Source organism: Solea solea, chromosome 5 (genome assembly GCF_958295425.1).
Source record: "Solea solea chromosome 5, fSolSol10.1, whole genome shotgun sequence".
Classification (NCBI taxonomy): Eukaryota; Metazoa; Chordata; class Actinopteri; order Pleuronectiformes; family Soleidae; genus Solea; species Solea solea.
Genome location: NC_081138.1, coordinates 11,226,654 through 11,348,549, shown reverse-complemented (window position 1 = coordinate 11,348,549; position 121,896 = coordinate 11,226,654). Strand labels below are relative to the sequence as shown.

General features: G+C 39.1%; 6 protein-coding genes across 15 annotated transcripts; 4 read left to right on the top strand and 2 right to left on the bottom strand.

Annotated features, from left to right (window-relative positions):
- Positions 1 to 2,106: 2,106 nt before the first annotated feature.
- kcnq1.1 (potassium voltage-gated channel, KQT-like subfamily, member 1.1) lies at positions 2,107 to 34,977 on the top strand. 2 transcript variants are annotated; one of them, XM_058628513.1, is made up of 17 exons: positions 2,107 to 2,686; positions 9,300 to 9,390; positions 16,766 to 16,892; positions 17,196 to 17,274; positions 17,712 to 17,808; positions 20,327 to 20,467; positions 22,812 to 22,922; positions 24,092 to 24,187; positions 24,363 to 24,479; positions 24,789 to 24,927; positions 28,402 to 28,458; positions 29,805 to 29,934; positions 31,985 to 32,060; positions 32,809 to 32,903; positions 33,068 to 33,114; positions 33,221 to 33,282; positions 34,259 to 34,977. In XM_058628513.1, the coding sequence occupies exons 1-17, from the start codon at positions 2,337 to 2,339 to the stop codon at positions 34,523 to 34,525; spliced, it is 2,082 nt and encodes a 693-aa protein (XP_058484496.1). In that variant the 5' UTR covers positions 2,107 to 2,336; the 3' UTR covers positions 34,526 to 34,977. The 2 variants fall into 2 exon arrangements, with proteins under 2 accessions (XP_058484496.1, XP_058484498.1); XM_058628515.1 differs by having other exon boundaries at positions 33,225 to 33,282; positions 34,259 to 34,392.
- A 2,598-nt stretch (positions 34,978 to 37,575) lies between these two features.
- Positions 37,576 to 38,688, bottom strand: cdkn1ca (cyclin dependent kinase inhibitor 1Ca). The gene is made up of 2 exons (XM_058629918.1): positions 38,217 to 38,688; positions 37,576 to 38,097 (listed from the first exon to the last, which is right to left on the bottom strand). Exons 1-2 carry the CDS (start codon positions 38,629 to 38,631, stop codon positions 37,994 to 37,996), a joined length of 519 nt encoding a protein of 172 aa, XP_058485901.1. The 5' UTR covers positions 38,632 to 38,688; the 3' UTR covers positions 37,576 to 37,993.
- Positions 38,689 to 41,950: 3,262 nt separating this feature from the next.
- Positions 41,951 to 66,241, top strand: trpm5 (transient receptor potential cation channel, subfamily M, member 5). 4 transcript variants are annotated; one of them, XM_058628720.1, is made up of 29 exons: positions 41,951 to 42,195; positions 42,425 to 42,473; positions 42,556 to 42,591; positions 43,876 to 44,103; positions 45,406 to 45,473; positions 46,627 to 46,783; positions 46,886 to 47,066; positions 47,459 to 47,625; positions 47,722 to 47,899; positions 50,678 to 50,742; positions 51,584 to 51,769; positions 52,067 to 52,166; positions 52,273 to 52,391; positions 52,838 to 53,179; positions 54,070 to 54,213; positions 58,463 to 58,586; positions 58,763 to 58,908; positions 59,917 to 60,029; positions 60,107 to 60,211; positions 60,522 to 60,780; positions 63,264 to 63,382; positions 63,493 to 63,625; positions 63,744 to 63,918; positions 64,043 to 64,211; positions 64,297 to 64,475; positions 64,686 to 64,818; positions 65,028 to 65,100; positions 65,645 to 65,735; positions 65,840 to 66,241. In XM_058628720.1, the coding sequence occupies exons 4-29, from the start codon at positions 44,077 to 44,079 to the stop codon at positions 65,983 to 65,985; spliced, it is 3,699 nt and encodes a 1,232-aa protein (XP_058484703.1). In that variant the 5' UTR covers positions 41,951 to 42,195; positions 42,425 to 42,473; positions 42,556 to 42,591; positions 43,876 to 44,076; the 3' UTR covers positions 65,986 to 66,241. The 4 variants fall into 4 exon arrangements, with proteins under 4 accessions (XP_058484703.1, XP_058484702.1, XP_058484706.1 ...); XM_058628719.1 differs by having other exon boundaries at positions 43,873 to 44,103; XM_058628723.1 differs by having other exon boundaries at positions 42,407 to 42,473.
- traf6 (TNF receptor-associated factor 6) lies at positions 65,793 to 71,579 on the bottom strand. 3 transcript variants are annotated; one of them, XM_058628728.1, is made up of 8 exons: positions 71,461 to 71,579; positions 69,910 to 70,232; positions 69,541 to 69,691; positions 69,003 to 69,161; positions 68,796 to 68,867; positions 68,359 to 68,436; positions 67,934 to 68,263; positions 65,793 to 67,693 (listed from the first exon to the last, which is right to left on the bottom strand). In XM_058628728.1, the coding sequence occupies exons 1-8, from the start codon at positions 71,542 to 71,544 to the stop codon at positions 67,088 to 67,090; spliced, it is 1,803 nt and encodes a 600-aa protein (XP_058484711.1). In that variant the 5' UTR covers positions 71,545 to 71,579; the 3' UTR covers positions 65,793 to 67,087. The 3 variants fall into 3 exon arrangements, with proteins under 3 accessions (XP_058484711.1, XP_058484712.1, XP_058484713.1); XM_058628729.1 differs by having other exon boundaries at positions 71,385 to 71,468; XM_058628730.1 differs by lacking the exon at positions 71,461 to 71,579 and adding an exon at positions 71,281 to 71,371.
- On the top strand, positions 71,569 to 93,014 carry ttc17 (tetratricopeptide repeat domain 17). 4 transcript variants are annotated; one of them, XM_058628725.1, is made up of 26 exons: positions 71,569 to 71,739; positions 72,792 to 72,881; positions 75,075 to 75,244; positions 75,354 to 75,465; positions 76,443 to 76,574; positions 77,342 to 77,451; positions 77,559 to 77,706; positions 78,008 to 78,147; positions 78,489 to 78,649; positions 79,048 to 79,160; positions 79,422 to 79,574; positions 80,243 to 80,358; positions 81,258 to 81,414; positions 83,578 to 83,649; positions 84,154 to 84,378; positions 85,754 to 85,970; positions 88,538 to 88,651; positions 88,957 to 88,983; positions 89,056 to 89,249; positions 89,333 to 89,486; positions 89,584 to 89,704; positions 90,129 to 90,288; positions 90,810 to 90,893; positions 91,315 to 91,434; positions 91,533 to 91,676; positions 92,004 to 93,014. In XM_058628725.1, the coding sequence occupies exons 1-26, from the start codon at positions 71,569 to 71,571 to the stop codon at positions 92,133 to 92,135; spliced, it is 3,537 nt and encodes a 1,178-aa protein (XP_058484708.1). In that variant the 3' UTR covers positions 92,136 to 93,014. The 4 variants fall into 4 exon arrangements, with proteins under 4 accessions (XP_058484708.1, XP_058484710.1, XP_058484709.1 ...); XM_058628727.1 differs by lacking the exon at positions 88,957 to 88,983; XM_058628726.1 differs by lacking the exon at positions 88,957 to 88,983 and having other exon boundaries at positions 89,032 to 89,249.
- Positions 93,015 to 106,107: 13,093 nt separating this feature from the next.
- hsd17b12b (hydroxysteroid (17-beta) dehydrogenase 12b) lies at positions 106,108 to 121,639 on the top strand. The gene is made up of 11 exons (XM_058630234.1): positions 106,108 to 106,352; positions 111,582 to 111,628; positions 111,917 to 111,992; positions 112,633 to 112,740; positions 113,011 to 113,075; positions 114,992 to 115,036; positions 115,928 to 115,962; positions 116,578 to 116,659; positions 117,372 to 117,437; positions 117,626 to 117,775; positions 120,435 to 121,639. The coding sequence occupies exons 1-11, from the start codon at positions 106,175 to 106,177 to the stop codon at positions 120,540 to 120,542; spliced, it is 960 nt and encodes a 319-aa protein (XP_058486217.1). The 5' UTR covers positions 106,108 to 106,174; the 3' UTR covers positions 120,543 to 121,639.
- Positions 121,640 to 121,896: the final 257 nt, after the last annotated feature.

The following is a 121,896-nucleotide window of genomic DNA, read 5'->3' as shown; positions in this document are numbered from 1 at the left end:
TTTCCCAGCACAACCTATGCAATCTGATGCAAAACTTATTTCATTTTCAGCAACTATATAAACACACCTAAGCAAAAAGTTCTCAATATGTTTCAAATCAGATTGAGTTTGTGAAATTTGGAAATACGTCACACAAAAAGAAAAGAAAAAAGGGTCTATTTTGTGACTTCTGCACAATTATTGCTACTTCATTTCACTACTAAAAATGCGATATAAAATGAATCATAACTTTGACTCAACAACACATGAAAAGACAAAAAAAACATATTTTAGCCTGAATATGTGACATATAAACAGGATGTCCGAATGATTCCCATGGTAATTGACCATGGGTGCACCTGCGGCACAGATCAATAAGGGGTAATGAAAATGGAAAATTTATATACACACCATGCAGAGTTGCATAGTGTGCGACCAGTTTTCTTTGTCCTCATTAAAATGTATAACCTCAGCACTTTCACATCTAAGTAAAGTTAAGCAACAAGTCCTGTAAATGAACTGTGAGACACAATAAATGACTTCAACTGACAGTTTAATAAAGCAGACGACTCTTAGTCTCAATGTGATCTTGAATAACAAGAGGTCGTCCTGTTTACCTCTACATTAATGAATTCAGCCAATGGCCACAAATACTGAATGCATGAACGGTTGGCAAGAATTAAACATTAAACATATATTATAAATGGCTGCTGCGTATGCATTTGTTTCAAAAGGTGCATGTACCTTCTGGTAGTACTTCTTAATGTACTGTACCAAGGCATAAGCCTTTAACATTTAAGTCTGTCACTCAAAGCAGCAACATCAACAGATGATGACATACCTTAGCTTGTCACTGACATGTTCAGCATTGAGTAAACTTGAGTGGAAACATTCAAAATCTATGAACCACACATTTTTCTACACTGCCTGGCCCAAAAAAAAAGTTGTCACCTAAGCTTTGATTACGGCACTCATTCACTGTGGCATTGTTTCCATAAGCTACTGCAATCACAAGATTTATTTTCGTCCAGTGTTGCATTCATTCTTCACCAAGATCTTGATTCGATGATGGGAGAGTCGGGCCACTGAGCAAAGCCTTCTCCAGCACATCCCAAAGATTCTAAATGGGGTTAAGGTCTGGACTCTGTGGTGGCCAATCCATGTGTGAAAATGATGTCTCATGCTCCTTGAACCACTCTTTCACAATTTGAGCCTGATGAATCCTGGCATTGTCATCTTGGAATATGCCCATGTCATCAGGGAAGAATAATCTGGTCATTCATTATATTCAGGTAGTCAGCTGACCTCATTCTTTGGGCACAATCTTGCTGAACCTAGTCCTGACCAACTGCAGCAACCCCTTACCTATTTGCTTACTTAAATCCAGGTGGCGACTTTTTTTTTGGCCAGGCAGTATATAAAAACTGTTCAAATATGACTCCCACTTTTCACATTAAAGAATTTTAATGTGATAAATATTGAAGGTTTGCACAAAGATCTTTGGAAAGCTTAAAAAACCCCAAAAACAAACAAGGTTTAACTGTAGCAACAGTACTTGAGGTTGTAACTGTTCCTCCAGCAAACAGGACATGACTGTGACTCGATACATAGATAGATGGATGGATAGATGGATGGATAGATAGATAGATAGATAGATAGATAGATAGATAGATAGATAGATAGATAGATATGTTTTTATTTATGAGGTGACGACTGGCCTGCTCCAATATTACCTTAATGTTTTGCAGAAAAATATCTTGTGTTCTGTTCTGGAAACTGGAAAAGGAACTGTTGTATAATTCTGCACCTGCAGCATGGAACAAGCTGCAGCTAGACATAGATAGATACAAGTTTAGTGAATTCATATCGCTAGATTTTTGTTTTTAAACTTAGAATTAAAGAACTGGAGGCATACAAATTTTTTTTGTCTTCAGTTGTCAGTGGATAGATAGATAGATAGATAGATAGATAGATAGATAGATCCTCTTCTAAATGTTTAGCAAATACAAAAATAAATAAATAAAATAAAGTGAAATGTGTGAGTTGAGTCAGCTGGTGAGTGATAGCGCACCGCCTGGCGCCCACAGCTCTCCATGCTGATAAGTGCTCTGACAGAAGCGCTGGATACTCATTCAGGACTGAGACTCGCCATATACTCGGCCAGCAACCCAGAGAGCTGTAAAGTTAAATTAAAGAAACACCATCCTGGTGATCTAGAGCATTAACAACACAGTTTATGTTACAGTTTTATGCGCCCTGACGCGGTCACACGCGGGACAGAAAGTGAACGCACAGGCGAACAGTGAACTGGAAAAAGTTAGTCCACGGAGAGAAGCAAAAGCTAACAGGAACTTCTAATGTCTAAATCCGCCCACTATCAGGCGAACACACGGAGGTCCTCTGGTGTGGCACGTGGAAACAGACCACCGGAGTTGGAGCTGTCGGAAACCACTTTTAAAGAAAGGACACAACTGGGCAACGATACTTTTCCTGAAAGAGACCAAATGCAAGGGGACGGTAAAAGTCGCACCGAGGTGCCCACTGTCCACCTCCACCCTTACTTATCACATCCTCGGATGTCTGTACGGATGTCGGTGTACAGCACCGGGGTCCGACCAGTCCTGACCCGCGCCTACATCCAAGGACGCGTGTATAACTTTCTGGAAAGGCCGTCTGGCTGGAAATGCTTCACCTATCACTTCACAGTGTGAGTGTTTTCATTTCCATAATCACCCTGATTCATGGGGTATTAAATGATAACATTGCAATTGAGATCCTAATTAACAGGGAGTTAATTGCGCGTGTGGAGCCGTAAGTTCTCACTACTTCCTGTGAATTTCAGAAAAGATGCTGCACATAAATCACTACACAACTGTGTGTCTGGGGGTCCCTCCAGAGATATTATGAGGCTATTTATATGTCTAGACACAGCAACATATAGACAACATAATTCATTATATAATCTGAGACAAAGTAAGTAGGAAAATAACTAATTATATCTATGATTGAATTGATTTTCCAGAGCAGGAAGTCAGTAAGTCTGTAAAAACAGAACTAATTTATCCTGGCAGAGAATGTTAAGACTGTTTCTCTCCTGTCAGGTGTGAGGTTTGTATATGAAAATTAAATATTTAAAAAAAAAAACACCCCATAATTATCACATACTTAACTAATCACAGAGTGTAAACAATCAAATCAACAAAAAGCAGCAACAGCATTTTAAATGAGTCATGTGGTGAGATTGATTTCTTCTCTACGGGAGCAGAATAGTAGTTGGAGCATGTTTTTGAAATGTTTATAGCCAGGTGGTCATGCACAGGGTTAGGGTTAGGGTTAAGGACTATGTTTTAAAGATGTAAAACAACTGTATCCGACTGCTATTGATATCAGGAGATGCTCAAGGTTGTGGAACTGGTGATAGTGGTGGTGGGAGGGGAGTTTTCAGAAGAAGCACACGTTTCCTAAAGTGTTCCTAAACCAAATCCAAGTCCAGTAATTCCACACTGTGTTCTTACAGAGGTTTAGGAATGTGGGATGTGATCCTCCAGCTCACTCTCTTCATGTGTGCTGCCTGTCCCCACTCGCTGGCACTGATAGCAGGCAGCTAAACTTGGCAGTGAATGTGTGCTGTGGAGGAGCAGCCCTCTGTGGTGCTGCCACCCTGTGACCCTGCCGTGTTGAAGGGGACACGGGGAAATGCAGGCTGTCGGAACAGGTTAGAATCTCAGTGATTTAAATAGAGGCAACACAGTGCAACTCCAACACACTAGACCCATGGTTCTCAAACTGTGGTATGTGTACCAGCAGTGGTACGCAATTTTCTTCTGGTGGCACTTGGAGGAAAATCAGAGATACTGTTCTACTGTGCACACCAAGGTGTGATGTGATTGGTGTAGAGCTATGGAATTTTGACCGCAGTGCACAGAAAATGGAACAAATAACAAAATAATAATCATTATAGTCACGTTATCTCTTAATCACTATACCAGTGTATACCTGTGAAAGGTCCACTGCTGACTTTGCTCGGCCTGTTTGCACCACTTTATTTTAACATTGGAGATAATGGTGTTACTTCGAGAGCTTAATATTTTCTCAGGTGGTACTTGTTATGAAAAGTTTTAAGAACCACTACATCAGACCATTACAAAGTAAAATTGACTATAACAGGAAGTGCTTTACTGAAAAAATGTGAAAGGGTAGTGCACAACTTTTGCATACGGTTTCTCAGTATAGTGGTGTTTTGTTTTTCCTACACTTTCCCAAAGGAAGTTTCAAAAGTGAGGTCTAACTGCTCAGAAAACCTGCGGAAATCCTTCAGCAGTTTGACAATAACTGCTTCCTGCTCCCTCTCACCCCTGTGCTCCTGATTTATACACACAAACTCTCCCTCAGTCAGGTCTGATAGTGGTGCTTGACAATCGTAGGGATTCACCATATCCGATATACCGATATATCGGAAGTACTAATCGATACCGACATACAGTATATGCTTTTGCCTGCACCCAACTGCAGAGGTCATTTAGTCTCTTCTGTAGTGAAATTAACATAATATTTTGCCTACTCATGTCGCAACTCATGTAGATTTACATTTTCTTCATTGAGCAAAATAAATAAAGAGGAAAAATAAAAATGTTACAGAGCACAGAAGCCAAGGAGGTAGCGGCCTATCTAACCCTATGTTGTAGTCATATTAGCAGATCTTTTAAAGCCAATAACTGCCAATACTGATACCGTGCCGATAATACTGTGCATCCCTAGTAAATAGAACTGAACAGAGTGATCATAAAACAGTCTGTGAAAGTGATGCTGCAGCTTTTTGCTGGATATTGCAAAGTTCTCCAAAACATTTTAATGGTCCATCATTTAAAAACTGTTTTCACAGACTCACTGGTTATGTGCACTTACTGAACACAGTGTATTGTAGACTGTTTTTGTTGCAGGTCTCAATTGACGTGAATTGGAGGCAGCTAATGTTGGCAGGACTGACGTGTATTGATGATGTAATGATGTAATTAATGGCAGAAAGCACTGCACTGAAATCCAACCAAAAGATGTGGTTAAGTTAATTGAATCAGGTCATTTGCACTGCAGAGTTAGTGTATCATAAACCGAGCTCTTTTAGTTCTGTAATACCTCCAGGAGTGTGCTGACACCATGTGACAGGGACATCTTTGGCATTTGTCTGGTTCTTGTGCTCACTTCAGTTCATTGTTTTGCAAATGTGTGTGAGGGAGCAATACAGTTAAGAACATACTCTTATCATTGACCCAGCACAGGAATAACGTCAGAGTGACCCAAGGCCTTATCAGAGGAACCCTTGTGCATGTGCATGTGCATGTGCGTGTGTGTGCGCGCGTGCGCGCGTGTGCAAATCTGTTTGTTATAAAAAGAAAACAACAACCTTCCTGTAAGGGACCTTGGTATACTCAGTGTTATGCATATATTATAGCATTTCTCCACACTCTAATGATTAACTATTTAGAGAGAAAGACCATTTATCCTTGTTTTATTATTGCTGGCTGAGCAAAACACTCCCTTGTTGTCTGTCAGCAACCTGCTGCTCAACAGTAAATGCAGTATTTTATTCTGGAACAGTGTGTATCAGACCCACCTGCTGGTTATAGACGAGTCAACCAGGAGGGTTTAGAGAAGCCCTCAATCAGATGGTGTTTTTCAGATCCAATAATCTGTCCAACAATATCAAGCAGAGGGACGTAAATGCAGAGTCCACCTTTGGCTATTATTATTATTATTTTAAACAATTATTTTTGATTTGAGTTTTTTGGATTGGATAATTTTTTTTAGCTGGGCTGAAATAAATAAGTGCCATTATCTTTTCTTCCTTAAACTCTTACAGTTTTCCTCTCTACTGCCTCACTTCAAACATAATTATTTGTACTTTACTTTACAAATCACAGAATCTGTGATTCATAATGGAGCCCACAGACAAGGTCATTCACTTTTCTTTCTTTCTTTCTTTTATCTCCTTTTATCTTTGGCTTAGGCCTTCACCAAGGCTGCTGTTAACAAACAAGGGGACAATTGTAGCCTCTGTTTTGTGTCCTTTCATCCTCCAAAGCACATTGTATCTGCGACAAAAAATAAATAATGATGGATGGTAACAGCCAGTGGTCGCATGGTCGCTGCATCACGCCTTACTCTTATCCTGTGCCTGCAAACCCACAGAATGCAAGTGCATCTCTATATCAATAATAGATATGTAAAATGCTTGGAGCTTTTGTTTAGAGCTTGTGGTGCATATGTCACTGAGCCACTGTAATATTTTATCTGTTGCTACAACAATCACATGTTGACACAGGGTCTGTTTTATCTGCAGTAATAATATGAGCCAATGACGAGTCAGACAGTCTCATAAAAGTTAAGCAGAGGCGTATGCTCAGCATACTAAGTGTGCTTATTGTCATTGCTGCTGCCCATTTCCGGATGCGCGTTCATGGCCGCGGTTGCATTCATACTGAAAAGAGTGTCTGACACAGTCTAGCGTTCCACACATGCGTACTTGATCTCACATTCCATTTTCTCACAGGAGTTCACCCCCAGTTGTGTGTCCTTGTGTTCTTTGAAGCAAGTGTCCCTGATTGTCTACTACGTTGTCCTTTCACAGACAAAAGTGCACAACACTAACTGGACTGGAAACTGGTGTGCTACAGAAACCATGTGCACTCAAATACACAAAATATGGAGGTGCTCATGTGTGCCTGCACAAGGGTCTGTGTGAGTCTGTGTCTGTTTACTTGTATTTGTGTTGATTCTCTTTGAAACTGCCTCTGTCACATGTGAAGATCAGATTTTATAAATCACACTACATTCTTACCTGATGCACAGATGAAGGACTTCTCCATTGTTGTTATTTTGTAAAAGACACAAGAACCATTAGTCATTAGTGTCTGTTGTGTTGTGTGCTTGTCCTGTTCTTGTGTTACACACCAGCTCATCCTCCCCGAGCACATCTTTCCTCTGTCCTTTATCTGTGTTGACGTGTGCCGTGCACTTTCAAGTCCGTCTGTGTGTGTCTGTGTGTGTGTGTGTGTGTGTGTGAGTTTAAGGGCGGTATTTGGATTCCTGGCCATTCTTCAATAAACTGGAGCTGTAGCATGCGGTGATAAGAGCCCTCATGGTGCAAACACAGAATGGAAACGATAACTCCTTGCTCACATAGTTTCCATCAAGTCTGCACATATAGGCACAAGACAAGAGTTTTAAAGAATATCGAGTCGATGACAATAGAGCAACTACTTCCACCCCTAATGACTCTTTGCTTTGGGATTGCCATGATATTTGGTTCAGTTATCTTTGCTTTCCGTTGGGATGAATTATGAATTATAACAAGAAGCATGAGATTATGGATGTGATTTAGAGAATGACTCATTACAGGCTGAGATTACAGACCTAGGATTTTTAATCATCACTATTACAGGAAATGAGATCTCTTGCTCTGAAACATGATCATGGTAATCTGCTACAATGCTGTTACTGTACATTATGTGGACCTTTGTTATAAATACAAGCTACTATGTGTCTATTATAGTGTTTAAGAGTGTTGCTGTTGTTTGTAGTGAGGTGTCAAAGCAGCTTCAAGTCTTTTCTTAACAAAATAAATCGTATGTATTCTAAGATGTTCAGCTGTAGAGCAGTTACAGATGTCTAGCATGACCTTGAGTGGGAGTTAAGAGAATATTAAAGAGCTACTTTGTGTTTGTTGATACTGTGAATGGTGTGTGTGTGTGTGGTTGTTATTTGACAAATTTATCACACGTTTGTTAGAGTTCAAAATGTTCACGTGTTTCCTCCAGAGGGTTGTCCTTTGGTTTTTGCTAAAATTCAGTTAGATACTGTGATGTTTGAAAGATGTGAGGGAGCTTAGATTTGAAGCAGATGCCAGAGTTGACTGTGTGTTATCAATACCAGTGAGGAGATTTGTGGTTTTTTTGACTGATGAAGTCATGCTTTTATTTCAGGAAAATTAATGTCAGCAGTGGTTCCCAAACTGTTTATAAAGAGTCCACTTTTTAGAGATGACAAACCATCACAACCCAATTCATAATATAAAAAGACAAAAACACATTTGTGCATAATTTAACATTGCTGACTGCTGTTACAGTAATATCTAATATTGTTTTAATTTAAACCAATATACATACAGTATATCTCTTACTGTATGTTTCATACATTAATTAAACTTCATTTTAAGCCTGCCTTACACTAGAGGATTTTCATATTTGACTTGATTTTTAGAACATGGGAGACCTCAGACACAACAAACTTTGTAACGTTGAATGTTTTAATCGTGAGAAAGCACAGACTAGATCGAGTCAAGACGCAGGACCACACACTTGGTGTTTATTCAAATGATTTCAGGGAGGAGATTCCAGGGATTTGGGTGAGTTGTGTGATTTAACATGACTTCAGAATATAAACAGACATGGATGCGGACTGTCGGCGTCATCAGTTGATAGCTGTTGTGTGTGCGATGTTTTGTGCTGAGAAACGCAACAAAAACTGTTTTAATTCTCAACAAAAGTATGCAACATCCGTTTCCCGGTCAACTCACTCTCATTGGTTATTGTGGGGTTCTGCTCACGCCCCAATCGCTGTTCAAGTCGTAAATATCAAACATCTTTAATACGACGTTTAAATCCTGTTAACCCCTCACACTACAGGATCATTGGGCCAGATAATCTGTTCAAATCAGCCTAAAATCTGGACTGAAATCTGCCCAATTATCCTCTAGTGTGGGGCAGGCTTTATGTATGTGTAATTTAATAATTATAAAGTGTTCTTGACATTCCACAGAAAAATGTGTGACAATAACAAATTGGAATGATTTCAAAAGTTGATTCAATTTCACACACACACACGCCATCATCATCTAGTGGAGGACCAAAGCAGGTTAATGTCACTGATTTTCATTGTTTGTACAGAATCTAAATGTAAACGATGTGTTATCAAACCACCTGAAATGACATTGACCTGCTTTGGTCCTCAGTAAAGCGTGTAAGTGTTTGTATGTGCACAGTGCATCAGGCAGAGCTCCTCCAGCCGACACACTTTAGTGCATACCAAAGCAGGAGAACGTTTCACCACTCTGACTGCAGTTTATTCACATTTTGCTCACAAAAGCAGCACTGGTTTAGCTGCAGTCCTCTCCCTGCTGTTCTTTGTACATCATTTCTTTAATAAAGTGCCAGTGGAGTTCAGTGGAGTGACACAGGCTGGAGTGAATCTAAAGTCAACAATGAACAGAAATGAAATATAAAACATAAAAGGCTTGAGTATGACCAATTACTTTTTCTCAACAGGTTTCTTATAGTTCTGTCTTGTCTGATCCTGAGTGTCCTCTCTACCATTCACGAGTACCAAGGCCTGGCTCACACTACACTTTTCTGGGTGGTGAGTGTGAACATTTGATTAAAGTGAAAACTAAAACCTGAAAAATTAACCTTTTTTTTCCCCCCTCTAATTGTCTCATTGTTAGATTGGAGATTTAGATTGAATGTTGAAGGGTTGAATGTGACCCGTCATAGCTGCAAGCATTTGGAGATTATGTAACTGATAATTTGTGCAGCGAGAAAAAAAACCCTGACAGTGTGATGTAAGTCTTGATTTGCTGTGAAATAAGCTTAGAAGACTTTGGGCTCACTTTAAAGGTCTGATCAGAGACTGACTCAGAGTGTCTCAGAGACTGAGAGTGGCTTGGTGCTAAAAAACCTATAGTAATCAGTTGTATGGTGAGGTAACTCGGCCACCAACAGGTCAATAAGTTAACTTTGTCCTTTTAAGACGCGCATTTGTATTGACTGCTTTCTCACAGTTGATTGCATCTTCATTTAAATCTCCAGCAAAGAGCACAACTAACACCTTTTGGGTCTTCCAGCTGTCAATAGCTGTTTAATGTGAATTCTCAAGGCAATTCTTTACATTAAAACTCAGTGTGGATTTATTTACTTTCTTAGAGTTTGACTAGACCTTTAGTACCTATTCGGATAAATCCCATCACAAGGGGATGCTTTCACACCTGGACTTGAGATGAAATCTCCCAGGGTAGATGGTAATGTCATCTTTGAACAGAACAAAATAATGACATCTGAATGTCTTTCTTGTTTTTTAGTGGCTGCATAATTGATATCCAAAACGGTTTTTGTTTCATTTATTTAACCTTTTTTAAACAGGAAGTCCCTTAAGATAGCCACTTGTAGTTCAGTAATCCTAATATTTAATGATGCGTTGAGTTTGTTTAGGCAAGTTAAACAAAACTCTCGCAGCAGAGCTTCAGTACACTTAATGTAAATGACCCAATGGTTCATGAATTATGTGTCAAAAATGGTTAAGATTAGAAATATCTAAATCTCATGAGGAAGAAAACACAACATTTCCTGTGACAGCACTGTTTACATTGTAAATACAGCTTGTAGCCTTTTCTCCTTCTGCTATCTTCTTTCTCTCTGTGATTTTCTTTTGACCTTTATTTGTTATGCACTTGATTTAATCTTATTTTTGCCATTGACATATATACAGTATATATATTATGGTATAAAGACATATTTAGATATATGAATTCAGCAACTGCAGGTGCGTACGTTTTCACATTTCCAAGCCTGGATCAATGGAGAGAGACTTGCATCAGGAAGGGCATCTGCTGTGAAATCTGGAAATATTCCCCTGTAGTGACCTTTTATCAGGAGCAGGTGAAACAAGAAGAATATATTTATATTATATATATATATAGTGCTGTCAAACGATTAAAATATTTAATCGGGATTAATCGCATTCATGTCATAGTTAACTCGTGATTAATCGCAATTAATCGCACATTTGTATCTATTCTAAATGTCCCTTGATTTCTTTTTTGTCCCATTATTCTTTCTCATTTTAATGCTCTTATAAAACATAGAAAATTTTTTTTCTTATTGAGACAATATCCCTGTCACCCTGCATATTTTGAGTTATTCCTCTTATTGTGAGAGGCGCACAATAATAAGAGAGGCTGTGTATCACCCTGCAGTCCTGTGAATAAAGTGCTGTTCGGAGTCCCGTGGTTTAATGTGTTGTTGCCGTAACGAGCTAATCAGAGCTAAAGGAGCTAGCGGTCTTCGGTGGTTAGCTTGGTAACACTGCATACATCATGACTTGGATGTGGGGAGTGCGTCAAGAAATAATCCAGGCTGCGTTGGATACGGAGAGCCCACTTGAAGACGGAGAAGCATACAGCGCTCGCCATTCCACTCAAAACATAACGTTAGCCTACTACTCTCTGGCCGGCTAGCAAGCCCAAACAAGTGTGTGTTACGTACCTGTTGTTTTGTTTCTGGTCCAGCTAGATCCGGTGTGGTGTTGTAGTTTTTCTCACGTTACTAGTTTTTGCAACAGAATGTGAAAAAAAAAACTACAAAGTTTGCTAGGCTAAAAAGAACGTCACCCTTAAAATGGGTTTGCGTTAACGCCGTTAAAAACGCGTAAAACTGACAGCACTAGTTTATATAGGATGCTACAACATTAGAGTTTGGTCTTGAGGACATATGCAAAAGTAATCATGTGAGACAAAAAAACCCAGGTCTCTGAATGCTCTCAAATAAACTCTTGACAAGGCCCCGAATATACAGCAGAGACATGAGAGTTAGCCTTTGTTGGACCTGGATCAATATTTAAGCTTCAGAACGTTCAGACGAATTTGAGGAGGGCCTTTTCCAAACATTTGAGTTGTTTTGCCTACATTTGATTATGTGCTTTGTTTTCAGAAACTGCAAACTAGAAGTATGATGAGGTGGTGCTTGCAGTCACAGTGTGCTGCAGCTTGGCAAGCGTCTGGAGGTCGCGTAATCAGGAGGGGCGGGGTGGTCTTAAAGAGCTCAAAGCTAATATTGCCTATCTCTGTCAGAAGGTCAAGTTAGAGGTTGCATAACAGGAAGTTTGAGATTGCAATTGAACTCTGAATTACACAAAGCTACTGTAGTTGAGTGTTGTAATAAAAATATAAAGCTAAAAAAGGTTTCATGTCAAACAAGTCCTTTTAATAATTGCAGTAAAAATAATGATGCTTAATAAGTCATGCAGCTGACAGACAAAAATGCGTCATACGTGAACACGTATGTCGATAACCTTGCTTATAAAACTGCACAATTAATCTGCAAATAAACATATATTCATGATAATTTAACCTGTCACCGTTTTTGCTGCTTTGAGGGTTGTTGTTGCTGCGACAAGCAACAATTTGTGAGGCTAATGTTGCTAAAACAACAAATCTAAAATCTCAGTTCTCTGGTTTCAAAAGTCATTTCATGGATTGATTGACCTAACAGCGGCCTCCCAAAAACAATTTAGGGACACATCATTTGGAGCTACACGGCTTTTTCTCCTGTAAACAATTTCAGGGTGTCCCACTGGTCTCAGAGTGCAAAGGCACCTCCTCTGAAATCAATAGTACAAGGGATAAGGTTAACCCCCAGGACAGCAGCTGCTGTACGTATCTGTGTGAGTGATGGGAGAGTCACTCAAGCTCAGACAAAAGAAAACCTCATGAAAGGATGAAAGGGACTTGCAGATATTCTTTGAGGACTAGAGCGTGCCTTATGCGACAAGATCACCTTGGCATTAGAATAATGGGATGAAATGGTCATGGCATTTCATGAGCCAGTGCATCACAATCTCTAATTCGACCAGGTTACTTGGTTCACAGAGACTCAGGCTCCTCCTGTGTGAATAGACTTTTCATGAAAAAGGAAAAATTGGTACTTTGTGACCAAAAGCCAAAAACAATACCACATTGTAATCAAATGTATGGCACATTTTATGGTAAAAAATGTTTTTGCCTCAAGTTCACATTCTGGAGCTATTTAATCTTCTTATTCTCCCACACAGATAATGAATAATTAATATTTGCCAGGCAAATTAAACCGACTAAATCATTCATCTTTTCAATCCTTCCCAAAGGGAATATTTTGTACACTTTCTGGTTCAGAGATTTGCTGTGACCCTGCCTCTGTTTCAGATTCTCTCCACTCCGACCACAGAAGTATCTCCTTTTTTTTGTTTGTTTCTCTTCTCCTGTACATTCAAGGTTAAGAGTGACCAGTCTTTCTGTTCTACACATGGAGATGCAGCACTGGCTGACAGTGTTGTGCGTTTGGCTTAATGCCTGGCAGTTTGCCCAGAAGATTCACATTCTCAAACGCATTTGTTTGCCCATGGGTCAAAATGACTTTGAGCCATTATGGTATTTGTTTATTTATCAAAAAATACCTCGCTACATTTCATTTCATTCTGCAAAGACATGCGGGCAACATTAACTTGTTTTATTTGTGGTTTCAGTAACAAGACGCATTGACTTGCTTACCAATGCAAATGGAATTAGGATGAAAGAGTGTTGAAGACGGAGGGGTGACGAGGTCTGACAGTTAATGGTTGCATGGAATGAGGGTTGAGCATGAAGGGAGGAACCAAGGGTCAAATCCAGATTTATGTTTGGGTTAAGTTGAATCTGCTGTGGAGAGGAACGCGGGAAAATGAGACTCATTGCGGGAAAATGACTGATTAAGATATCTGCGTTTTATTGTCCCCCTTGTGGTTCCTACAATAAGGGAGCGGTGGTGGGGTGTAGAAACTGATATATAAGGAAGAGAAAGATGTTCAGCACAGGCTGGATGACATTTATCTTATAATTTAATTATAAGAGAATTCAATCAGCATCATGATATACTACCAATTAACTAGCAACCACAGCGAAAGAGAACAGTGAGCAAACAGTGCTTTAGCAGTGCTGTGTTTCTACGTAATAAAATTCTTGATAGTCCCATTTATCCTAATAATAGTCTTTCTGTTGCCATCTTCAACACTCTTTCACCCTAACCCTTTTCAACAATGTCATTTGCATTGGTAAGTAAGTCAATGCTTTTTTAAACTTGTATTTTTCAATCTTAAAAGTTTAAGTTGACAGATCCTTTTTAATTAGTTGATATAACAACCTGAACTTAAAATGTCTTTAAAAAAACATCACTATATTATAATATAGAATTAACAATGAATTGCATTAATATACACTCTAAGGCCTCTGTTTGGACGGATTTTAAGCATATCAACTAAAAAACACAAAGCTTGAATCACATGTGATACGTAGGTGCTTTCAAATGTGATTCTGATCGGATTCTGATCGGTCGCTCAAATAGGATTTCAAAATGTCTTCCCCTGGAATTCCACTGAATGTGTATCTGTCGCGTAGTGTCTCCGTCGTGGCATCAGAAGCAGCATCTTATCATTTCGGCCTAGTTTTTGTTCAAGAACACAAGCATGTCCACGTGTTTACGGATTATATTCACTATTAATCCCGCGGCAGAGAAAACTCTCTCCGCTGGCACGGATGTGGCAGGGATGCAGAGGTAGGCTTTTGCCAGACGGCTCAGGTTTTTGAACCTGCGTCCACCAGAGTGCAGGATCTTGACTGGGTGAGTTGTGTAGCGCACTTTATGACGTTTATTTGAATAGGCAATGTAATAACTTGAAAGACAAAATGCAATTCAATATAATACACATGTTGTCGCTGACAGGATTTGGTATGCGTACTTCTCATTACCGTAACTCTGTTAGACCTTTTGTGATATCTAGAAAATTCAAAAACTATGGACTTGGCGATCTGTCCAGGGTGTGACCCCACAGCACCCCGCGCGACCCTCATGTGGAGGATAAAGTGGTAGAAGACGGACGCATGGATACCGTAAAGCAGAGAAATAGAGCTTTGCGTCCAAATAATTGTCATTACGGACTTCTGTGGAACGACTGTCCATCTCCTCATTATTAACACCAGTAAACATGATTTAAACATGAAACTTATTTCATGTTACATCAGTATGAATATAAGGCAGCTCTTTTCAACCTATCTCTATTCTCTCACTTGCTTGATACACAGACTCATAAACTTGTTGACGATGGACACATCTGTACACAGACTGTTTTTAAAAAAACAAACATGAATCATTAAAGGTCTTTGAACACAGGTGGGTAAGTAAGATCCAATCACCTTTTAACACCATGTGTGAACAGTCACTTTTACTGCCATCCCCTCGTGGTGGGATCTCTGTCTGAACAGGGCTGGTGTCTTTTTTAACAAGAAATTCTTAATTTGGTTCTTTTATGAAAAGACACTCTCATGAGACATCGCTGTGATAAGGTTGGGACAGACAGATGGACAACCTGCAGCCACAAACACCTGTTCTCTACCCGTCTTTGCTCTCATCCCATTTCTCCTTTTTCAAAAGACAGTTTTCTTTTCAGCCTTGAAGAAGAAATCCTCAGTGGATAAATTTAACTCTAGCTTTCAAGAGCACAATTCAACATATTATTAATCCTTTTTTTTCCCCCACATTTCATAATGTGGGCTATTCACTGATGTGTGGATCCTGGTCTCTAATGAAGAAAACACCTCCAGCAATTCCCAGCAGAAAACATCTCTTGCTGTGCTGCACAGAGAAACCTCCTCTGTTCCCTGCTAGTTTGTTACTCCTATCATCCACAGCAAACACGTTATGCAATCATTAAAACTCTTTGCTATTGATTTGCTTTCAGAATGCCTCATTTGCATATGCTTGTCAATTATTAAGAGACACATGGAAGTGATTGCATCACATTTTCACACTAGCTCATTGTATGTGGTGCCTGATTTTGTTTAAATCAATCTACACTCAAGGAGCAGCTGAGTTAAGCACACATGGAAACATTGAACTGTGAAGTTGTATTTGTCTGAGCTCCATGTTGGACACACACATTTCTCTTATTGCCACATCAATTAAATAAATGAGTGGCTGTTATCAGCAATATAAGGGCTCAGGGGTAACTAAATCCTGAATGTCTTATACTTTTGCATGCCTGCTTAATGTATGGATTATATTTAAGTGGCATGTTGAATTCTTCATTATACAGTGACATGTGTATTGTAAAAAAATTACTGAATGACATCTCTTCCTTTCCAGTTTAACTTGTATATAATTCTGTATATAATATAATCTGAATTCATAATTCATTTCCTCTCCCTGCTTTACACATAATCTGCCATAATCTTCACTAGTTTAACATTAGATTATTCAGTTAGCCTTGATCCAGAATTATTTGCTTGTGTTTCTGGACTTATGCCGAAGCTTTGACATACACAAACTGTTTGTGTATGATCAGCTGACCTGTGAGTCAAGATAAGGGTTTTATCCTGAACCATTGTCTCCTGAGTGCACTCTGGATCATTTGTCACTATACTGAATGTGTTCCTAAGAATGTTTAGACATTTTATTATTTTTCTACCAAAACTTGCATCTTTTAGCACAGTGTCCACTTGTAGTGACAACCATTTTCAATGTGCAAAGGACAAAGTGTTGTGTTCTGGTTTAAAGGGTTGTGGTTTAGTAACTTTGTCAAAAATACATACAAATATAATCCTATTTTCCAGAATACATTGTCAATCCTGATCTTGCAGGTCCATGCAGTAGCTAAGTCAGTAATGAGACACTAATTAAACAGTAACAAATGGCAGCTCTCATAATCCATAATGAATTTCAGTGGCATGATCAGATTTGTGCAAGAGGCTGCAGAACAGGTGGGCAACAACTGCATCTATAATTCAACAATATAGATTTTAATGCTGAAGTCTGAGCAGCTGGTCAGGTGTTCTCTCATTGAATTTCCAGCAACATTATTTATTTTAATTTTATTTTAGTATATTTTTTTTATTGTCCCTCCTGTTCGTGTCATTTATTTGCCTGTCATGTTTGTGTCCTGGTTTCTCTGCCAGGAAATCATCCTTGTGGTGTTCTTCGGTGTGGAATATTTTGTCCGCCTCTGGTCAGCAGGCTGCCGCAGTAAATATGTTGGCATCTGGGGGCGACTGCGCTTTGCCAGGAAGCCAATATCTATTATAGGTGGGAACTCATGCCCCCCATCCCCCCCCCCCCCCCATCACTCTCCACCACCATGTGACATATGATACATACAAATTTAATGTGGAACCCCCAGATGAATACTTCAATAATCAACCATGAATATTCCTCTATACATAGGAAGTAACCCTTCTCACCTCAGCTGATTTATGAAAACCAATGATAATCAATCTTAATCAAAGACTTGACCTCTACTTTATAATTGCTGCACTTTCTTGCTGTTCATTAATCATGTGCTGCTTATGTGTATTTACACTTCACATCTCGCTCTCTCCATCTGCACAGATCTGATTGTAGTCGTTGCCTCAGTCATTGTCTTGTCAGTGGGTTCTAAAGGACAGGTGTTTGCCACCTCTGCTGTAAGGTAAGACCCTTCTGTTCTGAGGCTTCGATTGTTGCATCAGTTTAAGGATGACACTTTTCCAACAGGAATAACAGGAATTTCCCCCTGAAAGACACACAAGTTTGACCTGTGTAGAGCAGTGAACTTCACACCCTACCTAAAACTACAGCTTGACAGTTGGTTTTATGTAAGCTGGGCTATAATACCCATCAAACCTAGATGACCTCACCAACACTATTGAGGCTGACAAGGAGGAAACTGTGCAGCCAAGCTCGAGCAAAGTTTTCCCTGGAGAGTGGAAACAATTAGTGCAGTAAATGGTTTTAAAAAAATAAAAGACAGTAAACAATGACGTATGGGTTTGATGGTGTGGTGTCTTGGCTCCATTCAGGAACACAGTACATATCTACTTGCATTTGGTCTGAGTGTAATGTAAGATCACTCTGGTTATTTTCCAGAGGGATTCGCTTCCTGCAGATCCTGCGTATGCTTCACGTTGACCGGCAGGGAGGAACCTGGCGTCTCCTGGGCTCTGTTGTCTTCATCCATCGGCAGGTACACAAACAGACTGAGCTTTAAAAGCCAGGCTGCTTATTATTATAGGTAAGCTGGAGGCTTTCTGTCAGGGGATTTCAGCCTCCGCTCATCATGTAGGGCATTATTTTTCATTACTACACTGAACAGAACAAAGCTTTCATGTGGAAATACATACTGCTTAAAGAATACTCAGCAGAGAGGGGCACGTAAAGAGCCACTGTGTAATATGTGAGATTTTCAGACTCAGGGCTGTGTCTTTGTGCAGTGGTATACCTCTGAACCACAGCACTAGCTGTGATTATCCCCAAAGGCCTCACTAGATGTCTTCAATGTCCATATGAAAGATGAGTGCGATGAAGGCAAGCAGAGTGTCAGGGATTTTGCTCAAGCTGTGGTTCGGCCTCGGCTGATGACCATGCTGCTCTTGGCTGATGCTGATCATTAGTCACTTACTTCAGCTATTAAATAAGTGTCAGTGCAGAGGGAAGTTGAAACTGTTTCATATTGGTACTTATTCGTACGTGGTCAACATTCACTATGGGGTGTCATTCTGCATTAAATACCTCATTCACTTCAGGCAGGTGTCTACTGCCTCTACACTAGGAGGCAAGATTCCCCCTTTCAGCTTGTGAGACATATCATGATACAGGCCAAAACAACTTTAGTCTAATTGTTAGCATGTTGAGTGCCATTCCATGTCTATCTGAAACCATAGACATGGAACATGTCTATAGTTTTCTCTTCATTTCTGTGTCTGTGTGCCAGTTTGAGTCTGATTCAACATCCTGTATGCAGTACAGTAGTTATTCAACTCCCAACTGTCTGGGATTGTCTGGGCGTTTTAGTCCCACTTTGAGAAATTCAATTTAGTACAATTTCAGTCAGAGTAACATGTCTACATGTATTTTAAAAGCCCAGTCTTAGTCAAACTAACACAATAATTAGATTTTGCCATGTTAACATACTGACAATGAAACTGAACCTCCCCTGAGAAGGTACTGGATATCCACTAGTAAATATCTTTACATGTTATGTTAAAGTCCAGGTAATGTATATGATTTGTTTGAATTATATTTTTTTTTAAATAACTCAACATTAATGTGGTGTATATATATAAACTGATTCATCAGCCTTGGAACCTGCAGTCTAGTTTCTGCCCAGCACCAGAATAATATTTTACCATTTTACAAAGTCCTACTTTGAATTCATATAATGTTTCCTCCATTAACGAACACCTGTGTTTCCCTCAAATAGGACTGCTGCCAACTATTTGAGTGTTTAATTGTCTAATTATGCACTGCACTACAGCTGGTTTTGGATGGGCCTTAATAAGCCACACTGGTCGCACAAATGCACAAATCCTTGTTCATGCTTCTCTCTCTTCCCTTCTTGCACTGCAGTCTTTTTGGCCACAAACTGATAATAATGTATGTTCAGGACCCACACAGTCCCAACAGCCCTCGGGGAAATGTAGTGTGTCCTCTCAGGACTGTCAGTACAGTAGAGGTCAAATTGCTATTATCCAGCTAGACACTGTTGCACTTAGTGTTCCATGGTGATTAACTGACTGTTGTTGTTATGTCAGAATCACAGAACTTAAGTATTTTCTTCGGCCTTTGCCATGGAAGTCAATGCATTTACATTATTTATTATTTCTTTCCAGCATCCTCATGTTATGACAGGATGAATAGTGACTGAGAAGCATTCCACTGCTTGTTGCTTCACAATGTGCTTAGTTGGTCCTCATTTGCAGATGGGAAGCAAATGTCTCCTGAATGCGTTTGCTGGGTCACAGCAGTAGCAATAGCAGCAACACTTCCACTTCTACTAAATCTTTGGTTATGACTTAATGGTGATGTACCTGAATGCATTAAAACATATTATTTCCAAAGAATTATTGCTTGTGAGCAGTGATATTAGATGTAAGTGTAACAGGCTCTCTGCAATTTCCCTGTGGAATTTCACTCCGATCATTATTCAAGACCATGGTCTTTCATTTTGAGAGCATTATTTCTTCATTTCATGTTCAGAATCTGCAATGCCTCAAAACCCTGCACACTGTCTCAACAAGTGCCTGCTTGCATGTAAATGTGCTCTTCCCCTGTTTAAATGTTTGTCTGCACATTTATGAATTGTTTATTTTTGACCCGTTTTTAAAGATTTATGCCACGAGTGGTACCAAACAGGGCCACCAAGTCAGAAAGTATTGAAACAGTGATTAAGGCATTGTTCATTTTTGTTGTGTTGTCTGATTCGTTCATAATAACACAAATGTAGAATGATGTCAGGCTTTGCATTTAATTACAACATCCTTCTACCACAATGATGAGCAGCTACTAAGCTTAAAGCATAGAAGACAGAATACTTACAAAAAGATTAAAATCATCACGTCCACAGCACATGTACATGAATATCCACACCAATATGTCATGTTATTAGCAAACACACAGCCACACTAGATGACACACAATCTCAAGTTATTATTTTGTCCTTTATTTACTCTGCGGTTGTTGTTGTTTTTGCATTTGTGTTTCAGGAGCTGATCACCACCTTATACATTGGCTTCCTGAGCCTGATCTTCTCCTCATACTTTGTCTACCTAGCAGAGAAAGACGCGGTTGATAGCAACGGCTCTATTGAGTTTGGAAACTACGCAGATGCTCTGTGGTGGGGAGTGGTAAGAATGTTTTTATTATGATTATGAAATTAAGTTTGTTTATAATCGCATGACATAAGTTCCAGTAAGAGAATTTGATTCAGCTATTAATATAATTTAATAATAACACTGAATTGACTGCCTTATGTTTCCAAAGAAATTATATTTACTCTAACCTATAGTAGGGAGGACCATCAAGAGCAATCTTTCTCTCTCTGCATATGTAAACTTAAAAACTTAAAACTGTAAAAGCAAGGAAACTTACCAGGGATTCAGCAATAGCACTTGTATCTGATTTATCTACGTTGACTGTGAACAAAATACAACATTAGATACTGTTTCTGCTGTTTATACATTTACAATCCCCTCAAAAAGTTTTCTTTAATTTTGATGTTCACTCAAAACAAATTATAAATATAAGAGAAGAGTTCAATATTTCACCTCTTATTTCCAAGTTTTTACTTTGGGATATGTTCAACAACTTAGAAGATAGCTAAGAAGAATTTTAGGTGAGCAACAGTGTATAATTTATTATATTATTATTTAGTGTCAAGATGTTTTATCAAAGGTTGCAGTCTGCTCTACTTTTGTCTTAAAGTATATCCAAACAGCTGAAATTGTGACACATCCACTTATTACCGCACACCTGCTCAGCTCACTTGAAGATACTTAAAGTGGTATCAGGTGCAGCAGTATCGGAGTAGTATTTCAGCATCGGACCCCATACTGGCATCGGTATCAGTGCATTCCTAAAAGTTATCATTTGCTTCCATGACAGATACAAACAAATATAGACAAGGGCAGTAACATATTGGACAACAGATAAAGAAAGAAAACACAAGTATTCACACTTCTCTGCCTGTCAAAATAGGATTTAAATTGACGGAAAGCTCCTGCACTGCAGACTTTTAAATATGTGAGTTGACAGATTTAAAACGAACTGTTTCTGAGACCAACATAAGTCCAGAGCGGTGCAAAGCTGATCTATAGTTAAAAAGTCCTTTTACATTCCCAGAAAGTTGATCAAGAATGGCTTTGTAGAGTAATAAAATGCACGACCAGTGACTGCTGCTCAACTTTATTACACAGTTAAAAGTGATGTGTTCTCTAAGGCCATCCACATTTATGAGGATAGCATAGCCTGCAACAGATTTAAGCGTTGAGGCAGCTGCATTCCTATTAACTACATTTCCATATTCCATAACAGAAGGACATGTTAATCAAATAAGTTACCTTCTGCACTAAAACAAAAGACTTGACTTTTCATGTCATGAACCAGTATTTATAAAAAGATATTTCTTTGTAATCTTTGAAATATTGTTTTTGTAGCATTGCCATCTTGCCAAAAGGATGGTTTTGCCTAAAACATTGATTTGTTGTAAACCGTATTTGGCAAGTAAAAGGTCAACTATAGACTGTAGTTTCTCTGTGTTGTTGTTATCGTAGGAGTTGTGTCAAAACCCTTGTGCGCATCAAGTGGGCTGCAAATACAATCACCAAATACAACAAGTGTAGGGAAAAAACGATGGAAATTTATTTTCAGACAGTAAGTCACCACCCACTCTGCTTCTCGCAAACTTCAGGGGATATGATATTAAAAGACACATGCAAACACACATACACAGCAGAGTCAATGCAACTTTCCTGAAATCAATTTAAGTTTCCAGCATTGCAAAGTAGGAAAAACCACATATTCTTACTGTCTACAGTATAATTGTATGGAGATGTAAATGGGTCAGAGTTGAGGTTGCATTATTGCATTACAAGGCCTAAATCTCTTTTCTTCAAATAATTTACATGTCAAGAACACTCATCAGTAATAATATGCATATTACTACCCATGGCCTGAGGGATCAGATCACCCTTTTGATGGATTATGAAATTTGAACGACTGCCATGAAATTTCTTACATTGTCCTCCTGAACGGTACCTTCAAGTCTTTGGTGACCAGATTTTTCCTGCAGTGGCGTCACAACATTCAGTCTTGGATGAGAAGGAAACGTCTCAAAAACTGCTGAAAGATTGAGATTACCATGGACTTTGGCTTTGACATTCACACTGTCTTCATTTTTAGGAGGCTGGATGTCATGTTGCCCCATATTTATGTGTATTGTGCTGAAATTTAGCTCCAAGTACAACTGTCCTCATGTGCCTCACACAGCATGGAGGATCTACAAACAAGGTTTACAGGTTTACTGATCAATAAATACTTGAAAGGTCTAAGGATCGACTTTACTGTTGATCATTTGTCCCAATGACAAATATTTTGTAGACAATTCTTGTAACAACCAAACCCAGCAGCCGCTTGTTTTAACATAAACTGCCAGAATAAAGCTTATTTTATCAATTCACTTTTTTTTTAAAGGTGACAGTGACTACCATTGGCTATGGAGACAAAGTGCCACAAACATGGATTGGAAAGACCATTGCGTCCTGTTTCTCAGTCTTTGCCATTTCTTTCTTTGCTCTGCCCGCAGTAAGTAGAAAGAAACATCACTGAACTGCAACATGGTCGACTTCAGGCTGAGGCTCTTACATCTGCTCACAGTGTTGTGTGTTGTGTTCATAATAATAAATAATCAATCCTTTTCTAAAGTTTTCAGCATAGTAATAGCTGTTCCCAACATTGCGTGAGCATGGTTCATGTAGGTTGCCAGATTTGACAAATTACATCAGAATCAGAATACTTTTATTATCCCGAAGGAAATTGTTTTGTTACAGTTGCTCCATATCAGACTCAGTAAGTACCAGAAAAAAAGAGCACACAAGTTAAAATTTAAAAAATTTAAAAAATAAAAAAAAAAGAATCAAGATTAAAATTAAATAAAAATAGCACAAAGCATAAAAAAACATGAATAGGATACTGTACTTAAACCTGGTATTACACAGTGTTCATGCACAGACACATACACCACCGTCTGTTTTATTTATTTATTTATTTATTTATTATAAACGTTAAACCTATTTGGTTAATTTTAAAATTTCAGCAACAGGAAGAGACCTGGGTTCCCCACCCGGTCGGAACAGGGCCTTTCTGCATGGGGTTTGCATGTTCTCCCTGTGTGTGTGTGTGTGTGGGTTTCCTCCCACAGTCCAAAAACAGGCAGATTTGGGGATTAGGCAAATTAGACAGCCTACATTGACCGACAAATATCTGCTGAGAAAAAGGTCTATTACACCATATGTATTAAAGACATGCTTATGATTCCAATCCAAATGCCAGTGATCACAGAAATAAAAAAATATATATATTATATCCTTATAACTTGAGATATGGACAAGATTAACAGTAATAACAGTAAATGATTAACAGTTTAAAATGTGAAGCAATGTACTTTTGTTCTGTATTCATAACAGAGTGTATTTAACATGAAGCTTAGACAATTGTCAATTAGTGATGATTCAGAAAAGCAAGACACCACTTTACATTTCAATGTTGTTGAACACTGTATATGTTTTGTAAAGTAATTAACATCTCATTAAACTTCTGTGACTAGGCAAATGTTTCAACATGAAGGAGCACATTATTCCTCAGTTCGTTTTGGTTAACTGTGTGTGTATTTTTGTCTTTCCGATCATGCTGCCACCTGAGCATCGTTAAATCTGAATTAATGAGCAGAAAATGTGCTGTGCTGCTTCACTTAGGGAATCCTGGGCTCAGGCTTCGCCTTGAAAGTGCAGCAGAAGCAAAGACAGAAACACTTCAATAGACAGATCCCTGCAGCTGCCTGTCTCATTCAGGTATTCAACCAAAAAAAAATACAAAAAATATAGAATACAGCATGGGTACAGAACAGTTATTGAGATCCATCATTTTACAGTATGTAACCTGTGTCTTCTGTCTTGCATGGCAGATGTGTTGGCATGAAATTTGTCCTTTCCAACTAAGACATTTTCTATTCTTCTGCCCCCTCAGACATCATGGCGATGTTGTGCAATTGAGAACTATGAGTCGGCTACATTCAAGATGTTTTTGAGGAAAAGATCCAACATCCCTGCATCTACTTTGTCCACCCCCAAGACTAAAAAATCGGTTTGTGATAACTGAGCTGATTCCCTTTTTTATTCTACCCTCATTGAAATAAGTCAAAAGGTCAATGTTTTACAGTCCACTCACATATCAGCACAGTACTGTATATGCTGCCAGTGTTGGTGTAAATAATATGTTGAAAAAAATGGGGAAAAAAAAATACTATTGACCATTATTTACAAGATTATTTAACATTTTGTTTTCAACACAAGGTGAACATAGTTGTTCAGATGTCAAACAAACAGCCTCAGTATGTTCCTCCACAGAAACAGATATTTCCTGTGAGCTGAGATGTTTGCATTTCTTGGGCAGGTGAAGATAAGGAGGAAGATGAAGAGCTCTGACAAGGACAACGGTCTGACTTCTCCCACAGTTCCCAGCATCACCTTTGACTCTGTGTTTGACAGTGGGAAGGAGCTCAGTTCAGATGTTTACAGCACTGTGGGAACAGGTACTGCAAAACTTTACAGTATGTTTTACATAAAACTTTTTTTTATTGCAAAGCATATACTTGTATAACAGCAGACTTCTCCACTGCAGGGCCCAAAAATCCAAAGGGTCTCTTCATGTAAAATATAACACAAACCGTGACTTGTGTTACGCTAAAAAGGAGTAGTGAGGACAGTGTGTATCTCAGTTCCTTTAATTAGTTTGGCAACAGCGCCGTGATTTGGACTCACTTTGCTTGTAAGGAGCTCCTTCTGGGCTGGTGGACAAGAAGGAATCTGGTTTTCTGCTGATACAAATATATTGAGCACTCACTTTTTCTGTATACTCACTATTGGGTTCCTTGTCATCATTTGGGCTCACTATGACACCGTTTTAGCACGAACTCTCACTGTGTCACTGGTGATGCACATAAGCAGAGAGAGAGAAATGACTACTGCAGCACAGGCAGCAAACCACACATTCAGCAATGATACAATAAAAAGAAAAAAGATGTTTAATATTAACTTCAGTTGTAGGATTGGAGCCACAGGAGGGGCGACAACATGAAGTCTAAACATTAAAGATGGATGAGCACACTGCAGCAATAAAACATGAGTTTGCATTTGTGTGTGTAAACTCCAGTAGTGCTCTGCTGAATCCACAAAAGTCAACACACAACATGTTGTGTGTTGTTGGCTCAATAATAAAGAGCTGAGAATGATGTAAAGAGGATATTTGAATCTTAAATAATGTAATGTGTTGTAAAATGAACTTTTAAAGGCTCAAGATTTAACGTTAGTTTTTGAAACTCATGAAAATTCATGAAGGCAGCTCTCAGTCACACTGGTGTCCACACATGTGTGTCATGCGTTATCTATTTTTCTCTGAATGGAAACAAAATGTACAAATCACGTACTATATACATGGGTTTTCTCCAGGTTCTCCAGAGGCAAATTAGACTAATTGGACACTCTAAATTAACCATAGAGGTGAATGTGAGAATGGATGCTTGTCTGTCTCTGTGTCCCTGTGATGGACTGGCGACCTGTCCAGGGTGTACCCCACCTTTTGCCCTATGTCAGCTGGGATATGCCCTCGTGTGGAGGATGAATGGGTAGAATATGAATGTGTACTATTGAAGAAGACCTGCAAACTAGCAATTGAGAACTTCACAGTTTTTTCATTTGCTACCAGGCTTTGGCCAGTACTGACGCTACTTTTTCAGCTACAGTTCATCTCACTTCCAAAACTCCTTTTCACCAACAAAACACATTTACATATCTTAGAATAAGCTCATTCATCCAACACTGGCAACAGCTCTCATTCAGGGAGTAAACACTGTCACTCTGAGCACACTGAACTACAATATACTGACAACAAAGAGTTTTACATAAAAGACATTTTATTGAAGTTTGACTGATATTTCCCAGATAAACTTGTATTTTATTATAGAAAAATGTGTTAGCATTTGAATGTGCAGTAACTGTGGTTACAATTAATGAATTTTGAGTGAAAGCAATGAAAAGTGATTCACAGTTTGCTTCACATAGAATTATGTTTGGCTGTGAAGGGTTTTGACTATGTGCTTGTTAGCTATTGAAAAAGATAAAATGGAAGATAAAAGTAGGCTGATTTCCCCATAGACCGCATAGACCAATGTGAAACCTAGCATCCATTAGGCTTCACTTTTCAAAGTCCATTTTAATGTCTATGGTTTGTGACCATGAAACATGTTGGAATAGGGACCAACAGATAAACCACATGATTTTATGCTTTTGTGTAGGAAATGTTGACTGTCAGTTGGACAAATGATCCATGACATCAGAACTATTTAAACTGTTTGGAGAAAAGCTTAACTGACATTTGTCGTGTATATCTGTGTATAATTTTTCATATTTCCCACTCGCCATTTTGTGTCCCTTATTCAGGGCTTCACATTCATTTGTAAAGCTTTTTGAAAAGATTCATGTGAATAAAATAAAAACACTATCACTATTATGCCGCACAGAGGGCATTAATGGATACTCTGTTCAAAGCAGATGAATGACATGATGTACTTGAACACAGACTGTTGCAAAATGAGACAAATATGAATGCTTTCATTGTGCACAAACAACATAACCACCTAATTTGAGCATATACCCTTCGTTGGAGTTTACAGCCATGTACTACTAATCCACACGTGTATAACCTGAAAAGCTGACGAGCTCCATGAATGCCGTGCAGTGGTTTTGCTTTGCACTTGCTCATCATCAGCAGCCACATGTACTGTCATTTGCCCACACACGTGCATGTCTGATCACGTTCAATGAAAATTGAGGTTTTTGAGGTGAAAACATGAGTTTTTTCCGTTGGTTCAACATGTTCCATAGACATAAAACTGGACTTTGAAAAGTGAAGCCTATAGGATTCTAGGTTTCACATTGGTCTATGCGGTCCATGGGGAAATCAGCCTACTTTTCATTTTTTGTATAACATCAGTAAACATTTGGCTGAGGGGTTACATTGTTTTTCTAAAGCTAACTGTCAAAGCTATTCACAGCAAAACAGAATTCTATGTGAATCACTTTTCATTGCTTTCGTTCAAAATTCATTCATTGACCACAGTTACTGCACATTCAAATGCTAACACACTTTTCTATAATAAAATCTGAGAAATATTATTCAAACTTCAATAAAATGTATTTTATGGAAAACTCTCTGTTGAGTGACAGTGTTTGCTTCCTGAATGAGAGCTGACGAATGAGCTTATTTTAAGATTTGTAAATGTGTCTTCTTATTTGAAGCTAAATAGATTCTCCATGTTGTAGCTGTGCACATCTAACATCCCCATCACACTGCTTTCAACTATGAATCATTGAACTAGATTCCCACATTGCAGTGTCAACTAACATTAAGTTCTGAAATTATTTTAATAAAAATATAACCCGAGCCTTTGAAATTCAGTCACATAAATGTAAGAATCTAGGTTTCACATTAATGATATTTTGACTCAGAGCTTACCAATAGATCATTAGACTGCACAGAAACTGTAGATCAAGTCAGTTACATGAAGGGTCCTGTTACTGCAGATTTGGTGATTTAGATTAAGATTAGGTTTAAACATTAAGTATCTTAAGATCTACATAAAAGCAAAGATTATCAGACACCAGCAATTAAATTAACTTGATGAACTCTTGATGAACTCTTTTATCTTAGCCCCTCACTTTTGTCTGTATCTAAAGTGCCCATATATCTTTGCTTGTGTCTCTTTGCTGTCTGGTCCAGCAGGATCCCACTCTCTGGGAGGATGTGGTGAGCTGCTGTTAGTGTCCATGTCCTGCACATGTCCTCATAGCAAACTCTCCATCTCCTGTCTTACTCTCAACTATAAATGTACCTGTAGACTCACTTTTGGCCTTGACAGTCACTAATTCACTAAATAAACTTACAGTTGTTATTATGCACACTATTGATGTCATCATCGTTGCTGTGTTTCTCTTCATGTGTGCTTCAGATCACCAGCAGTCTTGGACGTCTCTATCTTCCCTTCAGTTCAGCTCTCCTCCTCCAGGTAACCTCCATGCTCTTGTCTTCCTCCCCAGAGGGAGAGAGCAGGCTGACTGGGTCAGGTGAAGAGCAAACTTTAAAGTTTCAAGGACTGGAGTGCTGGTACTTGGAGTAGAAATGTTCAAGATGGTATTTGTCATAGAACGAATGTTTTTATAATAGTTACTTGAGTTTAAAGCTGTTGCTAAACAACAATTCCTCCTTAGATCCATATGTGTGGTGGAGCATGAAATTGATAGATAAGTTCTTCAATCAGTTAACCTGTCAGCACACGTAATAAAACTGATAATACAGTAAATATAAACTGTGTAAACAGCACTTTTCAAAGTAGAGTTCCAAAGTGATTCACATAGATAAAACTGAATTTAATGAGACTGAATTAAAGGTCAAGGAATAATTCTAAAGAATAATACAATAAAACATGAAAAACAATGAGAATCATATAACAGAAAACACAAAAGAATATGTTTTTACAAAAGTGATTTAATAGATTCAGCATCTCACATCTGTCCATTTAAGGTTGTTCTGCTCTACCTTCAAAACAGTGTATCTGCAGTTTCAATTATCAATGCAGATATATGAACATTTGCAGGTATGTTTAGTGTGTAACGACGGAATTGAAAAGGTCAAAATTTGAATGCTAATAGTATCTTATTCTTTTTTTTTTTATTATTTGAAAATGACACTCAAATCTGACTATGGCATGTCTAAGACTTGGCTGTTTCCAGTCAAATGTGTGTTAGTTTTTTCTTTTCTCAAAATGAAATGCTCAGGTTTCCCAGAAGAAGAAAAGAACATATAGCAAATAAAGCCAATAATCCTTTGCTCAAAAATCCATGCCTTTTATATCGACATGTGTGATTCAAGAACTTGATAGTATTACCCTTCTTCATCACTGGCCAGATAACTGTGGCTGTGAACTCAGATGTGTTTTCCTATCTGAAAGTGATATGTCATAAACCAAATCTGAGCCATGGACGGACACAATTACTGGTCACTCAAGGTCACAGAGCTCCCACAGTGAGGAAGCCATCAAATCAGTGGGGATTTTCAGAAGCCATTCTTAATGCATTTTAGACTTTTATTGTGCCTGTGATTTGTATGTCCCCATGCTAATAATAAATAAGCTTATTTGTGTTTGTATGTGTGTGTGTGTGTGAGTTCCATGTATGACTCATGTTGTGGGGACCTACATCTGTTTACACAGTCACATTATGGGGGCTTGCCTTCCTGAGGAAGACAAAAAGCAAGTTCCCATTGTCTGTGTAATTTCTTCTGCAGTCATGTAAACCAGACTCTCTCTCTTTGTGTGTGTGTGTGTGTGTGTGTGTGTGTGTGTGTGAACATCAGTAAAAAGAAACCCCGGCCTTTTGGATGTCCAGTCCCCTGACCCCCTCCAGAGGAATTGTAGCTTTGCAGACGACCTGGAACTGGAGTCAGAACGAGACAGTGAGCTGACCCCTGTCACCTCTGTGTCACAGTGAGTTCACTGCACCTCTGCCATCTCTGCTCATATGTGACTTTACGGAGTGTGTTAGAGAATGTAAGAATTTTTAATTCACCTTTGTTATGTGCAAAACCCCAGAATGCTCCTAATGATTATCTATCAGTGAAGAAAACACTTGTAGAGACATTTGCACAATGAGAGAATGACAATAATATGAAGAGAATGACTGTTGAGTAGCTGCAGTGTAATGTATGGGTACAGTAGTGAAACAAATGGAGTAGTAGTTTCGCCCCATGGGACTATCTTTCTGTGGGTTAATGATGCAGAGTAGGAACTGCATGCAGCAGCATTGTTGGCAAAGATCACTCTGTGCTCTGCTTGCTCCAAAATATGCAACCAGCTGTTCTCACAGAGCAAAACCACAATGAATCCTATGCTAAATCGAGCCATTATGTGTTACCACTGCAGTTGTTATCCATACCAAGAGAATACAACATTTAAGGAGCCTGAAAAATGTGCTGCCAAAGACAAGGCTTCTGAAAAGTCATCATACCATGTAGTTTAATCAAAGAAGTCACTCAAACTATCAAAGAGCCACTTTAGTAGCAACAGCAAAGGTTTTACTGATCACATTAACACGAGCTTTGTTCAGTTCTTGTATTCAGGGCAATGTGACAGTGAACCAGCATACACAATGCACCTAAATGCACCTAAATGCACCTAAATGCACCTCAAACTGAAGAAGCTAAATGGCATCATTAAGGTAATTATTCTCCTGTGATGTTTCAGAGTAGCTGCTCGTGCAAATGGCCCAAACACACAGCTGTGTGTATCTCATGTTCAAATCCTCATGTCCAGTGAATTCCTCTTAAGATCTATTCATATAGGAAATCTGAATTCCAGTTCAGCAACACTGACAACTACGTGTAAATGAAATCAGCCATTTAGATAAGTTTCAAGTTTTGTGAACGTAGTTTATGGAAATCACTAACATAAGAGTAATTACACTGAACTTAATGACCTCATGAGTCTTGTTGCCATCATGAAGATGCCAGTCCAGTGGCCTAAGGAAGGTAACATGAAAACTATCCCTCTGTATTTTACTGTAATTGTCTTTTAGCTAATGCTTTATTGTCAAAATCATTGGAATCCCTGACAGAAATTGACTAACCTTATTTTAAAATGATTACAGCTTTAAGGTAGGGTTGGCTTTAAACATTTTCTCATACTGTGTTAGAAGTAAGTACATTTCTCCTTCCAAACATCACTTTTAGTGGAATTGAACAACTGTCATAAGAGTTTAAAGAATGAACCTGTGTCCCTCTATTTGCCACTCTGTCTATTTCTGGTTTTATCACCACCACATAAACACATGCATCACATTCTGGGTGGAAAATGGATTTCTGTAATAGCTCGCTGAGCACATTATTGATATTTCATGATGAATGCTCTGAAAGGTGCTTTTAAAAAACAGCCACTTGCATTGCTTGTGAAAAGTTTATTGTGAGACATCTCTAATTCACCCAACAAGATATGATAAAGACCTCACTGCCCACTGCAACACACACACACACACACACACACACCCATGTATACCACACGTACTACTTAGTCATTGCTTTATCCGTGGTGATTAATATATCCTCAAACATTCATCCAATATAACAGAAGCTAAATGTCCCACAGTCTCTCTGAGCTTTCTGTTAATGATTTTCAGAGAAATGCACAGACCCCTAAAATCGATCCACTCTCCTTTGTCAAATTCAAAGGCAGACCAGTCATCAGGGACTGACTTTTGACAATAACTGAATAGCAACCGTGAAGCTGCGCTGCACTGAATAATTACCCTAAATTGATATTCGTTAAATATAAATGCCATGTCAACCTCTCCATCTTTACTTTATTGCTTCACAGCAGTGCCTCTTTCATAAAGGAATAATAAAGCAGGGTTCTAAAGCCATATGATTTCTGACACTTGTGTTTTTTAAAAATCAATTTCCACCACAATCTCAATTTCATTACATTTCCTCAGGAGAAATTCCAAGGTCTTATGAACACATTGCTTTGAAACTCTTTCACACAGATTGACAGAGTCGCATCGCAAAGCCATCAGGGTGATACAGAGAATGCGCTACCTTGTGGCCAAGAGAAATTTCCAGGTAAATATGAAACTGTTTTATAACCAATGTCTGTCATTATTTTGCTGTAAATATAAAAAACAGCCCTTGAAATAAATGTATACTGTAAGGACTGAACCATTAACCTTGTATGTAGTTTTCTTGACCTGAAAACAGTTTATTAAAACAACACAATGTGTTGAGTTGTTTCTAAAAGACACACTGAGCTGCAGAGAATTAGAAGTGAGCATAATATTCAGCCTGAGCTGAACTTCGGTCAGGTTTGTTATGATATAGCAGTAGCAGCAGTAGTAGTAGTAGTAGTAGTAGTAATAGTAGTAACAGTGTTTGAAGTACAGAGTTCACAAATGAGCTGTTCAGCAGCAGCAGCAGCAGCAGCGTTATGAAGCAAAGCAAAGCCAACATCTTTTTTGCAGCAGTCTTCATAAAGCTTCATACACAGTTTGTCCTCTTTCACTTGCACGTCAGATACTTATGTTCTCAATTGTCTTATTTTGGCCACAAACCAAAATGATTAGATTCTAATGATTTCTTTGTTATTATGGAGCAAAGAAACCAGAAAGTATTCACATTTAAGGAGGAATTATCAAAAAAGTTGCCAATTAGATTAGTAATTGATTAAGTGAATAATCGTTGCAGCCCTCCTGACAAAACCACAACCAACAAGATTATTATCCCAAAAAAGTCTATTCACACTGTGGTTTGGTTTTAAAATGTATCACCTTAGCTATCAAAATAAATCAATCATCATCTTACTTTTCTGTCGTAGCAAGCACGTAAGCCGTATGATGTGCGAGATGTGATCGAGCAATACTCTCAGGGTCACCTCAACCTCATGGTGCGAATCAAGGAGCTGCAGAGAAGGTAACCAAACTCCTTAACTAACATGTGCTTCCATTGATTTAGCTCTCCTGAGTGAATAGATTGATAAATGGTGTGTGACTTGTTTTGTTGTTGACCAAAAAGCAGTGAATACAGTATAAATGTGTATTCTTTCTGACTTAAGCCTCCCATTGTTTGTCTCTCAGACTGGACCAGTCTTTAGGGAAGATAACTTTGTTCCAGACAGGCTCGGGTAATGAATCACTCCACTGTCCTATTAAGAATATGTTACGGTAACTGTGCAACTAACCACAGTCTTAAATTCTGCTGTCCTATCTGACTATTGCTTCCCTCTGAAGACAGAACCAGAGACAAAGGCAACAACTCCATTGGCTCCAGACTCAACAGGATGGAGGATAAGGTGGGATTTGTGCCATTACTCATACAGTGGGAGACTAAAGTAGTATTCCCTTGTCTTGTACAGTTACTGCATTTGTGAAGGAGTAGCACCGCCTCGTTTGTCTTGTGTTTATAGGACATGCTCCTCTCAGGAGGATGTTAACATTACAGTGGCATGTTTCACTTCTCAAGATAAAGAAACTGAGAACAGTTTTTGGATCATGAAACAAATTCTATCATAATTGGTTTTAGATCTTGTAGCTTCTGTAATTGTTGATCCAATTATAAAACAATGTAATAGCTTGTTCCACTTCTGCAGCACAAAAACAGGAACGTTAGGATTGTTTTTTCTTGTCGACACAATAAAATAATAAATCAAAATAAAAGCAGTAAATCAAAACCTATCCCAACTCACAAATTCAATTATTTTGGTGAAAAATGAATCACTGCTTTTTTAATTTAAAAAGTACATTAGTAAAGTAATTATATTGGGCTATTTATAGGGTACTCATTGAAATACTTGTAAATTAAAAATAAAAATCCTTTTACCCTTTTGTTACATTTTTTCATTACAAAATTCAAATTTTTATTTTCATAATAGGTCCATAAAGGTACCATATATGGTTCATTGCCTGTCTGTGGTAAAACAAATCCAAATAGCATATGTAAAAATGTACAAGAAAACCCAAATAAAGTGAAAGGAACATTATTTTAGAACATTAAGAGAACATTTTTGGAGAACAAATTTGTTTCCTGGTCCTCAGGGACCTCAGTTCTGCATCTTTTGACTGTATGACTGTACATTTTGCAGTCTGAAGTGCACTGAAGTTTTCAGGGTTGCAGGTCTCCACTGATTGGTCAAATTTCATGATGACATCACTTTCTGTGATGTAGCTGGATCTCTGCTGATTTGACCAAATATAGTTAAATAATTAATGTTGTACATATTGTGATGATCCAATGTTTGAGTACATTTGGATTGATCTCACCTTCAACAGATAACGCACATGGAGCGGACACTGAGCCACATTGCAGAGTCCCTTACCTTCCTGCTGGACCAGAGAGATGTTGCAGGAGGCGAAGGTGGAGGCAAGCAGAGGCCACGGCTCAGCCGGACCTGTAATGTCCTCCTGAGCCAGGACAGCCTGCCAAGCTATGACCAGCTGTCTTCATCACCTTCGTCCCTCTCTTCCAACACAGCCAGCACAGCGGCCTGCAACAACCCGACCCTCAGTACTGTTGCCAGTCAGGATGAGAACTGCTGAAACCTGAAGACCACATCCACATCTTCCTCTTTCTCCATACATGCGTCAATCACATGTAGCAGCTGCTGCTCTGCTAAATAGTGGCATGATGTGTATGTGACATATATCATGTAACAAACATGAAACATGCAAAGAAACGATCTCACTCTTAGATTTTCTGTTTAAATGTTGTACTTGAAAGGCATTCAGGTTAATTCCAAAGACACTGCTACGACCACAGCGTCATGTTAAATCACAATACATGACGCCTTGGTCATCATCTTATTCATTTTAAAATGTACGTTTTACAAGTTTTAATTATATTACATTCATCGTAGGGAAGAGAGGCCTTACACGTCACTTGAAAGGTTTCAGTTTAATCAAATGCTGTTTTCACGATAGTTTTACTTCACTTTTTGGTGACTGTAGAGAGATATTCTTCTGTAGCAATAAAATGTTATTATTATGAGGTTTTTATGTGTCGTGTCCAGAGCTTTGAAGGGACTATCTGACCAAACCAAATGGAATGCAGTGAAATGTAAGTGTTTTTCTCCTTTAGTCAGAGTTGGTACCATCTTCATACTGAAAAACAGGATACTTTTACATCTATTTTCAAAGACAGGTGCCTAGGATAGCGGTGACAGGACAGCAAACAAAAGAAGTCGCACACTGTTGACAAATGTATTGGTGCAACAGTTCTGTAGTAGACCTTCATCAGGCAAATGGTTTTTAGAGGTCCGTGTCCATCTTAAGTAAGAGTGGCTGTGACATGTGACCAATTGCCACTTTGAAATTATCCATTATGTTAACATGCTCATCGATTAAAATCAAAGTTTTTATCACCCTCAATCATAAATTTTAATAGGAAAGAAACTATACAGTGCAACAATGCAGAAAAAAATGTTTATATTAAAAATAGGACCGCCCCCTTTGGTCATCAGTCAATAAATGCTCCCTTTCATTGTGTTGAGGTGGGGGTGGTCGTCACTGACTTTTGGAAATGTCCGAAAGAATGGTTTATACCATGTTCTTTACACACGTAACCTTTGGGCAGCAGATGGTGACCTTTCCCCCGTCAGCCAGCCTGTGGGGTTCCTACGAATTCCTACACACAAGTGGTCAAGAGAAGAAAAGGCCCAAATGACCATCTGCTCTGGTGTCCACAACAATGGGCCCAACCACCTTAAGTGTGCTGCGGGTGTTTGGCCTTTGTGCTGACCAAGAGCTGGGTGAGGGGAGCGTTCCTTTAGTGAAGGTGCAGAGGCTTTAAAAGTGTTCGTTCTCTGCAGGAGGAAGTCAGTTTTTCGAGTCTTACAGTCATTCCCGACCCTCAAAAATAAAGTTGAATAGTTACATTGTAAGAAAGCAAATATATAATCAGTGTCTTAAAATGCTCTTTGCTGAAATGCACTAAGATATAAATGTGATTTGATTGGTTTCACTTTAATCCATCAAACCTTTACATACATATAGGAATCTATGTATGTGATAAAAGAAACTCATATCATACATCAGAGCATGCAGGTTTTATTTTCAGTATATTTTAGAGCAGCATTATAACAGTAAAATTAATTGACATAATTCCTGCACTGATCGTAGTGAATGGCAGCTTCATTCAGTTATCATATACTGAGCAGCTTCATCTTTAGGAGAGTTTAATTAGGTTGTTGGTTGGCTAAAATGGGAACCCATGGGACCCATTAGATATTGATTATTGATTTCTTCACTTGAAGAAACGTAGAGATAATCACTGAAACAGTGTCGAATCATCTGTTGTCATTTCGTAAGTGTCCTTGACGCTGCAGACTTGTAAAAATGTGTGCAATCGTTCTATTACACTCATATGTAAATATGAACACAGGTCCCATTGCATCGGTGGCAGACAAGCAAACATGGGGGTGAAACTAAACTAGGCACATGTCAGTGATAATGGCTGCTTTGACTATGAAAAGGGACAATGGGAATAAGAGAAAAGTTGAGGGAAGACCAGAGGGGGGTCGAGCAGCTCCAAAGGACTGATTTGCAGATGAAATGGATGGCACACTCTGCTTTGTGGCCATTGTTGTGCTCTTTGGCCAGATGGCCACTTAAAATCTTTCAGAGTTGAAACCCCCATATTGAGGGAGTGCATACACTGCATTGGGATTTGAGCCTACTAATGGGCTAATTTGGCAGTTATATCTTATAGTGACTGGTATAAATTGAAGTCTGACAGTATAGTCCTAGGGCCTGTGATGATGAAGCACCTCATAAAACATCTTGTCTCATAATATTTCCTAGAAAATGCAATTACATTAAAATGTTTTTTCTTCTTGTTGGACTGCCAAACTTGCAAATTAAATTGATCTTTGCGTGGATTTCAGAGGGACACTTACACTTTATTAATGTACTCATCTGTGTGGTTGTCGCATAGTCAGCATAAAACTGAAGATGCACTTCCTCACAGGACTGCAGTCATATTGAAAATAATGGAAATCTTTTCACTAATGGGTACTTATAAATCTCAGATCGGGTTTCTTTTTCTTTCTTTCTTTCTTTCTTTTTTTTTTTCCTGGAAACTGTAGTAAAAACTAGGAAATAAAGGAAATAGGCAAGTGGATGGGTGAGCACCTGGGATTAAAAAAATAATTCTGTTCAGTGTCATTTTTCTGCTTCTGTCCAAAGAGACGTCTCACAAATGGTCTGTATTTAAATAGCACTTTTCTAGTATTGATAACCACTCAAAGCTGCTCCACACTGCAGTCTTGCCATTCACCCATTCACTCACACTTTCATCTAAGTGCAGCATATTCGCTATCACATCTTTCATACCCATTCACATGCTGTCAGCACAATGTGGGACTAGGTCTCTTGCCCAAGTACACATTGGCATGTAGACTGGGGGGAATCAAACCCACTACCTTTTATGTTGAAAGACAACTTGCTCTACCGAACCAAACTGAACTGAACTTATTTAGCATGGAGTGGAATTCAATTAATGTTTAGTGTTCTGGATATTGGAAAGTTTTTGGAGGTTAAAAAATGAAAGTGAATCATATGTTGGCACGCTAATGATTCCCATGAGACAAGAATACTGTTAAACAGTTTATTTATTATAATATTTGATGGTATTTACAAGTGTTCTGTTCTGTATTACTGGACAAAATAGTGGTTTTTTTATATTGTACACAGACGCAGCTCAGTACATAACAAATTCACCATCAAAGAGATGAAAAAAAAACAGTGTCACTGTTCTTGCTGACTAAACAAAAATACTGATGAAAATGACAAAGACAAACACCTTGATAAGTTAAACATATCCATCTGAGAAAAATAAACATTAAATAAAAAAGTGTCCATAATTAAAATAAATAACACCAAATTGTAGAATTTCAGGTCAGCAACAAATAATAAGGAAAATACATAGTCAGAAGATTAAATCTTAAAGATAAGTCCATGAATATACTGCATATATAAATATAAATATTGTTGTTGTTTTTAGTAGCATGTTCATCTTATAGTTTTGCACAGAGCTGCTTCACTGGAACTTGTGTGAAGAGGTTTCATGGGGATGCTTTTGTTGTCCGTCGTCCTTCTCCTCTTAGCAAAGAAATCTGCCAAAAACAAAACAAAACAAAAACTGTAAGTTACACTATTCTCGCATAATAAACACAGTTTTGTAGGAATACACATTATATTAATAACTTATATTGCATCTTAACTTGTTCTTTACCTGTGATTCGTGCGTTGCTTCTGGTTTTGGAGAGCGACCTTTTCCTGCGGACGGGCGTCACTTCTGCGGGACACTTGTTGGAGATGCGGGGACAGTTCTCCTGATCTGTCCCCGCGCCTTCCTCACACTCGCTCAGCCTGCCATTATCACCACCGTCATCCTCAGTCAAGGCGGGGATAGAGTCCCGCGGCTGTGCGGGCTCCTGGTACAAAGCAGCCGCGCAGTCTGCGGGGATTTCCTCCCACGTAAACCTGCCGGGCAGCGGCGTGTCAGTGTGGAAGTTGAAGTTCCAGCGGCGGCTGTCCTGCTCAGTCATCTCCCTCAGCTTCTGCTTCAGGTCCCGGCGCAGTTGGTCGTGGTCTACCGGGCCAAACAGACTCCTGCAAACCGACTCTCTTCGCGTGATGGGATTCATGCTTGAGACTGTTTCTGATAGATCTTCCTAGATGCTGGTAAGGATGTGGATGTGGATGTTGTAGTTGTATGTCCCTCTGTCCTCCTGATCCTGCTCTGCTCGTCCCGCAGCTGCAGGCGGTTTAAAAGCGGCGGGGCACGCGCTGTTGTGTTGGTACACAATGAGCAGACACCGCTGATTGGCTGCAGCTTTCTGAAGTGGCGGAAGAGGGAGGGGTGAAACTACACGGACACCATCAATAAAAAACAATAGTTTTTGCAGACCATAAACCTAATCCTATAGGGGTGTGCGATACCGTAAAGTATCGACCCGATAGCGGCCAGTATCATTGATACCGATATGATACAGATAGTTTTGACTCATCAAAATTTCAGGGTCATCATTGGGGATGAATTCACAAGAATCCACCCCACATGCATACACTGAGGCAGTCTTTTTTGTTAATGTAACACAAAAGTAGTGTAACAAGTGACTTTATTCAGAGAGTAATATTGTATTGTCTGAATGCAGATAGTAAAGTAATCAAAGTAGTACATTTTGTCAGACTCAATTCATTATTTTAATATATGAACATGGTTTACAGTTAACCAGTCTGCTAAAATATTATTATTATTTAATTTTTTTTTAACAAATATCCTATTTTGGGATGTAATTTTCTGGCATAAAATATGTCCACAAAGTACTCTCTCTCTCTCTCTCTCTCTCTCTTCCTTCCTCTCTCTGCCATCATGCCATCTTATACTGCTTTTAACGATCCGATACTGATGTGGCCTTTGGTATCAATAGTATCGATATTTGGATCGATCCACCCACCCCTAAAAAAAGGCTACTCCCACACATTGAACCGTACTGTTCTCTGGCTTTAACAATAACGACGTCTATGATTACTTGGACAGCAATATTTAAACAAGAGTTTGAAAAAGACACTGCTGCAATTTCTGATGACTTCGACTCAATATATCGATTTTGGGACAGAGATACTGGCTCTCACTGGAAACAACCTTTCCAGTGAGATTATATCCTTTATATATCCTATTGGATTATATCCTATTGGATTTTTTCCGCATCCTGTTTTACACTTGCATGCCTGTGAACTGGAAACCTATAAACTCTGCCATTATGTTCTTGTACGTGTATGTTTATTCTAGATGAAACGTACTAAGTTGGAACTTGCAGCTGTGTAGTATAGTCCCTTGGGAACTAGTGAAGTGAAACTGAAATGATGGTCCAACATAAACAGCAGTTCAAATGAGGGGTTGGGATTTAGTTTAAATTACATACAGGTCAACACTTAAGTAATTCAAAAGTCATCACTGTAATTGCTTTTCACCCCCATTGGGAGAAGAATCATGTTAAACAGGTTGGAATCATAACAAAAGGTTGTATTTGCTTATACATATATATGTATATACAGTATATATATATTTGTATATATATATATATATATGTATATATGTATATATATATATATATATATATATATATATATATATAGGCCATGCAGTCACACCACTTGACTCTTTCATTTCTCTCAGTGATTCCACAGTCTGATTGGCTGACCACTGGGCAGGTAGGAGATGATGGAGGATGATACAGTGTCGATATTAATCTGGATATTTAATCTCACTGACATTGATGAGATTTACTCACTTATTTAGATACCAAAATTGAATAGCAACACATTTTTGGGATGTGAAATATTTGTTTGTTATGTATTAGGTCATTGCACTGAAAAAAGTACTGCCTAAACCTGGGGACACATTTTCAGTCCCTAGGTTTCAGAACAGATGATCAGCATGAAAAAAGCCATCATCAATGGAGCTCTGATACTACGATTCACCATGGCAACGGGTAAACAAAGAGCACAGCCTCCATTTTAATCCAGTTGAGCAGAAATATTAACACATGCCAATGACCATGACATTTATCTTCAAAAACAGGAGTGAAGAGAGGAGTCAATAAATGAACACTATTACATTTTATATAGTGTAATCTACTCATTCATCATTTAACAGACTTTCAATTCATTAATGGATGTTGAAATGCTGCAGTCCTACCATTATGTTTCATTTGATTTGATATTTATTCAGCTGTAACCTGATGGGGACAAATGCATGAGATAGAAACTGAAGATGAGAATATGGATCAAACTGATAAAACATAGTTAACTTATGGACCTATAATTAAAAAGTCCAAATAGATCAGCATTGGGGGTTGGGTACCTTGCTGAGGGGTACCCAACCCCCAATGCTCCCTGGGAGCTACTCAGTGTGGCAGCTCACTGCTCCTAATTCTAGGATTGGTCAAATGCAGAGGAATAATTTTATTAAATTAATTAATAAAAGTGTAATTTTTTATATTTGAAGTGGAGTGGTGTATTTAGGGACAGCGCCGGCGATCGCGAGCTGCATCACAGACTGCTGCAGCTGTAGTCTGTGGAGTAGGAGGCTGTACGACAGAAGTCAAGCCGAACAGTGCCGAATTGTAGATCGGTTAAAAGTACTTAACAGTTCTAAAAACGTGGGTTAGTCGCCGCAGTTTCACTCAGCCGTGACGTGATGACTCCGCCCACGTTAAGTAGGTAATTTTTTGTAGTGGAGATGCAACATAATCGTGCCGTGCCGAGGCGAGGCGAGCAGGTGTGTGCGGCATTATTGTGCCTCTTTGCATAAAGAGTCACAGTGTTGGAGCCAGGGGGGTCTCAGCCCCCCTTAATGAGACATGAGCTCCCTAAAAAAATAATTTTTATCGCCATCATTGGTTGAATTTCTTGAAGGACGTTGAGCTTTTCCAATGAAAGCTCTCGCCCCCTCCTTCCTTCCCAGGTAATCACATTTTGCTATTTGAGGGAGCGAACAAACGAAGTATGGATAAAAAGCGTAAGGTGGACGCAGCAAAACTCAGGGAAAACGTCTCAAAAGCCTAAAAGTTGACGCAGCAAAATACACTAAAATGACATATCTGTTTGCCGCTACAACAAGTTCCACCGCTGCAGCGGGTGCAGGGCCGTCGGCGATGGCGTCATCATCATCATCATCATCAAGTGCAGAAGAAGTCCCATCGAGTGCACAGTGACACATGTGCAAGTACCTACTCAGGTGGATGATGATGAGGAGGAGGAGAGAGGAGACCCACGAGACCCAGCAAGGACAGATTGAGGAGGCGTGTGTGTGTGTGTGTGTGTGTGAGACAATTGCATTTATAGCCTTTGTTTTCAAATAATACTGTTAGTAGACTTGGTGTCCAACTTACAGTGTTATTTTAGCCATATAGTTATAGTTTGCAGGTGTTACAGCTTACAGTTATTAATATGTTGCTTTGCTGAAATGGATGATTAATCATTGTTAGGTTTATGTTCTTGATCTTTATCTTGAGGATTATGTTCTTAGGGGGGCCATTCAAATTTTCTCAACCAGTATGTATATCAGACTGTTCTTTATTTTATCCATTGGTCCTGTATCACTCACTGTTTTTGTCTGTCAAACTCTTTCTCTTTTAAGACTGCTCTGTCCCACAGGGACATGTCTTTCATTGGTGTGCACTTCACAGGCATTCTTCACACTTGTGAGTTTACTGTACTGTATACTGTTGTTGTGTGTTCTTGCTGACATCCACCTGGATGGTCATATAGCCTATACTTTTACAGAGTGACTGTAATGAATGCAACTATCTATTATTGCATTATTTTGAAGACACCAATACTATGAATATAACATATACTGTCTCATTCTCACTGTTCTCTTGATCCACCTGGCCTCTCTTTCTCTCCCCTTAGGGCATATTTGGAGTGAAGGTTTGCCTTTCCTTGATGTGGAGTTCATATGCGTTCTTTTTCTTTCATTGTGAGTTCATTAAATAGTTCTTATTTTAATTCTAGAAGAGACAGATGAATCTGACCTCACCTCTGCTTTCTGTCTCCCTCAGAGCACCAAGGTCCATGCAGCCTTTGTCTCAGCATATGTAAGTACACAATAAGCTATTATCTCTCTGTTCACCTAAATATTATTTAAACTGAACTCATCCCTGCTCTCTTTATTTCCTTTGTCTGCCTGTCTCTACATCTCTCTCTCAATCTTTCTCTCTCTCAATCTCTCTCTCTCTCTCAATCTTTCTCTCTCTCTTTTTCATACTTGAAGGTGCCACTTTATGTATGGCCTTACTGTACGCCTAATTGTCTTATTTGTTTGTATAAACAGTATATTTCATTAAACACTGAAAAGACAGTGTTTCTTTGACAACCACTTTCCCTTCAAGATGAGAATTGTAGCACTGTGACCATCTCTCCCTAGATGAAAGTCTCTGTGAGTAGTGAAAGAGCGTATCCATTTTTTAAACATGGCTACTCTCTTCCATTTAGGCCACTGTGCTTAATTTTAATTTTTGAAACAACACAATGTGCGCATATATCCTCTGGTATGTCATGTGTCTCCGCAGATCCTTGGTCAGACAGCTGCTTCAGGCTCAGCAGGAGGAGGAGACAGAGCGAAACTCAGGTTTCAGCTCTCAGGTTAGGTTCACGAAGTATGTTGCCAGGGTAACTGACTCAGCGTTAAGCTGAACTGGCTTTGTGAAACCGAAAAACCAGAGTTTCCCTCATCTCAGGGTTACCCTGTTAGTTAGAAACGTGCCCCTGACCTCAGTCACAGTCAATCAAACATGTTTGAATTTATCTGAACTGACTGTGGACACAATCAAGGCCTTTGTTCTGATTACTGAGCTAATTGTAAACAAATGTTGCCAACAGCCAATGAAAAAGAGTTGATGGAAAACAGGAAATAGAGTCAGAAGACAAAGATGACTGGAAGTAGCAGGAATAACAACTCAAAACAACAGTCGCAATGTTTGTTTACCCTTTAAACTGTCACTCTCATATACATGCTCACTCTTGTGGGAGTTTGATGCATTCAGTTGGCTTCAAATCAGACTCGTGACTCATCAGGCGCAGCCGTTAAATCTGTGATCCCCAGTCTTTCAGTCCTCATAAACAAATCTGCTGAAACCAGTGAGTTACTGTAAAATCAGTAACGACTGTCAAAGTAGTGTGTCCCCAGCTTAAGAGTGTATTCTAGGTTCAATTGTACCTGAACACAAACATTTTGTATAACATGCATGTATCATGTACTCAATATGTTACTAATACGTCTGTATAAATACAAAGCTGTTCATTAATGTGCCAAAAATGTGGTTAATAACAGTTGATCATTGATCATCATCCTCATCATCATCATCCTTGATTGGCAGCAGTGTTTGGTCCTGATGAGAGCAAAGTGCAGCAGCTGACCAACATGCAAAGCAATGGCACCAAGCAGTGTAGGTATTGGCCCAGAGAGACAGCCCCACCTTTGCCTCACTTCCTGATGGCCCAGGCAGTTCACCTGAAGAAAAACCCTCAGCCCTCACAGGTGTGGTTCAGCTGGAAGAGTGGAGGAGCTTTTTATTTCAGCCATGCAGGAGAGAAAAGACATACCCCTGGTGAGTATGTACTGAATCATTTGTTAATGTTTATTAAGTTGAAATGAGTCTACAAGAAAGGATGCTCTAGGCAACATGAATTTACACTGCACATGATGTCTATGATGATTCAGCATAAAGCAGTGTCCCACTGCTCAGTATATTGTATGTCAGGAGTGGTAAAAGTGATAGGAAATGTGCTGTTTGATGTAAAACTGTCTATGATTTTACATGTGCATAATACAACAGTGATTCTTTACAGCAATCCAATCTTAAATCAAAATTAAACACACAATAAATGACAACTCTCTCAGTCTATTGTGTTCAACCATAATATTACTTGTTGTAATGTGTATGTCATTTCATATTGAGGATAATTATGTTGTTTCTTTATAAATATATTTAGGTTTTATTGTTTTTATTTTCTTTTGCTTTTACAAGAATCAACAATGTTGCAGTAGGGATGGTTTTCTACATCCTTGTTGGGTCTTATACTTCACAGCTGTGCGTTGGTTGTGTGCTACCTGACACAAATTGATTCTGTTGTCCCAGATTATTCTCTTCATGAGAAAAGAAAAGTTCACCATGAAAACCCCACAGACGCTCAACTGGGCAGCCTTCCCTCCACCTTTGCATGCAAATTGTCTTATTTGCATACCCAGTAGTCTTTTCTATCTTAGACCCAGACCTGTAGTCAAATAAAGGTTCCCCAAACAAGCTGCTCACTTACTTAAAACAGATGGCAACACTCAAAATGACTCTCAGTGAGTGTGTTAACCAATTTACCACAATTCACAATTCTGTGTTAGTTCAAGGTGAACAAGAAGTTCACTGCATTTGGACAGAGATCTGTGTTGAATTGTAGTTTCAACCATCTTTCACTAGGGATTCAAGTGCTCATGCAAATAAGACAGTCAAATAAAAGTCAGGCGATTAGATAATCTGATCAACCATTTATTCTTATGAGTAGAATAATTCTGAGATGGGCAGATTGCAGCTGTTTTCAGTAAAATAACTAACCACAGTCATGACTTTAAAAGTGAATTGTACAAACTTGTTTCAGAAGGATTTGTGTGGACAACAAACATACTGTTTGTTTTGTGAAAATATGTCCTGTAATATGATTGACATCATTTTGTTTGGTTCAAGTTCAGATCAGACAGGAAAGTCTTTGCATACGAAGCGAGGATGAAAATCCTGCTGACTTTGCATTGACCACAAGTACTTCTAAGAGCCTTTGCATAAGTGAAAAGAGAGGTTAGTGAGTCATATGGTATTAGGAGCGAAATGGCCATAATATGAGTTTATTCATTTGTTTGCAAGGGGACACTCCAGCCGCAGACACGATGCCTGCGATGTGGGGATGTACTGCAGTGGTCACAAGAGCACAGGTGGGTCCGTTTGTGTATCGGTGTATCACATTAAGAGGTACAATTCATTCATATGGGAAACATAAGGCAGGACTGTTTTAAAATTAACAATAATAATAATAATAATAATAAAATGTAATGCAAAAATGTATTTCAAGTGTTGAAACTATTGAAAAAAAACTATTTTCATGTTTAAATATATATATTTTCTTTTAAATGATGAATTCTGATCATATTTGCCTTGATATTGTTAACTATTTTATGGAGATTACTATGATTATCTGACATTTGAATGAGTGATATAATCTGAAGGTTTGGTGGAGCCCTTTCATTAAAACTCCGCCCACAATTTCGCTACGAACTTGTATGCACAGCTTAGAAAAGTTTTGTTTTCTGTGGTTTTCTCTTTAAATTACGGCTGAAGGATTTTGATTTAATATCTAATTGCGAGTATTTTGACTGAACTTGCGCTATGATTGGTGATATGAGAGAGAATAGTACTTTTTACATAAGTATTCTCATTTTCATTTGAGTAACATCATTACTGTATGATATTTGTGCCAATCGGTGTGAAACAGCTTCAGTGTGTAGAATATGATGTATGTAGGCCAGGAAAATATTTTATATAAAATTGTCATTTTTCACACATTTTGACTTTAAGAAAATATTGCGCCTCCTGCGAGTTGAAAATTGCATCAGGCTGTATTGCGATTTTGACAAAATCTTGATGAATTGTTCAGTCCTAATTTAAATTGTTTACAAGAGCAACTGAATGCTTTCTACACTGTTAAATACTAAGAAAAGCAAAGAGCTGCATTCTTGTTAGCAGATTACAAAGCAACCAACCTGTAAAGTATTTATCATATTCCAAGGCAAAACATTTTTTTATTCCACTTTTGCATCCGTAACCATGTCTGGAATCAAAAGGGCTTTGAACAAGTGAGGATGAAAGTGAACTTTATTTGACAGTGGAGATGAATTAGTCATGCTCAATTACAAAAGAAAAAAATAACATGGCATGTAAAACTAAAGCATTGCAGTCGTGTAACTTTGATTAGATGTGATATAAATAATGAAACTGGGAGGGGAGGACCTGAGACTTTCCTACAGCAGACCTCTTTTCTTTGTGTATTAGTGCTAAATGGAATATACATTTAATGTGTGCTTCCATCAGTGTCCTGCTGGGCTGCCCCTGCTGCTCTGCAGTGGACAAGACACTGGAGAATGTAACCAGAGGCCTGGCCAGCAGAGTGAACCAGGAGAAGAGTCATTGGGCAGCTGGAAGAGTGGGCGACATAGATTTCACTGGCTCTACAAAGACGAGAGGAAAGGTGAAACTACAGAAGACGTAAAAAATACTGAGTGTTGCAAAGACACAGAACACGTGCCATGAGCACAATACTGACCATGTCAACCCATGTCCTTATATCCAGTTTATGAGGGTTTGCAGCGACACAGACCCAGTGCTGATCTACCAGATGCTGACAGAGGAATGGGGCCTGGCTCCTCCACACCTGGTGGTGGCACTGGTGGGAGGAGATGAGCTGGCCCAGATGAAGCCTTGGCTCAGAGACACACTGAGAAAGGGACTTGTGAAGGCTGCACAAAGCACAGGTTATAATCACTCAAGTCTTAAAATAAATCCACACAGAGAGACTGGGTTTTCTGCTGCCCTCTGCTGACTGGTGACGGGATTACAACACAACACATTATAGAGATAAAAGCTGGTCTTGAATTAAAATGCACAAGGTTTAGAATAAGGGTCATAAATTATTTATGTCTTTCATTAATTTTCTTTAAAGTGAATAATTATAAAAAAAATATGTACATGAATTTTAATGTATGTAAGGAGAACTTACAAGGAATGCTTTATAGCCATAATCATATATGGTAATAATCTAATTAGGACCATCAATAGACCGGCTGCTTCTATGGGAACTAGGACACAACTTTCTACTCTTTCTACCACATACACACTCTAATGCAACTGCTTCTCTTTTCTCTAGGAGCATGGATTTTGACAAATGGCCTTCGTTTTGGCATCACCAAACACTTGGGCCAGGCAGTAAGAGATCACTCACTGGCCAGCACCTCCTCCAAAATTCGTGTTGTGGCAATTGGCATCGCCCCCTGGAATATGATCCACAACCGAGAGGCTCTCCTCACTGCCAAGGTTTCTGTACACACCAAGTAATACAGTGATTCAAAAAGAGAGTCTATCTGTCACGTGAATGCGTTCATGCTGTCTTCTGTCTCTCTGCATCTCAAGGTGGATGAGCCTGCTGCATACAAGCCACATGACTTGCCGCACGGGTCAGTGTATTCCCTAGATAGCCATCATTCTCACTTTGTGCTGGTGGAGGAGGATCCCAGCCGACCGGGAGCCACCAGTGAAATGAGGGTGAAGCTGCTCAAGCATATCTCTCTCCAGCGCACTGGTTATGGAGGTAAAGCCTACTGTTGAACAGAAATAATGTAATAAAAAGTAACTCAACAATAATACAACCAGAATTTAAAATGACTTGATTAAATGTTAAAATCAGCATGAACTATTACTGACTGTAAAATGTACTAAAATATTCAGATTAGAAGTGCTCATTTCGACAAATGGTTCCTTTCAGGGTGATGAATTATAGATGTGTTCACCATTATTTAAGTGTGGTGAGATTTGTAGAACAGGTAGCTGCCTCACTTATTGCAGCTGCCTTGGAAAAGCCTTGATTCATATTTTATGAACTTTTCTTATGGCTTGTTGGAAAACCATCTCCCCTTAAATTGCACACAAACGTAGCAGTGCAGTAAATGCACATCTCCTCTGAACAGCTCCCTAACTGGTGCATCTTTACAACATTTTAGAGTCATCGAAATGCAGAGTTTCTTATAAACAAAGTTTATGTTTAGCCCTGAAATGCCTCATGTTTATCCTTGAGGTCTAACAAATGTGTTTTCCTCTTCACAAAACATTTGCGAAGCCAATTTTTCAGTAATATAAATAATAAATATGAATGTAAATTGTGTTCCTTGCCTGCAGTGTTCTCCTTAGCCATTGCAGAGGCTTTGCTTTGCTTCTTTGAGCATTAACACCTACTGCTGACAGTGGAGTCCCCTAAAGCAAACAACAGGGAGACATTTGAAAAAAATAAAAATCAGTGAAGGACCTCTTCTCATAAACATCATTCCATTGCTCCGCAGAAGTTCATTTCTAGACCACTGTGTGAAAGGTTTGATTGAAAGTATAATGTTTTGTTTTTTGGTGAAATCGAGCATAAATTAAATGTACAAATATTAATGAATAATAGAGTTAAAACTATTAACATTTTTATTCAAAGTGTTAATATGTGTGAGTGTTTGTATTTATAGTCTTTATGGCCCAGGGGAAGAAACTGATTTTAACTGTTTGTGCTGGTTCTCAAGCTCATGTAGCACTTTCCAGAGGGTGAACAGTTTACATTCAGGGTGGTTTGTCATTTATTATATTTCTGGCTCTGTTTAGACATCTGGAGTTTGAGATGTCCTCCAGAGTAGGCAGGGGGTAACCTATTATTTTCTCTGCTGTCTTCAATCCTCTGGAGGGCCTTCCAGTCTGCAGCTGAGCAGCCAGTGTACCATACTGTGATGAAGAATGCCAGCACATTCTCTCGAACATTACCAGCAGGTTCTCCTTTAGTTTTCTTTTTCTGGAGGAGTTTTAGAAAATGTAATATCTGCTGGGACTTTTTAACTACCAAGGTCTTCGGAGATAGTGGTTCCCAGGAACTTGAAGATGGAGACCATCTCCACCTCCAACCCGTTTATGGAGTGGAGCTGAATCTGTTCGTCTTTGGCTTTCTGGGTTACAATTCCAGATTGTTTTCCCTGCACCATTTAGAAAGTGCAAAGAACTCTAACTCCAACCAGTGATGAGACCAACCACTGTTGTGTCTGCCGCAAATTTAATGATAGTGTTAGAGTGCACTCATGTGTGTACAGAAAACAGAGAAGTGGACTCAGCACACACAGACCTGTGGGGAACCAGTGCTCAGCTGGATGGTGGAGGAGCTGTGGGTACTTATTTTGACAGTGTGGGGGTGGTTTGCAAGAAAAACTTTTATCCAGGTGCAGACGGATTGGGGGAAAGTCCAGGTTGTTGTGCAGCTTGCCCTTAGTATATCTGGGATTATTGTATTAAATGCTGATCTGTAATCAACAAAGAGCAGTCTCACCTCGGGGTCCAGATTCTCCAGATGGCTCAGTGCAGCGTGGAGAGCTGTGTTCATGTCATCTGTAGATCTGTTTGCCCTAAAGTTAGGAGGAAGGATGGTTTTGACATGTCGGGTTACAAGATTGCTGAGTTACAAGGAACATTTTGTAATAAGTTGTGTAACTAATGTGAGGGCTTTTTGTCTGTTGATGGTAATTTGTAGTTGTAGTTGATAGTAGTTGATAATGTGCTGTAGATCCTGCCACACATGGGTTGTTGTTTCCTCTTATAGTCCTTTTTGATTATAAGCTCAGCTCCTGCTACACTATACTGGGCCCTGTCTCCCGACCTGAAGGCAGAATTGTGTGCCTTCAAAAGTGACTGTACCTCTCCAGTCATCCAGGGTTTGAGGTTGAGATAGACCTGGATGTGCTTGTTTACGGTCACATTATCAGCGCAGCATTTAATATAGAACAGAACTGTTTCTGTGTATTCCTCCTGATCCTTGTGTTCAGAACATGGCTCGGTCTGCCTTCTGAACGGGATATACTCTGGTAAAAGGAGCAGTGAGAGGTCTGAGAGGCCCACATGTGGGAGAGGTACTGCACTGTAAGCATACTTAAGGCTGGAATAAACATGATCCAGTGTGTTCTTGGGCACACTGTATTTACTGCCCTTAAGCTTGCTTGATTTAAGTCCCCAGCAATGATGTGGACTCCAGCAGGATGAGCCTGTTGATGCTTGTTCACTATGTCATGCCTCACAGCCAGTGTGATGTTAATGTTAGCATCTGGCATGTGTTAAGCTCTTGACAGTTTTACCAGCTCAAGCCTTTAAAACTCAACTGAAACTTAAGACTGTTTGAATGTGCCAGTATGGAAAAGTAACATTATTCATCATCAACATCATTTTAATAAAAGCACTTTGGTCAGAGAGTGGTCGTTTTGCAGTTTGATGGGGAAAAATGATGCCTCATCCAAATAACAGTTCGACTGGTGATAACCTTAGACTCTGAAATGTAAATAACAGTATTGCCTTTTTTCAGGTGCAGGCAGTTTTGAGATCCCTGTTCTGTGTCTCTTGGTCCATGGGGAGCCCAAGATCCTGAAGGTGTGTTTGTTGTCATTATGCAATTGAAAAAAACAGAACTTTAAAGACATTAACTAAAAGAGACATTTCAAAAGGCAACTTCTATGTATTTTATGGTATGAGAGTGAATGATGTGACTTTGAACAGCAGCTTGAGATTAGGCTCAGAAATGACATTTTGGTTGTGCCACCTCCTGACATAGCAGGACAGAGCCACAAACAAATGTTGTCTGTTTACACAAAACTAATCAAAACTAACACTTTCCTGAAATAGACCCGTAACTGAGGAGATTAGAGGTTACATTGTACACCAATCAATACAATTCTCTGTTGATGTTTAGCAGAAATGTTATTAACCCTTAGAACACAGAGCATTTCGGCTGCTTTTTTCCATTACTATGTTTAAACATACAGTATATACAGAGGTTATAAGAATAAGAATGTGCAATATATATAGTGTCTTATATCCTTTTTTTCCCCAGCACAACCTAGGCAATCTGATGAAACATTTCTATCATTTTCACCAACTAAATAAACACACCTGAGCAAAAAGTACTAAAAATGTTTGACATCGGATTGAATATGTGAAATTTGGAAATACGTCACAGTTCAAAGTTCACCTGTCTCATTTTTATGAACGAAAAGAAAAGAAAAACTCAATGACAATTATTGCTACTTTATATCGCTACTAAAAATGTAGCGATATAAACACATAAGAAGCATTTTTAAAGCCTGAATATGTGACCTATAAACACATCGCACAGCAACTTACCAAGGGTGCACCTGCGGCACATATCTGTTAGGGGTTAAGGCAACACAACGAAGTTTATGTACATGTCTGAACACTGTGCCCTTGTTTGCAGAGGATGTATAAAGGCATTGGAAATTCAACACCATGGCTGATCCTGGCAGGCTCGGGGGGTGTGGCTGACATCCTTGTCACACTGATGAATAGGGGCTGCTGGGATACAGACAGTGTTCATGAGCTGCTGTTGGACACCTTTCCAAATGCCCACCACAGCACAGACATCAGTAATTGGGTCAAGCTGGTGAGAGCAACGAACACACAGCACGGAGGCAGGCTGACACACTGATAAGCACTTCACAAGATTTCAACATTGCCAGAAAAATGGGGCAGAGTGGGGAAGACTGTGGGAGGAGCTAATGTCATGGATGCTAATGTTCATAATAATGTGAATCAGAGGGAAAGATACCAATAATGCAACATACAGTTTATTCTTTTAAGCTGACACAGAACAGTAAAAAAAAGAAATCACATAATGATAAAGAATAATATACATTACTTTCTTCAAGTAGTAATTGTTGTCTGTCAACCTGCCAATCAGATCCAGAAGATACTGGATCATGGGCATCTCCTCACTGTCCATGACCCTGAACAGGAGAGCTCTGAGCTGGATACGGTCATTCTCAAAGCTCTTGTCAAGGGTAAAGTGCTTTTTCTGATCTATATAATAATATGTTTTATGATTTGCACTGAGAGTGATGATGTTCTGAGCCGTCTGTAAGTTTTACCTGTGTGTGTGTAATTTAGCTTGTAAGAGCCAAAGCCAGGAAGCTCAAGACTTCTTGGATGAACTGAAGCTGGCTGTGGCCTGGAACAGGGTGGACATTGCCAAGAGTGACATCTTTAATGGAGATGTGGAGTGGAAGGTGAGAGAGAGAGAGAGAGAGAGAGAGAGAGAGAGAGAGGGAGAGTCATTTCAGTAGAGGTTTGTGATTTTTAAGTGTGGTTAACGTGCACAATTTTAATTCTTTCTTTTTGTTTTGTTTTGTTTTTAAAGATATTTTATTATGGACTAACACACTGACAGGCTGTGGCTAAAATGTCTGTTGTAAAAGAGTGCTCCATGTTTAATTCTGTTATCTACAATGATAATAATACATAATAATACAATAATAACAGAAAAATACTTTATGCAAATACAAAATAAGCCTTCGAAAGTGAAGCACTGGCCATTGATTATTAGAAAAAATGCACAAAGATACGAGTTTATATTGGTGAAGTTGAGAAGAAAACACAAAAACCTGTTCAAAGGAAAAAAGAGACAGAATCTGCCGTTATAAGTCATTGTTACAAAGACATCTGATCTTTGCAGGCGTGTGACCTTGAAGAAGTGATGATGGATGCGCTGATCAATGACAAACCAGACTTTGTTCGCCTGTTTGTGGACAATGGTGTGAACTTGGGTGAGTTCCTTACCTATGGCCGTCTGCAGGAGCTTTACTGGTCTGTGTCTGAGAAGAGCCTGCTTCACAACCTGCTCCTCAAAAAGTATGAGGAGAAGCAGATTCTGCTTGGAGCTGCCAGGACACCTGGTCCACCTGGCCATCACCCACCTGAGCAAGGGAAACCTCGCTTCACCCTCTATGAGGTTGCCAAAGTGCTGAAAGACTTTCTCCATGACTCCTGCAAAGGCTTTTACCAAAAGATTCCTACGGTGAGTGTGTGTTATCACCTCATGTTCTATATGCACTGCACTAAGTCAATCCATATAGAGACAAACAACCATCCACTCACACACACACACACACACACCTACAGTCAATTTAGAGTGTCCAATCCACCTTATCCCAATATTACATGTTCTTGGGCTGTGTGAGGAACTGAGAGAAAATGCAGAAAGGCTCTTGTTCCAACCGGGTGCTACTGCACTAAATAAAAACTAATAAAAATAATTGGAAAAATTAATGAAAAATGTAACTGCAATGAAATTACCACATCCTCAACTAGTATAGAACATACAATCAGGCATTCCATTATTAGTCAATCCTGCCTTTCTGTTTCTCCTGTGAAGTTACATCAATTTATTAAAATGTGTCAACATACAACAAATACTTTTTCTCAGCAAAGAATCAACTTTAGAAACTAAGTTGACTGTCACATCCCAAGAAATATTGTCTAAATATAACCTTACATTTGCAAATGAATTACCCCTCTCTATGTCATGTAATGTTGTACAGCTAAACAAAGGTGATAATTATCCTTCAATTTTTAGTTTTATTCATGTTTGGCTTGTCTGTTTAGCCAATTTTGCAGAAATAATAATATAATATAGATTAGAAATATTGTTTTTAGCATGACAGACATATAGATATGCACTTTGTTAGTCAAAACATTCAGAAGAAGGATACATGAAACCAAACCACTATTACATTCTATACTCAATGACTGTCGCACATTTACGCAAAAAAAACACCTTTTGACAGAAGAAGTAAGTGGTAATTGTAATAATGCATGTCATAGACTGTAAGACAAGTGTCATATTTGCATGTTCTGTAAACTGCTTACATTAAACAACATAAAACATGCCCTGTCTCTGTTCTCCAGGAGAAGCCAGCAAAGGGCCGGCTGTTCCACCAGCAGAAGAACCTGGCTGAGTTAGAGGAACGCTGTGAACATCCATGGAGGGATCTTTTCCTCTGGGCCGTCCTTCAGAACCGACAGCAGATGGCTAACTACTTCTGGGCTATGGTCAGTCTATGTCAGCTTATTTTCGTCAGCTCAATCCTCACTTGTGGTGTCTCAGTGCTGTGTGGTTCAATCAATAAAAGTCCAAATGTGCCGAGCATTGGAAAACACGACTCAAACCAAGCTGAGAGAGGCTGAATTATGCTCTGCTAGTTTGTATTCTGAATTCAGTGTGAACAAGAGTGATGTGAGCTAGCACAGTGTATGTGCAGGTCAGACGTGCCATAGGGAAATGTCACTCTAGATAAAAGAACCGAGTAAACACCATACTTATAGAGAACTGAGGTGAACAAAAAAGCTATCTTATCTCCAAGAACATTATTTAAATGAAGGTCATTGCAGTTGCCGGGGCAGTATATTCCAGGAAACAAGCACATAATGCCAGAAGGGACATAATGAATATATCCTGACATGTAAATGATGCTACATGTAAAGTTAAATGACACCAACTATTGGTAATTGCTCTTTGTTTTCTATGTCTTTTCATTTCATAATTGCCCTTCTCTGAACTCAGGAAACCAATTATTCTAATCTCACAAGCGGTCACCCTGATGTGCGTCATCCCTATGTCTTATTTCAAACATTATCTGAAATTATGGTAATTGCATTCACTGTGTGTACATCTCCACTGCAAATTGTTTTAGCACTCAGACTCTGGCTGGGCTATCAGCATTTGTAATTCCGTTGTTTGAAGTGTCTTTCATGTTTAAGGCCTCATCACATTTATTCTTGCTTCATGCAAAAGTGCTCATATAAAATATGAACATAGACAATACTGGGGAAAAAACTTTACTATTACATTTGTTGTTTTAGCAATGTTATAATGACCATACAGTGTAATCAGTTCTTTATCGCCTTATGGGAATATATCCATAAAATAAGGGACCCAGCAGTACTTTTTACTTCATATTTTATAAGACAATATATAAAATCATTGATTATTTAAAGAATGGGGACATGAGGTAACATTACAGACATGATTATGCAGCTCAGTTGGCACTTTTCAGCACATCAGCATGCAAACACAATGTGCCTACTTTCACGCATGGATGGAGGGATGGATTATGACAAAACTGGCTGCTGGTTACAGACATCTTTAGATCCCATCAACCTCCTTTATAGGCATTCTTGGCTGAAAGAGATGCAAAACAACTTCAAATATCTCTTTTTGCCCTTTGCACATCTCTTTGTGGTGTATTATATGTCTATGTGGTGTTTGTTTTGTGTGTCGCTGTAGTGTTTGTGTCTGTTTTGGTGAATTACTTCTCTTTGGGATCTCTTTGTATCTGTGCTGTGTCGTATTATTACCTGCTGTGCAAAATTGCATAGAAACTAAAATGCTCTAATAAAAGTGGTTTAACCTTGTTATACACAGTACTGCTGAGCTGAGCTGACATATTCACTCTTATCACTGTGTTTACATGATCACAGGAAGAGGACGGGAGATGAAAAAGTGAGTTGTCACTTATTTTTCCTCCTCGGTTATAATATATATAATATATATACAAGTGACAATTATAGGTGTGTATTTGACCACAGTTTGTTGCTCAGCATTTTCATTTGTGCAATATCAATTTTATTCGATTTTTTTCCAGTGATGTACATGAACGTGTCATTTTTGTTGTTTTGAGAGTTTCAGGTGTGTATGTAGAGACTTCATATATGCCATTATAGTATGTGAAGGACTTTAGTTTCATCTATGCTTATTCTGAATGCTATGCTTTGACTGGTCTGTGTGTCTGGGAACTGAGTACCCATCAGAAATAGCAGTAATGCCTGTGGAGCATTCAAGGATAAAGGGCATCCCAGTTAGTGTGATCTTTTTTTGTGTCTTTTGATACTTTCTTTTTATTGTTTTCTTTAGCAGTGTATAAACATTATACAAGGGGTGGGGGGGACAGAACCAAAAAAAAAGAAAAAGATCTGAAAAAGAACATGTTGGATCATCATGCTTCTACAGTTTGATCCTTTTTTAATGTCAATGTGATGGTCCTTGTCCTGTCGTTTTTATGTATTCAGTCCATTTCTCCCATGTCCGGCACCATTGATCCTCTTGAGTCCTTATTCTATAAGTCAGTTGTTCCATGTATGTACATGTATTTCGTCCATAACTTTCATCCAATCCTCCAGTGATGGTGGGTCTGTCTTATACCATTTTCTTGTAATTGCCTTTTTACAGGCTACTAACATAATTTTCAATATGTATCTATCATCTTTCAACACAACATTTCCCGTAATGACACCAAGATATAATAATGTACAGGACTTGGATACACCATAACCCAAAATTCTGCCTATAACTAAATGAACATCTTTCCAAAATGTTGCGATCTTAGGACATAGCCAGAACACATGTGAATGGTTCACATTTACCTCTCCACAGCCTCTCCAACATGGCTGTGGTAGAGAAGTATGTGTATTCCTAATTTTGGGTGTTATAAAAAATCAAATTCAATTTTTCCAGCAACGTAGTCTCCAAACACGTGATGATGTCGTTGACTGCTGTGTATTCCATTCATCGTCAGATATGGTCACACCCAGCTCTCTCTGCCACTTCAGTTTTACATATGTCGTTGTACTCCCTCTTACTTCCATTATGTGCCCATAAATTGTAGAGATTATTCTGATTTTCTTTGCGTTGTAAAATTCAGTTACGGTTTTGATTATTGAATTTTTCCCCACTGTGCTTTATTTCTTTATTGAAAAAGTTCCTTATCTGCAAATATCTGAAATGGTCTTGGTTAATTAAATCATATTTTTGTTTAATCTCCTGGAAGCTCATGAAATTCCCATTTTTAATTGCTGTACACATCGCTGTTAATCCTTTAGAAATCCATTGTTTAAATCTTTGGTCAAGAGAACCAGGAATAAAACTCTTGTCACAAGCTATCCACCGAAGCAGACCGAGCTCTTTCTCTAGTTTATATTTTCGTACCAGATTAAACCATAATTTTTAGCGTAATCTAAGTAACTATATTCACCTGTTTAATTACACTCAATTTCTCTTACTTGTACCGATTTTTCTAAATTCTTCCATTTGGCTACATAATCTTTGTCACACCAACAAATTAATTTGTGCAGCATGGAAATATCCCTTAAGGTTTGGCAGAGCCAAACCCCCCTTATCCTTTCCAATCTGTAATGTTTCAAATTTGATTCTCAGTCTGTGACCATTCCATATAAACCTTGAAATAATTTTGTCCCACAGTCTGAATTGTTTTTCGGGTATCTCAATGGGTAGGGACTGAAACAGGTAAAGAAGTTGGGGTAGAACACTCATTTTTATGGTCTCTATTCGTGAACCAATGTCTAATGGAAGGATAGCTGTCTTAATTTCCTTATCCAGTTTGACGTAATTAGCTTCATATAAATCATCAGTGTTTCGTGTTAGTCTTTGCTTCTTTTTGTTATCAATTTTCCTTCTCTATGATTTATTTTGTGTCTTTTCTTGTTTTTCTTTTTTTTTTTCTTTTCTGGTCTCTCTTGCATTAGCACCTGAAACGTATGAACCTGTCCTCCAATGAAACGTACATGTAGGTCGTATGCAGGATTTACGATCGATGTCTACGTTTTCAAAACCAGTGCCCCTACCGGTTGTATACATGATTGCAACCTGGTACCTTGGATGTGGTCTAGTAGCTTCGCTGAGGTCGCCACTGGCAGTCCGCTCAGCGACGAGAGCACTGTGCCCGAGTGTGGTCGACAAGGGTTCGACTCCCTAACTATACCACCTTTTTAATATTTTTTTTAATTTTTACTGCCTAACCCTGTCTTTTTTGCCCTAACCCTAACCTCAGTAAAACCTGTGCGTATTCGAGTTTAAAAATACTGCACCAGTGTAGTAAAAACATACCTTTAGGTCGTATTCAGGGGTTGGAAAAAATGCCCCATTGTTACGTTTCAGTTGGAGGACAGGATGAACGTAGAGTCTTGCACAGGGACCCACTGAGCTCTATGCCAGGCTATGACAAATACATCTTAAATAGAGTCTCATGCGGTCAGAGCTTTGTACACACACAAGATAATTCTACAGTACATTATATTGTATGTGATCACAGCTGTCATATACATGGTCAAATCAAACAATGGGCCTTTAGGAACAGAGCGTTCCATATAGACATATACTTCATGCAGCTGTGGTGCAACCATTTAGATGCAAAAAGATGCAGCACTCTGATATTCCAAACTGGATTTCTCAGATCCCTCTTTCAGACGTCATTTCTTGGAATTCAGCTTTCCTTTAATCCTTTAGGGCCCTGAGGCGGTAGCTGCAGCGCTGGCGGGTTGTAAGATTTTAAAAGAGATGGCTCGACTGGAATCTGAGGCTGAGTCTGCACGAAGTATGAAGGAGGCCAAGTATGAGCAGTTTGCCCTTGGTGAGTACATGAACCATTTGACAGCTGACAGTGTTATCAGGAAAGTACAGTAACGGGGAGATCATTGCAAGAGGTATGCACAAACAGATTCTACTGGAGGGGACTAAGATATGAATCCAAATCTGACATGTACTGTAGCTGAGTGGCTGACATTGTTTTACCTGCTGTTGTTGCAGATGTCTTTGGTGAGTGTTACTCCAACAGTGAAGACCGGGCTTATGCTTTGTTGGTGAGGAGAACACACTGCTGGAGCAAATCTACAGTCCTTAACTTGGCAACTGAGGCAGATGCCAAATCCTTCTTTGCCCATGATGGAGTTCAGGTAATAAGGAGAAACATCCACGTGCACATTTGTCTCCTTGCATGTAGTTTCTTTGCCAAACATCAAACCGCCATCCAACCGCTTCAAAGTAATGTGCTTTTGAAGAGAATTAGGTTGTTTATTTTGATGTTCTCTGTATTATAACGCTGCAGTTATTAAAAGCCTTTCCAGAGAATTGGATACTTAGTTCAAATTCATGCCTTTTGCAGCTCCCAGGACTCGATTCACAACACTATTTTGACTAAATATTTCCCCAACAGACTTCCTTGTCATTAGAAAGTCATCATTGAGAGTTAATTGGTATTCGCTGTCAGCAGGGAAAGTTAGAATGCAGAAATCTCTTGACAGTGAAGTAATATTTTATTTAAAGTGCACGCACACACATACACACACACACAAAGACATGCACGAGCACACACAAGCCCATGACTAAGCGTGCATGGTTTTTAAGGAAGTGGCAGATGTGGTTCACATATGGTTCATATGTCAAAATCAAATGGTTGGATGAGGAGTGAAAATTAAATATTTTTACAGCTGCTACGGGGAAACATGCTGTGTGACGCTACAGTGATTTTAGTCAATAGACTGTAAGGCAGAACTACGATAAGGCCTGTTGTGCCCTCTTGTGGTCAGATTAATTGTTGTGCTTGTTGTGAAACGCCATCATATTTATAATCAAAATTATATTAACCCTTAGAACACAGAGCATTTTTTTTATTATTCCTATGTTAAAACATACAGTATAGACACAGCACAACCATCTGAGCCACAGTTAAGATAAGTGACAGTTCAAAGTTCATTTGGCTCGTTTTTATGAACAAAAAGAAAAGATAAAGGGTATATTTTGTGATTTATTAATACTTTCACTACTAAAAATGCAATAACATGAATCATAACTTTGACTCAACAACACAGGATGTCCATATAAGGAGTTGTGTATTATTCCCACTGCAATTTACCATGGGTGCACCTGTGAGCACTAAGGGTTAAGATAAAGCTTCCCTACAGGCTCTCCTGACAAAAATCTGGTGGGGCGCGATGAGGACTGACACGGCCATCTCCAAACTCGTGGTGTCTTTCTTCTGTCCCGCACTCATCTGGACCAACCTTATAAAGTTCAGGTAATCAACCTTAAGCTGCCCCATCATTAGCCACAACAATGGTGATATACTAAATGTAATATTTCTCTGTTTCTCAGCGACGAGGAACTTGATCATCGTAATGGCCGGGAGCAGTTTGTGGAGCAGGACAGTCTGGATACAGAAAAGGCTTTGCTGTTAACTGATGATGATGATGACCCTCTGTGAGTTTTAGAGTCATGCAATATTAATAATCTAGAGGTAATCTTGAGTGGCTAGGAATCAAATCCACAATCTTTGTATTACAGGGCCTTGGTTGTTTTACTACATTTATTTTCTTACTCTTAGTTCTTTCTAAAAAAAAGTGTAGCATGTCATTATACATGACCTTGAGCTTAACTCAAAACATCAGTCATTTTCATGCTCCAAATTAAAAGGCACAGATTGAACCATTATTAGATCAGTATTAATAACAGTGTAGACATGTTAGCTTCTCTGCATGTAAAGCATTTGAATGTCCATGTGTTGTTCCAGGGACCCTGCACCTGGAGACCCTGCAGCTCAGAGCTGTGCCTCTGTGTGGTGGCGTTTCTTACTCCGCCGCTGGCGGCGCTTCTGGAGCGCGCCTGTCACTGTGTTCCTTGGTAATGTCATCATGTACTTTGCCTTCCTCTTCCTTTTCACCTACGTGTTGCTGTTAGACTTTCGCCCACCACCACCTGCTGGCCCTGGAGCCCCAGAGTTGATACTCTACTTCTGGGTTTTCACCTTGGTGCTGGAGGAACTTCGACAGGTGATTATCAATGTGCTCAGTCTCACTTGTTCCTTATGAGCTAATATTCTATCTTGATTTTTACATTTTACGTAGATTTTTATGTTTCTATCAACGTGTGCCGTGTGATTCCCAGTTTGATGCTCTGGCATTGCAGCATTAATGTCTGACAAGTCAGAAGCAAATAAGTAGAATCTGGTGTGAAATGCTACAATAAGCTATTTCTCTCTGTGGGTTTAAAGATTCATGAGTCTTTCACCTTCCTTCCCGAGTCCCTCTCAGTGAGCCAGGTCAGACAAACATGATCCCTTATTCCAATGGTCCTCCTGAGAAAATGCTCCCTTGGGTTCAACTGCCCCAGATGAGACAAGCGCCCATCTCTATTTCCTTAGCTTGCTTTTTCAATGTGCTTCTCAGGAAGCTTAACAGAGCCATGGTACAGTTTTCCAAAAACAGAATCACACTGCCTCAGGCGGCCCTGGCATTATACCAAGCCCAGCGGGGATTCTGTACCTTCAAACAGATAGCTCAGGGGTGCATACCTCTCCCTGAAGGAAGACAATACCACTGGGGCACCTATTCTACCACACACTATTTGTCATTTAACAAGGTTAGAGACTGTAGGTCTACCAGCCTTTTCAAACTGAGCTTGTCACTTTTAACAAAGTTCATTGTAAAATACACGGAGGGATGGGTCAGGGCCTTGACAACCACTCATCTAAAAAAAATTGCCACACTTTGGGTCCATAGTACGTGTGATGTTTGAAGGTGATCAGATTAATAGACAGTGCAACATATGTATGTGCCTATTTATCAGTAGGATTCTCCTCAGAGGACGGGACTATGATATAATGTAATGTCACCATACCTGGATATCATTCGTTATCTGGCTTCAGTGAGCCCAACAACCACAGTCTTACTAAGTAGTAGTGTCTGTCAGCTCAGCTCAATATGTTGCAGAAAAGCGGAATATTTTACAAATAATAAGCAAACTATAATATGATATTTAAAAAAAAGTTAAAGACAAAAGCCGGGCTAAAGGTTGAATTTAACAAAAGCAGGACACATGTGTAATAGGCTCATAATATGACTATCCCTTTATTAGAGCACAAGCAAACTTTACGATAATTATGTTTTTGTTTATAACTCATTTTTTATTAATTTAATGGGGCACCTCATGGCCAAGTAGAAATGGAACTTGGCTTGTAATCAGAGGGTTGCCGGTTTCGAATTCTGACAGGTCAAGGGCTGGGGTACCTCTGAGCAAAGTACCCATTGCTCCCCATTAATTGGACACTCTAAATTGACCCCAGCCACAGTGTTAACAGTGTTCACAGTGCACATCCAGTGTTCTCCTTGTACCGGTTCCAAGCACGGATAAATGCGGAGTGTTGCGTAAGGAAGGGCATGCAGCGTAAAGAAATCTCTGCCAAATCAAATATGCGGATCACAGAACAAACAGGTGATTCGCTGTGGCAGCCGTTGGAGAAGGACAGGCCGAGAGAAGGAAAACAAACATTAAATTAATGTGTCACATGCATTTTAGATGATGCCTGTAAGACAGCGTTAGCCTTGTTCTTTCAGCTGAAATCCTTAAATAAAAAAATAGATCGGAAGCATTATTCATCGTGGTAAGTACTGTATGTAGGTGTACTTTCATATCACATAGGTACAACATGTACAAGGCTTTGATGCCTCTGTCCTTATTGCAGTGTAGTAGCACACAAAAGCACAAAGGAGCTGACATTGCTTGCAGATTACAGGTTGGGGGCCACTTATAGTCTTCGGAGTAATGTGTGTTGCTTATATAAAACATCATCATTGAAAACCAAAGGGGTTCACCAGTCTCTGAACACACAGAGACCCTCTCACACTCAGCGCACTGAGCACTTCTGCAGGGTCTTTGTTGCCATCTTCAGTACAGAGTCACTATCTGTTGATAGCCAGCAATAACATGACAAACTCCATTAGTTAGTTAGTTAATGTAAGAGTTCATGAGCGATGCATAGCACAATAAACAAAGCGCTGTGTCTTGATGATGTTGCAGTTTCTGCAAGAAGAGCCTCAAACTTACACCTCAACTTTTCACTGGAGGGACAATGTGGGACACTGCAGGTGCTTCTAAAGCAGCAGAGTTGTGTACCTGCTAACTCCCGGGCCCTGCAGGTGTGTCTTAATAAGGCTCTGGTGTATGAGGATATTTTATCATGAGAATAATATTACTTAGTTGTATTGGAGAGGGAATAAAGACTCAGATCCAGTAGCTGGTAGCTTTTACAAAACCCATTAAACTCTAAGAATGATCTAGTCTGTAAATACACTTACACATTAAATGAAGCACACAATATTTGAAATGACTTGTTTTGTTTATAATGAGTCATACACAGCAGGGCAGTGTTTGAGTCAAGAGCATGAAGTACATCAGGGATGCAGTGTATATAAGCTACCTATTTATTATTTCTTGAAAAAGTTATACATGCCAGTGTCTCTCCATCTCATCACAGAGCTTCTTCACTGATGAAGAGATGAGCATCTTGAAGAAGTTCAAACTCTACCTCGAGGACAACTGGAACAAGTGTGACATAGTTGCCATCTTACTCTTTGTTGTTGGGGTTTCATGCAGGTAATGAAGTTTAAATGACACTGATGATTATCTGTTGTTATCATGGGATGGTATGATGAGAAATAGAGGTATTAATGAAAGGGTAATGTTGATATAATTTGATTTAACAGGATGGCCAATCACACCTATGAGGCTGGAAGGACAGTCCTGGCCATAGACTTCATGGTTTTCACTCTACGTTTGATCCACATCTTTGCCATTCATAAGCAGCTGGGACCTAAAATCATTATCGTGGAAAGAATGGTGAGCAAAACAAAACACTTTCCAGCAATCAAGCATGAAAGTGTGCTGTTATTGGTCAGTGCAGATTTCGTTTGGTACATGAGGAAGATGGAAACATAGTCTGTTCCCTTCTTTACAGATGAAGGACGTTTTCTTCTTCCTCTTTTTCCTGAGTGTATGGATGATCGCGTACGGCGTTGCCACTCAGGCGCTTCTCCACCCCAATGATCCCAGGATTGACTGGGTTTTCCGCAGAGCATTGTACCGTCCCTACCTGCACATTTTTGGCCAGATCCCTCTGGAGGAAATAGATGGTAAATTGCAGTGAATGCCTGTTTGAAGCAGCTTATAAGTGTTTGCCATGGCTATTCATAAATGATAGCCTTCTGTTGATCTGAAAGCTTTCTTCTGGCCTAATTTTCTTGTTCTGCCTTACAGCTGCTCGCATGCCTGAAATTAACTGCACCAATGACTCAGAGGAGATTATCTCTGGTCTACGGCCTCCATGTCCCAACGTCTACGCTAACTGGCTGGTCATTCTACTGCTGGTTATCTTCCTTCTTGTCACCAATGTCCTGCTGCTCAACCTGCTCATTGCCATGTTCAGGTGAGTTGATCTAGTGGAATCTTCTTTGTACAGTATACATCAAAAAACACACACTTTTAGTGGTTTGTTTTATCCCCGTTTACAGCTACACCTTCCAAGTAGTGCAGGGTAACACAGACATCTTCTGGAAGTTCCAGAGGTACAACCTCATTGTGGAATACCACAGCCGTCCAGCACTGGCTCCACCCTTCATCATCATCAGCCACCTCTCTCAGATCCTCTTCAGCCTGGTCAAACAGCCAGAGTCCAAGCAGGAGCATTTGGGTATAAATATGTTTATTTAATCATATTTTCATTTGGGAATATTCAGCCTTCCACCTGATAAACACATGAGCAATGTTTTTTTGTGGCTTGTCTGGCTAAATGGAATGCAGGAAATCATAATGTCATTACCCCTGTCCTTCAGTCCATGAACATTGGTTGTTTCATTGATTAGTTTTTGAATGAACCTCTTGTGTGTGCGTGTGTTACCAGAAAGGGAGTTGCCAGTAGGATTGGACCAGAGGTTGATAACATGGGAGACGGTGCAGAAGGAGAACTACCTGGCCAAACTGGAGCGCCAGCATTGGGAAAGCAGTGAGGAGAGACTCAAGAGTACCTCCTCAAAGTAAACGTCATTTTGCTATTTTAATAGCATGAGTCTATTACCATATACTCTGATTATGATAAGATAAAACATTTTTATTTAACACTTTCTGATCATGTACTATACAAATTTGCCATACACCAAAACAAAGCTTGTGTTAGAGCTCATTTGCCATCTAGTGGTAAAAAGGGGTTATTGCCAAACTAAATAAGATTATGTTTGTGACCAAGGGTTCAGAGCCTGCTCAGGATTGTAGGTGGGGTTAAGGACCAAGAGAAAAGACTGGCATCCATGGAGGCTCAGGTAAATATAAATATATATCATTTTAATGTATAACTTCACACAGAACTGCTAATTTGCACTAATTATTCACTGTTGTTTATTTGGTTTGTTTATCTGATTAGATGTTTGTTTTTTTGACTTCACACTCGACACTTCTAATATTTTCTACCTTCTTCTATAGCTTTCTATATCTTCTCTAACATATTTACATTACTATATTACATATGTATATTTTGTGTTTATCTCATGTTTTTCTGACTCACTCACACCAGTCCATGACAAATGATCATCCACTCTCACACTCACACCTACAGTCAAAAGTGTCCAGTTTGCCTAATCCCCAAATTTGACTGTGGGAGAAAACCCACGCACACACAGGGATCATATTTTTTCTATTTCTTATATATATATGAGATTAAACATCACAGTTGTTCTATCTATCTAAACTAGTACTTTTTGATAGATAACGTGGTGGCATTTTCCTGAGCTCGTTTCACATGAAAATCTCATTATGCATGGTTCAATGTATATGACCTTCAGTCATTTCTGGCTGACCTGTCTCTAGATCAGATATTGTGGAGAGGTATTGTCCTGGATGGCAGAATGCTTTGCTCAGAGCACGCTCAAATGTGGGAAAGAGGCTCCAAATGTTCCAAGTGAGTAAAAAAAAATCACAACATTTGAGACAAAAATACCAAAATACACCATAGCACTGCCATTACTATGAATTTACTAGTAACATGGTAACATTAAATTTCAGTTTCTCTAACAGGCTACAAGGCAAGCATTTCCAATGATGCATGTCAAAGTCAACCAGAGAAAGATGTTAAACAGGAAAGGGGAGAAGATGGAACAGGTCACCCAGGATATGGAGCAAACAAAAAGTTCCCTTATATTGATGAGTAAAAGTAATAACTGACAGCTAATTATAAATTAACATTTGTTTTGTTTTTTTGTATATTCCCCCGTACCATGAAGATATCATTAGGAAAAATGTGTTTCCTGTACCTGTTTCTTGGTGTGAATCAATGCTGCATATGTTTTTACAATACTGACTATTGTTGCAAATGCTTATTTTCTTTGTTTGGCTGTGCCTGTGATTTAAATATGTGAGATATTCAATAATGTGTGTGTGTGATTAAAATCAGTGTTTATGTGTGTATATCTTTCAGATGTGTACATGATTCAAAAGTATGTGTGTGGAATATTCAATCCATTAAGCCTATCTGCATGGTCTATGATAAGACACTGCAGTGGCTCAAATCACTGCATGGTGTCATATAAATACAATGCAAAAGCAAGCATATTATTTTGGAGCGAAACCAGTGACGCTGGATTTGAAAATTGTTCATTTGATGGATACATTCCATGTTTTTGAAATGAAATGAGAGCTGTTCTAGACTAAAATGTCTATTACTGTGATTCCAATTTTAGGGTGTAGGGTGGCACTTTTTCTTAAATTCTTGATTTTTTTTTCAGTATAATTAAGTAAAAGATTGTTTTTGGACATATGCAAATTATGTTTCTTACAGTTCCAACTGTATCTCAGAGCTTAGTTTTCCTCATACCAACATGCAGTACATCCTTGTCTTGATCTGCTTGTGCTCCATGGTGCCACTCAAAGTCAAAAAGTCCACAGAATACATACAATTTAGTAATGTTTCCGATAACCACAAGAAGAGAGGGAAGTCTGTAATCTGCATAGACTGGTCATCTTGAGCTGATTAAACATGAACTGCTTCCACAATTTGTATTATGTGGGTGATGACATACAGACTGTAAAATTAATTGAGAGTATTTACTGGTTTTATCAATTAAAATAAACTTCAAATAAATACTAGCATATTTGCTGTTTACAAATTTTAAATGATTGACAACATAAACTCTTCTCATCCTTCTATCCACAAATAAAATGCACTGAGCAGTATTGGAACATTGGAATATGTATTGTAACCCCCAAGTACACACATTTCAGTGTAATGATGATCCAGTAGGTACGTGTTTGACTTCAGTCTCTTGAAACTGATGCCTCTGGTCCTCTTGGCTGCACAGATGGTCCCTCACGTTGAAGCATATTGTCAAAACGTGGTGTCACATCACAGCGGATAAGAAGGGTGTCATCTTTGACAAAGGCCCTCTGATTCAGCTGATGCAGGTGCAAAAAGGTAACATAGCCAAATCCTTTGGGGTTGCGCTGGTTGGTGGGCTTCTGAAAGGCTTGCAGATCTGGTTTTGTTTCCATCACCTCCATGTGATGCTGACCCTCTGGACCCTGGTCTAGAATGGCAAGCCTGATGACGCCTTGAAAAGGCCACGTCAGCTGCCCATCAAAAGACCCTTGCATGGTGTGGACGAAGAGGGAGATGAAGTTGGAACAACGCAGGGCGTTGGGGGCCTGCAGGTGTAAACGCAAGCAAAGCTTGTAACCTGGAGAGCCTGTGTAGAAGCCGGGACTGTGCTCCACCACCGGCAGTCCTGCTTCTTGTTTCTTCAGGAGGGCAGAGAAACCTTTGAGGCGCCAGACGAAGATACCCTGACACTGCTGGGCCTCCAGCTCCTTCACGGTTTCCTCCAGCATCAACACCCTACGCCTGAGTTCTGCAAGCTGGCCTGCCTGAATAAGAGATGGGACAACAGTTTTGAAGATCAGAAGATTAAAGAAGATTGTTACCAGATCTAAAACTTCTCTAACTGATACAGCCATCAAACTGCCAATAAAGACTGACTACTGTGAGAAGGAGGCAAAATATTGAAGGTCAATGATGTGTGAAGCAGTGTGCCTGAGCTAATGAAGAGAATCAAGACAATGAAAACTTTTCACAAACAAATGTGATTGCAATCAGACATCTCATACCTGCGTTTCCTTTAAGATTATGAGTTCTCGAATCTGGTGGTCCTGCTTAACCAATCGTCCATCCATCTCTCTGAGTTGCTGAATCTCTTCACTAGGCTGAGCACAGCTGCTGCCGCTGCTATTGCTGCAGCCTGCAGCTACTCTGGGCCCACTAGCGGGTAATACTGATGCTGCGGCCCCTTGATCCTCAGAGATAACAGAGGGTCCATGAGCCCTTAGGGATTTGGGTGTGGTGCCATTTAGACTAAGGCCACGCAGGAACTCTGCCATGTACCACATATGCATCTGTGTGAACTCCTGCATGTGCTGAGCCAGGTCATGGCGCTGCATCTGGAGAAGCAAACAAGTTTTCTTTGTGACATCTGGTCTAAGAGGTGTGAAAACGGAGATTTGTAACACAGAAAACACTGAATTAGATCACCTACCTTTTCCTTACATCCAAAGGTGCTAAAGTTACAGGCTATGGGTGCTTTTGGGCAATCTGTATCACAATGAGATTCTATCTGCAAACAAAACACCATCACCTTAGTTTAGTTTGAGTTTTTTCATTCAAATCAGGCTTTTGAAATGCAATAGAAGAGGCCGGTTATTCATGGGAACACTCTTGGGAAGAACAGATTTCCTACAAAATTATTCATACAAAGAACTATTTAAACATCACTGTGTGCACTTGGTATTGTAGAATTGTTTGGTGCCCACATCACTACTAACATGCACTAATAGTTCCCCATAGTTTAAACAAAAGAGAAGTTCTTGTCAAGAGACATTAACTTGCAAATGGTTAACGCCCAGCTATGTTTCCCCTCATAAAAATTCTGATTGACCAGAGACCATCTTTCATGTCACACTCTGCAGCACTCACCTGGTCTCTGATGAGATCCATCTCACAGTACTGGCACTTCACATTAGCAAAAGGACACTGCTGCTCATGAAGCTGGAGGAGCAACCACAAACAGATTGTAAGGAAACTAATCATCATACATTCATAAAAAATACAGCTTAGTAATTATCCTATGAGAACTATCCCAGACAAATGCAAGGGGCAATAGCATAAGTGAGTGGACTGTACCTCTCTATCCTGATAAACAAAAGGTGCTACACAATCTGGACATAACACAAGCCTCCTAAGGCACTCAAGAGTCGTGTGCTCCTCTAGGTGGCTCTTCCTCACAGACTGCTGGCACTGTTGGCAAGGTGCAGTGGCAAACTGACACTGAGCCAGATGTTTCTGCAAGAAAAACAATACATTGAAACATGAATTTGATTCTGTAGTAGGCCAGCATCAGCTCGCATAATATATACATGTAGAACATTTTAATTCTCTGCACCAAAGAAGCATGTAGTTCTTTACCTAACAGTCATCCCATGTGTTTACACAGCAGAATAAAGACACAGCTTGTCAGTAACCAAATCTCCCTATCACTGTCATCCTCATAAAAAAAATTCAAATTCAATATGGAGTAATTATTCATGGTCTACACATTCTAATATCAAATTCAATAGGATGATCCCAGTGTGCTAAATATAATATCTAATATCTGTGTGACCCAGAGTCCCTTTAAAATCTTTTTCCATCTTCTTGGTTGAGCTGTTTTCAAAATTCTCACCTCTAAATGTCGTAGCTCCATTTTTTCAAGGCAACCAGAGTTTGGGCAGCAAACAGTTAATGACAGAATTTCCCGTTTGGCAAAGTTATCAGGAAACAGCTGATCTTCTGAAAGAATTTCGTTGTCCACAGGACATCTTTGTCCTGCATCTCTGTTTTGCAAAAACAGCCATTATGGTGAGCAATTAGATGTTTAACATCTGCACATTGACATATACTTGACATATAAACTACTGCCAGGATATTTCTTGCTAAATTAATACTCAGAAATTTGACAGACAACTATATTTCTAATCAAGGTTTAAATTCAAATGCATCATAAATCACAGTCAGTGTTCAATGAAATTTGGAGAGTTCCACAATAGCATACCGAATAGACTGCTCAATGCAGTTCTTGCAAAAACGATGACCGCAGGGTGTTTGAACGGCATTCCTCAAAGCCATGAGACAGATAGGGCACTCATATTTACTCTCCAGGGGTGGGTCAAACTCCACATCATAGCCCTGGAGGGGGGCAGCAGCCTGAAGACTACTGGAGGTGCTCATGATAAAGGTGCCGGGGCTCTCTGGTGGGCTGAGAATGGATTCTCTCTCCTTTTCCAGCATTGCCAAAGCACAACTAGACAGCTCTTCAACAGCTCCTTCAAAACTGTCTTCCTCCACACTCCTCTTATTGTTTTCAAAGGAAGCCATCTGTGGAGATTGGGACAAAAACTGGCTTTTATTTCTATAGTTTATCGAGGGCCAAGATTTGTAACAACCCATATCTACATAGTCCTAAAGCTCTCTTAAATACAAAAAATACCCACAAAATGTCTTGACTTTTGCGATCAATAATGCAAAAATGAAAGTAATCAGACATATACATATATATTTGGATGAGAGGTGAAACGATTTCAAACTCAAACAAGTCTTGTTGCCCACACACTATAGAAGATGACTATGACCGGACATTAACAAATTTAGTTCTACGATGCTATTGTCATTTTTAATGGCCTCACTCATGCCCAACAATCAAACCATTCTATGTGTTTTCTGCCTGTGAGATGAAGTTATGTGAGGTGAAGTTTTGTTTGTCATGTGAGCTCAGTAAAGCAAATATCTTTCGACTAAATGACAATATTAAATTTATGACTATTCTATAATAAAAAACAGATGCAATCGTTTCCATTTCACAGTCCTACTAGCACTGATGTCATGACTAATTAAATGTGTAAATATTGATCTTAAATTTAGAAATGTTTTTGTCAGACCCTCCTATCAGGATTTAGGAATAACTCATTTTAATTATTGAAAACGATCAATTATCTGGGCCTGAGTCATTAGCAGATAAGGTATCCGTAATATGACACAGACACACATGTACGTATGGCTGGAGACCACAAAGTTCTCGATCCTTAAATATAAGTTGAATAATCTTTTCCTGGTCATGCCTAACTCTGTATATGAAGAAACAAATGATTCGTTTGTAGTTTAACACCAACAAAAATAACGTAGTACACATTTAACTCGAAATATGCAGGTTTACACGTAAAAAACACCTCTATGATTCACAAATATTAGTTCAAGTAAAATACGTAACAATTGACAACACTGTTAGATCTCTATTTGTTAATAAAAGACGGTGATAAATAACAGCGTTCGAATCAGTGGTGTCATTTTAATGGAACAGTCATGCCCCTGGATGCGGAACTGCAACTTCGATACTGGCTAAGCTCAGAGGTAAAATAAATATACTGACCAAAGAAGCAGACAAAAATATGCGTCCTTGTCATTGTTAAGTACAGTTTATGTTCGGTAACAAGTATATCTTTGTAGTATATAAACTCTACTCTGTATACACACCTTGGAAGTAAAAACTTCAGACTTTTCGTTTTCACCGAATTTCCTGTTTTTTTTTCTTTCCCCAAACGTCACCTACGTTTTTCGTGTCTTCTTTTTTGTCAGGTGGGGTCGTGACAGCGCCGCCGCCTGACCGGAGGCTGGTCCTGCACTTTACTGCCATACAGAGCAAAAAGAAGACAGAAAGATGGCGGTCCTCAGGAAAATCTGTCCTGAGTCTTTGCCCTGCTGTGTCAGCTGGTCACGGAAATCATCATTTCAGGGGAAGCTCTTTATCCTCCTCTGCGTACTTATAGTGGATTCTGGAGGAGCGACGACTCACTGGGTTGTCACAGAAGATGGAAAGATTCAACAACAAGTAATGCCAGTTCGCTAGCTCGTTGCCTTGCTAACGCTTACGATAGGTGGCTAGCTTGTGTGGCTAACTGTGTTTTATCGAGTGCCCGTGCCGTTTTGTTACGCGATAGTAACCATTGAAATTCGTTATTTAAATGGAAATTTGAAATCGACAAGACTCGTTTATTGGTGTCGTCAACGTCACACAGGAAGATAAATCCGGTTTGTGTCACTAAGTCAACAGCCATCCTATAAATGACGATATCGAGAGTTGTTTGAGGTCAAGATGACCAACAGATAATTTCAGCCTTGAGCCAAGTCTGTGTCCGCGACGTAAGTCGATTTTAAATAAGCCAGGCTTTACGTCAAGGTTTGTCACCTGTCAACTGCCAGAAAGCACCGCAATAATGATAATGTCACAGACACTCGAAGACCTGAGAAGCTGAGTTGGAATATTTGGCATCCAGCCTCTTTGGGATACACATTTAACCTGAATAAATGAGTCGCGACCCGTGTTTTTTGCACCGATCATATTTAGTTTACGAAATAGTACGGTATGACATAATGTCCTTACGCCTAGGCTGGGCGTCACAGCTCAAAGTTCATATCCCGGTAGTTTTAGGAGAGGTAATATACGATATTTATCAAAGAGTCTGTGACACTCCACTCACTATCTGGCTGAACAGCTGAGGCGACAGTTTAATGCTTCTATCTCCGATTGTTATGTATTCTATTCGAATTAAAATGTACCACATACATAAAACAAATCTTGAAATTGGTGACATAGTTATTCACGTTCAGATTATAATACTCAATAACACTTTTTTATCTATAGGGTGAATATTGAACTAAACATTGTCTTCTATTAATTGTATCACAAATGAAACCACAGGTGCAATATCTAGCAGAAAAATTAGCTGCACATCTTTCTTTCCCTCCTCCCCCCAGTCTCAGTTTTTTAAATTCAAAGCTGCAGTAACGGATGTGAAATTATTCAAATGCAATTTAAATTCTTGATGAATGAGTTTCATACTCATATGCATGTTAGTCCTTAATGCACCATCTGTGTTCCAGGTTGACTCCCCTTTGAACCTGAAGCATCCACATGATGTTGTGATCTTCATGAGGCAAGAGACTCGCGTTAACTACCTCAAGAAGTTGGAGGTTTGTGGGTTTCACTTCTTTTTTATTTTTCAATTAACAAAGAAGGTTGTCTCTATACATGTCTTGTCAGCAGTGTTAGTCTCACCCACTTCAGATTTGTTGGCAGGATTGTAACAATATCAAACTCTAGTGATATCAATAACACCTAGGTAACAAGTCCATTGTACAACATTTACTGCCTGTTACAACTTTAGGAGATTGTCTGGTGGTTACAACAGGGCAGGGAAGGCTGAAGTAGAGACTTTTGCCCAAGATGTGGTCAAAAGCCACGAAGAAAGATGGAAAAGATTTGGTGGTGTCCAAAGACATCAGGATGCAGAAAAAATACTTAAGGTCAGAGCTGTGATCCAGTAGCAGCAAGCAAGGTGGACACATTGGGAAGCAGTCAACAACAGGGCCATATCCTGGGCCAACGTGGAAGATCCCACAGGCAAGACTGAGCTTCCTACTCAGGTGAGGCCCACATACGACACCATCCCAGGCCCACAGATATTACATGTCGGGTATAGCTCAGAAACCAAGTCTCTGTAAGGCCCAGAAGCCCAATCTTCACCACATTCTCACTGGCTGCAAGTCAGCTTTGACCCTGGGTTGGTACAGGTGGAGCCACAATCAAGTGCTCCGAAAACTGCTGAGGACCGTTGGCTTGAGGCCAACAGAGCCAACCCAGCATCCTCCAAACTTCAGATATTTTTATTCAGACAAGGAGCTGAAGTGAAAACCCCCATCCAGAGAGCAGTTCATTCTAAAACCCAGATGTGAGTGGCAGACGAGGGTCAAACTTCATCAGCAGTTGAAGTTTGCGCCTGAAATAACTTTCTTACTGCCAAATATCTTCCTGTGGTCCAATCCTGCTAAGACATTAGTCATGGCAGAACTCCTTGTGCTGTGGGACGAAATGGTGGAGGCAGCTTTTGAGAGGAAATAGAACTATGACCACGTTGCAGCACGTACAGAAGCATGGTGGAAGGCATGCACCTGCCCTGTTGAAGTCAAATTCAGAGGTTGTGTTGAAAAATCTATCCAGCAGTTATTATAATCCCTCGGAGTCAGGTGGTCCAAACAGAAGAAGGCAACTTGTGTAGAAAACAAAGAAGGGAGCCTCTATGTGTGGCTCAGAAGGTGAGACACCAACTGAGGGTCCTAAGGATCTTACAGCCAGCTGCTGTGAGCTGCTCCTACCACTGCTCCACCACCCAGAGATGCTCTGGAATTAAAGGGCTGAAAATCTGTGAGGGGTGGCTCCCAGCTGATTTCACCATGGCTGGTCCTCTGGCACTGTTGGAGGTGCAACAGACTGAAATGCTTAGCAGGCAAAAAAACCTGTGCAATATATTGTAATACTTGCAATATTTAAAAAGACAATTAAAGACCTAGAAACGTTTTTCTATTGCACAATATATAATTTAAACTCCAGTGGTTTTATTTTTCATATGAGATAGCAAGAAAAACATCATCAGTCCCTGCAACGATCTACCTCTGGTGTTTATTTTTCTCCTAATACTGTGACACAGGGAAACCTAAATGCTTTCACACAATTTCAAAATCTTTCTCCTACAACCACGCTAGAGTTCTCAACGGGTCGGGCTGGGTTTGGGGAAAAAATGGCCATCACCGATTTCCACAAAGTCGCAACATACCTGTGGCCGAAATTCAACCAGTTGTGGATGCTGCCCGCTGACCAAAGTGCAAATGTACAACAGTATGTGACACAGCACCCGCTCCCTCTGCAAAGAAAACACCACGCTTTGATCAATTGGAAAATGTATTCGGAGAGAGGGGGGGGGTTTGGGTGAACAATTCACTGGTGTGGCTGCGTCAGGTTCAGACTTAAAGACCCGCGGGCCGGGTTGTAATTTTAAGGCCTGTTGAGAACTCTAAACTATGCTCTGTTCTCATTGGCCAACACTAAAGCAAACTGCATAAAGAGTGATGGGCATAAATGGGATTATGGTCTGTGTAGGTCTCCCTCTGCTCTGCTCCACTGCAGCTGAAACAAAACTACATTTTCTTCCCTGGATACATCACAGGTCCACAACGGTATCGAGTCACTTTAGTTATTGCGATATTGTGAACTTGACAATACTGTTTCATCCATATTTGTTAGTCATACATACTCTGTCAAATGCCTTTTTCCTTGGTTGCTTGCTAACCCTAACCCTTGGTTGCTTGTTCTCTGTTTGTGATAAACAGAAGCAGCTAGTGGCACAGAAAATTCACATTGAGGAGAATGAGGACAGAGACACAGGGCTAGAGCAGAGACACTACAAAGAAGATGCAGACTGCATCATGGCTAAGGTTCCTCTGGGAGACCTGGACCTGTATGATGGCACTTTTATCTCATTGGAAGGCAAGGACATCAGGTAAGTTTCCTCATTTAAACACATCATTACCAACATTGTTATACTTGGCTCCATAGTGTTTCTGTAAAGTGGATGGGGCACTATTTTGAATTTTTTTTCCCCCCTTTAGCCCTGAAGACTATGTGGATTCCCAGTCAGCTCTGCCTCCAGATCTAGAAAAGCCTGAATGTTCAAAAGTTTTTGAACTACCTTATAGTATCCATGCTTTTCAGCATCTCAGGGTGAGTGGATGATAAACTTTTCAAATATAATAGAGCACAATTTACTAACTAATTTAAGCATCACACGGTTAACATTTTAGTTTGAATTAACATGCCAACTTAAGCTTGCACCAGCAATGTTGATCCAGTATTTTTAAATTCACCGTCCTGTCTATAAGCATACTAATATGCACACTCAGCTGATGTACTTTTGGCCACAACACATCGTCTAGTGTAATACTAGAAAATTGGAGAAACATAGAAGATACAAATATAATACATAACAAATGATGGGCTCACAATTAAGTACTCTCCTGTCAGATATGGGATGAATATCAAGAATGATTTTGAAGTGTTTTGCTGCAAGGACTTGATATCAGGTGTAATCTAAAGGCTGATAATGGTGGCAACTGCGCGTCAATAAATCAGCTGTTTCAAATGTCATAGTTTGTAACAGCTCAGAACATAGCTATAGATTCTTTTTTCACTAGTGCTTACAGATGTTTGTTAAGCTAAGCATGGGTCATGTATGCTGTTAGCACAGATTCATTTCACATCAGTTGTATTCATTGGTGTGATCTGGTTTCTTTCACTGTGTTGGAGGTATTGAACTTGATGACATTGTCCTCCTTTAAGTGATTACAATCATCTAACGGACAAAGAGGGTAGAATATTGGACCCTTTGTTCACAGTGTGAAGCCTAGGCTAATAGAACCAGTTGTTGTTGCTTCTGGAGTTATGGTAGTCTCTGTTATCAGTTTTTCTTAATTCTTTCAAGTCCACTAACATTTTTTAAGTGAGGCTTTTGGGTAAGGGTTCAAGTGCAGTGATATTTTTATTGTCAGACACCAATTAATGAATTTGATATTTTTCTTTGCTGATAAATACACATTTAAAAATGTCATTACCCTGCCCTCAGGTCATTCCTCAATATGAAGATATAGCATTAGTTTTTTCAAAATTCCAAGTAATTGGTTCTTATCATTTGTTTACTTCAGGGTGTGCAGGAGCGTGGGAATCTGACCTCCCCACTTCTTTCCAAGGAGGATCCCATTTTTAGTGCACTGTCTCATAAGCTGGGCCACACTGTCGATGAGGTGGGCCACCGCATCCATCACGGTTTACTGAGGGTAAGCTCTGCCAGTCAGATTCTCCTTTGTTAATCAGGTATGATCTTTGGTCATGTTCCTTCAAAAACTTCAGCCTCACCTGCCACCTTTTTGCTTCAGAGAGAGAGAGAGAGAGTGATAGAATGTTTCCTTCACCTGATATATTTATACACAGGTAGTTGTAGCCTCCTCTTTCTCCACATACAGCTGCTAAAATAGTTTTACAAATATAATATTTAGGTTTTTCATGTATTCAGATTCAACCTAGATGCTAAAACTACTGTGAAATGTATCAGTTTTGTCATATTGCTAGTACATCAATATCATGAACAGCTCTTTTTTGTCTCTCTTTTTCTATTTTTACTTGGAACCCTGTGCATCATGTGTGGAAAAACAGGCGAGACTCCTTAGCTCAAAAATAGACATGCATCTCCCCCATGCAGTGTGAACATGCTCATTTGTTAACATGGGCATTGAAATGAAAACGCAGCTGTGACGCATCCAGAGTGATCCAGGCTTTAGACAGACAGATGAGATGTGTGCAGAGTAAAACAAATGTTTTGCTCCGAAACCAACATAATAAATATCCGTTTATGTTTCTGTGTTTCTGCTCAATATGTGTTTGTTTGTGTGTGTACATCTGTCCTCTTTGTAATCATCATCAATAAAATTGTGCTTTTAAAAGATTTATTTAGAAAATCATCCGGTGACCCCAGCTATGAGTGTGACTGAAAGCCATTCAGCAACATTAGAAAAAGCTCATGTGTTTATGTCTTCTTGATTTCCAGAATTCATCGTCATGGGTGCTGTACAACATGGCGGCATTTTATTGGCGTATAAAGAATGAGCCTCAGAAGGCTGTGGACTGTGTGGTGCGTGCTCTGCATTTCTCCCCAAGGTACTGTTACACTGGTCACAAACAAACTGCCCTCGTATACTGTAATATACTGCATGCGGCTGCTCACAGATGTCCACATTCTCATGCTGCATTTGTTGTACTTATAGGCAACACAAGGATATAGCCCTTGTCAACATGGCCAACATTCTGCACCGGGCCCATTTCTCAGCAGATGCTGCTATTCTCGCCCATGCTGCCCTGGACCTCACCTCAGATCTCTTCACCAGCCACTACACCTTAGGCAATATTTATGCTGTGAGTCAAAGGGAAACCATTCAACCGCAAGAGAGCTTGTGTATTTACTACGGTACCATAGTATTGCATTTATTGTTTCTTGAATTTGGCAGAATACATTCAGTCCCAGACAATGTTTGTCAGAGTTCAGCTCACAGCTTTTCCTTATTTATATAGTATAAACGACGTGCTTACAAATGAGTCCCCATAACTTCTTACCATTATGAGATACTCACTGTTATCTTTTCATTCAAACATGACAATGTTTCAATGCTCAACCTCTGTCATATTTATACTTCCTTTCTTACTAATGTCTACTTAGATGCTTGGGGAATACAACCACTCAGTGCTATGTTACGAGCAGGCACTGCAGGCTCAGCCAGGCTTTGAGCAGGCACTGAGGAGGAAGCATGCTGTGCTCTGTCAGCAGAAGCTGGAGCAGCGACTGGAAGCCCAGCACAGGTAGGCTGGCGCCCAAATAATAAACCAGCCATTTACATGTATACTTTGTTGTAATTGTTTCTTCTCTTTTTGCTTGTTCCCACTGTTCAACATTTAGATAACAGTTTTTTTGTAATTTACCCTATATATGAGCCTTTTGCAAAGGTTTTAGTGTTTAAGGATGTCATTTAGTGATTCAGTGTGGATTTTTGATTATTACAATTCAGCGTAGTCTGTGATTAAGTAACAGAAAATCACTATATGGCAGATTGCCATATAATTGTCTTTATTTTTAAGATCCCATGCTATGTATATTTGCCAACCATCCTGTATTTCCTGTCCTCATTCTCCTATATTTATAGATCACTGCAGCGGACGCTAAATGAGCTAAAGGAGTACCAAAAGCAGCATGACCACTACCTTCGCCAGCAGGAGGCACTGGACAAACACAAGCTGCTACAGGAAGAACAGATTCTGCGCAACATTATCCATGAAACCCAGATGGCCAAGGAAGCCCAACTTGGTAGGATGACATGCACAGAAAGAAGACCAGGACATAATAGAAATGCGAATAGTTAGATTAATCATTAGGTCTGCAAGAGTAGAGTTTTTAAGTGCGTTATATATTTTCAAATGTAAAGGGGAAAGGTTATGACTTGTGCTGGTATATGTGACCTGGTATATTCTGTTCTAAACAAATGGAAGTTATTGATATTTAAAGATATAGAGATAATCAATTAGGTTCGTTACAACAATATGATATGACATATCTAGTAATGTTGTGGAGTTGAGATAAATATAATTGTATGGACTTAATGTACCTGACTATATAAGTTGCCAGGAAAAATGTGTTATCACATTACTATTTGTAAATGTACTTTCTTTGATCCTGAAGCATAAAATGTATCACATGTGTTCTAGGGAACCATCAGATGTGCCGGTTGGGTCAGCAGCAGCGCAGCCTCTACTGCCCCTTTGATCTGCCTGTGCGCTATCATCGGGGTGATCTGTTTGAACATGTCCACTATGTCCAAGTAAGTCTATATATTATAAGGTAGGATGTTTATAAGGAGGTGACTCATTTTCCAGGCTTTCCCTGACACAGATTATTTAAATAATAATGTGCTGTTCTTTTACCACCAACATTATGTTATGTGTTACAGCTTTTAGTGTTTATCTCGTGTTTAGCTTTTAGTGTTTAATTGAAGCACACACAAAAAAGAAATCACACATTACTTTTGGAAAATCCTTTGCCACTTTCTTTGTCACAACTTTATTTCCCTTATTGTTCTTAGTTTGGAGAGGAGGCATCAGTGGCATCCAGCGTGGCGCTTGTGTCTGAGCGTAACTCAAATCAGACTGCAGCTAGTCCCCAGCTCCATCCGTCTGTCTCTGGAGACCAAGACCCTGCTGCTGCCCTGTGGGGCAATCATCAGGATTACACACAGGCAAGATTAGAGAGATGAATGCAAATCCATATTTTGTATGTAAACTCTGATTTTTGAGCACACCATCAAATGAATAGCAAAACAAATGGACAAATGAAACTTCTGCAATGCTAATATACACTTAACACAATTTTTAAAACACACTACATGCGTCAAACAAAGTGAATGTTTTGTAGAGATGGTGGATCACTTTTTTGTTTGGAAAAAAAAAAAAAAAAGATAGGATATGGTCCTTGAAAACTTCATTGGTTGTGAAAAAGGCAGCAAATGCAGACTAGAGCTAAGCAATTAATTATTTTTAAATTGAAATCAAACTTTATAACAACTCAATTAACCCAAGTGTAGTTTAATTGTTGTTCAATTTAATACATACACGTTAGAAATAAATCATATCATATATAGCAATAATACATTTAATGGTGTCTTGTGTTAATGCTTCATCACATTTCCAATTTACAACACAGTGTATATTCAACTGAATTTTGATTTAAAAAATTTAAATACGTAAAGTTGCAGTTGCAATATTGGTCATTAAGCATATTTATGTTTTTGTTTATATATTTTGTTTATTTAAGTTTAAGTTTATGTGTTATACCTGTGTACACTTGATGATGATAATAAAAGGCCATTGTAGAGAATGAGTTGCTGACAGTACAGTTTTGCTTTAGGACATACAGAGGATGCTGTGGCCTCAGAGGACTGACTGTGCCCATGAGTACCCAAGTGTTCCCCCTGCTCACCTGCTTCCAACCTACTACCTTCCACCTGAAACTCAGGCTCTCAGGTCAGTATACTGCGCATTGCTGAATGGGGATTCAGCAATGCTAGTATTTAGGAGAGTTATTAGCAGAAACAACATAAAATCATAATTGTGTTATATTTGTCTTTATACTAGGAGCATGTTCTCTTTTTCTCCATTGCAGTACTTTCCTACTCGCTTGCAATCTGCAGACTCGCCTCTAGATGCCAATAATTCTTACACACTGAACATACATAAAATTTGTCTCGTACTTAACTAATCACTTACACATATCACTTGGCAAATTCCCAACACATCACTGCCCTAATGATTTTAAACAGGTTTTGTCTAACAGTTTAGTACAATTTCTTGTTCAGTGTGGCTCAGGGCACATTTCAGTGCACAAGTTGGTGTATTCATACCTGTGCACCTGAGCTCTGCACTTATGTTCAGGGACCTCATTTATAAAACTGTGCTTAGGTACGCCTGATAAGTTGCCATATGTATGAAACACAGAAAGTGCTTACTCGCATAAATATTTTGATTTCTAAAACCATGCACACGCATGTCCCATGCCAGTTTACCGTTATAAATCACAATCAACTCAAACTTTATTTTTCACAGTTTCATTTTGAAAAGTTTCTGGATATTTATCCTTCTGCCATCGTCGCAGTTTCACCTCTCTCCCGTTTATGTGCTTACACATGGGTCAGAGTTTCTGTGAAGGGCTGCATGTTTCCCGTTAAGTTCGTTTTTTTTTAAATCCCAAACTTGACATAGAAGTGAGGCCCCATGAGGCTCTTGTATGATACGAGATATACCTTAAAGCCAGTATGAACAGGACCAGAGTGATCTCCAAAGCAAAGGGGAATAATTTAAAGGGAAGTGAGCATATTGTGACTTTATGTTCTCAAAGCTCACCATGTCTAATTGTGTACATTTAGCCCAGTGGCAACTCTGCTCTATGGGACGAGCAATCCTCCTCAGGCAGTGACATTGCCAGACTGTGGTCCCATCCCCCAACCATATCCAGCCCTCCTGCCAGCCTCAATAGACTGGCAGCTGGAAGAAAAGGAGGTGCCAGATTCCTTTGCTTCCCAGGTATGTGTGTTTTGAAAAAGACAATGACTCTGATTGACGAATAGCCTGTGCAGATTGTTTGCACAGCACTGTGCAAAAGTCTTGGGGCACCATCAGCTTTGTTGTTTTTATGTCTGTCAAATTCTGTGATCATTGGTATTTGGATTGGAACTATGTGAGTGAAAGTTGATTTTTAGCAAGGTGTCAATAAACATGTATACTTTATGTAATGCTCAAGCATGTCTAAATTTAAAGACATTGTTCACTGCAGCCACTTGTTGACTTGAAATAGTTGATAGGTAAGGGTCCTGCGTCTCTTACACTTTACAATCTATAAGGACGCGTCAAATTCGGTGACCATGCATCCCATGGAGACGCCTCATTTTTCCTTGACAACAATACATTGTGCGCAGTTTCATCGCAGCAGCCTGTTGAACTAACTGGTGAGGTGTCGGAGTGGACATTGTATTACGATTCCTCAGTTTGAGCCGCGGTGCCTCTCCTCCCAGTCCCGGTGCACACTGATATGTATACAGTCATTCACATACAGTGGTCTTATAAGTAGCTCATCAAAACTAGAGATGCACCGAAACATTTTGGCTGAAAATGGCCTAAAAATACTTTTAACACCGAAACAACACGACTGAAACAGAATGTTGGCGCATGAAAAAACTGCGTCCAGCATGCGCCTGTTTATTGACTATTGAGTCTTTCCAAGATCAGTTTGGAACACCAATAAAATGGACATTCGCTTCACACCAGTAGGTTCTTAATGGAGAACATTCTCTCTCTTCTCGCCCTCTTTGAGCGTTAAGTGGAAATAATGAAAAGTGTAGTCTTAAGAGTCTGTCAACATGTTTTACTAAGCTCTGCTTGGATCCCCTGCACTTCATCGCGACTGTACTCGATCCTTGTCATCAAGATCATTACTTGGATGTGGGGATAAAGCAGTGCAAAGATAAATAATCCAGGCTGCGTTGGAAACGGTGATACACCAGATAAGGAGCATGCACCCTTGTTGTCTGATATGTTCGATGAGATCCGCCTAAATATTTTCATAGTTTCTTAATTGATTTTATTCTTTGAAGCATACATATTAATCTATACAAGTGCAATGCCTTGACTTTAGTCCCAGCCATAACAACAAAATTAGATTAAAAATACAATGGTACAGAATTGGCATAATTCTTTCAGTGTTTCCTGATTTTCGTTTTAAATTTTAATTTTGGTGCATCCCTAGTCGATACCTGTTACTGTGTTGTAATCTAATAATCTTTCTCCACATATTGTGTGCACAAGATAAAAAAAACTTTCTTCATAAATTCTTGTTGCTGGGGATTTCATTTCTTTGATTTGTGTGTATGTGTGTAACAGAGGTGATCTTAATGTTCAGGGTTTCTCACTCATGCACACACACATACTGACAGCATGTTCATCCGCCCCTCCTCTACATGCACAGCACAATACAGCCTTTATCAAACGACACTATGAAAAAGCGGGATATCTGGCACAGAGAAGACGGTGCCAAAGTGTCACTGTTTGTGTTTTCAGCATTAGCTTGCTGGCACCTTTTTTTATGGGTGAATCCAGGCACGACACAGTAATAACATTATCCCCTTCCCTGTTGCCTGATTAGTTAACCAACAAAGCACCGTCACATTTTGTGTGCGTGTGAACGTGTGCGCCGCAAGAGCACATGTTGTGTGCTGAGGGGTGGGGGACAGTATACTCACTACAGTAGATTGGGATTGTGGAGAATAAAGCAGTCGACAGTGAATGAATGAATGAATACCACATCATTATTATTATCTTACGGAATAATCATCTCCACTGAATTTCTGTGGGACCCCTACAAATCAGCACCTGTGGCTCCTGGGACGACTTTGGAAACCTATCAACATCACTGAGTTAGATTAATTAGGGTTCCATTCCAGATTTAAAAGAGCCAGGGTTATACAACTGTTCAAGTATAAGGGTGGGTCACACTAGATACTTGGCACTTTAACCTGTATGGTCATTATAGCATTGCTAAAACAACAAATCTATGAATATAAATTTAAATATAGTGTGAGACCGGGAATGCAGCTGAAAAAACACTGTGCGAGAGAAAATCTACCAGGAAGTCTGGAAAAGTGTGGGTTCTCAATGTAAGAAAACTTGTAGCAACCCTGTATCTTATTACAGATCCTGCAGTTACGCAGTGGAGGATGGACCCTGGAGCAGATTGGTTCTAGAGTAGCTGAAGCTATGACGCAGGTAAGCGAGCTTCTCAATCCTCTGGTCTTGCAGCACATTAATGTTTCTGTTGCTACTGAATGTACAATACCTGCAAGTCTGAATGTCTAAGTGCCACAATTTAAGCCCTTAATCAGAAGTATGGTGTCATTACTCAAACTCGAATTTGATCATGAGTCACTTAAAGATACAGTGTGTAAAATATATTGAGGTTGCATGTTACAGCTGATTATCCCTTACCTCACCCTTTCCTGCCAAATGTATTGGAGTACCTGTGCCCTTCAATTTGCATCAAAACTCTAAAGATTTATAGTCGGTCCAATGTGGGCTATTGTTAAAAAAAAAAAAAGGGCCCAAAATGGCATCAGTTGGTATAACCACATGATTGTTATTTTTAAAAATTAAGTATTGTTTTATCTTCAATTTCTTCAAATGAAAATGATTTCAAACACTGGTTTTTAAAGTCATTCTGAAACTCTCTCTTTCACGTTAAGAGCTAACAGAAGTTTGTTTGTGTATATATAGGTCACTATACCCCGCTGGCAGGTCCTCAATGAGGCAGCTCTATTCTGGCGGGCCAAAGGCAATGGCAGTCGTGCCCTACAGTGCCTGCGCCAAGTTTTGAGCTCAGCTCCAACTTCCCACCGTCACTTGCCCCTCACCAATGCTGCTAACTTGCTGCTACACCATCGCTTGACTACCCATGCACAAGCACTGCTGGAGCAAGCATTGCCACTCAACGAAACAGAGGTAGACATTACATTACATTACATTACATGTCATTTAGCAGACGCTTTTATCCAACGCGACTTACAATGCAATTGAGTACAATCAGCCAGGGGTGGAAATATAATATTCTTGATTGTCACTCACTCCCACATCATAACTTGTACATTACACTTTTGATCACATTAAGTCTAGGTGGACTCAAACAAGCAGCTTTTTCAGACAGTCCGTCTGCTGCTCTTTGTAGAATACAATACTCATTACTAGAGCTGAAACAATTACTCGATTAATCGATTATTAATCGATTACTAAATTAATTGTCAACTATTTTGATAATCAATTCATCGGTTTGAAGCTTTTTTCATTATTAAAACACGATTTTTGATGTGAATATATTCTTTGTTTCTTTGCTCCATATAACAAAACAAAACAAATCATTAAATCTGAATCATTTTGGTTTGTGGACAAAACAAGACATCATTTCATCATCATCAACATGAACATTTTTAAACGTTTTCTGACATTGTATGAACCAAACGATTACTCAATTAATCGAGAAAACAATCGACCGATTAATCAATTATGAAAATAATCAGTTGCAGCTCTATTCATTACTAATGGCATACATACGTATGTTTTCCAAATAAGGCCACAAGATCATATCACATATTTATTATATTGCCTATGCTCACTATCTCATCAGGTTAGCCAAATACAGTTTTCCTAAATTACAATTATACCACAAAGTGCATTGAATTTCATGATATATGGTTATGTACATGGTTAATTATAGTCCCACCTATTTACTTGCAATAAAGCCATTATTAACCAATCTATGACACAAAAGATACCTGGCCCTTAATAACACTTGATCAACATTTGAATCCTGTGTTGTGCAATAATGTTTCTAACCTATGTACATCTTTCACTTGCCAAAAATGGAATTCTTTGTTAAATGGAAGTGTCCAGAAGTATGTTGTACCATGTCAAAAAGTACTAGTCTACTCATGGTAGTAAGATGAATATGAATATGGTGCACCAGTGTAGTGCAGATTGCTTTGTATTTCATCGAAAGCGTTCCATGGGAAGGCTATGTGGCCAAAACACCTGCAAAATGCTATCAAGTCAGCATGGACAAAAATTGATAAGCAACCCTTCAAAACTGTCATGAAATCAAGCATTGAAAGAGACAGACACATCCAGACCTAATGGAGTTGAAATTAAATGGCCAAGTGATAAATTAATGCTGTGGATGTTGACGATTAACCAGTGTAGGAAGAAGAAGAGATATGTGAAATAATTAGTTTTTGACTCAGTCTAACTCAGATTTGTGTCAGTTTACATGTATGTGTTACCAAGCTAAATATTCCTCTGTTTTGTTTTGCTTTGTTTTCCTTAGCCCCACACTCTGCTCAGCCTGGTGAGTGTGCACTTGGCCCAGGGCAATGTGACAGGTGCTCTGGACTTGTTCCGCCACATCCTGGTGATGGCCCTTTCCCCCTCCTCCTCCTCCTCTTTAGCTGGCTGTGATCAGTGTCTTTCCAGCCTACATCTGCTGCGTTGTCTGCAGTTTTACCCAATCCTTTACAATCTTTCACACCGACACCCCTGCTTAGGTAAGTAAATTCATTAATTAAATTGTTGTGCTCTGGCACGACCTGGAGAATTTGTATGCTTCTTAAACCCAAGTATCACTATTAGTTGATCTAATTCAATTCAAACTTTATTAAAGACTCACAAAAGGGTCCATAGAAGATAAAATAAAGTAAATAAAAAAGGTGATTGGTACAATGCACCGCATAACTCATTAAATACAGTTTATATACAGGCTATCTCACCAGTTATAATCTAATCATCCCTCCATCCATTCGTCAATCCATCTTCTCCCACTTTATCCTCCAATTGAGGGCCTCAGGGGTGGTGTGCCAATCTCAGCTGGTACACCCTGGACAGATAGCCAGTCCATCACAGGGCCACATATGGAGACAAACAACCATCCACTCTCACACTCCCACCTACAGTCAATTTAGAGTGTCCAATTTACCTCATTCCCATTGCATGTTTTTGGAGGACATCTACATGCAGAAAGGCCCTCGTTCCAACCGGGTTTTCTTGCTGCAAAGGCAAGAGTTGATCTAATCATATTTTGGAAATTAAATCAAAACTTGAGCCCTGTACCAAAAAGATGGATAGACTAACATTTGTCCTACATGAAGATACATTTAAGATGCTACAGAAACAAATTCCAGGTAAATTGTAGCTTCTTTTTTTTTTTATTAAATATGTTCCGTTTTCTAAATATTGATATTTTGCTTTGATGAGTCACACGTTGAAATACAACGTACTAGGCCCTATAAAATAAAGCATTTCTCTCTTCCTTTTTAATTTTTTACAAAAAATGGTTATTGTTTGACTAACTGGCAGTTGGACCTCCTCACTACAAGAGTGGCTGAAACAAGCTGTATGTTCTGAGGTGAACAGAAACTGTATCTGCTTCTTTATTCATATCAGTAGGAGTGAAGTGAAAAGGGTTTTGGAGTGGAAAAATTTGCCACTCAATAATTTAGGTTGCAGAAAATAGCTGATGCCAAATTTAGAAGGGTATATATTTTATTCTCCAAAGCTAAATATTGCTCTCACCAAGCACAATGAGAGCATGAGGTCACACAAGCAATCATAAAACACACACCCACACCCAGATAATCACACTTGTTTCAGCCTTTGTGTTGTATTCCAAGTTGTTATTTAAGAAAAAAAAAAAAAAAACTATATCTCAATTTTGGTGAGTTGTGTCTAAACCACGCCTGAAAACTGACAGTCATTGCCTTTCTGACTCCTTGCATTAAAATCTTTGAGGATATAATAAGTTTACCTACAGCATGGGTAAAAAAGAATGTCTGAAAAAGGCCTGTGTTATAGAAGAGGCCATATTAAAGATCAACAAGAAGTCCAAAGTACAATATTATAATAAAGCACACTTTAAAAGTTCCTTAAAAGTTCGCTTGCCAACAGTCTTTTAATGACATATTTACAATTAACACAAGGAACTGACACATCCAGATATAATGGATAATAATAATAATTAGCCGCTCAGCTGTTAGCCACAGATTTCGGCTCCAAGTGGACTTAAAACACATCAGCGGCTCGTTGTTTACCGTGCAGACACCGAGGTTCTGGTCTCCAGGTTTCTGGTCTCCTGTCTCCAGGTTTCTGTTGTAAACTCTGGACACCGGGTTTCAGCTATCAGCTGTTTCAGCTCTTGGCTGTTAGCTGAGTGGTCAACAGGTGAGCTAGCGAGCTAACCCGTTTTGTTCAAAATATCGTTATAATATCGCATATCGCCATTCGAACAAAATTATTGCGATATGAGTTTTGGTCCTTATCGCCCGGCCCTAACATATGTGTTCATAAAACCCAAAATAAAATAAAGAACACATGTGCAAGAGCCATCCACAGCTGCAACAATAACAGCACTTTTAATGTGGCAGTGAAATAGTTACAATCCACAGTAGAGCATTTAAAAAAAAAAAAAAGACGTCCGCAAGTTGGCCAACTTTGGCATTGCGTGCACCCACACTCTCTTCTGAATGTTTCAACAATGGCTGGCAGCTCAAAGTTACAACCTCTCACATGAAAGCTGTCACTGTGTTGACATAGTAAGTAAGAGAATTATTGTCTGCCTTTTATTCATGTTGAAACAATGTTGATGTTGCAACCTGATGTTGGTTAAGTTTTCACATCAGTCATGTAATGTAATGCAGAAATCTGGTTTCATCCCAGTTACTTTCCAAGTTGAGTGGAAGACAGGCATAGGAATGCATTCAGGGTGTTTCCCGCAATCTCTAGGTTGTTTACTCAGTCTCTGTTAATTCAATGGCAAGACCTGAAACAGGGTCAGAGGGGTGAACGGTCTGCACTGTTTAACTCTCTAGACAGGTTTCCTGCCTTCAGAGGCTGAATACATGGTTCTTTCCACCAGTTAATCAGAACTGAAGACACCTCTTGAATGATAGGTGAAACATCTTCAAACTTAACTCAAGCAAGTCCAGTTCCCCAAAGCTAACTACTGGAGATGCATATACTATAGGTACAATTGTGTCTGTGCCACCTGACAAGTGACTATTCCATGTCTATTATGGTGAGTATTGGACTAATGGTTTTCCCTTGATTTGTGTTGATGCAGAAGGTGCTGCCTGTATGGTTGAGGAAGACCTTGGTATACAGCTAGAGGAATGGGATGAAGAAAAGCAGGATGTACCAGCCATTTCTCCAATGGAAGACTCCTTACTTTTTGACAGTAAGAATGTTATGATGATATCATAAAAGTAGTTTCCTGAGCAGTGTTGCATAGTGTTTGGTCCAAAGTAGACGTTGTTCAGTTCAGAGCAGTTTCACATGTGGCACTCATTTGCACACTAACACATATTTTACTAAAGTGACGCACTATACACCAACTTAAGATGCTTCAGTCTCACACTAAGGTGACCCACTTAGCTGGCTTGAAACAAAAGTAATGAGATAGTGTCTCTGTCGTGCTCAGTTTAGTGCTTCTGTACTTACACTCCACTCTTGTAAAATTCAGTTTTTTTCATTCACCCCTAGAGGTTATCTTGGACAGTAATGGGTCAGGTGAGACAGGTGGACAGCATCAGAATTCTCCCTTTGTCTCTGGATCAGCTAAAATGGCCACACCCTTTTCAGCTGAAGTGGAAGGGGAGGAGGATTGGCAGCTGAAAGAGGACCTGATGGGAGCTTTTGAGGGAGCACTCGATGTCAGAGGCAAACGAGGGGACCTGCGAGGGATCCGGGTGTTAAAGAATGACCGAGTAATGGGTGCCCGTGCTGGTGGTGGGCCCTGCTTCGGAAACTGTGAAGATGACGAGGGAGCAGAGTGGGTAAGTGGAGTTTAAATAACAATGATTGGCCTATTTAAGTAGGGCTGATGTGACTAAGGTAAGCTTTTCTCCCCCCCCATCAGATCACCTTCCAGGTGAAGCGAGTCAGAAAGGCTAAGGCAGATGGGACAGAGAGTTCTGCCAACTCTGATGACAGCCAGAATGGAGAGTTGCTCCCTGGAGGACACTCTGTCCTGGAGATCAGCGGGCCAACTATACCATCACCTGGCCCTTCAGGTACATCCCTCGCAACTATATTGTACTTAAGAAAGGCACCAGTTGGATGTTACCCAACTGAGAGAGATGTCTTTGTGGTTTTTGTATTTCTGGGCAGGTCGCTGGAGGGACTACACAAGTCTTGGCTGGCCAGGGCCAGAAGAGTGCCAGCGAACACGGAGGGTAGACCTCACCACTGTTGCAAGCACCTGGTTGGCTGTCTCTGCCAAGAACATTGAGTAAGCATTTCACTGTCCTAATCATAGTCTCATTATTTTATTTTATAATTTTTTGAATACCATTCATTTATCTCTTTGTATTACTTCGAATTTATTAGATGCTTGAAATGTTGACCTGAGGATACCTCAGAACTATCCACAATAATTTAATCAGAAGATGCCTTCTAATGTGTTGATGCATTTTAATAAAATACTGTACATGAATGTTTAGTAGTAAATAAAACAACAGGAACCTGAAAACAAAAGGAAAACATTTTAGATGGAAATGGGAAGCAAATCGGTGATTCCACTCTGTTTTTTTTGCCATGTCCCAGCTATCTCTCTCTCCTTGTGTGTCCTGTGAATGTCCACTGTCATTTAGTAAAACAAAGGAGACTTATAATAATACATATCTAAAAATGTATCCTTAATTGTCTAATTGCAGCATCACAGACCACATAGACTTTGCCACTCCACTCCAGGAGCCAGCAGCTGAGCCTTTATGCAATGCCAACCTCGCTGCCAGTATGCACACCCTCGACCACCTGGCAGGCGTGGCCAATCGTGCCGCCATCCACTACACTGGAGAGAGTCAACTGCGAGAGGTAGACTGAGGAAGAAGTCATACATTACAAGATTTAACATTCATTCTCTGCTCTTTTTATTTCAGTCTTAAACAGAGAGAACAACATTGTTGATTATTAGTTTTCAAGTACCAACAGTATCCTTTCAATTAGTTTGTGGTGGGTTCCACAGAAAAATAAAAGATCAGGTCCAGCAGCTCATGTTAGAACTTGCACAATTAAGGTTTAATAGAAAATTGTAGGCTCTTAATAAAAGCATGTAGCAGATACAATGCATGCTCAACATCAGGGATTTGGCATTGAGACTCTCATAAAGGAAAGTCATTGTTTTGCTCAACTGGACTCAAGGAAAAACAAGGCAATCAGAGATGGCAGACTTCACCCCCTTCACGCAACAAGCCGCTGTTGGCCTCTGTTGGTCGTATCGGGACAGATACACAGAGCCACTAAAAACAATACTTCACTCACACTTGAAGTAGTGATTAGCACAGCACGACTTCAGAGTTAAGTGTGTCACATGTGTTTATTGTTGTCACTCACAGGTCCTGCAGAACCTCGGCAAAGACAAGTTCTCCCCTCAGTCCTTTGAGCAGGTGGGAACGCGTATAGCTAAAGTACTGGAAAAGGTAAAGGCTCCTGCATTAAAATTTATATTTTGTTTGAAAAAGGTTAAGATCTGTTTTTTTGCTTCTACTACACTGGATAGCTGGCTATAGTTGATGAGTAGTAGATAAGTAATGTTTACTTGCAATTTGAAATGGGAGGCCATTTTAATTTGTGCATCAGTTACATTGATTTTGCGCAGATTAAGCTTTTTTTTCCCAAGTTCCATTGCCATTTGAATTTGAATTTGAATTTGTCCACTGTTTTTGAGTCTGACAGTATTCATTATATCACTTCTGTTGTCTGTGCTGTTTGAATGGTTTTCAACACAGCCAAGAAGTAAAGACAGAAGTCCACATTCAGAGTTTATTCAGTCTTTTTAAGTGTTTGTCTTTGGTGGTTAAATTGCATATGCTTTTTCTTTCCTAATCCCTGAAACTGCAGAATCAGACATCATGGGTTTTATCCAGCATGGCTGCTCTGTACTGGAGGGTGAAAGGTCAAGGCAAGAGAGCAATCGACTGTCTACGCCAGGCCCTCAACTATGCCCCCCACCATATGAAGGCAAGTTTCACACTTAATTGACCTTGTTACCTTTTAATGTGTGAAGTATCATTTTAAACATGAAGAAAAAAAATATTCTTTCTTTTTTTGTTATTTAGGACGTGCCCCTCATTAGCTTGGCCAACATCTTCCAGAACGCTCGGCTATGGGAAGATGCCCTCACGGTCGCTCGTATGGCAGTCGAAATCGCCCCACACTTTGTTGTAAACCACTTTACCCTCGCTAATGTCTATATAGCAATGGTAATGGCTGCAACCAAATTTCTTTTTTTCACATTTTATTCACAGTGCAAAGAGTTAAACTGTTTAAATGGATCAACAAATATAAGATAAAAATAATCATGCTAATAGTCATTATAGAGTAGTTTGTTTTGTGTCTTGTGGTAAACTCTAAATCAGCAAGATGAGTTGTTGAGCTAGGAGAGGAGAAAGAGCAGGACTGTGTGTTTGTAGATGATGTTAATGTAGGTGTTAATTTGGATTTTTTTGGTAATTGTGCCACATTGACGTTTACCCAGTTTTACAACCTCTATACAGTTGTGGTGATTTGTTTGTGTTTCACGATGACAGGAGGAGTTTGAGAAAGCCATGCACTGGTACGAGTCCACTCTGAAGCTGCAGCCTGAGTTTGCCCCCGCCAAAGATCGACTGAGAACCATTCAGTGTTACCTGCTCACCAAGAGGGAACGGCGCCAGCCCTAAACCACCCGAGCAGTTCTACTCCACCGTACCCTGCCATCTCACACACACACACACACACACAAACACACACGCACACACCTGTAAATCAACGATTACTCACATAGACGTGGGAAGCATCCATGCGGTTAAAGGTGACGTATCAAGATTCAGACCCAGACTTATATGGCTTTTTATCATGAACATCTAACTTAAAGAATTAGGTTTGAAATGTCACACAGATCAAGTCTATAATTTTGCCCACAACTTGTCTGTCAACTGCACAACTTCTTGCTGAGGCAAGTTCAGACAAATCCAGCTCTAGAGTAATTTAATTCTGCATTATTTTCATCTCATTATGTACTGATAGGAAGAGTAACTTGCACAGTTTTTCTTGAAGAACATTGAGCATCTAAGACATAGGAAAGTACAAGTACATTGTTCCTTTGTGCTCAAGGAGCAAACATACTACAACCTGGAGATGGTGCCAAGTTTTAATTTGATGTATAATATGGGAGTTTTTACGAGAATTGATATGAAACAGTGTTTGTGTTAATCTTATGCTCAGATGTAAGATATGCACTTCTCAACTCAAAGGTTAAATGAGAATTGTAAAAACATATGCCCTCATTACCTCTGCCTGTTAAAATAGATGGGAAATCTCCGTTTCATTTTTGCACTTTTTGTCTTTATCATTCCTATTTATATGGGACCTACAAACTGTTTTTGCTCCAAGCCAATCTAAACACAACAGAGAGAAAAATTAAAATTGCTATTTACATGTGCTTTTTAACTTATGGAAAATATTAGGCGGTAAAAAAGGATATGCCTTTGACCATCCATTAAAAAAAAAAAGTAAAATCTGTATTAATGTACAGTATTAAAGGCAATGTGTGGATTTCATTTATTTGTGAGTTTTTTGTCTCTTTGAGTGTTTGGACCCTCTGAAGACTTAATCAATCTGTGGATGTCTTAATATTTCATTACAATCCTTTTTACATCCTCACTTAAAATGATACATAAACAGAACTGCATTTAATCTTCCAGGACAGATTCTTAAACCAACCTGAAGGTGGCACTGTCCAACCTCTTAAGACACAATTCTTTTGTCAGTTCCTACATTGTGCTTTTAATGGTAGTTCAAAATAAATTATCTAAAAAGTTATTAGTTAGAATACCTTATTTAAAAATGATTTAGTTGAGGGAGAGTTTAAACAATAAGCACATTATATTCATCAATCTGACAATGTTGAAGACTGTTTGCAGCCTTAAAGCAATTTGAAACTTTTGAATACAAACAAATGTCTGTTACATTCAATCCTTTAACATATGAGTCCACGCAATGCTGATTTAGCCCCACACGACTCATGTTTCTCAGTATAGCAGTTGTTTTTGTTGAACCTGTTACTTTTTTTTTGTCACAACTGCACGGGGCGAGAATGAAGTAGCAGTTCTTCAGCAGTGGCTGAAGAACTCTCCATGGAAAGTTTCAGAAGCAGATTCTGTTGCTAAAAAATAAATCTGGGTGTCCAGTAGGACTTCACAATCATGTTTTTATTATGATCACGATTTTTAGTGTCTTATGAATCCTGCGACCTGATGTGGAGGATAAAGTGGTAGACGATGAATTAGTCTCACGAGTGTCTGATATTGAAATGGTGAGTTCTATCAACAGTGACCAAGTGCTCCCTGAATAGTGCCCGCATGTGTCTGCACCTCGTACCTCTACATTTCATGGATACAGTCAGGACAAGTACTGTTACTTACAAGCCAAATGTGTTGAAATCCTGAAACAGTCAAAAAATATTACTGTGCATTCAGTGAAGGGTAGCTGGTGCCAATCCCAGCTGACATGGGGCAAAAGGTGGGCAACACACTGGACATGTTGCCAGTCCATCACAGGGCAAACGCACAGAGACGAACAACCACTCACTCACACCCACGGGCAGTTTGCTTACTTATCAACGTTACGCCGGTTGGGGCATAGGGGAGCCACAAAGTCTCTCCACTTCAATCTGTCTCAGGCCAGCTTCTCTCTGGTCCCCCAGCTTTCATGGTGTTGCTGGAGCTCATTCTCTATGGTCCGATGCCTCCCTTTCTTTCTTTTTCCCTTTGGGGTCTAGTGTAATGTGTAATGTGACTCTTGGGATCGTGTTGATGTTCATTCTGAGGACATGGCCGATCCAGGTCCACCTTCGTCTATTGATTATGTAGTGCATGTCTTCCTGTTGGGTGATGTTGAGGAGCTTATTGTTTGAGATGGTTTTGGGCCAGAATATTATGTAGGATTTTGCACAGATAAATGATGTGTGCACAGTGGATAGTTTATGTATGTCACTTTCTGTGGTTTTCCAGCATTCTGCACCATATAGCAGTGTTGATATTATGCAGCTTTGGTAGATCCGGAGTTTTGTTTTGATACTGTATTGGTTTGATTTCCATATCTTTCCATTAGTCTTATGAAGCTTGTGTGTGCTTTTTTGATCTGATTTTGAATGTCTTTACTTGTTTCCCCCGTCATGGTGGTGAATGGTGCTTCCAAGAAGTGTGAAATTATCTGTGTTCTCCAAGACCTGTTCCTCTATTATACGTGTATGTGTTTTGGTGCTGATGGACGGGCGGTTTAGAGTGTCCACTTAACCTCTGCATACAACTCCATGCAGAAAAGCCCAGACTGGGGTGTGAACCAGCAACCCTCTTGCTGTGAAGCAGCAGTGCTAGCCACATGTTCCACTGTGACCCTAAATCATAACCATTCAACATAAGTTTGTTGAGTAATTTGTATTACTTTGAAACAAAAGCATAGATGCACTTCACAGGACGTGGTGCAGGTGAGAAATTAAAACAGAATTTAAGAAACTGCAGGGTCCACTGTTGTGACTGCAGTGAGGTGCAGCCTGCAGAGAACCACTGCACATTATTCAGCTCATGGAATGCTCCAGTTTTTATTTTTGAAAATAAGGTACTCATTGTATTATTACACTAAGTCCAAAAAGGACATTGTTGAAGTAGTGATGGCACTTTTTCCTCATTCAATTAGATTTTTATAGCATTATTAAAAAAATAGAATGCTTTACTTCAAATAAATGTTCAAATGAAGAAATAAACAGTGACTTAAACCCGATTATTTGAAGCAGCTTATTTGAACATGATATTGCAGAGATGCAAGGAGCATGCAGTCAAAGATGCAACCGTGTGTCTATTCTCAAAAAAAAAGTGCAACCACATATAGTAATGGTGTGAAACAGCACTTTTTTTCTCACTTTAAATTGCAAGACCTAAAAATGGCACAGGCACAGTGCAGTGTGCTATTATTAGAATCCTGTAAGGGAACAAGATGGATGCAGAGGAGCTGAAGTGAAGGCACAGACTCACATAAATTCAAGCTCAACACATGAGAGAGCAAATTTGCAGCGCTCCACTCTCGGATTCAGTGCTACTGAAGACAAACGCACAGCTGCATCGCTAATGGACATTATTTATTGTGAGCCTTTTGGTCTATTCGTGTGCAACTGAACCCACTCCCCTCTGTTTTAGAATGTTTCTCCATGAATAATTGACTGGAGTGGTATTTTTGACCCACCCTGTCTTGGGTGCAGTGTATTAATAGCTCATGTGTAACACAGCGTGCGTGGATTTGTCAGTAGTGTGGAGCTTCAGAGTATGAGCCTTGTTATGTAATAGGCATGTGAGCTGGCACACGACAGAGAGACTCTGCATTGAATGGGTGTGTGTGTGTGAGAGAGAGTGATGCTCTGTGCCCATTGAGATGTTTTCAGTAATTGTATACTCAATGGGTTTCCTTTGTTTAGTCTGCTGCAGCTGAGGCAACTTGTAAATAAATGTGCATGTAAAGCTGACACACAGATGTTTAAGACTGGTTATATAAACATACAAACTAGCCTCAACATTTCATTTGTGAATGTGTAAGCTTATACTGTTAGAGTTGAATTACACAATATTAACTACTTAATCTGCACATGCTTCTCAAACTTGCTGCTTTGACTTACCACTGCTCAATGTGGTAGCGCTGAATGGATTTAGTTGCAAGTTATATAATAATAGTACATTTCTTTCATGGACATGAATGGAGGGAGGTGGTTATTTTATCTCTCATCTACGGTGGAGACTGAGATGAGATCAGAACACAAATGTGCATGCATGTTAAAAGCAGGTGATGTCAGCAGGAAAACACTGGACCTCATTTGAGACATAATATATGTCAAATATAGTGAAATGTATACATACAAGAGGAAATTTGAAGTTTATTGCTTAAAAAAAAATAGTGAGCATCCAGAAAAAGAATATAGAATGCAAATACAGTAACAGTAACCAATAGATAAACAAAAAGGTCAGTAAACTGTATTAATCAAATGCAGTATGTCTAATCGGTAATATAACTACATACATACACCATAAAGTGAAATGGCATTATAATTTACATCGGATAGTTTGAACACTTAAATTAGTGCCTTACAGTTTGAAGCCAAACCTTAAAAGCTGTGTTGACGATAGTCAATGATCACTTTCTGGTTTTCAAAAAGCCGACTATTTCTGGTAACATGTAGAGATGTTCTACTGTTGGTGTCTGCAGAATTTACCAAGCGTATTTAGAGACAAATGTAGTGGAGGCTGCTGTGCACAGAGTTATGCAGCAATGCTTCACTGTTGTCCCTTCACAATGCTGACATTTTTCATTTCAGGGCAACCACTAAAACAGCTATTAAAAGACATTGTAAATGTTTTTGATCGATATTGTTACCTTACAAACTTTCCCCTTGACTGTCTGGAAGTTAACTGGCAGGTTTAACAGTAGTTGTAAGTAACGCTTTATGTCTTGTGATCTCACTCTTGACTGTGTGGCTCTAGCACCATGGACAGCTCCAGTAGCTTTAGAGCGTTTCAGGAGTTCTTTTCTCTCAAACAATACTCCTTCATTTCATGTCTGATGGTAAAACTATTGTTTTGAATTCAAGTGTTTGACTATGCAACAACAACTCCCAAGAAAACCATACAAGTAAACATGGATACAATCAAAAGACAGTAGATATGTTTCAGAAGACGGGTGGACAGAGGAGACCTTACAACATCTGTTAACTCCACCACTGTCAAGAGGAATATAACCAGAATGATTGTACTACTCTTAGGTGTGTTTGGATAAATGCATACAAATAGTTATAGTGTTTTGTTTTTCTAGCCTTGGAAAAAGTATTGTACATGTACCTTAGACAAGGGCCTTGCTATGCAAAGACTGCCATCTTGTGCCATGGTGCTTCTACAGGAGCCTGAAGAGAGAAAGGGAGCATGAAATTTGTTTAATTTTGAAGTGGAGGATTTTTTTCCTTTCCTGTAGGCCACCTTGGTTCCCTGACATGCTTGGGAAGAGGAGTGAGAGCCCTCTGTTACAACCTACAGTCTAATTGTGGCACACAGGACATTTAATTCAGTCAGACCTAATTCATCATATAGACAATCTACTTTTCCACAAATACTTTAAATTATGCCAGAAAGAAAAAGAAAGACTAGAAACTACTAAAACAGCAGTTTCCTTGGTCTGCGTGATGAAATATTTACTCAACGGCACATCTAAGATCACTGCGGTGCACACCATGAATGTACGAGGTGTCTGTATTATCCATTATACACAGGTGTGTATGTGTATTTGATGACCAAAACATGTCATTGTTTACACAAACGATGTAAAATAAATTGCTGGTGCATTTTGATTCACAGGAAAACAAGTTCCTGTAATAACCACACCTATGGTCATTTCACCATAAAACACAAAAACTATATACCATGTTTTGAATGTTTAAAGTTAAAGGATGTGAAATGATAATTATATAATATGTTGATACATTGAAGTGAAATGCACAGTGCAGTAATGCTGTGTGTTGCAGTTGCTGTATATACACGTTATATAACAATACAGCTGAATCTCCTGATTCATGAGAATCCTACAGGTTGGAGCTTTAATGAATGAGGAAGGACCTCATTCATTCTCACTCTCAAAGGGATTCACATACAAGCGAAGCATCCGTCTGTAATCCGACGAGGATTATTTTATTGTTATTCGTGGGGAAATCATCTGCTTTTCCCTTCGCTTGGAAGCTGCCTTTGCTGCTGTGTTTATGTTTTCCCTCTCGTATACAGTAGTAGGCCACTGTGAGCACAGAAACCCGCAGAGCCAGGCATGTTCAGCACGAGAGTTATAAATAGCATCATCGCTCGGCCAAGAGCCGCTCCGTTACTACGCGTTTCTGCATTCTGCCCTGTGCAGATGAGAGAGTCTGTGTGTCTGTCTGTCTGCACGACTGAGAGCAGCTCCATCTCTACCTGTCTATTCCGTAACTCTGCATCATCAACATCATCAACATCATCCTGAAGGCCTCTTTTCAAATCCACATTTACAGATTATGCACGTGATTGTGTACAAGAATACAGATCTGTAAGGATTATTGTCACTCACGGTTGTATTTGTGTTGCTCTCAGTGAAATAGTTTTACTACACAGCCAGAGAACACGGGCCTTTCCACTTTAGAGGACGAGGATGATGATGATGATGATGATGAGGAGGAGGGTGTTCGCCCTCTCCAGCCCATTTCTTTGCTGCATGTTGTACATTTGCAGAGGATGCCACATTTTAGGCAACACGGGCTCTCACAGGCGCCATCTTCAAAGTGGGAGATTCTCCACCTGACGTCAGTGCCGAGTGTGACTGACGCAGCCTCCATCAACCACTCAAGTCTGCTATAGTTTCCGTTTGATTTCAATGGTACTAGGGTTGGTGTGTGTGTGTGTGTGTGTGTGTACATACACGTTAACTGTCCTTTTGAATGTATTTTAAGAATGCTTTTAAATGCATGGATGTGTATTTTAATTGTATTTTGAATGCCTCACGGAGCCATTGAAAATACATTGTTTTCTATCTATCTATCTATCTATCTATCTATCTATCTATTTTTTGCAAAACGCTGACCTTGTGGGGACCAGTATTCTTTCTGAGGACCAAAACGTGGTCCCAATTAGGCAGCGCCTCCTTTTTGAGGAACTGGAGTTAAGATTTATATTGTGGCTCTATAGTTTAAGGTTAGGGTTCTTATCTGGTTATGATTAGGAGTTAGGATAACGGGATACATGTTAATTGTCCAGGTGAATGTAAACACATGTATCGTAAACTGACAGACTTGAACTTGTGCACACTTAAAAAAAAAAAAGCCTTTTAAATTCGGGCGTGCACATAATCTCCACAGCATCACCAATACAAGGAGATGCAATGCACGCGCCCCCACCGCTCGTGCGTGTATGGCGGGAGGGAGGGCTGGAGAGGCGGGAGCGCGCGCCAGTTCTCAAACGCTGCACGCTCGAAATTCCTCCAAGGAACCTCTGCCAGCTTTTCTTTTTTCATCACGCGCGAGCTAAAAATAGAAACGGGGTTGGATCGTGATCCAGAAATAGATAGGGGGCATCACTCCTATAAAAGGCTCACCATTCAAGAGTACAGTGTGTGCACAGTGTGAAGAAGCGAAAAACTGCGGTGTGTTTCACACAGAACCGACATTTCTGTTTTATTTAATCTTATTTTGTGTGTGCGCGCGCGCGTGTGTGTGTGTGTGTATGTGTGTCTTTAACGGAGGCTCCGCTGCTACAATGGTGAGTTCTCATTTCTATTTTCTCCAGGCTTTGCTGCATAATTGTTCGTGATTTTATCCTGCAAAACGCAGTGGATGATTGTTTTGATGTTTAGGCGGCATTTGTGCAGAGAGTTTTATTTATTTATTTTGTATTCCCTGGTATAGAAGGCAGAAAGCACTGTGTGTTTGCAGCTACACGGGGATCTCCCTCAGTAAAGACTGGCATGGGTGGATGTGTTTTCTCTGTGCTGTTGCATTGTTGCTCTCATTATGACAATGAAAGCCTCGGGTCTGTGGATGAGGGTGATTTCTCAGTGAGTGGACGGGGAGCTGTCCTCCTGTTGTGGTGCTGAAGTATTTCTTTACACTCACTTTACACTGGGCGTCCTTCCACCACCGCTTTAGACATTTAACAGAGTTTGATGCAGCAGATTTCACATCAAAGAAGCGTTAACATTATAATAGTGCTTTTGCTGCCTTCTCCTCAGAATTGGAGTTTTCTTGCAGAAGCTGAAGGACGAGTGACTCGAGCGGCTCAGATACGAAGCCACCTTTAAAATCTGGTGCTTGTTTGCGCTTCCCCCCACTTCTATTTCATCTCGTGCGCGATTAATCCCGAGTCGTGACTGCTAAAAGTGAGTGAGGCGCGTGCTGCGTCAGTGGCGTCTGGCTCCGGTGCATTCGAGACAGATGGGGAGAATCGTGACCGGCTGGGATGAGAGGCGTCCACAAATGAAAGGCTGGATAGCCCAATGAAAACGGAGCGAGGGTGGGGCACGTGCTTCAGCAGCTGGAGGGCTGGAGCCAAATGAACCCTTTGAACAAATAAGGGGAAGTTTACAATAATGAATCTTGAGCCACAAATCAAGTGTTTTTCTTCCATGTAAAACGATTCATGAATAGGAAACTGCTCTCTTTAATGAGACAAGACTCGGTTAGTTACAACGTCGCTCTCCATAGTGTTCATGCAGCTGAATGTATAGGAGGCAGTAATGAAAGTGTCAGGTGCTTTGGCCTCCTGCTTCTAGGTGCTTTTCTCCTTTGCCTTGCTATTGGTAGATGACGCGATGGCCCGTCCAATGAGATCGCGGCCATCCCAAGTCTATAACGGCAAAGTGATGCCGCCTCTCTCCTCACCGCCGCTCTTTTTAACGACTAGGCTGCGTGTTGCTGCAAAGCAATGTCCATCATCCCGTGGGTTTCCACTTCTTTTTCTTTCACTCAAATGAGCTCTTTGTGCAGAAACATCCTCATATGCACAAGGTGTCATTTTTTACTATCTGAAAGCACACTGAGGGTGAAGAGTCGTGGACTGGAGTGGATGTGGGTTTGGGAGCAGCACTTGTCCGTCACGAATCTTTTTGCGGTCTGGGCTTGCTGTGCGTATGACTGTGGGAAGCCCTTACCCCAAAAAGCATTCGTGGAGGATATGGACGTCGTTCGTGTTGTTGTTGGAGAGTCAAGATACGCAAGGTGTGGACTCAGAGTCCACACACACACACACACACACACACACACACATAGTGGTGCGCACAGACATTTAGGCTTAAGTCAAGTTTCAATAACCATACACTCATGCAGATGTTTAATTGGACATACTCAAAAATAAACGTTCCTACAAAATAATAAAAAAATACTTTTTTAAAATTAAACTACTAATTACATTTTATTGGTAATTTATATGGGTCACATTAAAAATACAATGTTCTGTTTACAAAGAGAAGACAATAGAGAAACACCTTTCAAAAGGGGCAGTCAGGGCAAAAGGGCAACACCTGGGATTATCACACTTGACGCTCTATAATTGTGAGGACATTTATAGACGTACCCTAACCTTAACCACCCCATGCCTAACCCCAATGCTAACACATAAGACAATAAGATAAGTACTTTTATTGTTATACAAAAGTCCAAATATTTCCCTGCGTGTTTTCTGCCACAGTAGCTCCGTGTGCAATGTCACGCAAAATAATAACATCAGAATAGCTAAGAAGAACATAATTAACAAAGATATAATTAATCACATGATACAATTACATGCATTACATTTGGCCACATATGAGGAGACAATTTACCACACAAAACAAACAAATGAAAATAAAATGAATGAAAAAAAGTCTTTCACCATGTGTTATTGACCTCAACTTCATTCTAATGCTAAAACCAAGTCTTATCACTGAACAAGCCATTTGAACCTGCAAGGACCTGCCAGAATGTCCTCACAACAATATGTTTCATTCAAAATGTGTCCTCATAGTAATAAAGTCGTGTACACACACACACGTACACACACACACACACACACACACATTGTTAAATGGACCTAAAAATGCATCACGTCTCTTTCCAGCTGTTGCACATCATGCAGCAAACGAGGCCATGGGTCAAAAAGAAAAATGAAGGAAAGAATTAGAAATACATTTTTTTTTTAAATGTTGCCATATAAAAATGTTGCCATGTAAAAATGTTGTCATTTAAAAATGTTGTCATGTAAAAATGTTGCCATGTAAAAATGTTGCCATGTACAAATGTTGTCATGTAAAAAGGTTGCCATGTAAAAATGTTGCCATGTAAAAATGTTGTCATGTAAAAATGTTGCAGTGTAAAAATGTTGTCATGTAAAAGGACGTCACCATCTCCAACCACACACACACTTACCCAGCACATTTACACACAGTGTGTCAACTTATATTTGTTGGACACTAGAAATGTATTGTATTATTGTGTTCACAAATGTTTTTATTATTTTTTATTAGTGAATCATTTTGCATCACAGTTATGTCATCATATATTATTGCATGTGTAATGCCTTTTTATTGGATGTGTTGGTAAAGAAGTGCAGATGTGGTCTTTTGGAGACGTTTTTCCTTTTAGCAATATGTTGTTTTGATTGTTATTTTGCTTTTAGCTGCTGACTCAATGTTTGGGATGTAGACTGTCGACACCAGACAGACAGGTGTGAGGGACAGGAAAATGAATCAACTGCATAGTAGAAATATTTCACACAAAGCAAATCCTCAACAATGTTACACATTCTAGAAATGTTTCCTTCATCTCCCTGTAATCAGGATTAGGAGGTTATGAGTCATTACAATGCACATTCCCATCTTGCCGTTTATCAATTTATACCAATTTCTAATCAGTTTTCTCTCTGAGGCAGGAGCTGGGGAAATAATAACAATTATGACTATTGTGAAAACATTATGGATATTTGATAACATTTCTTTCTAATGTTTTTTTTCTTGTTCTTCTTTTGTCCTCTATATATACAGGGTCACCTCATCACACACACTCCACTGACAAACCACAGCAATGACCAATCCACAGTGAGGTCGGAAGTAGGACTCTGCACAGTGAGTGGGAACCAATTGTACAAGGGAAGTTAACAATAGTTTGTCATCCTCCGTACCACCACCACAAATCTGAATGTACCTGTTTTTTTTAATGTTTTTCTATCTTTATGTCTCTTTAAACACACATTTAATTTAGAAACAGTAGAAATAATAAAACATTACAAGCACTACGTAAATGTAAGTAAGTTTTTTTCAAGTATTGTGTGTTTAAAGGTGTGACTATTATGCATCACAGACTCCTACATTAGATAAAAAAAAAACAAAAAAAACAAAAACAAGAGTCTCTTCATTAGCACTGGTTTCTTTCAATCTACAGTTTCCATTCCACACAGTCTGTTTTAACCAGCTCACCTGCTCCAATGAGAGGAAACAACTCAGTGACTCACACGTCAGAAAACAAACAGTGGTCAGAAGACAGTGTGTCTACGCAGCTCTCTTCTTTTGTGGATGACCACATGATAAAAAGAGAAATAGTAAAAAGCTTCTGTGATGTCCACAACTTATTTTTTAAATGACTGTCAGATCAAACAATTGATCCCAGTGTTTAAATTGTTTAGATGTACACCAACAGTCAGACTCTTCACTGGAAATTAAAGATAAACCTTTTTTCTTTTTTATTGTCAAGGTTAAGGGAATATAATGTACTTCACATTTACTGTGGGAAGCCTCAAATTTATATTTGTCTCTCCATTTACCCCTGCATGGATTTATGTTTTCTTAAGTGAATGGAGGCGAGGGAAGAGAGCGCGTAAGTGTGTGTGTGTGTGTGTGTGTGTTATTTTTCCTCATTTATTTCCTCTTGTGTCCTCTCCTGTTTAATTAATGTTAATACATGGTTGTACATATTGTCTTATTCTGATTTTCTCCTTCTCTATTTATTTCCTTTGGACTGAAATGACAAAATTACGTTTTGGTAGATTTACATTGGTCACTGTTGTAAAAGCAGCAGTTGGATTTCCAATAAAAACTGTGTGGAAACTTCTGTCACATGTCTGTCTTGATTTTGCATGTGTAAATTTAGTAAATAACTCCACAGCATTAAAGGACCACGTATAGTGTATCTTTGTTGCTGCAGATGTAAATGTGCTCCTTCTTACTCTTTGTGTCTGCAATTTTAACTTTTACGCAACAATTATTTTATCATTTTATTGTATTGTATTACTGTATGCTTATATTTGCTTTGTGACGCACTGAGGAACGACATGGATATAAGAAAAAAAGCTGAACTCCAACCTGCTGAATTGAATTTTAATAAACAGTTGTTTCCCCCATGAAATATACTTAAAAATCATCAAGGATGTGCAATTTTTTTAATGTGTTGTACTGTAAAATCCATAAAAAAAGTAATATTCATGAGCATAATTATAAATATAGCATGTCACATGTGTGTGTTTTGTCCAATCAAATATAGACTGTTTCTCAATAAAAACAAAAATGAAGTGGAGCTGTTTATCATGACATGGTGCTGAATTATGCTGCCGTGCAACAAAGTGTGTGATTAAAAAACATCCACATACTTTTAATATAAATGTATTAACCCTGTGAATTGTGGTTCTTTATTTAAATGCAACAGTTTTAGCCCTGACTCTTCTTGCACTCACACTCAGTCACACGTGAACAACAGACCTGTTCGTGGTCTTGATCAGCAGCCAGTTCATTTATGTCCCATAAAGCACTTTAATATGCATTTTATGCAGATTCTGTTGGAAGCTTAGAGCCAACAGTTTAGACCCCTGTTTACAATTGCGGCATTTCTATTTTTAGATGCAATGCTGTTATGTAACGCTCACTCTCACATTATGGACCACCGCTGTCTGCTCCACTTGGCTGAACTGTGCACTCCGTGTGTGTTTGTGTGTGTGTGTGTGTGTCTGCACAACATGTTGGATGTAACTGTGACTATGAGGTAAAAAAGAAATAATTAAAAATTGTGATAAATATAGAATCAAAAAACATTTGACTGTATTTTGGACTCAAATATCATTGGTATAAAGTCCAACTAATTCCGATAATTTCCCAGTGAGAGTATTTGGCTCTGTATATCCAATCTACAGGATTTCCAAAAAATCTAAAAACAGGGAAGGGAAAATCAAATATTACATATCAGAATAAGATGCTGGTTTTCAGATTAGGTTTGAGAAGAAATACAGAACACACTAGTGTACAGCTGGACACATTTTGGAAAATAGTCCATGTACAGAACCGAGGTGGATCACATACTGTATAATCTGTAATGACTGCAATTTCTATTTTGATTCTTGTTGTATTTATATTTATACCTATTCAAAATGGGAACATAAGTTTTCTCTTTTTCTAGTACACCAAAAATGTTTTGGATCATCGTTTCAATCAGACAATATTAGATTAGATTAGATTAGATTAGATAATATATGGCAATCAATACACCATCAACGGTTGTGAAGATATTATTTTGCACAGGTCCAATAGCACATTTTTTATCTTAAAGTGAAAAAAACCCCACATGTATAATACGAAGACGTGTGCTTAATACAGATGCAGAAATAATAGGATGAAAGGTTGAATATTTATCTCATGTAGAATTGTTTTCTATCATGTATTTTTATTTTCTATCGTGTATTTTTATTTTATATTGTGTATTTTTATTTTCTATCATGTATTTTTATTTATTTTTAATGATTTTTATTTTCTTTCTTTATATGATGCATCTTCACATCCTATTTTTTTTAATCTTGTACATTAAGAGAATAAAAGTGAAATTAAAATAAATACAAATATAAAAATACAAAATAAAAAAAGAAAAGACAAGAATACAACTGATAATTCTAACCAACTGCGAAAACGCAATTTCAACTATTAATTTATTTTCACTAACGTATAATAGACGACAGACAAAACTGTGACATTCCTTTAACAGTAGATGGCAGTAGTGATTCGACTTCTCGCTATTTTGTCACAAATACAGCACAAGGAAGAAGAAGAAGAAGAAGTACCCAATCAGAGGGGCAGTCCATTGGCAATGCGGATATCCTGAAACCAAGTGACAAGCACTTGAGCAACTTGTCAGTGAGCTTACAGACGTGGTGTTGTGACAGACATGTCGTCCAGCAGGGAAGTGGTGTTTCGGGCCTTGGAGACGCCGCTGCTCTACCTCGGTGCTTTGACCGCAGCCTGGTTCACTCTGTGTTCCGTGTGCCGGCTGGTGTCCGGGTTCAAGGTGTGGGTGCTGGGCAACGGGCGACTCGTATCTCCTACGAAATTGGGCAAATGGGCAGGTGAGACGTTGTACTGGCACACGTTAAAGGTGTATTTGTGTTCAGGATGTAACCCTCAGTTAATGTCTTTACTCAAGTGATTACATGTTTGTTATCGTCACACAAACCACGTTAGCCTTCACAGTTTCATTCCAACTGTAGTGTGAGCGTAACGTCGTTGTTAGCTTGATACTGTCTTGTACGATCTTGAATGAAGTTAGCATACTATCCAGCTAGCTCCGGTGGTGATAATCACGGATTAACATTGGCAGTCAAAGAACTTGCGCACAGCAACGTTTAATCCTTTATACATTGCAATTTTTCTTAATTTAATTTATTAACCATTCTTCAGGTTGTGGAACTATATTTGAGTAGTCTTGAACATCAGTTCTGCACAGTATGATAATTGCATTGTCATCGTATTGTATTATAAAGCAGTTGCATAAACCTGCTTGTGCCGTTTTTCTGTTTTCCTATACTTTCTGGTAGAGTTGGGAATTTCCAGAGACACGATACGCTATTCTCACAATATTTAAATCATAATATTATCGCTATATTGCAGTATTTAACAGCTCTAGTGAGAGTGAGCACTTGGCATCATCTAGTGAAGTGACACGTCTATTGATTTCTTTCATTGCTAATCCACAAATAGTTGAATGTTTATTTATAACATCAGTCAAAAAATATAAGCTAACAAAATCGATACTTGGTGTCTCAAAAGGGATATAATATTGCCATGGAAAATATTGCAATATTTCACTGAAATCTGCATCCATATTCAGATCTCCACCAAAATCAAATTTTATCAATGGGCCATGGCATCTACATCCCCTAAAAAGGTCAAATGTTGCCCTTATTTTATGCTCCTCAAAGACAGACAAAAACACCTGAAACCAAAAACATTTATTGCTAACAGACACATTTTATTTTAGAAGGACAATCTTATTCTATGAACACGCAATCAGGACTCTGTGCTCTGAGTTCTGACCACTGTCACACCTATATTGCATAAGAAGTGTGCTTTGACTTAAGTACAAACTGGTAATCACAAAGTCTCCAGCACATACAGCCATCAGCCATATCGTGATAACAGGTACGTTAATGCCATGGCTTGTTACACAGCAGCAGCAGCAGCAGTAGCAGGCTACAGTTTTTAGTCTGTAATACTAGTGATGCACCGAAAATCCGGCCACCAAAACAGACAAAAGGAATTTTCGGTTTTTCGGCGGGAAAGACTTTTAACACTGAAACAAAACAACCAAAACAGGACGTTATGTTGACGCATGCAAAAACTGCAGCCAGCACACGCCTGTCTATTCCCAATTAGAGTCTGTCCAAGATCAGTTTGGAACACCAATAAGACGGTTCCAACAAGATGTGAATACACGGTGGAACAGCATCTATTAATTGCTGGAAAGTCACTTTGTGCAAAAGCGAAACTTGGCTGCATGAAGCGCAGATTATGAACTCCCCGGCGACATTCACTCGGAGTGCATTGAGAAATATTTGTGTTTCTGATTTTCGGTTTTGGCCAACAATTTTCATTTCGGTGCATCCCTATGTAATACCCTTTGGCAAGAAATTAAGACCACTCACAGCACGTTCTCATTGGACATCAATTGTAATAAGTGTAATAAGGATGGATTACAACTTGAGAGAATGATCAAATGAGACTGAATGTTGCCCATCTGCCTGCACACTTACTGAACTTTGACCACTGGGATTGATTAAATGTTGGCCAGTGTGGGGTTCAAGGTTCACATCATAACATAGACAGAGCCCAGAAGCCACAGTAGTTTAGAAAAAAATAGTTTATCAGCTATATTACATTGCATCCTGCAGTCCATTAAAATCTCACATTTAACAACAAATGTAGGTGGGGGGATTTGGTGGTGTTTTTCCTCCCCAAACCTGAATTGTCCTGTGTATGGCAACATTATTTAGAATAGGGAGTTAACCAAAAGAGTTGGTCTGGGCTGATACTTTCATTCACGAATGTTGATTCACTGAAGTGGATGTGAGTGAACAGCCAGATTATATAACAGGACTGGAACCATTCACGAATGAGTATCAGATGAAACGTAGGACCCTTACGACTCTGGTTCACTGATTCTGCCCACATCTTGTGCATTTGTGTATGAGAGGGTGAAAGAGTCCTTTGCAGTAGCATCATAGTTAAATTGTAAATGTATAAATCTATCTATCAAATATTAACTGTAGTACTGTATGCTACAGCTGATGCTGTCACAACTCCCCTATGTAGGAGTCATGAAGGAGCAAATAATATTGGAAGGCTGTTTACGTCTTTTGTTCACATTGTTTTAATTTGAATTGCTTTTTATTTTTTGTAACAATTTTGATTAAAATATGGAATTTATATTTAACCAGCAGGTTCTACCCCCATTTTAGGATCCACTGCACTAGAGGGGAGAAAGCAACTCTGAACTATGGACAGGATGAATGTTTATATTTGTCTAGGCAGCTTGCTGTGTGCTGTGTCCTCTCTTCTTTTTCCCCCTGCACTGTACAGTTTTTAGCAATTATTACTATTACATTATGGTAAGGATCATCATTATACTTTCTTTTGTCCAGATAAGCAGCTGTATGCTGGTAGCAATGGTGATCTCAGATTGATGAAACGGTATACAGACTGTGTTTTAGCCATTTTTTTTATACAACAGGACAGATCTAGCAAAACATTACCAGGTCTCTGTCTAGGCATTGATGATGTAAAAAGCAGATGTAGACCTGGGTCTTCCACCCTGCTCAACAATTAAATGATATTGATTATCACATTCATCAAATGGCAGCATGGATTAACACTATCACCAGATCACATAGCCAATCTAACCTACATTTGAAGATGACCGTACATCCAAAAATAGACCTTGATTTGTTTGAGTGAAGGCATCATGCACTCAGCTGACAGCAAAGCAGCTCATTCTTAAAACAACTAAAAATAAACCAGCGACTTTTTCCTTCATCATTGGGCCAACAGACTCTCCCTCCCCTCCTCTTGCCTGTGCTATTTTTAGTTGCCCCCAGGTTCCCCTATGTTTGTGTTTGTCATTTTCTCACCCCCTTCTCTGTCCTGCTCCCTCCCTGCTTGGTTTTGCTGCAGCTCTAGAGGATGCTTGGCACCTTGGCATCATCTGTACACAGGAAGATCACATAAAAGGGACTTGGGTACAGCAAAGGGTAGAGACAGATGAGTAAGAGGAGAAATAGTAGTGTCAGTAAAAATATTTGCTTAAAATAATTCATGTTTGTGTTACACATTGCAGTATATTCAATATCAAATATGGAATATGTAGAAAATGTCCACAAAACGTGTTTTTTAGCCAAGCAGCCCTAATTCTAATCTCAAATTAAAAGTATTTTCTGACACTTAAAGATTGAACCAATGTAGAATCGGATACCATGTGCCAGGAACTGGTAACCTGTGAGAAGAAGTAAAATTTCGATTCTGCTTAATGGTTCCTAAAAGATGTCAGATCAAAGAATGTTTATATAATGATTTTTCCAGAATATAACTGTTTAGTTAATTGTTGTTTATATCAGACAGGCAATATTTGCCTTTTTTAAATAATAAGCATTTGCCGATTATTAATTACTAATCGGTCAGGTAATACAAATTACACATTTTGTTCTCAGAAACTTGACAAATGCTGCTATGTCACTAAAACATAGCAAGAAACATAGCAAACTTTTTTTTTGGTACTGTAAAGTAACAATAGTAACAAGAGATGCCTTAAAACATAAAAAAAACAAAAAAAAAAACACCAGAAAACATGTTTGTCAAGGTTCTCAGTCATCCAGGTCATATGGGAGTCCGTGGTTGAGTGGAAGGGAATTGGGCTCATAACTGTATAGTCGAAACACAAGTTGTTGCTGTTAAACCTGCTTTGCAGGTTACACCAGGACATTGTAATTCTCTGACTCGAATGCACCATTCCCCATCCACTTTATGTTATCTTGAGCCAGTGATGAATAGTTGCTTCTGGAAGATGGGAATTCCTAAAAATAGTCCATGCTGCTGTTGCTTTTTGTGCCATGTAGTTTCAGGGCATCCGCTCCCTCGACTGCCCCTGATGACAGAGAAGACCTCACGTTCCCTCTCCCTTTCTCCCCTTTCTCCCTTTCTCCCTTTCTCCCTTTCTCCCTTTCTCCCTTTCTCCCTTTCTCCCTTTCTCCCTTTCTCCCTTTCTCCCTTTCTCCCTTTCTCCCTTTCTCCCTTTCTCCCTTTCTCCCTTTCTCCCTTTCTCCCTCCTCACTATGTCCTCCTTCTACACCTCAGCTGCTCGTGTACCTCATCCTACAGCACAGCTGTTTAAACTGGCATTCAGCCAATTATACTTAACCCTTGAAAGTCAGTGTATTTATTTTGTGAAAAAACTTCTTGTAATTGATGCTTAAATACTCAAAAATCAAATGATCCACAAGTCTTTATCATTGGATTTCTGTTGTGATTATGTTCCTGTAGGTGGCACTGTTCATCTACTCTTTAATGGTGGTCTGCTGCCACTGTTGCTTTTTTTTTTTTTTATGAAAAAAATAAATATTTATGGGCCTTAAGCGGAAAATACAAAAGACATTTAGATCATTTGAAATTATTTTCTTCTGTGGAAATATTATTTTTTTTTCTTTACAATCTGGGAAAGCCTGCGAGAGTTAAATCGTTGCAACTTAGTCCCTGTATTTATGTGGAAACCCATACAGGATTGTGGAGGCTTATGACTGAAATGTCCAGCAATCACATGTTGGTATAAATGTTTTTGTGACCATGCACTACAGAACTATTATTTTTTTAGTGACTTTCAGTATTCATCATGTAAGGGCATAATTATTTTTTTGATTCTCTAAATATTGTGTGTGTCCAAAGTCAAGGGTTTGATGTGCACTTCGTACACATCAATGTCACATTACACACTGTCTGTGGTCCGGTTTCATTCAGTATATACTGCACCTATATTATTTCTCACCCTGTAGTATGATCCATCCTGAGAGTAGGTTGTAATAGAATGTAGAAATACAAACGTAAAGGGCAACATCACTTCCTTATCTCAGTTTTAATGAAACAGCCGAATGAGCCTGATTTATACTTTAATGGAAATCTCTGCATTGTGCTTGAATTTACTAGTAATATGGAGCAATGTGTTTTTGCCCCATTAAATTCACTGTTTTCAGATTTGATTCTGAGGAGCACAATCTTTTATCATGCTAATCCAGTTTCTTTCTGTCCCTGTTTAGTTGTGACAGGAGCCACAGATGGGATTGGAAAAGCCTACGCAGAGGAGGTAAGATTCCCTGGATATTTTCTCTCTTTTTTTCCCATGACAGTGGGCCACAGTGAAATAATTCCTTCGTCTCTGTCCCTTTCTTTTCAAACACTTAAACTGACTCAACTAAAACAGCAAGCATGCCTGCTTAATTAATTACCCATGTGTATAGAGGATTTTAGGCCAGTCGCCGTTTGATCACCACCACGGGCCAAATTAAAGACTTGTGTTATTGTTTTGCCTCCCTGCAATATGTGTTGAATTACATGTGTCTTCTTTTATTGACATGGTTTGTTGTGTTTGCAGCTTGCTCGCAGAGGCTTTGCTATTGTGCTGATCAGCCGCTCTCAGGAGAAGTTGGATGAAGTGTCCAAGGCAATCGGTAAGTTATCCTACTTTATACATTTACTTTAAACATGCAGTTTAAATGCAAACAAAAATTATGGCAGACATGGAACATTAATGGAAAGTGGAGATATTTTTTATGCACGTTTCACATAAATCACTGTGAAATACAGTATGTAGCCAAGTAGTACTCCGCTTAATCCATCAGTGGAAGTAAACCCACATCTTGCAGTCAAGGGAAATCAACGGTACCTGCCGTCCAGAGGCACAGACTAATGGAGTTTATGTGTTAAGTATAACAGCAGCTTGACTGGAGTTCAGTCTTAATGATCCATGCAGCTATACAGCCTTATTTATCCTGATCGTGAAATGTTGCATCCATATTGCACTGTGTAACAGTCCAGCAAGGCCAAATGACTAACACTTAAATGATTGCATTGAATTGAATTGCAGTTAAATGAATTATTTCTCTTAATTGATGGAGTTTATCATTGATGATGAAGGATTATCTCCGGTTTATAATAATTTCCTCTGCTCTGCTCTTCCCTTTCCAAGGGTCAATTTGTTAGCTATATGTAAGTCAGTGATATCATGGTGTCAAGTGACTTCTGCTTTGTAGTATATTTCACTGTCTCTCATATATGTATTTATTAAAATACTTTTACATGTTTTCACAGAAAGCAAATGTGGTGTGGAGACCAAAACCATCGCAGCAGACTTTAGTACTGTGGATATCTACTCCAGGATTGAAGATGGACTTGCAGGGCTGGAGATTGGCGTGTTAGGTAAGACTGCAGTAGGTCATGTCATCTTTCAAGAAAAATGTATGAAGATGAAACTGAGAATTAAGTTTGAACCAGGGTCAAATAGACACCACAGGAATAATACATACTAGTCTATGATAAATGTATGTTTTTCATTCAGTCATAAAAAGTTAGGATTCTTTAGGCCTTTGCTGCCCTCCTTGGACTGAAAAGAGGAATGACACGCTGAACATTTTTCTGTCACATTTTGTGTTTTAAATGTCATGATGCTGTTATTTGTCTTGTTAACAGTGAACAATGTTGGAATATCCTACTCTTACCCTGAATTCTTCCTCGAGCTCCCCAGTCTCGACAGAGTAAGTTAACAGTTTATCATATTTTCCATTTACTGTGGTTTACAGACCCTTTATGTTGCTGTAGCACTGACAAATTGTCTTATGTTGCAAAGCATTATAAAAAAAGGAAATACTCTATACAGTCAATAAAACAAATGTAAGTATTGGCTGAGAGTTTCAGTGATGGAAGGAATGCTTTTGTCTATGTTATGCTCTTCTGATAAGAGGAGCAGATGCAGAGAGGTGATTCTAAAACCATTAGATGTGGATGTGAATTGACAATCAACTATTCAGCTATACAACTATAACAGCAATCCAGCCTACTACAGATTTAAATTGAATTTATGTATGCACAAATGCCATAATAAAGCGTATCTCATTAAGCATATCAGAGAGTGATTTATGGCAGAGTTGGGCCACCTCCTTTTAAAACAAGCACCACTCCTGTCTACATCACACAAGATACTGTAATCTACAGTAACAAAACCTGTGGGGAGAATTTAGAAATAGCTTGAATTGCTATTATACACTGTCTTGTTACTGTCACTGAACTGAATTTTTGCCACTGCATCAGTAAACATTATTGACAGTAGGGCTGTTGGAACAAATTTCGGGAGTCGAATATAATTAGCATATTAAAAAAATTAATAACAATCAAATCTTTAAAAAAAAAAAAAATGTAATACATGTGTGGCAACTCAAGCCTGGCCCTCTTTCCTCTGCCTATCCACATGTGGAAAACAAAATGCTTTGGTCACATATGACCCTGCAGAACAATCTCTCGTTTCCGCAGAAACTGCAGACGGCGATAAAACACCCGTGGAGGTCACCACTCCTGACCATCTAAAAAGCCATGTGTGAAAAGTTTTTGGCTTTCCATCAACAAACTGAAAATTGACGAATAAAGACATGCAGAATATGCAACGTCTAAATGAAATGTCACTTGACAACCGGAAACATTAGGGGACACCTGCCAAAACTGCACCCTGGCCGAGATTTAGTCCGAGCACATATTTTTATGTATTTTTTGCCTCCCTCCACATCGCAGGGTTTACAGCTGCCCGTCAGAACGTTATTACAGACAAACTGGTACGCTCTATTTGCAAAGACATGAGACCGATTAACATCGCGCAGGGGTCTGGTTTCAAACACTTCATCCAAGAGCTTGAGCCAAGGTACACGGTTCCTAGCCGCATGACCATCACCAACAGAGTGACCATGGAAGCATATGTGACAGTTACCGAACATTTCATAGACATCATTAATTCTCAAAATGACTGAAGCTCAGATGAGCCACACCGGCGAAAACTTTGCCAGATGCATCGGTGACACACTCGGGAGAGTAGAATGTGAGTCGGTGCTGTCCATCACCACGGGCAACTCGGCTAATTATATTAACACAGTCGAGAGGCACATGCAGGCCGCCAGTGTCCCATGCATGGCCCAGTGGACAGAACATTTAACAACCACATATTAAGTTAATATGTATTAAAATTTTGATTTAAAAATTTCAATATTAAAAATAGTGAGGAGTGGAATTCAGATGGGATTATAGAGGAATATTGACAGTATGTAATAATGAAATATATTTTAAGAGTTGACATGTTAGGTGGACCTGTATGTTTCAGAGAGGCTTCTAGCTGACAGATGGTTTATTAAATGCATACATACTTGTTAATTACATGCTTGTTTGCTTGTAAAAATAAAATAAAATAAAAATGTCATCATCTGATTCCACTCCTGAATGTATCATAAGTGAAATACAATATGTAAGAGATTAAATATGCTTTTCATTCATTCAGTCATTCCAAAAGAAATTTCTACCAAGTTATTTTGAACAAATAATACGATATCTCAATGCCTTTAGTTGCAACTTGAATGAATGTAAAAGTCTGATTTGCTGAACAATTATTTTGTTTCTTCTGTCTTTATTTTAGTTCATTGACACAATGATCAACATCAACATAACATCGGTGTGCCAGGTGAGTGTCATCATAAAAAACATTGATGTCATGATGCTTTTCGAAATTGAATCATAATCATGGAGAGAATAATAGGTTGAAAAATTACATTTTTCAACCTATTATTTTTCCTAAGCAAATTTGTTGTAGAAACTGCACAAATTCAGTACTATGTGTAAGGGTTTTGAAAATGTGTAGTCAGCTTTGAAACCTTGAGCAGCAGATGTTATAGTAAACTGGAAGAGTTGTCATCACATGCCTATAAAAGGCTAATGTTGCATGATAAAAGAAGCACAAAATAAATCTAGATTTGCTCCAAATTGTAAACTTCACTACATATCATGGAAATTGGTTCAGTCATTTTGGAATATTCAGAGATACGGAGAAATGGCAACAGTTTAAATGAAAGTACTTTAGTGATTGTGTGTACAACATAGACGCTGTATCATAACGAACTTGCAAAGGTCTCATTCCAATGACTTGTTTGCCATTGAGTAAAGTGCCCATAATCGGACTCTCTAAACAGACTTAGGTCCCCACATCACAAGTAATACCTGGAACACATGCATCAACACACATAAAACGGTGACAAAAATTGTAGTAAGTCACTTCTGTCCCTCCTCTCTGTGTTTAGCAGTGTCCCAGTGCTACAGCTAAAGTCCACCCACTCGCTTAATGCTTAATTTATGTCATTCAATATTTCTCTAAACTGCTCCCTCTGCTGCCATTATCATCCCTTCCCTCTATTTGTCTTCCTTGTACACCACCTCTTCAAACACGACTTGCACACTCACACAAACAAGTTAACCATTGTGTATCTCCTCAACTCAGCCCACACACAATAATACGCTTTCTTGTCCGTCAAATGTTCACTCTGTTGCTCACACTCTGTGCTTCCCTTTGTGTTTATAGATGACGCGTCTTGTTCTACCTGGAATGGCGGAGAGGTAAGTTTGTCTGTCGTCAGCAGTAAGTGGGTCATCATAGATCCCTCTGAATTTGTTGTAACACAGCACGGAGGACTATATCAGTGATTCCCAGTGTGGCTTGTAAAGATACTGCAAGTGGGTTTTTGTGGAATAATTTCATTTCTGTGTGCAAAGTTAAATAATGAAAGTATCCAAAATAAAACTAAGATGTTTAAAAAGCTTTGTTAAAAATATGTTGCTCTATTTAACAACGCTTACCTTTTAAAACAATTACATTTTCTTAGGGGGGGGGCTAATAATTTCGTCCACAACTGTATATATTAATTGATTTATTTCCCATCATCCTCCTGTTACATGACTGCTTTACAAACTAGAGCAAAAATCTCATCAAATTGTGACTGTTGAAGTATTGACGTTACTGTGTGTTTGATCCTCTGTATCTACAGATTTGTCTTTGATGAACAATAAGAGCAGTTTCTGCTCGGCTTGCAAGCACACATAGCACTGTGATCTCTTCTCCTTGGATTGAGTCCAGGCTTAAGTGTTTGTTGCTTGTCTCCTCTGTCTTTTGTTCCTTGCTTAGTGTTTCCTTTTGGTTTAAAACAGTATTTGTTTGTATGTCTGTGTTTGTAGGAGGAAGGGGGCCATCCTAAACATCTCATCTGCCAGCGGGATGTACCCTGTTCCTCTTCTTACTGTCTACTCTGCCTCCAAGGTCATTTTAATACATGGTTTACAGTATGACTTTTACTTTTTAAGGGTTAACCCCAGTGTTAACATCTTCCAGTATACTTTAGTCCATGGGGAGAAATCCCTTTTTGTTCTCATGTTATGAATTCTTTGTTTAAGCCACGACACAAACTGAGGCAAAACTTAACGTCTGTTGACGACAGATGTTAGCCCAACATTTATTGAGATGTATGAATCAAGTGAGGGATTGTCTTTTTTTCAAATTTACTGTTTTGATTGTATTTAAAGTCGTTGACTAACTCATGTCCTGAGGTAGTGCACCGATTAAAAATGTTTATGGGAGCATGTGGTGTCATAATGTTTTATAACTGTCTTGTGCATTTGTTATCTTCTAACAGCCCGCTGTTCGCAGTTTCAGCTGATTCATTTGCTCGTTTCTTAATACTGGGTCATGTTTATGTCCTAAATTCTAGTTTCTGCAAAGGAAGCACATCTAAAATACATCCAGGGTGAACCTCTAGTTTAATGCTTAATTTCATGGTCACCTCAGTTCTTTATAACTACCGTTACTGGTAAATTACATTGCACATGAATTCTTAGTACATGTATTTACTCATTGTTACTTTTTTACAGCTTGTTTTCTTATTCTTTTGAGAAATGGAATCCCAGGGTTTTCTGAAGTTTTGTTGTGCATGGTCGTAGTTTTGGCCTTAATGACCTTCCTGTGTCTTATGTAGGCATTTGTGGACTTCTTTTCACGGGGACTTCAAGCTGAATACAAGAACAAGGGCATCGTCATCCAGGTAAATAATAATAACAATTGAATAATTATATTCTTTCTTCTGAATCCACACTAGATAATAATACATGTTGGTGGTTCAAAATGTAAAGTAAAATTATAACATAGTTCATTTGTGTAATTGAATTCTTCACCAAGCTTGAAACTGGACACGTTTTACGTAACCGGTGTTTTTCGATCTTTCCTCGACAGAGTGTTCTTCCATTTTTTGTTGTATCAAAGCTGAGTAAAATCCGACGGGCTACACTGGACAAGCCCAGTCCAGAGCGCTATGTTGCAGCCGAACTCAACACTGTGGGGCTACAGACCCAGACCAATGGCTACCTACCTCATGCCATAATGGTAAGTCTGGATACAGTATGTGATAGTGGGAATCAAATTTCTTTACAGATTTATACTCAAATGTTCACCCACCTCAGTCTGTTTTACACACCACAAGTGAAATAATGTATTTGTAGAACAAAGCTGCATAAAGTCAGAGGACATAGTTCCTACAAATCCTCACTATATCTGCACCATTTAGTCTTCTTCTGGTGTCATTCACTTTGGACTGGAGTTTGACATTGCTGTTCAGGCTTATTATTGTTCCTGACCATTGCAAACAATAGTTAAATGTAGCTGACAATTTGGATTATACTACAAGGAGTACAGCTTAGTCATTTAGTGACAACATTCAAGCACAACTGGCTCTCTATAGCAGGATTAGATCTGTTGCAGTGCAACACTCATGAGGAAACCTCATATATCAGGTAGTGAATGTCTGTCACTCCAACGGCACTGAAAACCCTTATCGGGCTGCAGTTTCATCTTATATAAATGTGCCGTTTGTTAGCTCATCGCCATTCAGAAAGTTTTTTTAACTTACAGCATTGGCTGCGTCCTGTCACTGTATTTATCCTGTTAAGAAACAAGCATCTGTAATGAGACTGAAACACAAATCTTGGTTCTGCTATGTCACCAGGTGTCTGTGTTTTAGCAGAGTTTACAGAGACATCAATCACTTGCTGTACTCCCTCCAGTTTCTTTGTGTTGTGTTGGATCCTCTTTTATGATGTGATCTGAATATCAATGATAATAATTGTTGATGCACATATCAATAACAACACCATCTATATCCGCATTCAGACGCTCAGTAAATATTATTCAGAATACAAAGGCTTTTGTTGATGCTGTGCAGTCCAGTCCAGTGCAGATAACGTAAAACCACCACAGATCTTAACTGTCAACAGCTCCTGTATTTCACTAAACCAGCAGCTGCAGACGGGTATTGTCTGTCACAGTTATCTAATAATCCTTTACACTGTGCAGCAAAGCTCTGTCCAGTTTCCACTAATAATCCACATCATTCAACAGAATAAAGCAACACTCCTAGCCAATATAGTTCGATATTTAAGTGTCCAGGCTTTCATTTTTCTGAGGCATCTTGACAACTATAGTTCTTACTGTTACTGGAGATATGTGTGAAAGTAATGAGCCATTTTTAAAATGTATTTAATCCATTGCCAACGAGCTAAAATCATGAAATAAAACCCGTAGGCACGTGATTTAAGAAGCTGCAGTAAATCAAGTTTTAACACGAGCATTTCAGCTCAGGTAAACATTTCAAGCCAAAGGCCAAACAAGTCTGTTTTAAATGTGATCCTATAGTTGGTCTGCTATCCCACTAACCAACCAGGTAGCAAAACAATTAAGTTTAAATGTCTGTTGCCATTTTTACCAGGAAATGTACTACACTGTTAACCTACACCATGCAGACTTTGTACAGACCTGCTATTAACATCTGTCCTCAGTGGTCAGATCAAAATTTGATTTAATATGTACAGCTTTAATATGTAGAGCTGTTTGCCTAAAAATGTGTCCTGGATGTGTCCTATGACCACACGGCTTCCTCCGCCCTTCCAAATATGCATTGTTTGCAAGAACAAAATTATGTTTTAATGAATCCAATTGTATAGATGTGTCTGATGTCTGTCTGTGTGAAAACAGAGATGAGAGGAGCTCAGTTTCAGTTACATTACATTACATGTCATTTAGCAGACGTATAATAATAATAATAATAATAATAATAATAATAATAATAATAATAATGATAATAAACAGAACAGCAATCACATCAACCCAACAGTAACCACAAATCCTAGCCCAATAGATAAACTACAAAATTGGCTAGTCTGGTCCCAAGGCAACTATTTTATCAGTCTAGACTAGTGGGCAAGACAAGGTTCATGAACTCTTCTCTAAATCATAAGAAGGTTACAAAGTACATTAGTTAATTTATAAGTTCCAGCCATTCAGGCCACTCAGGTTTGAATATATGTGAGCAGTAAATGCTCCTTTCACTCAGAATGGATAATACCATATCCTAATGTCCTAATCAACAGTAAATGTTCCTTTTTAAATACTTAGCCACACGTAGCCATGTTCATAATCAGAAAATATCAAATTGCACCCTGAAAGTAAAGCAGCATTATAAATGGTAATACTCTAATTAAGAAGAAATCTATTGCTAACGAAATTACTATGGTAATAATAAGTCAATGGAAGTACCATTTGTGATGCTTCATAAAACTGCCTCTTACTTAGAAAGAGGATTTAAGGCTGTGGGGGTTTTCTCTGAACAAAATCAGCAGTTTCAACTGTCATGCTTTTGTCTTCATTAAAGCAAATGCTAATACACAATGTTGTAAAACTGATGCAAATTTTATGCACATTTTCAGGGAGATAAGATTACCATCTTTTACAAAATGACAAAGTTGTTACAAAAAAGGATTTAAAATTGCTGAAGTGGAAATGTCGCATACAGAACACTTCCATGTGCAGTCACTGTGGCATTTTGTAAGACAATGGGTGTAACTTAATAATAATTTGAGAGGTGCATAGGTATTAAAGAACAAGCAATTGCTTTAAATATTCTTCTGCACAAAATTGCTTGGGGGGGGGGAAAGAACTCATCAGTTATTTGTTAATTCCACTGGCTGACCATGTCATTTTCCCTCTGAAGGGTTGGGTGACTACAGTTCTGCTTCCTGCCAAGATCCTTAACATCTATGTGATGAGGATGGGGCTGTCCCAGCGCTCTCGTTACCTCAAGAAACAGAAGCAGGGATAGATAGATCGGCCGTAACAGACAGAAGGAACCAGGAGTTAACGACTTGTCCGACCACCACCCGCCATCATCGTAATCATCATCATGGACCAATAAGAGGAAATGTGACAGTTTCTGAGCAACGTCTCAGTTTCTCTCTCTCTACTACTACTACTCATAGGTGATATGATGGTCACACTTGCCTTTTGATGTTGAATCCAAACATTTTTTTAACAAACTTTTGCTCTTTGTGTGAGTGATGAGCTGTAATGAACAGAACACTAACCCTATAATTAATTTTCTTTTTTCAATTCTAATGATCTTTACGGGACAAGGCTTGAATGTCTGAGGTTTGAGGGCTCTGTATGTTTCTTATTGAAAAATGGGCGAGCTTAATGCTGTTTAGCGGGTCTCTGGGCGATGGCACTTACTGTCAACACTTTCTGAAGCACTGGAAAGATTGTGTTATCAAGATTTCTTTTTGTCATGGACGACAAATTGAGATCTGGTACCAGCATGGAGGGAGACGATATGGAAGGAAATTGAAATGTGTGTCAGTTTACATACAAAATTACTGATGATGATGATGATGATAATAATAATAATAATAATAATAATAATAATAATAATAATAATAATAATAATGATGATGATAATAAAAAAATTAATCAACATCTGTCTTTACTGCTTTGGATACAATTCTTTCAGGATGCATTTGAGCCGGTTATCATTAAGTGATGTGCTGCATATGCTCATCTCAATCGTTTCATGTGCTGAAATGGATTGACTGAAATGTTAAACCAAACCGAATGTGCAGATGAGACACACTGATGGAACATGTCTTTAACTTTCCCTCTTGAGAACTATGTTGACTTGCTGTGTCACTTGTCTTGGCTGTGATACCAGCTTTAAGTTATTTACTTTATCAATCCTAATTTAAAAAAAAAAGTTCTTAACCATTAGCATATACTGACTGTAAAGGTGCAGCAGCTGGGGACCAAATTGAGTTCAACGGGGTATTTGTATTATGTGTTTAATACCTTGGAAGCATGTAAAGCAGAACATCTGGTTGTTATTGTCCTTCCTGTCTTTACAATAAATGTGATTTTCTAATAACTTCACCCTGTCGTCTGTCTTCATTTTGCTAATTTTCACCTGTCTTCACAGATGTGTTTTAAAATCCCATATATAAAACTTTTAGAGGACAAATTTTGCCTGTTTTATATACTAAGGCATTATTGGAGTACTCATTACTATTCTATACAGTCCAGTTCTACCTGTACATTATCTCAAGTTACTTACACAGCAAGGCTGAGACCTTGCAATGTTACACAGAAAGCCAGCAGTTTTAAGGAGCAAACACTTTTTGAAAGTGGAG

Coding starts and splice junctions, on each gene's coding strand:
- ttc17 (XM_058628724.1), top strand. CDS start 71,569: ATGGCGGTCCTCAGGAAAATCTGTCCTGAGTCTTTGCCCTGCTGTGTC. Junction 75,245..75,353: donor TTGGAAGGCAAGGACATCAG/GTAAGTTTCCTC, acceptor TCCCCCCTTTAG/CCCTGAAGACTATGTGGATT. Junction 83,650..84,153: donor TAGCTGAAGCTATGACGCAG/GTAAGCGAGCTT, acceptor GTGTATATATAG/GTCACTATACCCCGCTGGCA.
- trpm5 (XM_058628720.1), top strand. CDS start 44,077: ATGCAGGAGAGAAAAGACATACCCCTG. Junction 50,743..51,583: donor GGGAGCCCAAGATCCTGAAG/GTGTGTTTGTTG, acceptor CCTTGTTTGCAG/AGGATGTATAAAGGCATTGG. Junction 52,167..52,272: donor TCTCAAAGCTCTTGTCAAGG/GTAAAGTGCTTT, acceptor TGTGTAATTTAG/CTTGTAAGAGCCAAAGCCAG.
- cdkn1ca (XM_058629918.1), bottom strand. CDS start 38,631: ATGAATCCCATCACGCGAAGAGAGTCGGTTTGCAGGAGTCTGTTTGGC. Junction 38,098..38,216: donor AAGCAACGCACGAATCACAG/GTAAAGAACAAG, acceptor TGTTTTTGGCAG/ATTTCTTTGCTAAGAGGAGA.
- traf6 (XM_058628728.1), bottom strand. CDS start 71,544: ATGGCAGTAAAGTGCAGGACCAGCCTCCGGTCAGGCGGCGGCGCTGTC. Junction 69,162..69,540: donor TGGAGCTACGACATTTAGAG/GTGAGAATTTTG, acceptor TTTTTCTTGCAG/AAACATCTGGCTCAGTGTCA. Junction 68,264..68,358: donor CCTTTGGATGTAAGGAAAAG/GTAGGTGATCTA, acceptor TTGCTTCTCCAG/ATGCAGCGCCATGACCTGGC.
- hsd17b12b (XM_058630234.1), top strand. CDS start 106,175: ATGTCGTCCAGCAGGGAAGTGGTGTTTCGGGCCTTGGAGACGCCGCTG. Junction 106,353..111,581: donor GAAATTGGGCAAATGGGCAG/GTGAGACGTTGT, acceptor GTCCCTGTTTAG/TTGTGACAGGAGCCACAGAT. Junction 117,776..120,434: donor ACCTACCTCATGCCATAATG/GTAAGTCTGGAT, acceptor TTCCCTCTGAAG/GGTTGGGTGACTACAGTTCT.
- kcnq1.1 (XM_058628513.1), top strand. CDS start 2,337: ATGTCTAAATCCGCCCACTATCAGGCGAACACACGGAGGTCCTCTGGT. Junction 17,275..17,711: donor TTTGCCACCTCTGCTGTAAG/GTAAGACCCTTC, acceptor GTTATTTTCCAG/AGGGATTCGCTTCCTGCAGA. Junction 33,115..33,220: donor TTTGTTCCAGACAGGCTCGG/GTAATGAATCAC, acceptor TTCCCTCTGAAG/ACAGAACCAGAGACAAAGGC.